The 131,174-nt window shown below is 44.9% G+C and overlaps 1 protein-coding gene across 1 annotated transcript; it reads left to right on the top strand.

Annotated features, from left to right (window-relative positions):
* Positions 1 to 13,680: 13,680 nt before the first annotated feature.
* SLC12A8 (solute carrier family 12 member 8) lies at positions 13,681 to 124,449 on the top strand. Its single transcript, XM_016200159.2, has 13 exons — positions 13,681 to 13,722; positions 27,192 to 27,338; positions 31,307 to 31,498; positions 38,962 to 39,193; positions 77,129 to 77,242; positions 91,224 to 91,311; positions 93,147 to 93,234; positions 100,096 to 100,242; positions 105,861 to 106,506; positions 114,072 to 114,169; positions 114,726 to 114,843; positions 121,030 to 121,090; positions 124,271 to 124,449. Exons 1-13 carry the CDS (start codon positions 13,681 to 13,683, stop codon positions 124,431 to 124,433), a joined length of 2,136 nt encoding a protein of 711 aa, XP_016055645.2. The 3' UTR covers positions 124,434 to 124,449.
* The last annotated feature ends 6,725 nt before the right edge of the window (positions 124,450 to 131,174 follow it).

The following is a 131,174-nucleotide window of genomic DNA, read 5'->3' as shown; positions in this document are numbered from 1 at the left end:
TCTTCTGCAGGATGGAGGAAGACCGCAAAACTTAGTGCCCATCACACTGAAGGAAGGGGGTGTGTCGAATTTTTTTTCCTGCTTCTGTACTGCTACCTAACATTGTGGTTTGCTTTGGATTTTAATATTTGTTTTTCTGTTTTAGATTCAAGCCCATAAGTTTTGAGGTGGCTTCAGCTCCATTGTGAAATAGATAGTTCTCTTCATATTTCATATCTACATTTCAGTAATTCTAAACTTTCTACTTTGATTTTTAGATATTTATTTTTCAAGCTTGCTTTCTCAGCTGATCAGATGAGCATTCACCTTCAATACAAAGGAAGACAAACCTATTGTAGTTTGAATTGAGTAGATATACTGTACAGAACAGCTAACTATTTGAACTCACACATCACTGCTTTAGAAATAAAACCGCCAATTTTTAAATGTATATGACCTACATTTTATAGGAGAAATGTTTTTAAATGCTAGTCATTTATATAAATGTGCTTTGAAGGATTTGCTAGTTCACTTCTGTCACTTTTTAGTACACTGGTATCTTTTATATGTAATGTATGCTTTTTATTGTAGCAAAGCATTTCAGTAGAAAGAATTTTACAACAATATGGGGGAAATTTTTCATTGTTGGATTTGAATTATACTGGATTTTATCTGTGTAGTCTTGTCTTTATTTTAATGCTGTCTGGAAGGGAACTTGGTATCCAAATAAAGCAGGTAACCTCATTTTACTTAAAGGGCATACTGTGTAGTGCTGAATTTAATCTGGAAATCCAATGATTTTGAAGAGAAAAACAAGTTTATAACAATTGTACAGAAGAAATTAAATGTGTGATGGAAATCCTGATGGTGGAGCACGTTGAATTTCTGATATATAGTGTTATTTTCCTGGGATCCCCTATGCCTTTGTATTTCAACTAATAAAGGAAAAACCTTGTCATTGAAACTGGTAGGATAATAGGATATTCTGATTATACAGTATTACTATTCCTATCCCACTTTTTGACCCTTTCTCAATCACTGTAAATTTTTATTTTCTATTTCCTGTTGATAATTAAACATGTACATAATATAGACACTGTTGTATAAAACTGAATGATTTGAGTTGCTATGCTTGAATGGGTAACTAAGTGGAAATACGGATACTGAGAATTCATAAAATGCCAGAACAGATTTACAGGAAAAAGGGAGGAATCGTGTGTCCTGGGAAGGTCACAGCAAATGTTTCTTTGACTCTCTGTGAAATAAATGTGAAAGAATCAACCACAAATTTAGTATCTGATACAAGTGGATCTTTCCTTCCCCCACCTCCCCCCACGTACATGAGCGCACTAAATTTCAAAATCTACTCAGGTGAAAATTGCTTTGCAATGGAACTTATCACATTGAAATTTTCACTGTTCAAAAGATATTTGTGATATTTTTAAGTACAAACTTTCATATGAGTAGTCAGCAGCCTGACAATTGAAATTTGGTAAGTCAATATATTTTAAAATATATTTTACCCTCCAAATAGAATTGTTTTTAAACAATTGAGAGGGTTTTTTGTTTAAATGTATTTTTTTTATTGTCATTGTAAAAATAAAATCTTTGCTTGACCTCACATTATGCCATGAATAAATTGCTGAGCCTTTATACTACAGTGAAATCTTTTTCATGCATAATCATGGAACATGGCAGTGTTCTTTAAACTGACCTATTCATTAAGAGGTTTAATGAGTGTCACAGCTTCTGGCTTTATTGTCATAGTTAACCTTGCCATTTAGAGTTTATAATACCCTTTTATGTATTGTGATGCTAAAGGAAATTGTTTTGTTTTATTTTTAATTGAATTATTAGACTAATTTATATTTGCAAATTCTGCATTTTAAATGTGGACACTGGCTGTTTGAAAAATAAAAAAAATACCCAAACAGTTTTATGAATAATTTCCTAGCTGAATTTTTTACAATATTCTGAACCAAATAACTAATGGTAAATGATTAAAAATGGTAGTATGCAGATTAATATTAAAGAGAGAAAAGGATGTCTATAGAATTAACAGTTTTTTACACATATCGCTTACTAGTTAGAGCCTTTATTGTAGCTTTGTGTGGCGTGCTGTTGGGCAGCTCTGAAGTGGAGTCAACTGTACCGTCGTCTGATATTTTAGACTCAAATGTGTTTAACACAGAGCTAAGAATCTATGTGATTTTTTTTTTTTCTTCACAGATAAGATTCTGTTAACCTATCATGTGTGGGATTCCCCCCCCCCCCCCAGCAAAGGTAGTTTTATTAGCAAAGGTAGTTTTATTTTTATCCATTTACCACCGTGGTGTCTCCTGTCTTGTGACCAGTGGGACGCATTGTGAGAAAGCTGTCTGCAGTTAGGAGTGTAGTCCAGGTCCTTGGTACAAATATAAACTAATTGGCATTTGCAGAAATTAATCCTGCTACCCTGCCTTTATCACCACGGTGCTTTGGCCAGTTGTGCGTAATACCACCGATAGTCTGCTAATCCACTTCCTAGATCCTAGTTTTTCTTGAATAATTAGGAATAGTAGGGAGGCGGGTCAGGAGATACTCTACATGTTATTTCTCCCACCTTCTGAAGGTTACAAGAAAAAGTGAAGTGGCTTGAATTAATGTGTTGTCATTGAGATTTACGTGACAATTTATGCACAAAAGTATGATGATTTTTATGGTTATATGTTTGGATAGTTTTAATTCTTTTTCCAGAGTGCTGGCGGAACTTGCTGTTAGAGTAAATGATACCTACTTAATGGATAGAGAATCAATGAATTGGAAAAGTTTAAGTAAACTGAAGGTAAAATTTGGGTGTCATAGTATCAGTTCTTTTGTCCTTTATAAATGTCCTTAAAGGTACGTTTATAGTAAAACATTTTACACACTCATGCAGATGTGTATGCATATGTGGGAGAGCTGGGGTGTAAAAATGTGATTACTGTAAATGAGAAGGACATTTTCAAAGTGATTCTAAACTTGAGGAAAACTCAAGTTTAGAAATGGACTCGAATTATAAAATAGAGAACATTTGACCCTTTACATATTTATCCATTTATACAAAAGAATGAACTTCTAAAGTTGTGACTCCTAGTTTTCCTTAGCCTCTCGCATTCTTAATAAGATTTTGAAACTATGATGCCTATTGTCAGGGTTGCGAAGGGGGCGGGGCAACAAAATAGATTACCTGTGATAGTAATTGTTTTTTATTGATTTGAATCCTTACTTGCTGGCGCATAGTATTAATTCAGCAGTGATCACTTAGTAACAGGCATTGTGATGGATGCAGAGAATAGGTGGTTGAGACTATGAGCATCTTTATTTGAGCATCTGAAAGGTGTTTATAATGGCAATTGCAGGATGCATTACTGTACTTTATTAATGCGAATATTGAGTGCTAAGATGTGTTGGGTGCTGTGCTGAGCAATTTATATCTCATTTGTCAACAAATGGGTAAGTAGTAGTGCTTATATGGACCAAAACAGTGGAAATAGAGAACATTGTTTAAAATGATCCCCTAGTTAAAATACCAGACTTACGAGTAAGACTCAGACCTGGGCTGTGGAATGTGGGGATGTATGCTCTGTTCAGAAGGAATTCATAACAGGAGTGGGGGATTAATGCTCTATGGGAATTCACAAACCTGGGGGTAAAACTACGCTAGAGATCACCTATTCCCCATTGGGGAGTAGTTGGAAATGGGCACTGGGAATGCTCTGGAAGCAGGAGAATTAATTGAACCAGAGCTACTTATTCTAGCACAGTCTTCATGGAATGATGTTAATATATTTTTAATCCATTGAAATCAGTACTCCCAGGTGGATTATACTTATGGGAGTCTTCATGTCTTCCACTAGCCCCCAATTATCTTACATTGTCTTTTCCTTGACCATTTCCTTCAAGGTGTTTGGGCCACCATAAAACTAACTTAAAAATCTCAATATGATAGTTTTCCTCTGTTTCTTCATGGGAACTCCAACTCTATCGCACAACTTTCGTCGATGATATTATGAAGGTTAGGACTGATTTGCAGAGCACAGAGTCAGGTAGCAGGTGGCAGAACAACTCAGGACTTCTCAGGCTGAGCGCGGTTGTCCCCAGCAGTCTGCTGAGTTGGCGCTCGTGATTGAGGGCAGATGACGGCGCTCAGAGGCAGCATAGCCAGTGCTGCCACGTGGCGCAGCTTTAAGCTGTATGTTGTCTTGTTGAGGATGGTGAGCAGAGGCGCAGTTGGTCATACGCTACGGGCTGCACGGTGGAGCGGAGCAAGGGAGTTGGCATCTAGGGTCTATGTTGTGGCTCCACCTTGACCTGCGTGTAGCATGGTTCAAGTCAGTTATCCTTCCTGAGCCTCAGTTTTTTCATCTGTAAGATGGGAATAATAAAAATACCCATCAATGTTGCTGTGAATATCAAATCACTTGGGATAATTTGCAGATGATAAGTCACTAAATGTTTCCTAGTTCAGATGTTAGCAGTGGCAAAAAGGAAAAGAGCGGAGCTGGACAGTGTTGGAAGCCTCAATCCATGTAAATCAGAGCATGTGATAAATTCCTAACTTGCTGACAGTATTTTTCAAAAGATTAAACAAGATATGAGAGGATTTTGTGTGTCTGGATTTAATTGACCAACAAGGAGGAACTGTTAGGGCAGTGGAAGTGCCAGGAATTTTATAAATTTATGCTTGCACTACCAGAGACCGTGGAAGGGATGGAACATTCTGGAGAGTGATACTAGGGGGGAAAAGTCAGTAGCCTTGTCAGGAACAAAGGCAGAAACACCATCCCGCAAAAGTAAGACTGTATTGAACCTGATCCCAAGCTGTTCGTTAATCAGGAACAGGAACCTGGCTGCCCGTGAGGCAGAAGCAAAAGGCCTGGGCAGTAGGTTGGCAGCAGCCAGCTCACCAGGCGGGAGGAGGGGGCGCGCGTCTGTGAGGACGTGGTGGGCCTACGCGCTCACCTTTCCTCCTGAGTTTATTTTTCTTTCTCCATCTCTCTCCATTCTTTGCTCCTCTTGTTTCCCCTGAATGACTGTGTGGCCTGTAGCAGGTAGACTCCAAACAGAAACGACTGACTGATGGTATCAGCCTCTCATGCGGGTTAGGTTTGTTTACCATAAATTTTTTTTACTATTAGTAGTTGAGGAAAATTTAAAACTGGTTGTTCATTGGGAGAAGATTGGGGGACTCCTGGGTTAGCGTGTAAACCTCTGTGGAGCATTTGGTTCACAGAATCTAGAACAGTGCCTCACACATAAGCAGGTATGAATGAATGAGCAGTGTTACGGGGTAAAAGGCCTTGGCAATGAAGGTGTTAGAAATAGTGCTGGAGATTTGTTGGGATTAAAATGCTATGGTCAGCAACCTGGAAGTGCTGGGTTTCTGCTTTAGACCACAGACTTCTAAACATGATTCCCAAAAGACACAATGATCAATGGCTAGTGGGAAACAGATGTCTTCTTATGAGTTGGACCTGTTTCCCAAACTCGTGTGGAAATGGGCCAGAGGATAGAGCCATGTCCTTCCCCTTGACGCCTTACCACCCTCTGGCTGCGGAGAAATGAGTGTATCTCAATATTCGGAGAAGAGGAAAGAGCAGGACGGCTAGGACACTATCAGTGAGCAAGTGGGGTGGACCTCAGCCCTTTTCCCACCCCAGTTGCATGGAAACAAAAGAGAAAGCAAAACAACCACACCCATGTGTGTGGCCTAGTTATGGCAAATGGCCTGCTCACTGCTGGATGTGGCTCAGTAAGCATTCCATGATCTGATCAATCAGATTGGCAACTCGTGGGGGTCAGGGCTTGTGAATATTTCTCAAGTTCTTTCAAACCCTCCCTCCCATTACTACCACAGCCCAGGTCACCCTCAAGTCACGTCTGGGCTCCTTGCTGCAAGTTTCTGCACAGCAACTCTGGATGGCCTCCAGCCCTTTTCCCAGAAAACAGCTACGCAAAAACCCCACAGGAGCTTCTTGCCTGCTACTTGGATAAACACTCAGCTACTTACCTTGGCCCAGCAGGGTTGTCCTCTGCCCATAGCCCAGCCTCCCGCACAGTGAGCCGCTCATCCTCTCTGCTCTCATTACCGAACTGCTTGCAGTCTCATACTTGGTCATATCCCCTTTGGCCACGAACAATTTCTTCTACACTCTTTACCTATTAATCCCTCCAACCCAGATTTTAGTCCCAGCATCACTTCCTCCAAAAAGGTCATTCTGGTCTCCCTGACTAGGTCGTAACCATCTTCTCAGAACCTACCCCACCCATTTCAGAACCTCGGACCACCCTGCACAGCTCCTTCCTAGGGTAGGTGTCTGTCTGCAATGATCTACCTGCTTATTTGTCTGAAAACTGGATTTGATTTCCCGCCATCCAGAGTTGTCTTGCTGCCCGTCGTGTGTCAGGGTTGGGCACAGTGCTTGGTGATCAGATAACTGGTGAATATACTTTAAAGGGAACATGCAGGCCCTCTGAGTTACACCTGAGGGTGCAAAGAAAGCTTGCAGGCGCTGTAGAGAAGAGCTGCCAGGGAGTCTGAGGCTGTGGATGGCAGCAGTGGGACCGGAACACTGGTCATGTGTGTTTCAAATGCGAGGAAAGGTGGTGGGTTATGAAAGCAATGGATCTGAGCTGGTTTCAATCCCCAGCAAAATTTCAGAATGTTCATGACTCTGCCAGGCAGGTGTGGCAGGTGTTGTCATTAGCTCCAGGTTACAAATGAGCCGACAGAGGCTCAGACACGTTGAGGACCATGGACAAGGTCACAGAGTGGAAAGGGAGAACCAGGATTCAGATACAAACCCAGCTTCTCTCATCTACACTCTTGAAGGTCTGTCAGTGGGGTTTCATATGTGCTAGTTAAGCAAATGCTGAATGCTAATTGCACTGTTGTCGCAGTCCAGTAAGACAGCCACTGTCAACCATAAAATACGTGGGACCCTGTTCATCGGGCTTCTGCGTATGTTTTGTCAGAGTCCCACCAGGTCCTGCCTCATGCCGGGTGCCACGTGGCTGATTGAGGGAGACTGCCTTCCTCTTGTCAGAGGGCAAACTCCCAGAGTCAACAAATAGCTTAGATCCTGGAGGAGAAACCTGCTCAACAGGTGCTGGGGACACCTGACAGCAGGACAGCAGCAGCCCCTCCCTCTCAGCCCTGCCCCAGAAGCCAGAACAGGACTCAGCTTCCTGGGGTCCTGCCCCTGCCTCTCTGGGAACTTGGTCAGGTCTGCATCTCCCGAGGTGCCACCTTTCAATTCCTGCCTGACAGCCCTTCTGAAAGATTTCCTTCTTGCATCTGGGGCTCTTGCAAATATATTTCAAAGTCCAGAAAGACTGAAAACCTTTTTCTTTTTTAAAATATGTCTTTATTGATTTCACAGAGAGGAAGGGAGAGGGGGGGAGAGAGGGATAGAAACATCAACGATGAGAGTCATTGATCGGCTGCCTCCTGCACACCCCCTACTGGGGATGGAGCCCACAACCCGGGCATGTGCCCTGACCGGGAATCAAACTCTGATCTCCTGGATCCTAGGTCGATGCTCAACCACTGAGTCACAATGGCTGGGTGGAAAACTTTTTTCTGTCTTATTCCTTCCCCTGGATTAGGGAGGCTGTATTGTGTAGAGGAGAGAATCTGGTAGTAGAACCACCAAGCTTCAAGTCCTGATTCCATCCTCAGAGCCAATGAACTTTTCTGGATGTTTTCAGAATTCCTGTGATTTAAAAAAAATAAAAATAAAATTATTGATTTCAGAGAGATGAAGGGAGAGGGGGGGAGAGAGAAACATCAGTGATGAGAGTCATTGATCGGCTGCCTCCTGCGTGTTCCCTATTGGGAATCAAGCCTGAAACTCAGGCATATGCCCAGACTGGGAATGGAACCGAGATCTCTTGGATTATAGGTTGATATTCAACCACTAAGCCACGCCGGCTGGGCTTCCTGTGATTTTTTAAAAATGGGCAGACGTCCCAGGGAGCTGCATCACACTGACCAACTAAACAGAACAATACATATATTTAAAAATATATATATTAAAATATATTTATTTTAAAATAACATTTTAAAAACACAGGGTGAGGCAAAAGTAGGTTTACAGTTTGTGTGAAAAGTAATACAAGAATAAACTCTCACAACTGTAGACTTACTTTTGCCCCACCCTGTGTATATTAAATTACCTGTGCTCTCTAAGTGACATATTTCACCTCATCATTGACAATTATAACTGGAGTAAGACACCATGGCAGACAGGTTGTATTCTCTTTCTCTGCTATTTTAAAGAAGGGCAAACAAACTACTGAGATTCCATGGTTTTTCAACCTTGGCTGACCTTAGAATTGCCTGAGGAATTTAAAGAAAATTCTGGTGCCCAGGCCCGGGTATCGTGTTTTCTGAAACCACCCCAGGTGACAGTAAAGCACAGCCTGGGGAGAGGACCACCACTCGCTGGCTCCCCTCTGCAGCCCGCCTAGCCCAGCTTTAGGGAGTAGTCTGTGAGACAGGTTTTTGTAGATGTACGTTATTTACATCATGAATTAATGTTTTCATCATAAATGTTTTCAACATTTCAGTTTTGGTTAACTTTGTCCAAGCTCTGATCCCTCCCCGGGGTTCACTTTTTGGCAAATGAGGTCATTTTGTAAAGACAGGATTTCTTCTCCAGACCACTCAGAAGGTGGGTCCCAGGACCAACCACTGGAAGGGGAAGGACTGAAGGACCTTCGGCCTGGAGCTGAGCAACAACCTCACTATCGTGGGCTTCGCCCTGAGCTGGAGTTGTTTCTGAATAGAAAAAAGGTGAGTTTAAGAACCATACTTGGATTTTTTGTGTGTACAGGACAGTGAATTAAAACTGAAATAAATAAAAATACTGTTAAAGGAAACACAGTATTTTTTACCTTGGCTGGATACACTGCATATTCGCTATCTGTTGTTGAGTACCAAATTAACCCAAATCTCACTGGATTAAAACAGTGATTTTCAATTGTTCTCATCTCATGATGCACATATACTAATTACTGAAATTATGCGGCACACCAAGAAATACATTTTTGCCAATTTGACAAAAAAAAATATATATATATAATTTTGATTCGTTTATACTGGACAGCTCTTGTTATGTTGGCTGTTGTCATTTTTTAATTTGCCAATCTAAGGGAAAAGAGGTCAGTGCCCCTGACTAAAATAGGTATTGTATGCTTTAAAAATTTTTGTGGCACACCAGTTGAAAATCACTGGCTTAAAACAACAATAATTGATTATCTCATGGTTTTTGTGGTCAGGAATTCAGGCAGAGCCCAGCAAGGAGCTTGCCTTTGCTTTGCAATGTCTGGGACCTCAGCTGGGAGAACCTAACACCAGGGACTGGAATCATCTGAAGGCTTGTTGCACTCACATGTCAGGTGGTTGGCATTGGCTATTGGTGGGAACACCCATATGTGGCCTGCCCATTTGGCCTGGGCTTCCTCACAGCATGGTGGCTGAATTCTAAGGTAAGTGCTCTGAGAGCAAGGAAGCCAGATGGACTCCCCACTGCCTTTGTGACCTAACCTAGGGAGTTAAACAGTGTCACATCTTCCATTTCTACTCTTGGTTGAGGCATTTATAAAGGTCCATTCAGGCTCAAGGGAGGGAACATGGACCCCATCTCTTTTTGAAGGAATGTCAGTGTCATAATTCAAGAAGAGCTTATGGGATGGAGTAGGTTAGTACAACAATCTTTGGAAAATACAATTTTGTCTTTTAATTTTGTCACTTTTAAAATCAGATTCCAAAAGTAACATGTGTTCCTTGTAAGAAAAACATCTCAATAAAAATCCAGAATTTGTACACCAAAGTACATTTCCTCTCCTACTTTACTCACTACATAAATCCTATTACTAAGAGGTAACCACCATTAGACTGATGTGCATTTTCCCATACAAATTATATACATATATACACTGCTTTTAAATAAACTATACACATCATTCTGCAACTTGCCAGTTTTACTTATTATGTAATGAACAGAGTTCCATGATAGTGTGTGTAAAAACACCCAATTCTTTTTTTAAGTACGTTTTTATTGATTTCAGAGAGAGGAAGGGCAAGGGATAGAGAAACATCAATGATGAATCATCCATCGGCTGCCTCCCGCACACCCCCTACTGGGCATCCAGCTCACAACCTGGGCATGTGCCCTGACCAGAAATTGAACTGTGACCTCCAGGTTCGTGGGTTGATGCTCAACCACTGAGCCACACCAGCCAGGCAAAACACCTAATTCTTTCTAATGCTGGCTAATAGTTTTAAAAACTATTAAAAATTAATGATACAATGAACATCCTTATACTAGATCATGTAGGCTAGTATCTCAAAAATAGAATTGTTCAGTTCAAAGGATAGGCAGGGTACTATTTTCAATATAAGAGTGGTGTTTTTTTAAGGTATCATTGTGATAAGATATATCTACGTAAGCAGGATATACTTTTTTCTTTGCAGGTGGACAGGTTTCTCTAGCCTCCAAATGAAGAACAGAAACAAACCTTTGTTCTTAGGTTTAGAAGATGCTTATAAGCGTTGAAGGGAACTTCTCATGTAGAAAATGATGAGTGACAGAAAGTAGGTGGTTATGAAGAGGGGTGAATTTCCTTTTCTAATGCTTTTAGCTCAGGCTGATACAGAACTGAAGGTGGAGTCTTCAAAGTTCACACTGACAATTCGAGGGAGGCCCATCAGAAGGTGACAGCAAGGAGGAAACCAGCTTGAGGCAGTAAAGCAACACAAAGTGTCATATGTGACCTCAAAATGAGTAATGAAGATGACTATTGGCCATACAGATAGATGTAATAGGTATGTAATATATACAGAGGCTTCTTATATTAGGATGGTGCCATCCTTCCCACTGACCCCTCTTTTGTTTATAGATGGTTAACCTGTAACGTATTCTAGGGCTCTTTCCTCTTGCAGAGGTGGGTTATGAAAAACTCCTTTGCTAGAGGTGAAGCTCTCATACCTGCGACAGCACCGATGAACCTTGAGAGGACACCATGCTGAGTGAAATAAGCCAGACAGAAAAGGACAGATATTGTCTGGTTTCACGTCTATGAAATATCTTGAAGAAGCGAATTCGTAGGGGGAGTGGAGAGTAACTGCCTAGTGGGTAGAGTTTCTGTTTGGGGTGGTGAAAGGGTTTTGGAAGCAGATGGCAGCGATGATTGCGCAACATGATGAATCAATGCCACTGAAATGCACTTTTAAAAATGGTCAAAATGGCACATTTTATGTTTTATGTCTTTACACACACCCACACCCTTCTTTCCTGGAGCAGGAGGGGCTGGGGCTCTGTCCGTGTTCCCATGGCTTTGCCTTCCCTTTTGTTTTTAAAATAAAAACCTTTATTTTTAGGGATTTTCACACAAAGGCTCGTGTGGGTGGGGGAAGTACTCCCAGCTGCCCTATTTCATGGAAGCCTTAGCAAGTTATTTAAGTCTAGGAAGTATGCCAGATTGGAACGGAGATAATTTAATCTCCCTGTGTTGACTTAGTTTCCTCCCGCAGGCTTCGGTCCGCCCCCTCCTGGAGCCGTCGCTTCCACTGCGGCCCCCAAAGGCGGCGGGAAGCGGCACCGAGGCAGCCTCAGGGCACTTTCCTGGCCAAGGAATTCCACTTGCCGAGCCTGGGGGCACCAGGTCGGGGTGGGAGCCGCCCCGAGGACCCCTGGGCGCAGTCTCAGCCTCCCGCAGGGACGCTGCTGCGGTGCCCCGGAGGCCGAGGGGCCGGCGCGGGAGCCGCGCGCTTGCCCGCTCCCGGCCCCCCTCCCGCGCAGGCCGCGGCCGCCGCTTCCAAGGCAGAGCTGCGGCGAGCCGGCTCCTGCCCTGCCCCAGCCCCAGGCTGGCACCTCAGCTGGTTGCGTTGAACTAGATGTCGAGGGCAGCAGCGGCAGTGGTGGTTGAGAGAAGCCTGGAGGCTGGCAGACCCTCCTCCCCTTACCAATGCCCCCCAGGCCCCCCACCCGGGTCAGGACTCGGGCCCCCTTCTGGGAGCGCCGCCTGGGGGCGCGCACCCTGCTGGGCCGCGGTGGGCGCGGAGGGACGGCTCGGGCAGGGCAAGGCGCTGCAGCCCAACCCCCTTCTCCACCTCGACCCAGACTCGCGGGTGCAGGCGTGGCCGGGGTGCCCAAGCCCGGGCGGGACCTGCCTCGCCAGTGGGACAGCTGGGACCCGCACGGGGACACCTGGCCGGCCACGTGGCGCCGGGGCGGGGACGGGGCGGGCGCAGTGCTAGGAGCTGCGGTCCCGGGAGCAGGTGAGCGTGGCCGGGCGGGTGGGGAGCGCACGGGATGGTCTGGGGGCGGCCCCTCTCCCTGGAGGAGCTCTTCCTGTAGGAAGGGGGCCAGGCCTGGGTCACGTCTGTCCCCCGCTCAGACCAGCCCCCTCTCCGCGGTCCCCGCCGTGAGCGCTCGGGCGGCACCGGGACGCGCACCTCCACCCGGCCCGCAGCTCCCGGCGGCCTGACGCGCGGGGTGGGTGGGGAGAGGGCTGCAGGTGCCAGGTTTGCGTCAGTGGAGGTGCGCCGACCGAGGTGCGAGGAGGGTTGGGCTCTGGCTTCCGAGCAGGTCTCAGTAATCTTGGGGTCCTTTCAAGTGGGCCGAGGGCCCGAGCAGAGGGGGATGTGCGAGGACTGGCCCTCCGTCTGCACGTGGGCAGCTGGGCAGAGCTGGGCTGGGCACCTGGCTGGCGTCCCTCTGCGCTCTACTGGCCTCTGCAGCCCACCAAACCCCAGCAATCTCCCCAGCTTCTCTCTGAGCACACAGTGACCCCCTCCCCCCACCCCCCCCCCCCAACTATTTTGCTTCCAATACTCCCCCGTGAGCTGCTTTCTTCCCCACCTTCGCTGGCCACTATCCTGGGGCATGTTCTCATATGACCACAAACTCTACCCATGTCCATTCTTTCGCTCTCCCTTTTCCTCCCCCTTCCAAAGGGTCAAGAGCTCTGTCTCAGTTCCAGCCTCTGCTGGGGAGAGGGGCACACAGAGCCGGGCATGAGGTCCTTGCCCCAAGGGCGGCTGCCCCAGTGGAAGGGAAGGCTCTGCTTCTCTGATGAGAACCGAGCCCTGCTGCTGCTGCTCAGTCACCTGTTTCTTACCCACCCTCTCCACTCCCCTGCCCCTTTCTGGCCCCACTCTAGAGGGGCCCCCAGGACAACCTCCTAACCGTCCCCCTCCTTCTCTCCTCATTGTCCAGTCTTCCGTTCACTCACCACCTGGAACCAGTTCTAGTGAGTGATGGTGCCCTTGCCCTGGACAGAGGGGTTCAGAGGATGGGAGAGGAGTGTGAAACTGTGTTCTCCAGGGCTGGGCAGCCTGCCCCCCCCCCCCCCAGCCCCACATTCAAGGAGCTCAGGGCACAAATAGAGAGCTGGGGGCAGCTGTGGCTTTAGGACACCACAGTTAGAGCACAGGGAGCCTCTGAAGGATGAGCGGGATCCATTTGGGTACCAAAGAGGGAGGGGCTTGAGTTTCCAGATGAGGTAGACCAAGGTGGCCTCTTCCGCCTGGGCTGCCATATGATACAGAGGGAGGATGGGCGATCAGGAGATAGGGAAGGAGGAGCTGGCCTGACTGAGATGCTGTTTACCTTCCAGAGGGGTCTGCCCACCCAGACCACCAGGACCCCCATTTCCACGAGAATGGCCCCGATGTCTCAGGTGCAGGAACTCTTCCACGAGGCGGCCCAGCAGGTAGGCCTGGGCGGTGTGAGGGCCTCTCAGGGAACTGCAGAGGCTTGTGAGCAGAGGGTGGCCAGACAGGAAGCTGAATGGAAACATTACAGTGCACTATTTTAGAAGTAATTATCTCAGAAGTTTATTTTGGTATTTCAGCTTAATCGAGAACATATTATAGAGAACTCAACCATCTGTATGACTAAAAAACCTTTGCTATTATTTGACGTAGATTTTGAATCCTGGACTCCGTCCCTCCCCTCCCCCACACCATGGAGATTTTCCGTGAACAGAGCGAGGCCTCAGATAATATGAGCTCCTTTTCATATTGAATCAAATGAATGTAAGAAGGAAAATTTATTTCTGAAAAGCTCATATACGCAGAAGCCAAATGGATTTCTGGATTCCCTGATGTCTACAGGTCTTTTTTCTTTATCGTCTTCCTGCTGATCACTAGTTACAGTAATGTTCAGTGTAGCTATGAAACTGAAGTGGCTCTCCCCAGAAATAGTCAATCCCTTAAAAAGTAAAAGAACCTGCTTAAGTGTTTATCAGGGAACTACTTGTTTCCAGTGTCTTAGCTGGTTAATGACCACTCAGCCTTGATGCACTCACTGTCCCTTGGATTTCTCTCCTGCTTTGCAGAGCAGGGCAGGGGGGTTTCCTGGGATTATAACAGGAGGGATGAGCCCCCCAAGAGGGGAGAGAATCAACTCAATGCCTCACATAATAGCAAGGATGGGATCTAGAACCGGGGGTCCTGAGCCAAGGGGCAGAGGCTGGCGAGGCAGATGGGGCTCAGGGTTGGTGGGGGAACCTGGACTGGGCACCCTCTCCTCGTGCACAGAGTACGTGTGAGGAATGCGGCGTGACGGTGGGCAGGCGATGGGGGCTCCCTTCCTCAGGGCTTTACTGTTGCTCTTCACACACAGCCCTGGAAGTAGTCAAGCTGCTTAGAAGCGAGTGACTGGAGACTCGGAATGGCTCCTCAAAGATATTTCAGGACTCTTATCCAGAGCTGTTCACTCCTGGGTGGAGAGGCCTGTGCTCTCATTCTTAGTGCGGTCAAGGACCCTTAGAGAGACCTTGATTTGTCAGGGGCCTTACATTTTCTTTAGCTCGCCCAGTCTCCCACCATACTTCCCATGCATTTTCTTTCGGTGTGTACATGAGTGTTTATGCATGTAACATACATTTGTGGACTACTTCCTCAATAATGGGTTCTGTGTTAAGTATGAAAAACATACTCAGATGGAAAACGTGAGGCCCTTGTCCCCAGGGGTTCCAAAAAGGGAAACACATAAGACATTCTTGGTTCATCTCTGAGATAGAGATCTGTTAAGGCTCAGCTATAATGCTCTCTCCCCTGTTTAAAGCCTTCAGTGGTTCCCCATGTCCACCACCCCGTGTTCAAACTCCTTAGCCTAGGGCTTGCACTGCCTGACCCAGCCTGAGTCCCCAGAGTTTTCCTCTTTGTGATCCAACTTCCAGCCAAAGCTCACCATTCCCCAGGCTCTGCGCTTGTATCTTTCCCTAGATTGGTCTTTGCTGATACTTCTCACTAAATTCATTTGTCACCAGAACCCTCCAAGCACCCAAAGCAGTGCCTGGTATCTAAGTAGACAATAAATGTTAGTTGACTAACCAAATGAACAAGTAGCAGGTAACCACGATGCAAGGTAAATTGCCATAAGTCCCCTAAGGGACTTGATTTTTAAAATGTGGTGGATGCAAAAGCCTCTGTATCACCTCCCTCTCCATCTCCCTCTCCTTCAATCTCCAAACATCGAGAGATTGGACAGTGTTCAGTGTCAAGGCTTTTGGTGTTCACGATCTAGACACATTTTAAATTCATCTCTTTTTCTCGGTCTCTTCTGCACCGTCTTGTTCAAGGTACCGTTTCTTGCCTGGATTATTCACATCCTCCAAACTTCTTTCTCCATGTTGCTACTAAAGTGATCCTTTTCTTTTTTAAAAAAAATAATAATAAATGTTTTTATTGGTTTCAGAGAGAGGAAGGGAGAAGGAGAGAGAGAGGGAAACATCAATGATGAGAGAGTCATTGATCAGCTGCCTCCTGCACGCCCCCAACTGGGGATCGAGCCCAAAACCCAGACATGTGACCTGACTGGGAATCAAACCGCGATCTCCTGGTTCATAGATTGACACACAACCGCTGAGCTATGCCGGCCAGGCTAAAGTGATCCTTTTCTAAAGCATAGATGTGTGCATTTGACTCCTCTGCTTGAAGCCTTTCAGTGGCTTCACTCCGCCTTCACAGTTAAGCTCCAACTCCTTATCTTGGTGCCCAAAGCCTTCAGATCTGATTGACACCCCCGCTCCCACAGCAGGTTCTGTCACTGCACTTACCGTGTGGCCTTGAAATGAGCCTGTCTTTCCCATCTCCCTTAAGAATGTGAGCTCCTTAAGTTTGGGGTCACGTCTTCTTCATTTTTGTGTCCCCAATACGTGCCCTGAGTGCCCAGCATAGAGACAATGCTCAGGCAGTGCTGGTCCTACATACCTGAGCTCGCCGGGCCAGGGATTGGGGCAGCGTCATTTGCAGTAGGTCTTGGAGTGTTGGAAGACGGAGAACAAACAGTGAAGTTGGGAAGCACGTCCCAGGCTGAGAGGGCAAGAGCGTGATGATAACTACCAATTGGTGGGCACTTAGGTACTGAACATTTAGCATGCATTCCTTCATTTGATCTTCACAACAGTTCTGAAGAAGATGATGACTGTTTGGATGTGACAGATGAGAAACTGAGGACTTAGAACCCAGGCATGTTTGTTGCCCAGGTCTAAGCTTTAACCCTTTCTGCTGTATGCCTCTTGCCCCAGTGGTATGAGCAAAGCCACCCAGATGGTAAATCCAAGGCCTGTTCGGGGAAGAGATGGTAGGTTGGGTGGCTAACGTGTTTGAAGCTGAACTCTGGGAGTGGCTGGCCCTCCAGGAGTTTCCCATGAACATTTTTCTAGCCTTACTCCAGTCTTGGGAGTCAGGAATTCTGCTAAGAGCTTTGAAGCCTGAAGAATACGGGATTAAGAAGGCTGTGCCCAGTGGGAAGAGGGCCGGTGGGTGTTATGCCGATCCCGTCAGTTCAGACCTGCTCTTTTCTTGGTCACTGTGACAGGAAAGTAGCTCTCAGGAAAGTTGGCCACAGTGAGGACACTTGTGAGTTAGGTATAGAGGTGAATGAATGAGCTCTTTGTTTGGCTTTACTAGTCTCAGGGCCAGATGGGGTAGCTGTGTGTGTGTGTATGTGTTGGTCAGTGATAAGTCGACCAGCTGGGAAGAGGCTGTAGGTTTGAGGGTTTGTGGTGTGATGGTCAAGGGTACATGTGCTGCCTGAGTTCAAGTATAGCTCTAACCCAGTGACCCTGGGCTAGTTACTCGCTAAGTCTCCTCACCTATAAAATGGCTACAGAAATAGAACCTACCCTAGAGAATCAGAAAGATTAAAAGAGATAATTCATGTAAATATTTAGTATAGAGCTTGTTTAAGAGTAAACATCCCGTAAATGTTGGCTAATAATAAAACTAAGGTAGTTTATTTGGTATGTATTTGCTCCATGAGGTAATGATATAAATGATCAGAAGGTTCAGTTAGCTAATAAACGCATGACTCAGCACAGCAAGGTTAAGTAGGAGACCTGCAGCTGGAGCCCCAAATCCAGAATGATTCCAGTGGCCCAAACTAGAATGTGGGACATTGTCCAGGACAGCCTGCTGGATGGGCAGTCCATTTAGGAAGATAGAATACTTTCTAGGCCTAGATGGGTCGAGAGTAGTTTAGAAACGTGTGCGTGTGTGTGTGTGTGTGTGTGTGTGTGTGTCTGTGTTTGAGGACCTACTGAACTTGTAGCAGGTATGGATCTTGCTCAGGAGCCTCTGTCCTCAGGCACGTCACTGATGTGTGGTATGGTTTGGTAGTGGACTTGAACCTGGGAACCCGGGTTCCAAATTCTGACTGTGCCACTAGATGTGCCAGGCTCTTGGACAAGTTACTCAAGGGCTCCCAGTCTGTTTTCACAACTGTGAGATGGGATGAGTGTACCTGACTGTCAGGGTGTTTATGCCATATGCAGGAGGATCTGGCCCAGTGCCTGTCACGTGGTGGGCACTAAATACAATGCATGTTCAGTAATCGGAAGAAGCAGATATTACATTGAAACCCAGTAGAGTAGGCTATTTGTGAACTTGGGGCTGGAAAGCTAAGGAGCAGCTGGAGCCTGAGGGAAGTGAATGGAAGGCTAATGACCTTAGATCCCATGCTTGTCTCTGCCTGTCACTGGACAGAGAGGACTGTCACAGACACGATGTGTCAGGAAGATTAGCTGGGAGGAGAAAGCAGTTTGCCTGAGACAGGGAGATGGCAAGTAGACATGCTGGTGAGATCTGAAGTCCAGCAGGATCAGATGCTTTGAGCATTGTTAATAGTGAGAAAAATTCAGCTCAGCTTATGTATTGAGAGCCTGTTCTTGCCAGGATCTCTAGCTACTGTTACAGAATTAAAGCTGAAATCTCTTAATTGCTATAGAATAAGGAATACCCCCAACTAATCTGAAGTTTTGTATCCCTTCTCCCAGGGTTGGATGGTCTTCAGAGAAACTTAAAGGGAAACTGTGTCATGCTATGGCATGGGAACAAGTCACCCGAAACTGCAGATTAGCTAGTGTGAGTGACTTCGTCATGTTCTTTCTTCTTCATCCAGCTTTCCTCCAGAGACGAGCTCCAGCAGAAGTCAGCCCATGAGGACTCATTTTAGGAAGCCTGTGGGCTAACATCTGTCTGGGTTGAGCTAATCACCCTAGAGAAAAGCTGGATGCAGACCCAGGGCGTGGATTCCCCATCAGAGCCACGGCATCTACGCCGCGTGTGGGAGGAGGTGTGTCCAGATTGGCTTCCCGGGTGTGACCCACCTCTGACCCTGTACCCAGCATTGCCTGACTTCCTGCCCTCCCTTTCCCTTCTCTGCCTTCTCTTTTGCTCTCTCCCTGTCTCCTCCTCAGTTCAGTGGCTTACCGAGATTAGCTTGGCATGGTGAGAGTAAGAGAGTCTGGTCAACTTTCGGGGCACTGGTGAACAGAAAAGTAGCACAGGCAAGAGGCAGAAAGGAGTGAACATGTTTAGAGGCAGAGGGGTCCGTAGAGCTCCTCTGGCCCAGGCCCCTTGCTCAGCATGTCAAGGAACAAGCCCAGAGATGTAGAATGATTTGCCCAAAGACATATGCAAATAGTGGCAGAGCCAGGCTGGAACCAAGGCCATGACCCATGACCCCATAATACAGCTCCGGGTTGATCTTAATGCATCCAGTCTTTAGATGATAATGTAAATTTGAGCATTGGTGTCAGGCTTCATTCCAAAAGCTTTGCTCTTATTTTCTGCATCCTGATTAGCCAGCATACAGTTAAGGCCCAACTTGTTTTTGCTATGCATTTTTCAGGCCGGCTTTAGCATCTTTAAAAAGCCAGTATGCAAAGTGAGCTTTAACAGCCACATGCGAGGTAGTGGCATATTGCTTTATTAGTATGTAGAGAAGTGAGTGCACCTGAGGAGAAAAAAAAAGGGAACTTAAGACTGTCTTGTTAGCCCCTCCTTTTACAGATAAGGAGACTCCGCCCAGGATGGTTGGGTGGAAGAGGAGGGCTCACGTCTGGGGTTTTCTGGAGCCATGGCCCCTCGTGCCCTCCCAGTTTTTGTAGTGCATGAAGCTTATATGATTTTTAGAGATTGTCTTTAGTAAAAAGGTTACAACTACAAATACAAAATTAGGTGTAATCTTTGGAAGGGACCCAATGCAAGTGAAAGGTCTTGCAGCTGAGCGTCACTGTAAAAACCACTGATGGTAACTTCTGGAGGTAGCAGAAGAAAAGAGGCTTTTAGCCTGAAATCTGGGAGAGAAGAGAAGACAGGAATTGTTCTCAGGATTCAGTTGAGTCCAAGGCTTTCATGTGGGCACTGTCATCTCTGTCTTTCCCACTTTCCACCTTGCAGCCCTGTTTATTACTTAGCCTAGGAAGTCAGCCCTGGAAATGACAACTAGGCCGAAAATGCTGCATATTTGTAAAAAGTGGAATGGAGACATTTTCTGGATAAAGGTGTCTTAGAACCTGGAATGAAAGTGATTCTTCACTGAAATGAATTAGGTGGAAACCGGTCTCATTTGTACCCACAGAATCTTCATTTATGGAGGTGACTAACTGATGACAGGGAGATGCCAATGCCATTGAAGGAATTTCCTGCTTACATTTCCCACGAGAAGGAGGCATGCCGTGCCACACAGGGTAGGAGGGGAAGCATCAGGTCTAGTCAGAGGGCAGAAGCAGGAGTGAGGGGAAAGCCTGGCCTGGAGCCCATACTAGGCTTCACGTGGGAAAGGCAGGGCAGGGTGGATTAGGATTGGCTAGTCTGAATAGTTGTGGCAGGCTTTGGGCTAAACAGGTGGTCTCTAGATGCCTAGTACATGGCCCTGAGATGATTTAGGACAGGTTAAATATTGCCTGGTGTGTGAGAGTTACATAAAAGGGGTGTTTTGGGGTATAGATTCAGAATTGGTTGTTAGCATATGAAAGGCATGCTCTTGGTTAACCCTTTGCTATTTCTAAGAATTGGTTAACCCGGAGAAGGTCAATCTCCTTGGCCAGCAAGATTTTTAAGATGTTATAACATCATAAGATTTCAAAAAATGATTAATACATTCAACCCAGCTGTGAATGAGTGAATTATGTAACTTTACTGCCATGGGGTACATTTCATCCATGGCCAGATCTAAAAAAAATACAGTCCTTGCCATCATTTCATAGCTGAGGTTTGCAAGGAGAATCTTAACGATTCTGAAGTACTATTCTTGTAATTTGATTAAGGCACCACTAGGTGGTGCTTAGACTCTGGTCCGGCCTGATTGAACACCCTGGCTTTCTGTAGGGGTGGATAACTGAGTTTTAGCTTGTTTTTTCATTCATTTTATACTTTCTTCGACCCAAAGATATCTCTTCAGGATAACAGTTTTTCATATTTATTTATTTATTTATTTATTTTTAATTAAATTTATTATGGTGTCACTGGTTAACAAAATTATACAGGTTTCAGGTGCACAATTCCACGACACATGATCTGTACACTGTATTGTGATTTCACCACCCCAGTCAAGTCTCCTTCCATTGCCATTTATCCCCCATATACCTTCCTGTACCTCCCCCACCTTCTTTTATTTATTAATTTGAGAGAGAGGGAGAGAGAGAGACACTGATTTGTTGTTCCCCTTACTGATGCATTCATTGATGGATGCTTGTATGTGCCCTGACTGGGGATCGAACCACAACCTCAGTGTATCGGGAGGAGACGCTTTACCAACTGAGTTACCCGGCCAGGGCACAGGAAACAATTAAATATAGTTCTGTATTCAAGGAAGAATGTTAAAAAATTTTACGTTTTAAAAAACACACATTCCTGAGAATAATTCATTTCAGTGGCTCTTAAATCATCATAATATGTCTGATTCTTAAAATTGTGTTTATTTCCTTCTGAGTTTTAAAACCCGCGTCAAGAGACCGATGGTGTGCTCTAGAATCAGGTGGCACCAAGAGTGTTTGGCGGCAGCGGCCAGGGGGGCGCTGGTCCCTTTCGAATAGGATAAGGCGCGAGTTAGCAGCTAGGAGGGGGGCCTGGGGGCGCTCCCTCTGCCTGTTTTTGTTCTGCTTCTGAACAGGCATGAAGACATAGAAAAGGGGGGTGAATCCCACTGGTCCGTGTAAAGAATCCTACAGTGTTCTGTCCCTGAGGCGCAGATGCGTGTAAGCCACGGTCACACTGCCCGTGGGCGCTTAAGGGGCGCGGGGGCTCCCCATGAACGGGGCAGCGGCGGCCTGGCCTCCTCGCCCCAACACGACAGTCCTGTCGGAGCCAGGTGATCAATTTGCTCTCACATGAATCCAGTGTCCATAGAATTTAACTTAAAACGGAAAGCCATGACTCGTTTTGAGTAACTTTTCCCTTTTATTTTCGGCAATGATCAGTGAAGAGCACCACAAAGCCAAAACCAACTCTAATTTAAAACCCCCCCACAAATGTTAAGGACAGACATTAATTTTACAAAAGGCTTTGCTGTCTTTAAGTTTTCTTGTTTATCCACTGCATGTAAAATGTGATTTAAATCACACACGCCTTTTGGTGAATTCTCCACTGCTCAGATGAAGTCGAGCTATTGAACAGATTACTAACTCTAGGTCAGCATTCTGTTTTTAAAATGGTTCTAATAATGTGATAATTTAAATTTTTTTTCTTAAATAAAAATAAGTTACTGTTTTTATTATAGAAGTACTACGTGCGTGCAGTTAAAAAAAAATTCAAGCACTAGAGAATGACGTAAAACGGAAGCTTTCTTCCCCTCTCTCTTTACCCCTGCTCCCCAGAGACAGTCACTGCTAATGGGCTCTGGGTTTTGTTTTCCCTCATGGTTATCATTATGAATATTTTAAATATAAATCTATTTAAATAATATATTTATACCTCAATTTCTTCACCAAATTGCCAACTTATTATCATTTTACTTATGGCTTCCTGATAGGAAGAAAGAAGTTATTGGCACATTTCCTCTCACTCCCATTTTTCTCACTTCCTTTCTAATTTTTTGTGAGTCGGATTATTATTTTTACATTGTCAAGGTTTATAAAATTTGCGTGTTTTTCTATAATTATAATGGATACTTCCATTTTGGTTACAGTTGGTAATAGCATTTTAAATCTAAGTTGTGTGTGTGTGTGAATGAATAACAATGTGACCTGACTGGACTCATAGAGGAGAAAATGTCATCTGTGTCATTACAGCTTTGCTGCTTCTGAGCACAGGGTTTTACTGTCTTTCACATTTCCTTCAATTCTCCTAGTTCTTATGCATCTGCTGCTGTTTCTTATGTCCCATGTCACTGTTTTTGGGTGATTGTGTTATCTTTTGGGAGAGAGTAATTTTTTTCACATGTGGATCAGTGGTAGTAACTGCTCTTTCCTTTTCTAACTGTAGAAGTGTGGGAGGCCAAGTTTTCCCCTGCCATGCTTCAAAAACAATATTTTGTAATAGACTGAATGCAGAAGTAAATAAGAGAATCCAGTTGTCTTCTGTCAGGCCAGACATCAAAAAGATTTGCAAAGATTTGTATAGTAAGGCCTCTGTTTTCACTAAATGTTTTTGCTTTGGAAAGTATTTTCCATGGAAATGTGTTATTTTAACAGGTAATGGGCTTATTTTTGCTATGTTTAAGTGATTAATATATATTTTTAAATACCTCCCTATAAATTTCTAAAATGGTAAATATTGACAGCTGTAACACACGTAAACAAAAGCTCTTTGGGGTCCTCAATAATATTTAAGAATGTAAAGGAGTCTTGAGACAAAAAAGCTTGAGAATGATTGCTCTAGGGACTAAATATATTTTAAACTTTTAACAGTTTATTTAGAGTTAAATTTTTAGCATTTCAATGTAAAATGTAGGAACGTGGCAGTCACCCAGGCGCTTTTGTCAACCGCCTCCTCCCCGTCTTCTACGCTATAGGTACCATGTATGCACGTCAAACCTCCCAAATAACGTTACAGCCAGTGACGGTGCCTTGACCCGTGTCCACTTCTCGGATCCGATGGCTCTGACCTGGGAGCCTGTCAGGTGCCTTGGAAGGCGGCTCTTCTCTCAGCTGCCCTGGGTTCCCTTCCCCTTTGCTTCCCCCCACCCCTGCTCTAAGCGCATTTGCAGGAATTTTTCCAAACGTCTGATCTGCTGGTAGCACCTGGTTTTCTCCCCTCCTTTCTAGTTATAATTATAGTCTCATACTTTAAAAACAACATCTTTAAAAAAAAAATCATTTTCTTGGTAATTTGGAAGTTAGGAAAGTGCTAAGTATGCTTATTGCTACTGGGGTGCCTTATAGACAGACCCTTTAAGTGGACAGAGAAAAGGAATATAAATATACACATGCATATTTAGCTCTGCATCTTTCTCTATATATTAAAAACTGTAAATTCAAACTGATATCTCTGATTCCAGTTCACCGCTCCAGGTTTTACCCTTCTGTTCTTTCTCTTTCCTTAGTTGTGACTCCCTTCTCCACCAGTGAGAAACTCAACTCCCATTCGATATACGGGGGTGGCAAAAGTAGGTTTACAGTTGTGAGTATGCGAAAGTTTATTCTTGTATAATTATTGATTATTGTATTTTCCATATGAACAACCTACTTCTGCCAACTCTGTATTTTCTTATTTGCTCAATCCTGTAATTCGCAGAACATAGGCTCTGAATTGGTAACTTCCACCCCTGCAAAAATACAAAAGTGCTATCTAGAATTTGTATTAATTTGTAGGTATTTTTGTCTTTAGACTGAGAGCACATAAAATGCTATGTTCAAATGTCCCTCTAGTCACCTCTTTTCCCACCTTCTGTGTGGTTGTTACTCATTTGAACTTGTTAATTTGTTTCTCTTCTCATTCTATTTTAATTTTTATCTTTCATCCTGTTGATTTGATTTGATAATTTTATAATTTTTATCAAAATAAGACCCACACATACGCTGCCTACAAGAGACACACACAGACTGATTTTGTTTGAGTACGTGAAATATTAATGTGATTTCAAGAGTCAAAAGTCCTCAGTACATAAGAATTTTTTTTTTATCAGTACAGAGGTCTTTTATTTTTTTATATTTCTCATGCCCTGAATTCATAGGGAATGAGCTCCTGCAGCTCGGGCTCCCTTCCACTGGTTCTCACAAAGTGAGCTCCTGTGGGTGGAGCAGGCCGATGCTTCAGTTGAACCCAGGTACCTTTCTCTTTCTCTTCCTTGTTTTTCCTTCACACGTTCAGGAAGCTGACTCAGCTCTTAGATTGATTAATATGCTCAATACGTACATTAATTCTCTTGGCAAGAATTTTGCCCTTGTTTGCTCACAACAGTGCCCACCGCATGCTGGGTGACATTGTGGACTCTTCCAGTTTTGCCCTGGTAGCATCTGTGGGGCATTCCTTCTTGAACCGTTTCCATTCTCTTGATGTCCACAGTGTCGCCGTTCTTGTAGATTTGCATGTATGTGGCCAAAGGAACATCTCCGTGTTTTCTAAAAGTCCTAGAGAACATCCAGCGGCGCCTCTCCTCCTTCCCTTTGCGTTGGTCTTTTGGTGAATTACTGGGAGATGGCGGTTCAGCCGAAAGGCCATAGGAATTCGTAAACAGATATAATGTTGGCTGATCCACTGAAGCACCCAGAAGAATAAACCTTTTGCAGTTGAGTTTTAGCTGGTTTGCCTGTTATTGGGAGGGCATTAGGGCCCATGTCTCTCCTCCTGCGGTTAAACCCGGGTAGACTTCCTAGTGGCAGCCTGTGTCCCGCATGAAGGCTCTGCCCCTTTGCCAGGAAGCTGGGGGTGGGGGGGTGGGGAAGCTCTTGTTCAGGTGGCTGTGGCATCGCTGCTGTGGGATTTTGTCCTTTGGGGGATGGCATCAGATGTCCAGGGCACTGCGTCTGTGGGCTCTGAGTTCTGAAGGGCAGAGGGGCTGCTCCGTGAGAAAGGACATGGTGTGTGGTCCGGGGAGGCAGGACTCAGGCAGGGATTTCCCCTCAGCATCAATGTTGTCATGGCTCCTGGGGCCCTGTGGTGTGTGACCACGCTATGCCTTGGGAGGTTCCCAGCCCTGGACAAAGATTAGGATGAACGGGCATGGAAAGGCCCAGATCAACCATGCGGACACTGGCTCTCGAACTCGTTCTGGGGCCGGAGGCACCCCCACTGCCACCAAGGGCTCCCATTTCTAGGAACGGCTGAATCAATATTGACCAAGGGTGCTGCCCGACTGGAGTCCCCGCGAGTGAGACTTTGACCACTGCGTGTGGGTCCTCACCACCTTCGCTGCTGAGCCGGGTCGCTTTCCAGCCCGGGCGGGTGCAGGGCACTCGCTGGACGCCTGCTCTGGGAGCCCTGGGCCAGCCCAGCGGGGCGGGGACCGCGCAGCAGCGGGAGAGGGGCTCTCAGGGCTGCTCTGCGGAGCGGGGATTCGGGTAGCCGGGAAAATCGAAAATCATCTTCAATAAGCCCTCTTTTCTTTCTCTCCCAGCTTCCCCGAAGGCCCCTCGCTCGATTTAAAATCATGCTGTAAAAAGCTTTCACAGTTCTCCTCTCACCTGAGCTGTAAAGCCTCCCTGATGCGGGCTGAGACCTCCTTCGGTCACCAGGGATGGGGCCTGGCCGGGGTCCATTCGGAGCAGAGGGAAGGAAGGCGGGCGCCGTGCCCACTGGGTCCCAGCTCAGCAGCCCGGGGTTCCCTGCCGTGTAATGAACAGGTCACAGGAGCTGGCTCACGGTGTGCGCTCCGGGCGCAACCGGTCTCCCGGGCGCGCTTGGGAAGGGCAGGCCGGCTCTTGCTTTGGCCCCTTCCTGACCTGAGTGGGCAGAGGCAGGGTTTCTCAGCCGGTTTCTTTCCCTCCGGCTGCCCAAAGACAGAAAGGTGTCATCTCACATTTCAGATACGTTCATTACAACCTGGCAAGTGGCCTGCGGGAGGGAGGTGGCTGTTTGAAATGAAGGCTCCTGGGCATGAGTGAGCCTGTGGCAGAACTTTTTGGCTGCAGGAAGCTGAGCCGTCTTCTCCACTGGGCACCTTTCAGGGGTAGTTTCCCCCCCTTTCTAGACACCTTGCTCAGGGCAGAGAGTCTCTGTTCACAGGAAAAAGACTTCTACCTCTGAACTGACCCACCCGGCAGCATGGTGTTTCCAGTGTGGGGTGCAGGCCCCTGGCTCAGAGGGACAAGGGCCTGGCTCCTTGTCCTGGGAGCTCGGGAAGAGATATCCTAGCAGCCAGCAGCATGGAAGTGTGATTACCGGGTCCAGCTCTAAGTCCCTGTGCCGCTGGAAACTGCCAAGCTTGTCCCTGCAGGGAAAGAGAGGGCCTGACCCTCGAGCATGTTTGTGGTGTGCATTCTGAGGGGCTTCTTTGCTCCCCCTCTCCTCCATCTTTGTCCCTACCTGAGTGCCATACCAGGCACAGCACACATCCTATTCCCACCTCTTCCCCCACAACCTGTTATTTCTATGTCATAGAATGCTGAATGGGACTCTTGTTGTTTTGGAATTGATGACTGGGGCCCACGTTTGAGGATAAAGAGAGTTATCAACAGTTGGGACCAGACCTGTCCCCTAGGGCTTAATAAGACAGCCCAGAGCTGGCCCAGGATCGCCTACTGTCACCCAGCTGCTCCCCCTCCGCCTTCCCTTCCCCTGGGGGATGGGAATTACTGGGTAGAGATGCAAGGGGAGGGCCTGTTAGGAGAGGACAGGGACCCTTTGCACTTGACCTTCAAGACCGTGTCTACACATACCAGCCTGCCCTGTGGGCATATGATGGGAGCATTTTAAAGCTCAGTTCTCCTGTCCTACTTCCCTTCCCCCCCTTCCCCTTGCTGGCTCTCCCTGGTGTTGCTGAGCTGACCTCTGTGTGCTCTGTTTCCAGGGGGACCTGGCCCAGCCCCAGCCCTGGTGGAAGATCCAATTGTTCGTGTGGGAGCCAGTGCTGTTCGGGACCTGGGATGGTGTGTTCACGTCCTGTATGATCAACATTTTTGGGGTTGTCCTTTTCTTGAGGACTGGCTGGCTGGTGGTGAGTGATGGCTTGGTGGCCCTGGAGTCTCTTGTGGGCCGGTGACATGGGAAGCTCTGTCACTCTTGGGCATTCACGGTGCAGGTAATAGACTCCTGAAGCACAGATGCTCCAGAAACATGAAACAAGAAGCAAGTACACTGAATGGCTAGCACTGCTTTAAAATGAGAATCCTGAGAAGCTGGGCCTCACGCAGAGGTTCCAGTGCCTCACTATGGATTTAACTACTGAAACATGAGCACAGAATTCAGGGCACATCATGAGTGGGACTAGAGGTGGATCAGAGAGAGGTAAGTTTTCCTGCAGTTGGTGACCCTTTCCAGCTTTCCTGGTGTTCTTCTACTCGTCTGGTGCCCTCCTGGTGGTACCAGCTCTTCACCCACATAGTTGCCTCCCTACTGCACCCCGAGCCCATGTGCACAGGGAGGCTTAGTAAGAGGTACACACTGCCTACACTCAGGGCCAGATTACCGGGGGCACACCTTTTGCATGAGGTTGTGGGTGTCAGTTTGTCTTCCTCTGTAGAAGGGCAAGGGCCTCTTTTTATGTCTCATCTGAAAGCATTGTGGGACCTTCCAGGCAGCTGTGTGTCCTGAGCAGGTCGTCAGCCCTTCACATAGTGCGTTCTCCCTGGGACTTCAGCAAACTCATGGGTTGCTAAGAACAAAAGGCCAGCCTATCAAGAATCATTGATGAGCACCTAGTGTGTGCCAGATACTACCACATGCCAATAGGATTGCAAAATATAAGACCCTGTCCCTCTCCCTGGTGAGTTAACAGCCATAGTGGTCAGATTTTACACGAGGAATCCAAGAGAGGTTTCAAAGCAGCATTAAATCTCTCAGGAATGGGGCAGGCTGTGAATGTAAGGTTGCTGAAGTGTCCAGGAAGCTTCCTGAGGAGATGTGGTTAAACCAGGTGTTGAAAGGTGAGCTGGACTGGACAGGTGAAAGAGAGAGGGGGCCATTCAAGGTATAGAATGTATTAGGGTTCTCTAGAGAAACCATATAACTAACTCTCTATATATGGAGAGAGAGAGAGAAACAGAGAGAGATTTATTTATTTTAAGGAATTGGCTCACATGATTGTGGGGGCTGGCAAGTCCAAAATCTGTAGGACAAGCAAGATTCAAGTGAGAATATAAAATTAACCATCACATAGGCAAATTCCAGAGGATTAAAGCTTCACTGTAGTGGGGTGTATGTGGCTCTTAACTCCCTCAGGAGGCCTGGGTTAGGCCAGACCTTCCTAAGCTCTTGTCCTACTCCCTGAGCTGAGTCCATAAAAGATCAGAGTCTTTCATTGCTGCCTCTCAGCACACACGGGAAGTTCATCTGGGGCAAACGGATTATCCAACTGTGTTTTATAACTAGAGGATGTTCTGATCACTCTTCCTGAGAACATTTGGAAAATTAAAGTTTCTGAATTTTCTAATTTATCTTTGAGTTAAAAAGTTTAAAGGATAATGGATCATATAGGACAGCTGCTTGATAGCATCTGACTTGCAGACTCAAAAATAGTTGCATTCTTTTTTGTTTTTTAAATATATCTTTATTGATCTCAGAGAGAGGAAGGGAGAGAGAGAGATAGAAACATCAATGATGAGAGAGTCATTGATCGAGCCCGCAACCCGGGCATGTGCCCTGACCGGGAATCGAACCCTGATCGCCTGGATCCCAAGTCGACATTCAACCGCTGAGCCACACCCGGCCGGGCTAGTTGCATTCTTAATGATATATTTATTGTATGATAAAAGGCAACAGCCATATCAACAAATACTTGACTACCATTTAGGTTTTTTAAGTTTCGTACTTCATATGTTTATATAAATTTTAATTTAATATCAGAGAGCACAAAATTGAATTTTTTGACCTAGCCCTTCTGTGTATATAAATTGATATCCCACACCACAGAGTTTTAACTATGGTCTTGCAGAATCCGATAGTTGTAATGTGAGAATTAAAAATAAAATAGAAGCATCCTTTTAAAAAGCCCTTGGCTCTAGGCTCAGCCTTAACCACATCCAGCATGGGTCTGATTTTTTCTTTATTAACATGTGGAAAGCTTAGGGCAGGGTCAGCAACCTCTCTGGTGTGGATGCTAAGATTTCATGCCCTTTACACCCCCCAAACTTACAGGGGCTCCCACTTACAAAAACACAGTCTCCAGATCAGACATGTCATCCTGGCGGCAGTCTCAGGTTTCTGGGATCAGCTCTGTTTTTGCCCCTTTCTGCAGCCATCTCACTGCCCAGCACCTCTCCCACCTGTGTCCAAGGGAGGCCCACTGTGGCAGAGGAAGGTCTGGCTAGCGACACCCAGGGCCACAGGGCTCTGCTTCCTGCAGGGGATGGTTCTAGAATGGTGGGAGGAGAAAGGGGTAACCTCTCTTTATTCTGTTTTCTAAGAGCCTCCTCTGAATCCTCTGACTGGGTTATTTTTTTTTTGAGAAATGGCTATCCAGAAGTGTCGGTTTTGTCCCCAAAGTAAAAGTACAAGTTGAATTAGTTATCTATTGCTGCATAACTCACTACCCCAACACTTAGCAGCTTAGAGCAATGGCTATGTCGTCCTATAGTTTACGTTATGTTATAGCTTCTGTGGCTCAGGAACTCAGTCTGTCATGGAGTTGTAGTAGAGCTGTCGTTCAGGGCTGCAGTCTCATCTGAAGGCTTTACTGGGGCAAGGCTGTTTCCAAGATCACTTACATAGTTGTTGCCAGGCCTTGGTCTTGTGGGCCTGTTCATAGGGTTGCCTCATTACATGCATCCACTTCCCCCAGGGCTGCAGTCTGAGAGAGAATGGGAGGGAGCAAGTGCCCAAGGGGAAAGCCACAGTCTTTTTATAACCTCATCTCAGAAGTGACATCCCATCACTTCTGAAATATTCTGTTCATTAAATGTGAGTCACTAGGTCCAGCCCTCACTCAAGGTGAGGCGATTACACAAAAGCTCGAGTGCCAGTAGGTGGGGATCACTGGGGCTGTCTTTGAGGCTACTTACCATACAAGTATGTCCTTTTGTCCTCAAATAATCTGTTTTTCAGTTCTGACATTAATTTTACTTGAAAAATCATATTTGATCATGGAAAAAAAGGGCAAATGTGAAATGCCAGAAATAAGGTAGAGCTTCTAAGAGATGGCAGAAAATTAAGGTAAGTAGAGGTCATGCCAAAATGGTTTTTAAATAGACCATATTAACTAAAGAATAATTGGGCAGCATACTTACAATATGGAAAATGTTAAAGTGGTAGTTTTGGTAGGAAAACTTAAAGATTGGTACAGGATATTTTATTATCACATACAGACAATTTAAAAGCATACACAAAGGAAAAAATAGTAATTATATAATTGCATTAAAAATATAAAATCATCAAAATGAGAAATTCTGAATAAAACATAATCCTGCTCCCTTGGAGCTCACAGCCTAGGGGTAAAGACTGACTTGGAGACAGACTTGGTGTGATAAGTACTGTGAAAAGTACTAAGTTGTGGGTGCTGTGGGAACCCAGAGGAAGGGTACAGGACAGCTTCCTGGAGAAGGAAACCCCTAAGCACTGAGTCTTAAAGGATGCCTTGGAGTGAACCTGGCAAGGAATTGAGCAGGAAAGGCATTGGAGACGGGATCAGCATGGTGAGGGAGAGAAAATGTGACTTTAGGCTGGGGCACAGAGTGAATTGGGGGGTGTTGTCAAAGAGATGAGAGGGAGAGAGGGAGCAGAGTCGGAGGGACCTCACTGATGTATCAGGTAGCTTTGACTTTACCCTGTGGGGATGGGAAGTCATGGAAGAATTTGAAGCAAGGATATTTCCCTTCATCTGGACTTACCCTTGTGGCCTACCATTGTCCTTTTTCAGCTGCCCCAGCCCTGGGGATGTGGGGTTGGTGGTCAGTGCTCCTGGGAGGGGCTGCATCAGGCGGGGCCTTGTTCTCCTGACCCCTGAACTTGCTCCTTGTTGTTTCACTGCAGGGAAATACGGGAGTGCTCATGGGCATGTTTCTGGTGTCCTTCGTCATCCTGGTGGCCCTTGTCACCGTGCTGTCCGGCATTGGTGTCGGGGAACACTGTGGCGTTGGCAGTGGCGGTGTCTACTCCATGATTTCCTCGGTCCTGGGCGGGCAGATCGGAGGCACGATTGGGCTGCTCTATGTGTTCGGACAGGTGAGCCGGGGCTGCTGGGGCAGGGGAACTGTGTCCCGAAGCCTCCAGCATGTGGGGGTCTCTTCCCTTGCCTACTGTCTACCATCTTCTCATCCACATTCTCATTTGACCTGGGGAGAGGCAAGGGTGAGACAGTTGTCCCCATTTTATAGATGGTAAGATTGGGGCTCTGAGAGGGAACTCAGAGGCAGAGCCAAGCTGACCGTCCAGGCCCTGACCCTTAGTCAGTGCTCCTTCCTCTCCACCAGTTCTGCCTCATGGAGTCCTGATTTGACCAGGGAGGCAGGGCCTAGGCTGGAACCTTTCTTGCTGCCCATTTTAGGGAGGTGAGTGCACGACAGTGGTGGGAATGCAGAGTGGCCTGGTTCCTGGGACGCTTTTTGTGCTGAAGAGGGGACATTTTGCCTGTGCCAGAGGACTTTCCTAGAAGCAAACACTTCTCAAATGAGCTGGCGCTCTGGCGCATTGATAGCCTGATGGCCGTCCCGGGAGGCGGGAGGCCCCTGTGTGGGCCTGTCTGAGAAGGAGAATACTAAGGAGGAGGCCGCATCACCAGGGTGGCCAGAGGCTCTGAGAAAACCAGCAAGTAGGGAGAAAAACGTGGCTTATTTGGCTGAAACACAGGGATGGTGACCTAATACAGAGGAAACAAGCGCAGACATTGAGAAGCAGCTCTTTGTTAGCACTTCTTAGCGTGGAAAAGGCTTTTATGATTGTGCAAAGGGTGGTGGGTGGTTGAAAAAACAGATTGATGAAAAGAATTTGTCTAAGTGAGACTACAAGAGTCTCTTCAAAGAAAGCATTGGTTTTGTTTATTTTGTTTTTAAGCAGCAGGGGCAGGGTATTTTAGCATAAATACACCTGACTTTCCAATAGCACAAAGCTGTGTGTGTGTGTATGTGTGTGTAGGACAGATGAGTAGAAGGCACACAAAATGTCACTGCACTCTTAAAAACCACTCACATTTACTGGAGAAAGATCTTTTTTTTTTTTTTGCCATTGTCATTTTTATTTATTTTAAAATATTTTTTTATTTTTAAATTACAGTTGACATACAATAGTATATTAGTTTCAGGTGTACAACATAGTAGACATTTATATAACTTACCAAGTGATTACCTGGATAAGTCTAGTACCCATCTGACACCATTCATAGTTATTACAATATTGTTGACTGTATTCTCTATGGTGTACTTTACATCCAGTGACTGTTTTTAATAACTGGCAATTTACACATCTTAATCCCTTTCACTTTTTCACCCATCCACCCAACCCCCTTCCCATCTGGCAACCATCAAAATATTCTCTGTATCTATGAGTTTGTTTCTGTTTTGTTTATTTTGATTTTTTGATTTCACATATAAGTGAAATCATATGGTATTAGTCTTTCTCTGTCTGATGTATTTCACTTAGCGTAATACCCTCTAGGTCCATCCATGTTGTTGCAGATGCTGAGATTTCACTCTTTTTTATGGCTAAGTAATATTCCATTGTACATATGTACCACTTCTTTATCCATTTGTCTATTGATGGACACTTAGGTTGCTTTCATATCTTGGCTATTGTAAACAATGCTGCAATGAATGTAGGGATGCATATGTCTTTTTTAAAAATTGATCTTAGAGAGAGGAATTAAATTGATCTTAGGAAGGGAAGGAGGGAGAAAAGAGAGAAAGAAAGAGAGAAGGAGAAAGGGAGAGGGAGAGAGAAACATCAATGTGAGAGAGAAACATTGATTGGCAGCCTCCCACACATGCCCTGAGCAGGGATCAAACCCACAACCTGGGTATGTGCCCTGACCAGCAATCAAACTGGCCATCTTTTGGTGTATAGGATGATGCTCCAACTAACTGAGCCACACTGGCCAGGGTGCATATGTCTTTTGTAGTTAGTGTTTTGTGTTTCTTTGAATAAATACCCAGAAGTGGAATTGCTGGGTCCTTTTTGTCTCTTGTTATAGCCTTTGTTTTAAAGTCTATTTTGTCTGATATAAGTATTGCTACTCCAACTTCCTTTGGTCTCCTTTTGCATGACGTATCTTTTTCATCCTTTTACTTTTAGTCTCTGGGTATTTCTATTGGAAGTGAGTCTTTTGTAGGCAGCACATGTATGGATCTTGTTTTCTTATCCATTCAGCCACAGTATGTCTTTTGATTGGAGCATTTAATCCATTTACATTTAGAGTAATTATTGATAGGCATGTAGTTATTGCCATTTTATCATCCACTTTTAAAAAATCTTTTTCTCTTCTTCTTACAGAAGTCCCTTTAACATTTTTTGTAATACAGGTTTGGTAGTGATGAACTCCTTAAAGCTTTTTCTTGTCTGGGAAGCTCTTTATTTGTCCTTCAATTCTAAATGATAGTCTTGCTGGATAGAGTAATCTTGGCCGTAGGTCCTTGCTTTTCATCACTTGGAATATCTCATGCTAATCCCTTCTGGCCTACAAAGTTTCTGTTGAGAAATGAGCTGATAGTTTTATGGGAGCTCCGTTGTAGGTAAATAATTGCTTTGCTCTTGCCACTTTAAAGTTTCTTTCTTTGCCTTTAACCTTTGCCATTTTAAAACCATCTGGTCCTGGGCTTTTCTTTGTAGGAAGTTTTTTTTTATTACAAATTCATTTTCTTTACTTATATAGACAAATTCTGATTTTCTATTTCTTCTTGAGTCAGTTTTGGTAGTTTGTGTCTTTCTAGGAATTTGTCCATTTAATCTAGTTCATTTAATTTATTGGCATGCATGTTCATAGATTCCCTTATAATCCTTTTGTTTTTGTAATATTGGTAGTAATGTCCTCCTTTTCATGCCTGATTTTAATAATCTGAGTCTTTTCTCTGTTTTGCTTGGTCAGTCCAGTCCATTAAAGGTTTGTCTGCAAAGAAGTAAGTTTGGGGTTTGATGATTTTCTCTACTGTTTTTCTGGCCTCTACTTCATTTATTTCTGCTTCAATCTTTATTATTTTCTTCTTTCTATTTGCTTTAAGTTTGCTCTTCTTTTTCTAGTTCCTTAAGGTAAAAGATTAGGTCATTGATTTGAGATCTTTCTTCTTCCAGAGTTTGGAAGAAGAAATAATAATAATTCTGATTAACCCCTCAGGCCCTTATTTCAGGGCATACTTATTCATGGAATCATTGACTTTTAGAGTAGATGGCCTGTTTGCCTTAGAACAGAGGTCAGCAAGCTTCTTCTGTAAAGGGCCAGCTAGTACATATTTTAGTTCTGTCACAACTGCTCAATTCTGCTGTTATAGTGCAAACACAGCCATAGACAACATGAAGAAATGGGCATAGCTGTGCTCCAATAAAACTTTATTCCTAAGACAGGCAGTGACCAGGATTTGGCCAGTGGGATAAAGTTTGCCAATCCTTGCACTAGAACATCAAAATATAGAAGATATAAATACTTCAAATGATGATTTTTAAAACTTGCAGAATTTTTTCATTGCCCTGCATCCTCCCAAGTCCTCTCCACCTTGTCCCTCTGGGGCACTGGTAGCAGGCCTGCTGTGTGGGGCCAGACCCCTTGGCCAGTGGAAGGGATGGTGAACTGAAGCCCCTGCTCACTCCCTGCCTTGCTCACCTTTGTGGACCTGAGGGCTTCTTTGGGGCTGCTTTTCCTGGACACCAAAATAGCCAGCTTCAGCCTGTACTGTTAGGTCTAAAAGTATCTTTTAATGGCTCCCATGTTCTGTGCTGGACTCTGTGCAAAAGCAAGGGAGGACTGGAGAACTTTTCTAAACCTGGTAAAGGCCTGGGGTTTTCACTGTGCGAGTTAACACGCATGCAGGACATAGATTCAGCCAACTTGAACCTTAAACCAGGGATTTTGTGTTAGAAGGGGAGACATGTGGAGAGGCAGCCCTGGTCTTCTATGTAGGTGCTCAAAGACAAAAAATGCCTGTGATTGTGAAGGTACAGTTTTTCTAAAAGAAATACCTTGGAAGGGAGGTTTTATACCCTGAAAATAGGTCACCGTCTCTCTTTTAAATGGTGGGGGGCACCCCCTGATTCCTGTGCCAGAGGATGAGAAGTTTCTCTGTAGAGAATGAAAAAGGAAAAGGAATGCCTGTGATTATAAACTTTAAGAGGAGATAAAGATACTTTTAAAATGTAATAAACTCTGGGGATGTTTATCCATTAAACAGACCAGCAGGATGTTTTCCAACGAGGCGTAGTCATGGTTGGCAGGTAGACTACCTCAGGCTGGATTGCTCTGGGGAAGGGCTAGGGGCCGCTGTCCACACTCCTCCCTCCGGGAGCGGAGCTCCGGCCAGCCCTGTGTTTGCTGGTGGTGAGCTGGGCTTGGGGAATATGAGTCTTGGGCTGCTTCTCTCCACATGGATGCCCCGTGTTGTATGTACCCAAATGTAGTTGTTGTATAAACAGAATAGTGCTCTTAATATGTTTGTTTTTATTTTTCCTTCGTAAAATTATTTTAAAATTACAAAATGATATTCCTTGTAACCAGCTACCACATTGGAGATGAGCTTCCCTCATCCTGAGGCAGCCACGTGAGCGCCTCGTGTCCTCTCAGGGCACCTCCCCTGTGCCCATCTACACACATGGATGGAGTTTTGAAGTGCTGCTTGTTTTTATGGAAGTGGCGGCAAATTTCATGCTCTACTCCAGGGCTGTATTTCTTACTTACCAACAAGTCATGGACATCCCATAGATCAGTTTAAACCCCGGCTTTCAAACTAGTTGCTTAGTCTGTAGAATGTGGATGTACTGCAATGTCTGCACATTCACACTGTCTTCATTCTCTTTCTGCTTCATTCCTTTTCTTATTCTTGTATTTTTTTTTACTGATCTCTTAGAATATCAGCTTTGTTCACTGTGTCCTTTCTTTTGTTATTTTTCTTCTGTTTCATTAATTTCATATTTCCTTTCATTAGCCCAAGACTTGGCCTTAGATAGCCTGGTTTCAGGTCTGCGCTCCTAACCACGCTCTCTCATGCATCCTCAAGAGCCTTTGCTTTTTTCTGTTACTGGCACCTTTGGGTTAAATAGTGATTTCAAGTACAAATCTGAGAGAGGGGCAGTGCTGGAGTTACTGGAAGCAAAAGGCAGTGTTTATTGCGTGGCCCACTGCATGTGAGCAAATGCTGTTTTCCAGCTGGAAAAAGAAGCAATCGATTTGGAAGCTCCAGGTGCAAACGGTCACGTTCAAGGTCTGGCATCCTCCTCTGTGTGTCAGCGACATCAGTGCCTGGGAAGGAGCTGTCCACACATGATCATCATGACCAATTTTTATCATCTGTTTTTTAAACTCTGACACAGCTGAGCATGAAAGGTCCTGTTGACTTTCCCAAATAGTGATGAAATAGCATCATTATCCCCATCACACTCTTAGTATTTAGTCAAGAGTAAGTTTGAGCTCTGAGGTGAATGCAGGAAAACATTATATCATCTATCTATCTATCTATCTATCTATCTATCTATCTATCTATCTATCTATCTATCATCTATCTATCTATCTATCTATCTATCTATCTATCTATCTATCTATCTATCATCTATCTATCTATCATCTATCAATCATCTATCATCCATCTATCTATCTATCTATCTATCTATCTATCTATCTATCTATCTATCTATCTATCTATCTACCTATCTATATCTATCATCTATCTATCTATCTAATCTATCATCTCATCTCCCTCTCAGAGATGACTGTATTTCCCCCACATTCATTGGGCTTCCCTCTTTACTCAAATATAGGTGGAAATGCCTAATATAAATTTGGGGAACACTGACAATGGTGTTATGTGTAGTTGCAAAGTGAACCAATCTCAGTGGAGAGTGTGGCTTCTTTGTGAGCTCCCCTCAAATACAGAAATTGTATAAAAGGCTGGAACTTAACAGTGCCTGCTTCCCAGAGCACTTTTCATACAGTAAACATATTACAAAGTATTTATTGAATGCTTGCAGCATACTTGGCAAACACAGGGGATTTTAAGAGGTGTAATCAGCATAAATTTTTTTGTTTTTTAAGATGTTTGCATTCTTGGTGGTGGCAGGGGAGAAAAACTTACATGCATTAAGTAACAGAATATGGATCCAGATAATTAATTGCATGGTAGTAAGCATCATATTTATTCAGAAAAAGGGGGTAAGGAAAAGCTTCATGGAAGAGGAGGAACCTAATGGAGGCCCAAGTAGAATTTGTTCCCCTTGAGAACAGCCAGGGCAGAGCTCCAGTGCTGGGAGTGACCCACTGGCCTAGGGGATGGTAAGAGATGAACCTGATGAGAAAACGAGGCTGGGGAATTATGGAAAGTGAGGCTGGAATTATTTTCAAATATTTATTTTAAATTGTGTTTCAAATATACATATTTTAAATATATATTTATTGATTTCAGAGAAAGGAAGGGAGAGGGGGAGAGGGAGAGATAGGAACATCAGTGATGAGAGTCATTGATCGGCTGCCTCCTGCACGCCCCCTCCTGGGGTTCAAGCCCACAACCCAGGCATGTGCCCCTGACCGGGAATCGAAGCAAGATCTCCTGGATCCTAGGTCAATGCTCAACTGCTGAGCCACGCCAGATGGGCTCAAATATATTTTAAAAGGTAAAATAATGACTCTCAGGCAAATACAAAATAAATATGTGCTAAAGATTTTACTTAACTCATGTAATTAATGAGGGAGCCAGTAAGATGTTAAAGAGCAGTCGAGATGCTCAGTATGGGTCCTAGATAAATGCAGATCAAGTCTGTAAATTAATAGCTAGGCAATTTCATAAATAACTGTAAGGGTAAGACTGCTGGGTTAGATGCAAAATTGATTAGTGTCTTATAGGACAGCAAACCCTAACGGAAGTTATTTGCATCTCCTTTGGAAAAAAGTCTATAAGTTAACATGTAACCACTTATTCTGGGACATTTAATATATTTAATCAATAGTAAACAGTGAGTAGAGCTAAATACATTCACCTAGGTAGTCCTTGGGTAGCCTTTTTCCATGTGACATTGAAAGGACATGCTGCCCATTTTTTTCTTATTTACAAATTTTACATAATTTTTAAAAGTAATAGTGACCTACAAAGAAATGGAGAACACACTGGGATTTGCTTCAGTGCCTTCCAAGGCTCTGGGATGGACCCCACCATGTGTTTTTGTTCTCTCTTTAGTTCTTGAATAACGCAGACAGTGATGTGCAAAGTTCTCTTTGGCCCAGAGTCCCATCTTCTTCTTCCCATAGTCTGTTCACTTTAGTTACCACTGGCAATCCGCTAGCTCTCGGCTTGGGCGGGTCTTCACTTGCCCCTCTGGACCATGATAGAAAGGTGGGTGAGAAGAAATGGGGCTAAGGCAGGGTTCCCGGGTGGGAAAGGGCTTGTTTAAGCCCGTGCTGGTTCCCAGGTCCCATGCTGACAGGGGCAAGAGGGTCCTCAGTGCCAGGCAGTGCTGGGCAGTGGGCTCCCTCTGGCCGGCTCTTCCTACCTAGAATGGCCTGTCAGTGTGTTGCAGGTGCCATGTACATCACTGGCTTCGCTGAGTCCATCTCAGACTTGCTGAGCCTCAGGAATATCTGGGCCGTGCGAGGCATTTCAGTTGCCATGCTTCTGGCCTTGCTGGGGATTAACCTAGCAGGTGTCAAGTGGATCATCCGCCTGCAGCTGCTGCTGCTGCTCCTGCTGGCCGTGTCCACGCTGGACTTCGTGGTGGGCTCCTTCACACACCTGGACCCAGGTAAGCCTTGGGGTTTCAGTAGATGGCCTTACAGGGTCTGCACTGCTTTCTTGAAGTTTATAGGTGTGAATCTGCAAGACCGCCCCATATGTGCTCTGCCTACGAGTGCGTGCTGTTCTAGGGCAGGTGAGTGGGTGTGTCCTGGCGCAGCTTCAGAGGCCCCAAACATTTTCACGTAGCACATTTTCCATGTTTCCTTTTATTCTCTTTCTATTATAAAACCCCAGAAACTTTAGATAAGACAATACAATCAAACTGGGTAGATAAACATCAACTTCATAATGGTGATTAGGGGAGTGGGCAAGAAATACGCCTGGACATAGAGAAGAAAATAGACTTTGTCTGTCATACTTAAAAATATTATTTAAAAGGACTTGATGCAAATATAACAAATGTTAACAATTGCCATTTTTGGGAGAGAGAGACAGATATAGGTTTGATTACCTATAATTTTGTTTATTAAATTTTTTTCAAGTAAATATATGACTCTATTAACTAAGTTTAAAGACAGAAAATAAACAACAAAGTATATTCTGCACCATTGGGAAACGGCATCACTTACTGGTAATGGATCGCTGCTCTAACCTGGGTTTTCTCAGCCTTGGCAACTCTAATCCTAAACCCTAATGCCGTGAGTGAGAAGGTCTTACTTGGCCTGTCCGTAAGTTTGTAGCTTTGTGATTTGAGCTGGTTTGGCATCAGAAGTCTTTCTGTCCAGAGGATAGAGCTATTCCTAGAATGCTGCAGAAGAGGGTTAACTGCCCGATAGTCACACTCCGGGGAGTTGTGACCAGACATCTGCATTGGAACACGGACAAGGGAAGGGAGATGGGGTCACCAGCTATGTTAAAAAAGAAAAAGGAAAACTGAAAACGAAAAAGAAAAACTGGTCCACAGCACGGTCACCTAATGGTGGCAGTGATGGCAGCTGCATTTCGTCTGAGCGGTTGTATGCCAGGCATTTTGTTAGCACCTCATGCGGCTCATGTCATGTGATCCTTAGCATAATCTCATGAGGGAACAGTTATACCCATTTCACAGATGAAGAAACTGCATCTCAGAGATTATATAATTTGCGGTAGTGCATGGCAGAGCTGAGAATGAAACTAGATCTATGGAACTCTGAACTGAGCGGTTCCCTGAGTGGGAAGCTGAGCCTGTCTCCATACTACCTGCTGTCTTTTCATGATGCCAGCTCGGCTTTCCCCCTTCAGGTTGCCCCTGATGTGTGCTCTATATAGGCTTATCTTTCATAAAAATGTTGGTTGAACAAAGGTCAGAATTTAGTTGGTACGACACATTAATCCAGTCTTATCACTTCTTCATACCTTAAAATTCTTTTGGAAAATAGTCACTCCCCTGAGCTCCCTAAGGGTCCCCACCTGTGGCTCTGGCATCCTGGCCCTCCCCCAGGACCTCCAGACAGCCCCATGACCCAGCAGGTACAGAAGGGGCCCCAGGACCCATTCCAATGCTAAGGGCTAATGCAGTGTCCAAATGGATCACTTGAAGCCTGGGCCTGGCAGCTTGCTAAGTATTTGGAGCATCTCCATGGGAGGGAAGGGGTGACTATTTTTCCTGGCCTTGTACCACCCTGTAGAGACAAGCCGCATCCTGAGGGAGACCTGCTGCCTGCTTGGCCATAAAACTGTCGGTGAGGGAGTGAGAGAGTCTATTCGTGTCCCTGATTCCTGGGTGCTTTCTCCCTCCATCTGTATGGTTGCTAGAAGGGCGTAATTAGTTAAATTTCAGGAAGATGCTCTGGCCTCTTTGAAACCTCACGAGGCTGATGTATTTTCCTTCTTCTTGATTAGAACTTTTCTTGGCTGCTCTTCTAAGTTACTCCAAATATTTCTTCTTCCTTCTGGTCAGTACATTAACAGGGTGTAGTGTGAAATGAAATTTATTTTCAATCATTCCCATAGCAACTGGCCCCTCTGTAATCTGTTTTTGGTATCACCAATGTTTTATATGGGACTACTTTCTTTGTGGTTAAAAATCCAAACTAAAACTAGATCATAAACCTTCAGAATGGATTTAGCAGAATGACTTCAACTCGTTTAAAAAATGACATATATACAGACATTTGAAAAAAGACTGGAAGGAACTATGCCGATGTGTTAACAGCGATTGTCTTTCTGCTGAGATTATGGGTGGCTAAGTTGTTTTATTTCTACTTTTCCTTCAATTGATTAGTGCTCCTTTAAAGGAAAATTAATAGCCCTTAGTTTTTAGAGCAGTGTTAGGTTTACAGAAAATTGAGCAGATAGTATGGAGGTTCCCACATCCTTCCTCCCACCTCGGTTTTCTGCATTATTAACATCATGCATTAGTGTGTACATTTGTTACAACTGATGAGCAGTGACACGTTGTTATTAACTGAAGTCCATAATTTAGAGTAGGATTTACCCTTTGTGTTGCACAGTTCTTTGGGTTTTGACAAATATATAATGAGGTGTGTCTACCATCACAGTATTATACAGAACAGTTTTAATGCCTTAAAAATCCCCTGTGTGCCACCTATTCATACCCCCAACCTTGAACTCCTGGCAACCACTGATCTTTTTACAGTTTCTATAGTTTTGCCTTTTCCAGAATGTCATGTACTTGGAATCATATAACATGCAGCCTTTTTAGGCTGGTTTCTTTCACTAAGCAATATGCATTCAGGGTTTCTTCATGGCTTTTCATGGCTTGGTAGCTCATTTCTTCCTTCATTTTTATTTTATTTTATTTATTTTAAAATTTATCTTTATTGTTGAAAGTTTAACAGGTGTCCCATTCCACCCCCCCACCACTGACTCCCTCCACTTCACTCCCACCCCCTCCCCAGACCTTCACCCCATTATTGTCTGTGTCATGGGTTATGCATATATGCATATAACTTCTTTGGTTAATCTCTTCCTGCCCCCAACCACCCTTTCCTCTTCCCTCTGAGATATGACAGTCCGTGGCATGCCATCAGTGTCTCTGGGTCTATTTTGTTTGTCAGTTTCTTTTGTTCATTGGCTTCCTCTTGAAAAAGACCCTTCAACATTTCATGTAGTGCTGGTCTGGTGGTGATGAACTCCTTGAGCTTTTTCTTATCTGTGAAGGTCTTTATCTGATCTTCAGTTCTAAATGATAGCTTTGCTGAGTAGAATAATCTTGGTTGTAGTTCCATGTTTTCCATCACTTTGAATATTTCTTGCCACTCCCTTCTGGCCTGCAAAGTTTCTGTTGAGAAATCAGCTGACAGTCATATGGCTGCTCCCTTGTAGGTAACTAACTGCTTTTCTCTTGCTGCTTTTAAGATTCTGTCTTTGTCTTTGACCTTTGACGTTTTAATTATGATGTGTCTTGGTGTGGGCCTCTTTGGGTTCCTCTTGTTTAGGACTCTGTGCTTCCTTGACTTGTAAGCCTATTTCTTTCACCAGGTAGGAGAACTTTTCTGTAATTATTTTTTTAAATAGGTTTTCAATGACTTGCTCTCTTTCCTCTCCTTCTGGCTCCAATAACATGAATGTTGGGCCTCTTGAAGTTGTCCCAGAGGCTGCCTATGCTATCTTCATATTTCTGGATTCTTTTTTCTTTTTGCTCTTCTGGTTGGGTGGTTTTTGTTTCCTTATGTTCCAAATCGCAAATTTGATTCTCAGTGTCCTCTACTCTACTGTTGATTCCCTGTAAATTATTCTTCATTTCAGTTTGTGTAGCCTTCATTTCAAATTGGTCCTTTATTATGTCATCAATTTTCTCAATTATTTTCGTCATATTCTTACTAATATCCTTGAGCATCCTTATAACCATAATTCTGAACTCTGTATCTAGTAGCTTGCTTGCATCTATTTCATTTAGTTCCTTTTCTACAGATTTCTGTTCTTTCCTTTGTGACATGTTTCTTTGCCTCAGCATTTTGGCTGCTTCCTGGTGTTTGTTTTTATGTGTCAGGAAGAGCTGCTATATTTCCTGGTATTGGTAGAGTGGCTTTGTGTAGTAAGTGTCCTGTAGGGTCCAGTGCTGCAGCCTCCCCAGTTATGTGGGCTGGGCCTTCTAGGTGCCCCCCTGTGTGGCCTGTGTGCACTGTCCTGTTGTAGTTGAGCCTTGGTTGCTATTGGTGTCAATGGGAGGAATTGACCCTCAGACCAATTGTCTGTGAGGGCTGACTGCAGCTACAACTGGAGAGCTGCTGTGCTGGAGACACCCCTATGGAGCAGGGTTGACTTCAGTGGAGCTTCGGTGTTCACCAAGTCCGCCCCTTGGATGTGTCACTCGTGGATGTGGTAGGGTTGTAATCCAGTGTGGTGAAAGCTGACCTCCAGGTGCACTGTCTCTGGGGCCTCCCAGGAGGTGCCAGGGCCTTGCCCAGGGCCACCCAGCATGAGCTACTCATCAAGCCGTAGTTGGCTGCTGCTTGTGCTGGGCTTGGAGGTGTCCAGGAGAGGCCAAGCTATGAGCCAATGCAGGCTGCCGCTAGAGCGGCCGCTTATCAAGCCATATGGGGCCCGCTGCTGCTTGTTTGAGAGATTTTAGGAAAGTCCTAAGCATGAGACTCGAGAGGCCACTTGCACAGAAAAGCCACTGGAAATGGCCTGGATGAGCCTGCAGGTGGGGAGGGGCGGGGCCTCCGGGAATCACGGGGCGGAGCCAAAGGTGCGAGTCAGGTGCTGGCAATTCAAATGTGGCGCCTGCCTGCCGGCTGGGTGCGAGGAGGACTCTCGAAAGGAGCCATGGTCTTTGCCAGCCCTTCTGTCCGGGAGGAAGCTGCCCCTCCACCTCTCGCCCGGATTTCAGGCAGGTTAGTTCGTCCCCAAGTGTCCCAGGTCCTTTCAGGCTGCTGCCCGGCGCTGGGCTCAGAGGGAGCGCGTCTGAGTGAGTCCGTTTCGGGCCCTTTGAGAGGAGCTGCTGGGGCTCCCGCAGCCTGTGACCCTCAGTGACAGCCCCTCCTGTTTTTTTACAGCCTGAAGTTGTAGGGACTTTTCTTCCCGACCCTGGAGCCCTGGGCTGGGGGCTGCTGTGGGGCTGGGACCCCTCCCTCCTCCGGGAAACCTCCACCACCGAGATTCCCTCCTGGGTCTCAACCGCGGCACCGGGTGTGGGCCCTCGGCCACGTCTCCGCGATTCAGCCCCGACCCGCCCCCGTCTCCGCCCTTCCTACCGCTCTCCGCGCTGCTTCAGTTCCCTGGTTGTGGGGCTTCTGTGCAGCCAGATTTCAGGAGGTTCTGAGTGATGGTTGTTCTGTATTTTAGTTGTAATTTTGATGTGGTTGCAGAAGGCGGCGGGTGCAGCTGTTACCTACGCCGCCATCTTGTTGTCACTCCCCCCCCCCTTTTTTTTTTAACCGCTGAATAATATTCTATTATATAGCTGTGCCACAGGATTCTTTTATTTTTTATTTTTTATCCATTTACTAATTGAAGAATATTTTGGTTGCTTTCAGCTTTTGGCAATTATGCATAAAACTTCTATAAACATTCATGTGCATTTGTTTTGGGGAATATAACTTTTTAACCCATTTGAATAAACACCAAGGAGCATGATTGCTGGATCGTATAGTAAGGCTTCGTTTATCTTTGTAAAAAACTTCCAAACTGTCTTCCAAAGTGGTTTTGTACCGTTTTGCATTCCCACCAGCTGCAAATGAGAGTTCCTATTGCCCTCATCTTCTTCAGTATTTGCTATTGCCAGTTTTGGATTTTGGCCTTTTTTTTTTTTTTTAATATGTCTTTATTGATTTCAGAGAGAGGAAGGGAGAGGGAGAGAGAGATAGAAACATCAATGATGAGAGCGTCATTGATCGGCTGCCTCCTGCATGCCCCTGACTGGAGATCGAGCCCACAGCCCAGGCATGTGCCCTGACCGGGAATCGAACCAGTCTCCTGGGTCCTAGGTCGATGCTCAACCTCTGAGCCACGCCCGGCCAGGCTGGCCTTTCTAATAGGTGCATCGTGGTATCTCGTTGCTTTAATTTACAGTTCCCTAGTGACATTTGATACTGAGCATCTCTTCATATGCTTCTTTGATGTCTGCATAACATCTTTGGTGAGGTGTCTGTTCATATTTTTTGCCCATTTTTTAGTTGGGTTGTTATTGTTGAGTTTTAATAATTCTTCATATATATATGTATTTTTCTGAACAGGTTTTATTACACACAGGGGATGAAGCTCAGTCCTTCTTGGCTGCTTCCTTCCTCATGGCTGCAAGGACATTGCTCAGCTTCTTTCTCTTCTTGGCACAGATGTATGTCCCTACTCTTTTCTTGATGAATTTCAGGGCCCTGAATTTGAGGGTCCTTAGATACTTTGAGCAACTTCTTCTGAAGTCCCACTGACAGTATGTAAGAGTTACTGATTTCCTATACCCTGGATAGCATTGAATATGTTCAGTCTTCTAAATTCCTGTCATGTGGTGGGCAAAAATTGTGATCCTTTTCTTTTAATTTGCTTTTCTTAAATCATTAATTAGCATAATTTTATTTGTATTTTTATTGCCATTTGTCTATAATCTATAATCTATAATCTTTTGGAGGGTTGTCTTTTTAATGATTTGATTCAGCATAAAACAAACGGTTTAGCTTTTATTATTGCTAGACAATGTTTGTTATATATGTTGAAAATGTTTTCCTATGTCATTTGTTCTTTTAAAGTTAATTTTTATATATCATTAAAATAATACATATACATAAAAATGTTCATTTTTGAGCCAAATTGTATACTCTGATTGCTTCTTTTTGTATATCCTTTAGCTTTTCCCGAAATTAAGCTTACTCCGTGTATAGTTTCCTAGGGTTGCCTTTAACAGCCGCAAACTTGGTGGCTTAAAACAACAGAAATGTATTCCCTCACAGTTCTCAAGGCTGGAATTCTTCAATCCAGGTGTTGGCAGGGCCTCACTCCCTCCACAGGCTCTACGGTAGAATCCTTCCTAGCCTCTCCAGTGTCTGGTGGCTCCACACATTCCTGGGCTTGTGGCCACATCACTCCAGTCCCTGCCTCTGTCTTCACATGGCCTTCTCCTCCTCTTGTCTCTCCTCTTGTTTATCTTATAAGGTCCAACTTGGATAATCCAGGATGATCCCATCTTGAGATCTTTAACTTAATTATATCTGCAAAGACCTTTTTTCCAAATGAAGTCATGTTCATAGGTTCTCATGGTTAAGAGGTGGACATACCTTTTGGGGCCACTATTCAATCCACTGCAGTCTATTTTTTGTTGTGGTTTGCTTTATTTTCTAGGTTTTTGCCAGTATTTTAAAGAAATTCTCTATTGAGCTTCAAATACTTATAGGCATTTTTTCCAGTGCCCCTTATGGTATGTCTTCTCTTGGAGACCCCTCCCCACCGTCTGTCTCCTGGATGGACCATCTCGAGCCCGGATCACAGCTACAGTGCTGGACTTGCCTCTCTGCTCCCAGGTGTTGGTCCTGATTGTCTAGATGCCAAACCATCCTTTCTGTCTGTCGTGGAAAAAGTCACTTTTCCATTTTCACATGTGAATGGTAGGAGATAAAAGTCTAGGCTGAAAATAATTTTCCCTTAGAATTTTGAAGTCATTGTTGCTCTACCCTCTAGCTGTCAGCGGCACCCAGCAGTTCGAACCTATTCTAATTTCTGCTTTTGACGGGTGACTCTTTCTTCTCCAAGTGCTTACGATCTTCCCTTTATCCTTGAGCTTCTAAAATTTTGTGATGGAAATTTTTATTCATTGGCCCGAGCACTTTTAATCTCAAATTTTCAGTTATTCCTTTGACAATTTCTTCTCCTTTGTTTTCTATGGTTTAAAATTTTTTATTATTTTCTTGAATTCTGACTAGAGCTCCTGATCTGAACTTCCTGTTTTTATTTTCCTAATCTTCTCTCTCTTATAGTTTTTCTCTTTTCCCCCTCCCTACTTTATGGGAGAGTTTCTCAACTTTATTTCCAACCTTTTTACTGAATTTTTTTGCTTCGCCTATCCTTAATTTTTAAGAGCTCTTTGTTCTCTGAGTATTAATTTTAAAATCACCTCCTATTTTTGTTTCATGGATAGGATATCTTCTTTTGACTCTTTCAGGCTATAAATTATACAGGTTTATTTTCTTTTGAAATTTTCTTCTGCTCTTTATATTGTCTGTTTTTTTCCAGGTTTCTTTGTTTCTGATACTTTGTTTTCTGTGTTAAATCCTGAAAACTTTCTTTAAGTGTCTGCTAGTCTTTGCTCATTCATTCATTGTTAATAACAGGACACTGAAAGGCTGATTGGAAGTTCTGTGTACAGAGTGGGTGGCAGCTGTGGCAGGAGGGTGTCCCTGTGGGTGATCCTGTGGCATACTGGGCTGTTTTGTTGGGTTTCCCAGTGTTAGTTTCTGCAGGTTTTTCCTCTGATGCAGCTTGTGTTCTCCAGAGAATTCTCCAACCTCTTGCCAGGGGCTTTTCTGGCTGCCACAGTTCTGGGAGCAGGGGGGAGGTGGGGAGAGGGGCTGAGGGTTGCACAGACAGGGTGCGGACTTTCATTTAGTCTTATGTTTTTCACCTGGTATCTCCTTCCCTTCACTCAAGTCACTATGTCAATACCTCTTATTTCATCTCCAAACTTCCCATAACTGTGGGTCTTACTCATACCCTCCCTTTCCTCACTTCCTCCTTAGCCTGCAGGCAGGCAGCACTGGCCCCTCTTCTTTCCCCATCTCCTGTCCTGCCTCTTCCAAAATAAGCATCCTTGTGCAAGGCTCTGCGGAGACACGGCCCTCCATTACTGTAAAAAGCCAAATAGCATGACAGTTTAATTTAAACAAGGCACTCTGGAGCATTGGTTTGGCTTAAAGCTCCTAAAATGTCATTTTTGTTAGATTATATTTTTATTTATGTAAGCTGAGTGTCATGCCAAAATGATTTTATTGCCATAGAAGTCAGGCAAATATTGAGAAAATATATTTTAGAAAATGGGGTGACATGTGTCACATTTTAATGTGCCGCATTTTAGAATGAAATTATCCATCTCCGAGCTTAACGTTCTGGTTATCTGGAAGGGCTGCTGTTGCTCTCCACGGCAGAGCCCATATTGCAGCCCCTGCTCAGCCTGGGCGCTTGGCCTCAGTCTGGGAGGCTCAGTGGACTGTGAGCGACAGGGGCAGACACAGCTTAACCTTGTGCTGAGTTCAGCAGGTGGGAGCTAGTTCTGCTTGATGAGGCAGGAGCTTGTGATGGGCTGTAAGAAGGCCAAGGCCACTGCTTAGGAGCTCTGTAAGGAGTGGGTCACAGATGCCTGACTTTGCTCCCTGATGAGATTGCTCTACCCAAGGTCCCATTGACCCCTTGATCTTTAAATCTAGAACCTTTGCTCATTTCTCATTTCTGACCCCTTTCACACCATTGACCATTGTCGCAGTCCATTCAGGCTGCTATAACAAAATGCCACAGGCTGGGTGGCTTATAAATGACAGACATTTACTTCTCACAGTTATGAAGGCTGGAAGCACAAGATCAAGGCACGGGCAGGTTTGGTGTTTAGTGCGGGCCCCCTTCCTCGTTCAGAGACAGCTGTCTCTCATTGTGTCTCCCATGGCAGACGGGTGAGGAATCTCTCTGGGGCCTCATTGTTAAGGCCCTAACTCCATTCAAGAAGGCTCCACCCTCATGACCTAATCCACCTCCCCAAGTCCCCACCTCCTAATACCATCACATCAGGGGTTAGGTTTCAACATATGAATTTTAGGGGGACACAAATATTCATTCTATAGCAATCACCTATGCTGATTTGAAACAGTCTCTTCCTGTTTCTTCTAGAACACTGCCCTGGCTCTCTTCCGAGTCTTCCTGCCCCTCGTGTGGGCAGGGGCTCCACAGGCTCAGCCATCTGCTGTCGATGCTCTTCTCCTGCTCCCTTCCTCAGAGACGCCCCCCCACACGCTGCTGCTTGGGTGCTCTCTCTGCTCTCCAGCTTTCTTGAACTGAGCTCCCATGTCGGCAGCTCCTTGGATGTCTGAGCATCACCTTGAATTAAAGCCAAGCAAAGCTAAAGTCCTCAATTTCTTCCTTTCTTTTTATTTACACATTACTCCTCCTGTTTCCACCCTCCCCCCCAGAAAAAAACCCAGTAAGCAAATAATTAGCTTATCTTCTGAATTTTCATAGCATTTTGCCAAGCCTGAAAAGCTTGGAGTTAACTTTTATTTCTTTGTCTAGTTAAGCCCTCCTGTTCTTTTCCATCCTGCAGCTTTCACCTTAGATTGGCAGATGTCATTTCTTTTTTTTTTTTAATCCTCACTTGATGTTTTTTCCATTGCTTTTCAGAGAAAGGGGAAGGGAACAGAAGGGAAAGGAAAGGGGGGGAGGAGAGAGAGAGAGAGAGGGAGAGAAACATTGATGTGAGAGAGACACATTGATTGGTTGGCTCCCGCACGCACCCCAACCAAGGCCGGGGACGAGCCTGCAACCGAGGTATGTGCCCTTGACTAGAATCGAACCCGGGATCCTTCAGTCCGCAGGCTGACGCTCTAACCACTGATCCAAACTGGCTAGCCCAAGTGGAGATGACTAGTAGGCAGCTAAATATGATGGCCCAGAGCTCTGAGATGCGGTGAGGGCTGAAGATGACGTCATGTGCAGTGTGGGAGTGGGGGAAGGGGTGGGATGGGCTGAAACTTTTCTAGGAGAGTGTGCTGATTTTATGGCCAACAGAGCCATAATTATTAAGATGGAATTTAATTCACCAGAAGAGGCATTTTTCACTGTTCTGTATTTAAAAAACAAAAACAAAACCACAAAAAACCTCTCTGGCAAAATTTCAAACATGCAAAGTGGGTAAGCTAAAGGTTAATATTCTTAACCCAAGAATATACTGCAGAATCTCTTCAGGGGACTGTTTCCTGTTCAGGATGTAATGCTCTGTCTGGAACACGCAGGTTGCCTGCACCTATGGACACTGAGGACAAGGCTTGGGATCTTCCGCAAGTACATGACATCTGGGACATAGCGGGCTTGCAGTAATATTTGTGTAGGAATTGACACACCAAGTGAAAGATGGGGGTGCCCACTGCAGCCTCTTCTGCTCCAGCAGGTGAAGATGGCTTGACTATAGACACCCTGATTCTGGAACACCTATCTGCCTGGGTCCCCCCTTCCCTGGGGCCCCATTTTCCTCCCAAGGTGAAGACAGGGGCAGCTACCACTGCAGCTCTGTAGCATCACCTTCCCAGCCAGGCATCTTTCCGAACCTTCCTTGTGGGTTCCTTTTCCCCTGTGGTGGGAGGAAGGGTTTCCCAGACCGAGGTGGGCACGGTCTGCCCCAAGGCTTGCAGTGCCCAGGACGGCCTCTGTGTGGAGTTGTGATTCTGACTGTTTGTTCTCTGGCCGCTCAGGGCCCAGCCTTGTCCCAGGGCAGTTTGCTCAGTCTTTCGTCTCTGCCCAAGGAGACACTAGGAGGAAACATAGCTCCTTTTGTGTGGACTGGTTTGTGGAGTCCCGGTATTTGCATTTTATATATGGGTGGTCGAATAGGTGGTACCTTATATCAGGGCTTCCACACTCACTATCTCAAATGACCCTCACAGATGACTTTGTAAAGGAGCTGGGACAGGGTCATTTTCTCCATCTCAGATGCAGGAATGTCACCCAGAGAAGTGAAGTAATTTCTGAGAACCCAGGCCTTGGTACCCAGCCCCTTCCCGGTCCAGCAGAGGGGAGCAGTGTCTTCTCGGAATAGCTGATGAGCACTTTAAATGGGAGCTCCAGCCTCTTGTGCCAACCTCTGTCCTTGGGGCACTCACCCCTGCCTGTACCTTAGAGGCACCAGAATCCCAGGTCCCACCCAGCACATGCCAGTCAGCACCCTGGGGCAGGGCCTGCTGGTCTGTATTCTCAGGGGCTCCAGGTGATCCCGCTGAGCGCTGAGAACCCTTGCCTAGCCCTGCTCACGTAGGCCTCTGTTCCACTCTGACGTGGTGATGCCAAGCACGTCCTGCTCAGGCTGGCAGAGCCCTGGAGACAAGACCAGTGAGCTCACAGCACTGGCAGGGAGCTCAGGGCAGGGACTGGAGCTTCAGTCACCCCTCAATGTCAGGACTGGCTCCTCCCCTGCGCTTCTCACTGGACCAGCACCAGCTGAGGGCCACACACTGCAAAACCTGCTCATCTGCAACTGCAGATGCACACAGAGAAATAGTCATGAGCACCAACTCCGTGTCAGGCGCCTCACATGTGTTACTCTATCTTATCCTTGAGACAGCCCAGGGATACGGGTGAGATGGTCATTCCATTTTACAGGAAGCCGAAGCTCCGAGAGCTTATGCAGCTTCCCTGGGACTGCACAGGAAGTGCCTCAGCCAAATGTGAACCCAGAGCTCTGGACTCCACAGTGCTGTCCCGTGCGCTGGTCACATCCTGGCTCCGGCAGGCCCTTAGAGGGAGGTGGTGGAGCAGTCCTCCTCCCCCGAGAAGCCTTCACTGTTCTCCTTCAGGTCAAGGGGAGAACCTGCAGGTCTCTGGTGGGCCCTCTTATCCTGGTCAGCACTGGGCAAGGTCAGGAGCCAGAACCAAGTACTGAATGTGTAAACATGGCTCTCAAATGCCACAAGGAACAGTGGCCGTAGACAAGCTCAGCTGACTGGGACCAAATTCAAGTCCCAAATCAGGCAGGGCAGGGCAGGGCAGGGTGTCAGTCAGGATAGGGGCCTCCCCCTGCACAGCCTGATGCTTACCTTTGGGTCCTCAGGTAGCACCCTCCTCCCTGGAGAGCAGAGGGGTGGCCTGTGCACAGGGTTCCCTTTTAGGGACCCTGCTGATGGGAGCCAGGCTTCTCAGCGTCAGCCCTCCATGTTGTTGGCCTCAGCAGCTTGACCCTAGCATGGCTGAAATTTCTGCCCCTTTCTGAGGCGACTGCTTGGGAAGTTGTGTTAATTCAGAAATGTAGAAGGATTACAGGACCCTGGTTGGAAGCAGGCCCTCTACTGGAATTTGTGGCTGTAGGTAGAGAGAAGGGAAATGGTGACGAGCATTTCAAGCTCTTTTAGACTTTGCCTGTTTTCTTTTTCTCTCCCCATCCCTTTCTGACTCCCTCTTTTCCCTCCCTGTTTTCTGGTTTCCTCCTCTGATCTCCTTCCCTTTTCCTTCTCCTTCTACTGTGGCTGAATCCTTGGAATGAACTGTTGTATGGGGCTTTCTGACTCAGGCTGGGTCCTCATTACTGCCCTAACCCCTCCTTTTAAAACACAGATTTTGCCAATAGGGATATAACTTAGTTGCTGTCTAATTAAAGTTTCATTGGAGACTGTTACTGAGCAGGCTTTTGGAGGATCCAGAAGTGGGAGGCACTGATGATTTATTAAAAAGTTTAGTGAGAATTTGAAAAGTTTATTCATTCACTAGATCAGAGTACATGGCCAGCCTGCCCATGGCTGTGACAAGGCATGTTCTTGGGACCAGAAAGTGGCCCTGAGTCTGGAAGCCTTTGCTTGTGGTGAGGAGATGGGGCTCAGGCTCGGTGATCTACCAACCTTTCCCTTACTCAGACCCTCCACTGGCATCGTATTGTTATTGTGACATCGTATCTCAGGGACCTGGCTGGTGGGATCAGGGCTGGCACTGCATAGAGATGGTTTCGCTGGGGGCCCCAGGGGAGTCCAAGGTGCCAGGTTGCTCTCCAAGTGGCCTGTCACAACAACACAAGTGTCCCTAGAGACAGAGATATATCCCAGTCACCTATGTGTCTCCAACTCCAGCACAGGGCTTTACATCTGTAGGTGCCTAAGATGTTTGTTAAGTGAATGAGTGAAGAATGAATTAAACAGATTGAAGCAAGTAGAAGGGAAAGGCTCTGGAATGTGGCTGGAGGTGTGGAAAGCCCTAGCCCCTTCGTCTCTTATCTCAGTGACCTGGGAGATGGACACTGCCCAGGCCTCCCTTCGGGGAGGCGCCACCCTTCCTGTTTTGGCAGTGGTGCGCAGGTATTCTGTCTGCACTGGCCGCAGCTGGCAGGAGAAACCACAATGCCTGCGTGGAGGTCCTGGCCCAGGGCGGGGGCAGGCTGCAAGTTCAGACTGTCTTGGGAAGGAGGAAGGAAGGAAGGGTTGCAGCCCAGAAGAAAATGTGGCTATGAACGTTTTCCTTCTGGATTTTCTGTTTGCAAGGCGTGGAGATGCTTAGGGAGTCATTACATATTACACAAAAGAGTATGGCTGAGTCTTGGGTAAAATCAGAGTGCAGGTCTTACCTGCAGTAGGCCAGCGAGGATAGTTTTGTCTGGGGATGCCTGAGTGCTGGAATGCCGCCACAGCCTCGGGTAATAACAGCTCTGTATCCTTTATTTTTTATTTTTTAGAAAAGCACATGTGCTTTATATTACACATATTCACTTATCCACTGAGCATGTGTGTCCAGATGGCTGGGACAGGAGTCTCCTGACCCGTTCTTTCCGACTGCAGGTTTGCAAGAAAGACCAGGGATCTGGTGGTGTTGGCCAAGAATTCTTGCAGGTCAGCTGGAATCTGGTCAGGGATTTGCTGATGTGAAACCTGCATGGACAGTCAAACACACAGCAGATGAGTCAAAGAGCAAAGCCAACTAGACCTTGAACAAAATCTCCCTTTGCTCCTGAATCATATGCCAAGCAAGGCAAATCTAGGGGTATGGGAATGTGTATTCCTATTTGCTTAAAAAAAAACAATGGTTGTTTCTCAGGAGGCCTTCCCAGTTATGGCTCATAGAATTGCAGTGACCTCATTTTTGACCAATGGCCAATGCATTAAACTGTCTGCTGGAATAATCTATTGACTGGGCACCTGCCAATTGTCTGCAGTAGGAACTAGTTTAGGCATATGTTTTAAAAAGTGATAACATTGTTACAGGCCCTGCCCAGACATGGGATGGAAGCCTGAGCAGGTCAGCACTAGCACTGAAGTCAGTTTTGGATGATATAGTGTGTTTTCAGAAGACTCACTGCCTCATGACTGACCTCCCTTCCCCCCTGCACTCATTATATGGTATTTAAGGGCAAACCAACATGCATTTAGAATCCCAGAACTTAGGAGTTGAATCTGGGTAACGTGCCTGATTCTGTGGGTGAGGAAACCTAGGCACAGAGAGGTTGAGTGGCCTTTGCTGGGTCACACAGAGCCACAGTTGGCACTTACTCCCCCAACTCCCAATCCAGTGCTGTTTGCCCTGTACCCCAATGTGGCCTGAGTCTCAAGTGACTATCTATGTTTACAGTGAGTCATCACTCACACAAGTCTGTTCACTCTACCTCGAGGAGACCCCTTGTGAAGCTCGTTGGTAAAGGAGGCAGCTATACTGCTTGACAGCCCACCTGCAAGTGAAGTTAGCCACATTTAGGGAACCATGTCTCAATCTGGGGTGTGAAAAGCTTTAGACAAGTTGTTACAAATACCACCTACTTCATCCAAACTCTCATGTGCAAGTAGTGGCTGATTGAAAGGTGATGATAATTGTGGAACACCAGGAGGCCACGAGGAGAGAGATTAACCACAGCAAGGCCTGGCACTCATGGACCTTTTGATGGAGATAACTTCTTTTATACAAAGATAGTTGCCATGCATAGTAAAACAGTTGCTTATTTATAGTAATAATAATAACTAACCTTTATTGAGCACTTAGTATATGTTAGGCATTGTTTTATGTGCTTTTTACATGTATTTATTCTTTAAAATAAGAGGTAGATATTATGATTATTCCCATTTTACATGGGGAAATTAAGGTTGTGAGAGATAAGTACCTTGCCTAAGGTTGCATTGTCCATAGAGTTAAGAATCAAACCTCGATAGTCTAACTATGGAGACCAATCTCTTAACCACTACGTCAAATGCCTCTTGAGAATCTTATGATCTTAGACTCAGGCCTAATCCTGATATGGGGAACTTCTTGTCTGTGACTTAATTTAATCTGGTTTCCATATCCATTTTTAAGACATGATACAATTTATGCCTGAAATTGTGAAAATGCAAAGAAGATTTTCAAAGTCTTTATAGAAAGTATACCTAAATCTTACAAAATGGAGATATTTCTTCATGAAGATAAACAATTATGTTTTTCTCTGCAAAATGAATTACAACACTTTACCGAGAAAGAACATGGGTGCGATGTTTACCCCTAAACAGGAAAGAAAATAATAGCTCTTCCAACATTTACGTTAGAATTAATTTCTTAAATTATTTTATTGTAAAACATATCTTACGTATAGAAGAGTGTATAAAACATATGTACTGGTTAAAAAATAGTAAAATGTCATCTAGGTGCCCAAGTCAAGAAATAGAAGATTACTGGTCTCATAGCAGCTCCCTATTGCTCCTCCCCAAGGACATCTCTCTCCTTCCCCATCAGAAGTAATCTGGTTATTTAGGTCTCTGCCTTTCTCAGGGTTGTAATACGCATCAGGTACTAGATGTCTGGAGTAATGTGTTGGGGGAGTGAGCTGCTCTGTATTTCTACATCTAAGTTCATCATTGCCTATCTCTAGCCCTCAGGAGTAGGTCAAAACAGAATTTTTGCAGGTGGTGAAGCATCAGTCTAAGGAGGGGAGAGCAGCAACTTCATATTCAAGTTCATGGTTAAGATGAGCCAAGTACAGATAAGACTCTGAGATAGGCTCACCCCACTGTTCTGACCTCAGATAAAAACTAGGTGTGGTGGCTGCAGGGATCTTAATGATGACAGCCTTCAACATGTGTTTAGTCACACTGCTTTAATTTGGGCGATCACCCTCTATTCCTGTGCACAGCTGTCACCCAGGATCTCCATTCACCCTCCTTTATCTCTCTTTTCTCTTGGATCTCCTATTTCTGAATCTCATGCCACCCTCATCTGCTCTCTTTTTTAGACAGAACTCATCTTTAAGTAACTTCTTGAGAAAGAGTACATGGGAGATAAATTGTTTGGGACTTTCTGTGTCTGAAAATTCTTTTTCTTAATGTTCACACTTGATTGATAGTTTTGCTGTTTATCAAATTCTAGGTTGGAAACTATTTTCTCTTAGACCTCTGCTTGCTTGTCTTCTTGCTTCTAGAATTGCTGTTGAGCAGCTAAAGCAATTCTGATTCATAATCTTTATATGTAACTGTAAACTAGTGGGAAGTTATTTTGTCCCCAGTTTTCTGAAATTTTAAAATATGCTATCACGAGGGTCTGTTTATATTCTTCTGGGCACTTGATGGGCCCTTTCTGGTCTGGTAACTTATATCTTTCAGTTCTAGGAAATCTTGAATTATTTCAATTGATGATTTTTTCCTCCACTTTCTGTTTCCTTATTCTGGTACTTCTATTATTTAGATATTGAATTTTCTAATTATTTCTTACCTATCTTTATCTTCACTGTTTGAGAGATTCCCTCAGCTCAATCTACCATTCCTTCTATCACCTTCCTCATTTTGCTACCATGTTTTTAACAATCAAGACTTTTTTAGTTTTATGAATGTTATGTTTTATTGTTTTAATAACATTCTCTTTTGTTTCATGGATGCAATACCTTCTCTTAGCTCTCAGAGGATTTATTGATATGTTTTTTAAAGTTTTCTTATCTCTGCATAGTTTCTGCTTCCCCTAAGCTGCCTTTTCCTGTTTGTTTGGGTCTTTATCACCCATGTTAGAGGAACTTATCAGATATCTGATAATTCTTGGCTTTCAGCTCATGATTAAGAAAAGGTGATTGAACTACTACTGAGCACACACTTGGGTCTTGTCAGTGTTGAGGTGGATGAGATAGTTGTGGTGGTCTAGTTGTTGGGGATCCTCTCCTAGGTTCATACCTTTAAGTGCTTCTTGAATTGTTCCCCTTTTTCCAAGGAGGAGTCTTCCAATCTGCCTGAAGGATGAATCTGCTGCCCCTGTTGTGGCAGCTGAGTTAGAGAAAAGGATGGAGGGAAGAGGCGTTTCTGCTTTCAGTATTCAATAAATATTGACTTGATTTCCCTCAGCTAGGCCTGGCAGCCCCAGTCAAAGCCCTTGGTTTACCCTCTCCAGAGAATGAACCTCCAGACTTCCGCTGGTTGGAGGGTACCAAGTGCCTGGTAGCATGAGTAACTTTTCAGAGTTTCCATTCGGTCTTCCTTGCTTTAACCCACCATCCTTCACTCCCACATCGATACCTGGGGCTGCCAGTCCTGAGACCTTTGAAAATTTTGTGGGGTAAATTAGGTAGGTTCTCAGCTTTCCCCTCTGTTGATTTGTTTGTCAGTCCATTTTCTCAGGTCTGATCTCAGTACCACTGGACCATCTACTTTTTAGCTTCTAAAATTTTGTTGCTGCCAGCCACGTAGCTCAGCGGTTGAGCATCGGCCTCTGATCCAGGAGATCGTGGTTTGATTCCCAGTCAGGGCACATGCCCGGGTTGTGGGCTTGATCCCTGGAGGGAGTGGGGGGGAGGGGGGCGTGCAGGAGACAGCTGATCAATGACTCTCTCATCATTGATGTATCTATCTCTCTCTCCCTCTTCTTTCTCTCTGAAAAAAAAAAAAAAATCTTATTGGTTTAAAAAAAAATTTTGTTGCCATTTTCCCCATTTTTATGGATTTATAGCCTTTAAAAAAACATCTTTACTATATATTAGTAGGATTTAGGGAGAGAACAAAGTTAGGTACATGTATTCAGTCTGCCATCTTACCCCAGAGCTCTGATATAATATATATGTGTGTGTATGTGATATATGTGTGTGTGTGTGTGTGTGTGTGTGTGTGTGTGTGTATTTTAAATCCTCACCCGAGGGTATGCTTTCATTGATTTTCTTGAGAGAGAGGAAGAGAGAAAGAGAAAGAGAGAGAAGCCAACAACAACACATCGAAGTGAGAGAGAAACATTGATTGGTTGTTTCCTGTACATGCCCTGACCAGGGGACCAAACTGGAAACCTTTCATTGTATGGGATGACACTCCAACCAACTGAACTTCACTGGCCAGGGCCGGTGTTATATTTTTAAATGACAAATTGACCATGTTTAATTTTTTTTTTAATTAGAGAATTTTATTTACTCCCCCCTCTCCCCACTAAAAATGAGCATTTTCATCAAAGGAATATTAGCATATATTTTTGTGAGAGATTATTGCCTCTCTTGCTCTGGCAACCTCCAGTGTCCTGTGTTCAGGACTGTAATCACTGTGTAGATTACACCTCTGTTTGGGGACCACTTATAAGAACCTGCATGATGCTTTTTTAAAGAGGTTTCTGAATTTTTTTGAATTTGCTTGGGATGATATTGTAGAAGAGGTATGAGGAAGGTATTTTCTCTTGGCAGATAGCTGCAACATGATTTGTGACCCAGTGTCACAATAAATACTTGAGAATACTTGTTATCTCCAGTAGGTGTGACCTTATGGGTTGATAGTTCATCATAGCAGCCAGAAACTGTGAATTAGCATTTCGAAAACTCTCCCAAGTGACTGTAAGAGCTTTCCTCCCCCACTTCTGAGAGTTGCAGGCTATAGAAAAACAAGTTTTAGAGGAAACAGTGACTCGAGCTTGAAATATGTAGGGATCGTATCTAAGGAAAAAGCTTAACTTGTCTAAAGAGGATTCTAAAATGGGCACCAGGGATCATGACGACCGAAAGTAAGCAGAGAAACAATCTACACAGAAACAAAACCTTAGGTTGAAGTGGGAAATGTATTTATTCCTGAAAACACTATTCACTGTGCATTTTCCTTTTTTTTTTTTAGTTTTTTATTTATTTTCTCTTTGTCTCTTTTTGTTTGTCTCTCTTTTATTTTTCTACTGTGCATTTTAAAGTTTTGTCTTGCTGATGTTCTTTCCCTGACTCCTTTCTTTCTACCTGTCCTTCCTTTGCCCCTTTGTCTCTTTATCTCTGACTCTCATTGTCCCCACCCCACCTTTATTTCCCTCTCTCCCACTCTAATCAATTAACAAAAAACTTTCCCCAAGTGCCACTATGTGTAGTCCCAATGCCAGAAATTTAAATACACACAAGAGTAAGACACAGCCTCTCCTCTAACCAAATAATCATATGTTGGTTAAATGTCATAAAGAGAAATATACAAGTTGCTGGTAGAGGATAGTGGGAGGACCTTGGGGTGTCAGAGAGGTCTTCAAGGAGAAGGTGACATTTGAGTGGACCTTGGAGGTTACACGGGGCTTCACCTGGTGCTGCACTGGGAAGGATGATCCCAAGGGAAGGGAACAAACAATACATGTGAAGATGCGGAGATGAGAGCGTGCGTGGAAAATCTGAGAAAGTGCAGGGAATTAGGTGTGCTGGAGCTTAGAGTGCTGGGGCAGGGTTGGGGAGGGAGGGCTAGAAGGAAATCAGGCTGTGTCAGGTTCAGAGAGAGTTCTGTGCTAATGTGAAGAGACAGGGAAGCTCGGGAAACTCAGCTGCTGACACCTGCTGTCCCTGCTGCCTTCTCTAAGGGTTTCCCTCTTCCTTCTCACCAAGAGAGAACAAGACCTTACCTAGTTCAACAAGGTCTCAGGGGGAATCTCTCGGACAGCCTCTGTGGTCACCTGAGGCTCAGGCTCCCATTGCTGATCCAGAGGTTATGTCCAGGAAATCAGGGTCACAGGGTACAAGGAGATCTTAGGACAGAAATAAATTTTATGGCCTATATTTTCAAAAGACATAAACAAGGTTTCCTGGATTGTCCAGTACAGAGAGCAGGTTTCATCCTGTCCAGGCCAGGCCATGCCAGAAGGAGCCAGCCGATTTGAAAACCATTGCTGAAACACAGAAATTAATTTTCTCATAGTTCTAGAGGCTAGAAGTCTAATATCAGGGTTCTGTCTGGTTCGATTCCTGGTATAAAGGCTATTTCCTTATCTTCTTTTTTCTACCCTTTTTAAAAACATAACTGAGCTCACAGTGTATAGTTTTATTTTTTATTATTGTTAATCCTTACCCTAGGGTATGTTGATTGATGAGAGAGTGAGAGAGAGAGAAAGAGAAACATTAGTGTGAGAAACATCTAGCTGGTGCCCTCCGTATGTGTCTAGACTGAGAATCAAACCCGCAACCTAAGTATGTGCCTGGCCGGGAATCAAACCCGCAATCTTTTTTTTTTCCTTGGTGTGCCGGACAATGCTTCAGCCAACCGAGCCACCTGACCAGGGCAGCGTATAACATTTTTAAAGGTAAAATTAATGTAGCAACATTCAGGAGTCCCAGATGGGATGTAATATAAGCATAGTTTTGAGGACATGTCTTACCTTGAGGATTTTCTTAGTCTTTCTGGTTAGAAAAGCAAACAGATAAAATAACCAGGAATAACTTTAAAATTCAACATGAGTTTTAAAGATGCAGACATCAAAAGCTGAGCAAAGCTGACAGACTTCTTTTACGTAGGAAAGTGGCAGACTCAGATTCGCTCTTTTGAAACCCTGCCTGGGGTTAGTGTGGGTGCAGACACAGATGGACTAAAGGCGGGGGCGGGGGGGGGGCATGCCGTGGTGGCTGCAGTTGTCCAGGCAAAACACAGCCTGCACTGACGCAGTAGTGGTGGGGCAGAGATGAAGACCAGATGCAATTTGGGAAACAATTTTCTGATCTCATTCTTTTAACTTGTTTCTAAATATCTCTTTATTTTTCACATCCCCTCCCTCCCCAACTCACCTTCCACCCCATCTACGCTCCACCACCATCAGGAACATACACTCCTTAAATGCAAGCAAACAAGATGTGTTTTAACCGATGAGACCCTCGATTGAGTTTTCTCTTGTTAGTTTATGATCCAAAACACTAAACAGAGATCCTGTAGTAAATATTTGTCTTATTGCCCACCACTGGCTGTGTGAGTGGACACACATACACACCCACACAGAGTCACACGCATTGCTGACCCAGCCACCTGAGGTACTGGCCAGAAAGCCCCCAGCACAGTGCCTGGCAGAGGAACCCAAACACTTTGCCTCCTCCGATAAGTCTTGGCCAGCCCCAGTCTTGACTCAATGACTGAAGCCTTCTTACTCTGAACGAAACTCATTTGCATGGTTTCTAGCAGGCTTTGTATTTGTAGGCTTTTTCACACATACCCGCTCCCATTGGATGACAGGCTCCCCAGTCACAGGACTACAGCTCACTGCAGGCACCTGAGCGGCTGCCGGGGTCCCTGCTGGCCTCTGGCCTGGATTATCACTCTGTGCTGATCATCTGCATGTGAAAATAATGTCTGCCTCACAAGTCTGAGACCCAACATCGGTCTCTTTCACCCTGGATGCAGGGTGCAGAAATGTGAAGAGAAACATTTCCCAGGCATCTCTAAGAATTTGTGTCGCTTTTCTGAAAATTTGAAAATATTGAGTTATGCAAGTTTTCCCCCCCAACAGAAAGCCTGATGATTAAGAAAAGTGGTTCATAAACCGTTACCTTGCTCTTAATACTTTCAAACATTTCTAATTCATCAAATTTTTATGTCCGATGTATATGTGAGTGGGTATTATAGGAATCTCGAAGCACCCTTGTCAGACTTTCTTTATCAGATGGCCCAGATACAGTTAATACTTTTTGAAACACTAAATAAATTTCTGCTATTAAGTAGAGTAGAAAATAAAATGAAATAATTTATAAAGAAGAGGAAAAATGTTGTGGGTCAATTCATGTATCAGATGCTACAGATTTCTTGAATTTGACATGTGAAAGCGGCATAGCACCCGGGGAAGGTAAACATAGCCGGTTTACTCTCCATGCCCGGCACTGTGCTGAGCACTATATATCTCACTCTATTTTCATAGTACCTGTGAAATCCGTGTGTTACTACCGTGAAGAGGAAACTGAGATTCAGAAGGCCCAAGGCCACACCATTAGTAACTGATGGAGCCAGGATTGGAACCCTGGAGTCTGACCTTAGAGCCCATGTCCCTCTCCATCCTCAAGCTCACACTCTCCTAGCTGCTGAGTTATGAAATAAGCAGTACACTTAGGGTGTGATATTTTAAATGCATTTTTGAGAAGTTGCTAAGTAGTACAGTGAAAGGAACTATAGTCAGTGTTTTGCTCGAGGAGACATGACACCAGGGTCCTCCCATCCACTGTCTGTGAGATGCTGGACCAGGACCCTAACATCTGTGGTTCTCTGCAGCCCCCTAGTAAAACTTGATCTTAGATTCATTATCTGTTAGAAGTCAGTGGACTCTGGTCCCTTCTTCAGCTCACCCCTCATCCATTGGTGTGCAGAATAGGTGTCGTGGAAGGGCATTGGCCAAGAGCAGCTGACTCTGCCAGGGACTGGGGTGGGGGCACTTACCTTCTGTTTCCTCACTGGTAAGGCAATGAGGCTTCGCCCACCTCCCAGACTGGTTCTTTGAGTCACAGCCATCTCATAGCTCAGGCCACAACGTGTGACCGCCAGCACTCGAAACAGGCCCCAGGTGAAAAAGTATGAGACCCTGCTAATGGGTAGAGAGGAGAATCGCAATTCGGGCCACCCTTTCGTGTCTCTGAAAATAACAAAACAAAGCATCAGAAACAGCAGAAGTGCTGGTGGGAGCTGAGAGAGAGTTTGGTAGGAAAACCCTCCCTGCGTTGGATTCGGAGGCCACACAGCCCCGAGTAGGAAATGCGGAGGTCACTGTTTTAGGCTGTAACTGCCTCAAGGACAGGAATTGCATTTTAGTGCCTTTTTATCCAGCATCTTATAAGAACCTGGCGCGTGGCTGGCCCACAGTTACACTTTGCTGAATGACTGACTGAGGAAGTAGGAAGTAGTTTTGGGGACCAAGCTGCAGGCGGCAGATGGACACAGTCCCAGAAAACACGCATCAGAGCAGCTGTAGAAACGTGGCTCGAGCTGTAGGACAATGGGGCCGATGAAACAGATTGTCGGGGCACAATCTGCAAAGACGTGGACTGACTGGTGGGGTGAAGAGAGCTCCTGCTGGAGGCTGGCAACACCGCCCGCACCCCTCTTCCAGCCTCCCTTTCCTCTGTCCATGTCCACCCAGCCACCTAATCAGTAGTTTTGGAGGCCTCTGGGTGGGTGGAGCCAGGCTCCAGGAGACAGCGGAGAATGAAATAGAATGGTCCCTGTCTGTCGTTGGGAAACAGGAGGATTAGGGAAGATCATTGTTAATGACAATATGTGATTTTTTAAAAATTGAATTTATTGGGACAACATTGGTTAATGCAATTATACAGGTTTTAGGTATACAGTTCGATAACACATCGTCTGTGTATTGTAATGTGTGTTCCCCACCCCAAGTCAAGTCTCCCATCACCATTTATCCCCCCTTTACCTTCTATCTCCCTCCAGCTCCCCTTCTCTCTGGTAATCATCACACTGCTGTCTGTGTCCATGTGTCTTTTTTTACTTTCTTTGCTTAATCCCTGCACCCTTCTCACCCAGCCCCCACGCCCCTCCCCTCTGACAGCTTTCAGTCTGTTCTCTTATCCATGAATCTGTCTCCACAAAGTATGTGCTTTTTCGTTAGCGCTACCAAAACACAGGCTCCTTACTGGCTGTGTGACTGTAGGCAGGTCACTGAAACCCTCAAGTTTGTTCATCTGCAAAATGCAAATAAATGCCTCCCTAGAAGGGCATTTAAGGATTAGAAACAATATTATATGTCAACAGCGACTATTTTTCCTTTGAGTTTGTGTGTGTGTATATGTGCGTGGGGGGAGGTCTTTTCACCCCCACCCCCAGGCTGCTTTTCAGAAAAAAACTCACGGAATCTTATAGAGAATAACTTTTTGGTTTTATTATTTTGAAACCAAAATGCTAGATTTTGAAAAGGTATAACACTTTATAATCCCGATTGCTAGAAAACAAAAATATTCAAAAGTATATAAAATAATAAACTGAAATAGTAAATCTGTAATTACTATCCAAATGAACACTGTTTTAAACTTAAACATGCCCAGTGTGGTCATTGTCTAAGTTGTTATGTATGGCACATGCTTAAATTCCTAAAGGCATCAGGACACTTTTAGTTATGGCCTAAAACAAATTAATCAATTTGAAAAAAATTTTTTTTATACATTTTAATTTCCTGAAACTTGGCTGTCTCACAGTCAATGTAATGGTTTTTTTCCACCCGAAAATGTTGTGTGTCTTAAAGTTGATAGTGTCTTAGAACCCAGGAAACGAGGTTTATCGCCTCATATAATCTTGAAGCAATCTGTGAGGCAAGTGCTGTTATTGTCCATTTTCCAGATGAGTACAGCGAAGCACAGAGAAGGTCATAGAAACAAACTAATCATAGAAACCATACATAGCCTATATAGGTTTCTATTTTTTCTCAAATTTCTATGTGAAGTCAGAGGAAAATTACATTTTGCTGCAATGTCTTGGGTGGAAGCCATTTTTCAGAGCACTTCTGGCAGTCACTCCTCTCTCCCCGGTTCCTACCCTGTGAACAAGGTGCTGGTGGGGAGCTGGGGGAGGCGCAGGAAGACTGCACTCCGGCCTGGCCCCTCACTCCCTCACCCGGGATCTGGGGCAGATCACCTGTCTGTGCTTCAGCGTCCTCATCTGGAAAATAACAGCACTTGCCTCACAGATTGTTTCCACATTATATGAGGCCATAAACCTCGTTTCCTCAATTCTAATTCACTATCAATTTTAAGACACACAATATTTTTGGGTGGAAAAAAACCATTACATTGATTGTGAGACGGCCAAGTTTCAGGAAATAAAAATGTAAAAAAAAAAAAATTATACTCAAATTGAGGAAGTACAATAAATAAGAGTGTTTTGCCCCTTGGGGGAGTCTAGGCAAACGTCTCATCAGTGTACACGTTCCCTCTGTGGGGGAGAAGCTGCCATCTGTGTCCAGGTTTCCTTGTTACACTCTCTGCTGAGCCGCCTGAAGTGAGGCTGCCTTTTCAGCCTTTCGCCTGATGCCCCCCACCCCTTCCCCAGTCAGATGCCAAGCCCAGAGCGGATCGGTTGGGGCCCATTGTGGTTTGCCTTTCGTGTGGAAATTTCACCGTGCAGAATATCAGAAAATACTTCCGAAATCTCTTCCGTGAGTTTCTTTTGTACCTGACCTAGTGCCTCCCAACCACTTTCAGGTCACTGCACAGCCAGCAAGCAAATGCTAATATTTGCATAGTACTCCCGGGTAAAGGGAGGGGCAGGCAGGCCAAGAGGCCAAGTCCTTACCATCTGGAACCCATTCAGGGCATTCCAGTGCGGCCCACCTTTCCCAGTTAGTTTCTACAAAAAACCAAGCAGGAGGAGGAAGGGAAAATGAGAAAAGAAGAAAACTCTGGTAATGTTCACTGTGTTTTGCTGGAGAATTTTAAGGACATTTTAGGTTTTCAAAGTATTTCTTACAGTAATCGTCTGTTGTCTTATCAAAATACCCTTGAGCCTGTAGGTACCGTAAACAAAAGAGTTCTCCCCGTGGTTCTGACACAAGAACAGGTATCACAGGTCAGGTATGTACATATTCCCTAATGGCCTGAGGTCTGGGAATTTAAATGTAGGAAGTTCTCCAGGTGATTCTCTATGAGCCACCAGATCTGGGAACCACTTTGCCTTAAAGGCCCTTGGAGGGTTTCGCCTGGCACTACACCTTTTTTTTAGGTAGCCTTCCTGATGTAGTGGTCCAAACCCAGTCACAGAGTACCGGCGTGTATGTTCCCGGCCCTGCTCCAGGTATATGAGGAGGATGCCACAATGAGAGGGGGTCCGCTGATCCGCTGGGCCAGAAGCTCAGCCCCCCAGGCCTGCAATGTTCTGTGAGCGCAGTGTATCTCAGAGTTTGGTCTAGGGACTGCCTGCGTCAGAATCACCTGGAAGCTCGTTAGAAAAACAATCTGAATCAGACTCTCAAATTTCGGACTAGTAATTTGAATTTTAAAGCAGCACTGGTCATTCCCATGCACATTGAGATTTGGGAACTGCTGCATATATGTGATTAATAATCCCATTGATCTGTAAAGGGTTAATTTCAAGGACAGCCCAGACACTGGGTCAAAGGCAGACCTTTTACTGTATAGGAACCATCCAGACACGCAGCTGGAATGGTTCTTTGAGTAGCCTGTATAGCATAACCAGCTTTGCTTTTAGTACCACCATTGGAGTAGTAACTAGGGAAGGGTATTGAGGCCCAAAAGTCCTATCAGTGAAGCCGATGATATGATGGCTTGAATATACGTAAGACCCAACTCATCCCACCCTTGTCTTAGTTTCATCTGGCAGTTGGGGTGTTTTTGCTTTGCCATAATGGGTCTCCCCATCAGAGTGGAGCTTCTAGAATAAGTAATTTTTAATTTAGGGTTCATGAGCTCCTGAAATTGCATGCAAAAATTTATGTGAATAGGTATATTTTCTAGGAGAGGGTCCAGAATGGCCAGATTCTCAAAGGCACATTTGACCCCGAGCAAGGAAAGATTATGGATTTGAACAGAGGGATTTTTAAAGGTTAGGATTGTGAAGGATTGAAAACACGGACTCATGTCCTGGTAAGGATTTCTGAATGTTTGCAAACTGAGCCAACTGCAGAGTGAGATCTCCAGCGTGCCTCAAAAGGCACCTGGCTTCTCCCTTCTTTTCTTCCTGCCTCACCTTTTCTTCCTTCAGGTGTGTCTCTCTCTGTTTTTCCTCCCTGATCTTTTTCCCTGTTTTTGAACTCCCTGCCCCCATCCCGCCATGCTGCTGCCCCTCCTGACTATTCATCTCCTCTCTCGTCCTCTCCCTTGCTGACCTTAGTAGAAAGCAAATCACTGTTGTATTTGTTGTACCTATGGGATAACATCTTATGTTGGTGTTTCTTGTTTTTAAAATTAGATGAGTCGACCATTGAATATTTCTCTGAGAGAGGGAGAAAACAATACCTTGGGAACCCTGAACTCCTGGCTTTTTGGACTTGGCCCTTGATAGAAGGTTTTCTGTGGACAGGGGACCTCTCTCCTGCCTGGCTGCCGGAGGGCGGGAGCAGGCAGCCTCAGGCCTTCCTCTGTTTCTGATGAAGAAAGAGTGGCCAGAATCCTCTGCCCCGGCTCCAAGGCCCTCCTGCTATCTCCATTGAATTATTTTATTTGCTAGCTTTGGCTATGGAAAGCAGAGAGAGGAGCCATTAGGCTGAAGAGGCTGTGGGGACCTGGTCAAGGCTGCAGAAGGAAGCAAGAGCTGACACTGCCCAGCTCTACCCCTGTGTCCACTCCAGCTTTGTGAGCAGGAGGGTGTTTGGCCTCTGGGCTCCCTGGCCAGTGTTCAGGGGATGGATGCCTGAAGTATGAAGTCACTGGCTTGGGAGGGCCCTTTCACACTGCTGGGCCTCGCCTGCCTCAGCCCTCAGCAGCTGGGAGTTCCAGGGACACAGAGGGTGACACCCTGAGGGATGGGCTAGCGTAGCCACCTGTGCCCCAGCTCCTTGCCCTCCTTTGTGCTCCTCTCTGGCTGGGGGGAGTGAGCAGAATGCCCTCCATGTGGCAAATGACGGCACTTTCTGGCTCAAGCATTTTGGAGGTACCTGTTGGCTTGAGAGGTATTGTAGTAGGTCTGTGAGGGACACAAAGTCAGGGAGATGTGCCCTCAAATCACTCACATATGAGGCAGCCATCTAGAGACCAGAGAACCAGATGGACAATCCGAGGACTCTGTAGGCTGGGCTGTGAGCTGAGGAGCCGTGGATGCTGGGTGACAGGGAATATGGCAGTTGCCATGGGTGCAGTCAGCAGGAGAGCGCTGCCTCCTGGGGGAGGGTAGTAGATGAAGCCCCAAATCATACACTTGAAAGCTATACAGTGAGGTCTGGCATGGGCCTCCCCTTCCTCTTCTCCCTTCTCCCCTCACCCCAGGGCCCAGGTGGGGTTAGGACTAGAAGTTCCTGAACCTGCAGGAGAAGACCTGTTCACCATCCTACGTACCTGTCACTCCAGTCCCAGACCTTAATACTTGCTGGGGCTGGGCCACCAAAGTTCATCTTCAGGGACGTGTTCTGCCACAGGCTTAGCCCAACCCCAGCACACAGGCACCCTCTGCCCAGGACAACAGGGGGCAGAGCCAGCCCCTGGCACACCTCCGTGGAGGCTGCATTTGCCAGTGTTCTTCTTGGCCCTACAGAGAATGGACAAGTGGCTGTAACTGGTGGCCCAGTTAGAAATACTGCATCTTATTTATTACAGTTGTCAGAACCGTGGCTCAGCTATAATTTATCACTTGGACTTGGTCAATTTTGTTAGCCTTTCTGAATGCTCTCTTCATTTCTGCAAATTAGGTAATAATGCCTACCTCATGGGGTTGTCAAAGCATAACTAAGATGTTACAGGTAAGAAGGCTAGTGTCATAGCTGGCACATGTGGGTGCTCAACAAGTAGTTATCATTATAGTTGTTTATCCTGGAAAAATAGCTCCATGGAGGCCCCTGGGCTATGCTCCATGACAGTACTTCTCAAGCCTACAATCTTGGGATGTTGTTAAAATGAAGATTCCAATTCTTCAGGTAGGGGCAGTGGTGGTGGGGATGGGAGAGGAGAGAGCTGAGATTCTCATTTCTAACAGGCTCTCAGGTGATGCGCAGGCTTTCTTCCAAGACCATGCTTCACATAACAAGGCATGTCCCTGGGCCACATCAGCCAAGTCCAGCCTAGAGGAATGTCATCCTTTCTTCCTTCCCTTTGCTCTTCTCTCTACACTCCCTGGTCAATGGGCCATCAGAAAACTTTCCTGGCTCTACTGACAAATACTCCAGACAACAGGTGTGCTCGGGGACTCTCCCAGGTAGGATGTATGGTTCCCCTACCCATTGAGCACCCCCAGTGATTGCATCCATCTGGAGATGAGGAGAGGATCCAGAGGGAGGAGGGAACTTGTCCCTGACTTTGAGGAGATCCTAATGATGGGGAGTTGACACAAGGATACTTTCTCTCTTTAAGTACCCTTCAGAAAGGCTTTCAAAGGACCACAAAGGCAGAGGAGCCCCCTGGAAAGGAGCATGCTGGAACAAACTGTGCCCTGTTCCCCCTCTCAGAGCCAGAGGGTCTTGAGTGGGAGCAGTGCACCCTGGCAGCCCCCTCCCTCTGTGGTCTAACATTCTAATGTCCTTTGATACCAAATCTTCTGCCACAGGATTCTAAGAGAGCATCTTCCCCATTTCTTCCTTGGCTAGGACTTGGGGTAGGGGAGAGCTGCCCATGGCTGCAAAACTGGGGGGTCTGGGAGTTTGAATATTTTCAGCATGTTTCTTGGCAGGAGGGCCCCTTGACCATCCACCCCCTTCCCAGCTGCCTGGAGAGGGTGTCCAGGCAAGAGTGGGGCTGGAGAGTGGCTCACAGGTCAGAACTCTTGACTACCTCTGGAGGCCAGAGCTGTTGCAGGGGGACCACCAGTGGGCTAGGATTATTTTGGGATGTGGGAATGTGGGGTTTGAGCAGGATGGGAATTAGAACACCAGAGGCAGGGACAGCCAGAAGGAGTAAGTGGTGGCTGGGAGGAACCCACAGCCAGGGTGGAGACTTCCTGTCAAAACAGTCACTTATCCTGGCTGGAGAGTGCATTCCTTTCCCCTAGGAGATAAGAAGGCCAGATTTTCCTTTCTCAGGGTTCCTTTGAGCTCAGAGCTGCTTTGGGCAACCAGCGGGGGCTCTGCAGGCTGGGGCAGGGTGGGGGGCCTCTGCAGTCCCCTTGGTAGGGCCCCACGCTGACCAGCTCAGCTCCTGACTCCCCTCCCACACTCCTTGCACCCTTGGGAGAGCACTGACCCCAGTGTGGGAGCCAATGGTTGAATCCTGTCTATGCTTCAATTTTCTTACCTGAAAAATGCACCTACTTCATCGGGTTGTGATGAGCTAGTCTACACAGAGCTCTGGGAATGGTGCTGGCACAAACCCTTGCTCAGCATATGTGGTCATCACTATTATTATCCCAAGATACTTCCTTGTTTCCTGCCCCCAGGTGAGCCCTGAGTTCCCTAACCTTCTGGGGCGCCTGACAGTTCTTTCTTCTGTAGGCCTCTCCAGGCAAAAATCTCTTCTCACCTCAACTCTCTGACCCCCAGGCCATTATAGGAAAAGGTCATTAAGCATTTAAAGTAGAGCACATGTCAGCAGATGGAACAATTCCTTGGATATTAGAAATCTTTGTCAGGAAAAGGTCCATCCTTTCTCAACAAGTGAGGAGTCCTTTGCTCAGAAGGAACCCCAGGACTGCCTGTCCTGTCCTCGATTGTGGGGGTTGGCAGGAGCCACTCTCCTTACTGGAACTATCAGCCACCCCCTCCCAAGGGGGCTGCCCTGAGATCACCCCAACCGGGGCCCTTTATCCCCTGAGTTGCCCAGCTCTAGGCTTTTCCTGCTGCTCCCGCCAGCCAGCCAGTTATCCCGAAGGGTGGAGGCCTTCCCCAGGGGCCTGGAGGCTCCAGGCTGCTCCTCCCTGTGCCCTCTGGGCAGGCCCAGCCCCACTTCTGACTTCCCTTCTGGCCACTGCTGGAATGCCCAGCCCTCCCTCTGTGTATTTTCTCTCTGGGTGGGGGCCTGGGAGCTGGAAACCCTGCTCACATCCTCTCCCCATCCCCCTCTTTGGAGGACCAAGCTCACTAGGGCTGAAGCCAGAGAGGAGGCTGTGGTCAGGGGAAGGCTCCCAGCTCACTGCCCAGAGCTCCTGTGGGGAAGAAAAGCTGTGCTGTGGGTGGGCGCCTTGGGGGCCTCTTCAAAAACTATCGGATCTCCCCTTCCATCTTCCATAATCAATACAGTCCAAATCAATACAGCCCAGTTGAGTTCAATTTTAAAATTTTTATGGAGCATCTAAGTGGACCAGGATTGTTATGACCCATTTCAAAGAAAGGCCAGCCCGTGATGACTTGGTACTGTGTGGACTCCAGCTCAGCCCTAAGCGAGGTTTACTGTTCCATTTGCAGTTCTCCATGCCTTTCGAGCAGCTGACTTCCATTTCTGAACTGCATTTTCCCCAGTTGTAGAAATGGGCCAGTGAATTAGATCATGAAGTGTTCCTATCTGCCCTGATGGAGAGCACTCGTGACACTGAAATAATGGAAGATGTTATGCCAGTACTTGTCATGCATGATTGCTTTGATTCATTAGCATATTAAAATGTGGTAGTTCTGGAGTGTGTGGTGTATCAATAGCCACAGAGAAAGGGAAGGAGTGTCCAGGAGGTAGGGGGTGGCGCTGACATGTCTGAAGCTAATTTGGGATTTTACATCTGCCATTGGAAATCAGTAGTGTGTTTGGACGGTGTATCCTGATTGTTGAGAATGGGCTTCTGGTTTGGCAACTTTCAGGATGAGCAGGGTTATGAAAAACCAGCTAGTACGCTACTCTCCTGCTGCTCTCCATCACCTGGGTGCTCATTAGGAATGCAGGATCTTGGGCCCATTCCAGACTGAGGGGCAGAATTTGCATTTCACAGGGGGAAGTGCTCACCTACAGTCCCACAGTGAGTCTGCGGGGGGAATCCAGGCGGAACCCAGGTGTCCTGACTCTTGGTCTTGTCATAGTTCCCCCCTCCCTCCCCAGAGATCTTTGGGGCCCTCATTCCCCACACAAAGGAGGAGAATAGCTGGGACTCCTCCCAAACCTACACATTTGGATGCATCCTTCCTCCTCTGACCTGTGGCTGCCTCACTCCCTGCAGCTTCCAGGAGCTAATACCAAAGCCCAGAGGAGGAGAAACCCCAGTGACCAGCCCCGGTGCCGGGGGCATGCTGGGTTAGCTGCCCTTCTCCATCCACCTCAGACCATCTGGGGTGGGGTGGTATCTACGTAAGTGCATGTGCGTGTGGGGGCTGCTTGGGCAGGAGCTCTGTGGGCACTCAGTGGCAGGATGGGACCCTGGACACTCCCTTTCTCCTTCACTGACCTCTCTTTGTCAGGCTGTCATTGCAGACTCATTGCCCCTTCCCCCAAGATGCAGATCTCTGCCCTCATGAGGCCATGCCCCAGAGCAGTCCAGGTATAAAGGACGCTGGGCAGTCCCTCCTGGGTTCCAGTCCAGCTCCACCATGGAGTTGGGCCTTAGGAGGAGTTGTGTCTACAGCATAATGCTTGAGCTTTGGAAAAGGCACCCATTGTGTGTTTTCCTCAGGGCACACCTACTGTACTTCCTCTTCCTTTGGGATCCTCAACTTGCTCTTGGTGGCCTTCTCTTGCCCTGCCAGAGCCCCTCCCCTCCCCCACCCAAGGTGTTGTCTGGGATGTGTGTCCCTTCCCAGAACCTCAGCCTCTCCTTTCCTTTCCCTTGTGGAGTTGCTCTTCCTGTGATCTCCCAGGCCCAGCCTGCCCTTTGGGTCTGGGCGGTGGGCCCCTCCCTGCCTTCCTCTTTCTCTGGCCCTTCCTCCACTCTTTCTATTCCTGGTTGGACCAGCCTCTTTTATTGTCCATTCCCAGGAAAGGGCTATCTTGCTGGTCAAGGGGTTGGGGATGGGAGCCAAGAAGAAAGCCAGTGCCGGAAGCCCCCCTGCCCTCCTGGAGCCCGCAGCTCACAGCGGGGTGGTGGCTGGAGTGCCAGTCATTTTTAGAAATCTTGATTTCTAAATTAGTCAGTGGTCGCAATCTGACATCCACATGTGGGGGCCGATGACTTCCGGACTGTCTCTTCTAATTTCAGTAGACCCCAGAGGCAGGGACCGCAGGGGTGGGGGAACCACAGGTGCCACGGAGAGCTTCCTAGCAGCCACCTTACCAGAGGGTTTGGGGCCCAGCCCAGCACTGAGGGACATGTGCTTTGTCACTGCTTGTGACCAAGGCTGACCATCTTTGGCCAAGGCAAGGTGGGATCCCATGAGCACCCCTCTGAGCAGACAGTGGACCTGAAGAGCCACAGTTCAGTGATGGCATCCCAAGAAGCTGTGTTACACGAATTCTGAGGGGAAAGGCCCAGCCTTTCTGCAGACAGACCCCCAAGTGTCCTCCCTTTGCCAGGTCTTGCCTGAGTTTTGTTGTGATTTGTTCTTTCTGAAAGCACATAGCTCAAATGGAACCAAAGTATTTTTTTCTGTGGCTATAGAAACAGCTGGTCAGGTCAAAGCCATATACATTCATACACAGCAGTTTCTGGCACTGGGCATCCCAGGCCTTTCAGATTTGGTAGTTGCTGAGAGGACCCCAGCCCAACTCCCCTGTTTTACCGGAAGAGGAGCTGAAAGGCAAAGGAACAATTTTTAGAAAACCTCGAGAAACAACTCTGGGATGAATGACAAAGAAATGGTATGGTTGATGGAAAACTGAATTCAGGCAGACCTGGAGTCCAGGCTGGGCTCTGCCTCCTGCCAGCTGTGCAAGCCCCAGCTACGCACACCCCTCAGCTGGTGCCGTTCCCCAGGTGGGCCCCCCATCTGCCCCTCAGATGGAGAGCCGGATGCTGTAATCTCGGGGGAGTATCTCAAGAGGCTGATGGAAACCTGTGCTGCTCACATCTCTCTGTGAGGAAGGGCAGTGCCAGAGCCGGCTCAGGGCCTCCTGGAGCAGATGCAGCGGCCGTAACACAGGCAGGTCTGGCTGCATGACCTTGGACAAGATTCTGCACCTCCCTGAGCCTGGTTTCCTCACCTCGGAGCTTGCAGGATAGTTGCGAAGATCAATGATGACTTTGTAGAGAGCTTAATACCCAGTGGCTGGCATGTTCAAGGTGCTCAGTGAGCGGCTACTCATCATTATTCTCAGGACTCCAGTGTAAGAGGTCATGGCCCTGGCCAGTGTGGCTCAATGGTTGGAGCATTGGCCCTTGGACCAAAGGGTCATGGGTTTGATTTCTGGTTAAGGGCACATACCTGGGTTGCAGGTTCAACCCCCTACCCTGGTTGGGGCATGCACAAGAGGCAACCAATCAATGTGTGTCTCTCACATCTCTCCCTCTCTCTCCCTCTCTTCCCCCACCCCCTTTTCCTCCTCTAAAAAAAATCTCCCCTTTCACTCTCTCTAAAAATCAATGGAAGGAATATCCTTGGGTGAGGGTTAACAACAACAACAACAACAAAAAGAGATCATGGCAGCAGGTGTCTGCTCAGGCCAGCTAACCATACCCCAAGCCTCAGCCAGCAACTGCAAGCCAGGCAGAGACATCTGTGCCTGCCCTGGTGCCCGCTCTGCATAAGCTCAAGGTCCAGGTGGGCCACCCGGCTCGGAGTGTGGGAGAGAGACTGGGGTCCCAGGAGGTGGTGTGAGGGCCGGTCAGCTCAAGCCTATGTGGGGGCTGGCTCAGGACTGGGGACCTGAGGTGTGGTACAGAGGTTGTGGGGTAGAAATCACAAGGGCCTAGGAAATAAGGCAAGTCCGCCATGTAAGCCTCTGGGGCCCCTTCTCATCCATTGGAAAGTGGCGCATGTGAATGGCAGGCCATGGGGTCTGTCCCTGCTTGAGTGAACTTGGTCAGAAAGTCATAAAATGCTCTCTGGCCTTGAATTCTGGTTTGAGGGAGATGAGGGCAGGATCTGACCTCAGAGCCCGGTTCAGAGACCTCAGGCTGTGTTCTGCAGGTGTGGCTGGGGGCTGGGGTGTGCTTTCTCTCTCTCACTCGCTCGTTTTTTTGTTTTTTTTTCCTTTTTTTGATCCTTACTTTATTCACCCTGTTTTACTTACGTTTTTCTCATAAACCACTGAAATCACTTTGAGAAGCAGGGGGAGTAGAGATGGAAAAAAAAGATATTTGTTTATAGATAAACTGGAGAAAGTGAGCTTTCAATTATGGGATGTTTTGTTTGTTTTTCTAAAAGATATTATATTTTGATGGCAAGTTGATTATGCTCATTAAAGACAATGTGGAAAACGCGTAAACATAAAAGGAAAGACAAAGAAACTGCCCCTAATTGCGTTTGGTATGTTTGCTTCTAGTCTTTCCTTGTCCATGTACAAATTGAAAGTTTTGGGGGTATTTATGCTATAAACGGTATCCAGTTTTCTTACTTAACATATATACAGCATGGATACTTTTCTATATTACTAAAAACCCTTTATAAGAGTTTGAAATATTTCAGCCCCCATAGTTAGACATTTAGACCCATTTTACATTATAATAAATAAAGCATTGTCAAGCAGCTTGGTCCATAAAGTTCTTTTCAAAGTCAAGGTTATTCCCTTGAGAGCAGTTCAGACTGGCCTTGGAGGAGAGGCTGGGTCAGCAGGGTCGGTGTGAGTGTGCCTGTGAATGCGTGAGGGCTGCATTTCCCTCTGCCCCCGGAGAGAAGGGGGCTGAGGCAGGCTCCTCCCAGCCCCCCGTGGGAGCCAAGTGACTCATCCTCTCATCTGTGGTTGTGTTGGTGGGATGGAGGCAGAGGAAGGGCTTCCCAGTGACTCATCTATGGGGCCTGAAATCACTTTGACCCTTCAGGCTTACAGGCCTGGTGACCAAATACCTGCCCATGTCAGGGCCCCCTTAGGGGACGGAGCCCCACGGAGCCTGATGAAGTATTTATGTCCCACACGCTGGCCTGCCTGGTGCACTCAGCCTGCGCTCAGATGTGCTTTCAGACCTGAGCATCCTTCCAGCTTGGCTGAGCTCCGTTCCAAGGCAGGCTGGACGGGTTTTCTCCTCAGAAAGGCTAGCCACGGGGTCAGCCAGCGGATAAACTGCAGTTAACTTAGCTATTGTCGCTTTTTTGTTAACGTGGGGAGGACTGGCTGTGACAATGCCAAACCATTCAGAAACGTTGCACAGTTCCTGGGATTGAATGTCCCCCAGGACAGATTCCGTGTTCAGAAAAGAAAGCTGTCGACAATCATTTTAAGTCCCGACCCAGCTCCCAAGGGTCTCTTGTGCTTCACTGCGCTTTCATTTTATTTTTTATTTTTTTGGAAAATATTTTTCCTATGAAGTTATGAATCTTGGAAGCTGTGGGAAGCTCTGGAGATCTCACTGGACTCATCGGAGAGCAGGGGCTCTTTCTCCAGTGGATGTTCAGGGTGAGGTTAAGCCCTGAGGCAGGTGGAGGACAGGCAGGAGGAGATTCTGCCACCCCACCCTAGGGGTCGGCTATGGAGTGACGGCCCAGTGCCCATCCACCGTGATTGCAGGGGTGGGGGGAGAAGGGGCAGGATGGGCTTCTCTTGGACTGTAGTTAACAGGAACAAACCAACTCATTCTTAGAGATGAGCTTCAGAAGTGCAGCTGGAGAGCCCGCTTATTCCTGAGCCCAAGAATGCTGAACTCGTCTCTTGAAATTTCACAGCCCCCTAGCATGTCCATGGATGCTGTTCAACCTGGCTTCCTTTGACAAAGAAGCAAAGTGCCTGCAGGATTAAAGCCACTTGAAAAATTTCATTCAAGTCAATGTACAGAATGTTGAAAATGCATTGAAGAAATCAGATCTGAGATGTCCCCTCTGTAAAGGAGTCTGTGAACAAGTCACACTGAAAGTGTGAATGTGGGACGTGCCCTGAGCTGAGATCTGGGGGAAAGATTCTTTTCAGTGTGACCCATATTCACAACCTATCTGCTGTGTCCCAGGTGCAGTGCTTGACTCCAGGGGACGGAGATTTGTAAGACTGGACTTCTTGCCCCAAGGAGTCTAGTTGGGGAAAGACCTAATATGGCTGATCATGGTGCCATCTGCACCCGGAAGGAGGAATTGATTCTGATTAGGGAGCTCATGTAAAGCCCAAAGGGAGCAACCTTTGATATGGGCTTTACATGAGTGGGCACGATATTGATGCTCAGAGCTGTGGGAGGAGGGTCTGGGAGGTGGGGGCACCGGGATGGGCATTCCTGGTATCTGTGGGACTGCTGGGGAGAGGGAAAGGCAAAGGGTGAATCAGAAATGGTGAGGTGTTGCCAGGCTGTGGAGGGCTTTGACATTCATCCTAAGGAATTTGGACTTCATTCTGTAGCTAATGGGGATCCATGGAAACATTTCCAAGCAGAGGGGTCACTTAATTTTGTAAATTAAAAGCAAACACAAATACATGCTCATTGAAAGAGTTCAGCTATACCAAAGTCTAGAAGCAAGAAACCGAAAATGCTCCCATTCCCAGAGGTGATTGCTGTGTCTACAGGTGCAGACACACAAAAGTCAAGGAAGGAAGATGATTCTGTCCCACCTTCTCTCGCTCCAGAAGAGAGGACTGTAACCCTGGGACGCCTGTGCTATACCCTGTCGCTTGGCTCACGTTGCTCCCCTGTGTGTATTTCAGATCATGGTTTTATCGGATATTCACCGGAACTGCTGCACAACAACACTCTGCCAGATTACAGCCCCGGGGAGTCTTTTTTCACTGTCTTTGGGGTGTTCTTCCCAGCAGCTACAGGTATTGTAATTTGGACTCTTTCTCATGCTCACGTTGGGGGTATAAATACTTGGTTCCTAAAACTCAGAGTCATAACTGACCTTCACATGCTCTTAGGATGTATATCTGACTGTAGAGATATGTTAGCCTTGACTGACGGGTAACATTTACTCCTTCGTAATCCCTGAAGGCGCCCAACGTGATTTAATCTTCCTTAACCCCTTTGCTTACACATTGACACCTCTGGGCCAAGTCAATAGAGCTGACAAGCTTCTCTTAGGGCTGAGCAGGATCATGCTGGGGGCCTGGACTGGAAGCAGTAAACTAATATGCTGATCAAATGATCCATAGGAAATAACTGTTTGCTGGGGACTGGGCTTGTCCCCAGGGCACAGACTCAGACGCGCATTTCACCCTTGATGAGGCTGTGTTGGTGCCCTGGAGGGTGGCTGATCTTTTCTCCTATCCTCCTCACCTTCTCCCTGTGCCTTCCTATGTGTGGCCATTTCCTTACCCATCACCCCCTCCCCAAATAGGACAGGGGTAGAAAGAGGAGGGGGAGCTACTAAAATGTCAAACATTTAAAAACCTGTCTACACCAGGTGTTGGCAGGGATGTGGAGAAACTGGGATTCTCACATGCTTTTGGAAAAGTTTGGTGGTCTCTTAAAAATTAAACGCACACCCAGCCATTCCCCTCCTGGTGGTCTCCTGCAGAAGATGAAAGCACATGTCCATAGACTTGTACGTGAAAGTTCAAAGCGGCTTGATTGGTAGGAGTCCCAAACTGGAAGCAGCTCGCATATTCATCAACAGATGAATGGGTAAATAAGCGATGGTGTTGCCGTACAATATAAACTGCTCATCAATAAAAAGACATGAACTATTGATACATGCAACACTATAGACAAATCTCAGAATAATTATGCTGAGTGAATGAAGTCAGACAAGAAAGGGTGCCTTTTTAAAAAGATACAATTGTAAAAACTCCATTTATAAAAGATTCTAGAAATTGCAAACTATAGTAGCAGAAAGCAAACCAGTGAATGCCTGGAAATGGGGGTGAGGGAAGCAAGAGGGGTGAACAAGAAAATTTGGGGCAATGAAAAACACATTCTTGACTATAGTGATGGTTTTACAGGTCTATTCACCTGTCAAAACTTTTCAGATTGTTACTCTTTGAACATGTGCAGCTTATGTTAGTCATTCCTCGGTAAAGCTGTTAAAATGAAAAAAATAAAAATAAAAACAACTTTAATTACCCTTCCACAGTCCCTCAGTTTTTCCCCTCTAGCAATGGCCCCTTTTCTTTCTTCTTTACAGCCAAACACAGAGCTTTGTCTGTAACCCTGCCCTGAACCCCATCCCATGTTCCTGTTTTCTGTTCACTCCTCTGTTCTCTCTTTTTATAATTTCAAGACCCTCTCTCCAGTGAAGTGATTCCTTTCAAAGTCATCATTTTGACATGACTCAGTTTGTGGGCATTCAATTTGTCTATGTGCCTGACCTCTCAGGAGCATTCTACCTACTCCTCCTTTTCTCTTGCTTTTTATGACGCACCACCCTTTTTATCTCCCTCCTAACCCTCTGACTTGCCTTTATAGGTGCACCCTCCTCTGCCTGCCCATTAAGCGTTGGGGTTCTTTAGGTTATGCCTGGGCCCCCTTCTCTCCTTTCTTTGCTGTTTGCCTTGGAATCTCATCTAGGCCCATTGTTCAGTGACCACCCATAGAGCTAATGACTCCCCAATTTGTACCTTCAGCCCAGGCTCTCTAAGCTTCACATCATAGTTTCAGTTGCCCACATGACATCTTCTCTTGAGTATCTCAAACCCAGCATGTTCAGAACCAAACCCACCCCACCTTTCCCCCAGCTGGTTCTCCTCCACTCCTGATCTCAGGAAATGGCACCTCCAGCCAGTGAATTGCTCATACCAGCAGTGGGGAATAATTCATGATACTTCCTTTACCACCTACTCTATCCATCTGGACCACCTGACCACTCTCACCCAAGCTTCATCTTTCACCTGGATCATTGCAGTAGCTGCTTACCTGTTGCCTCTTGAGGCTAGGCCATAAGCATGAGCCCGGAGCTGGACCTCAGTACTGGCAGGTAGAATCTTGGTCCTCAAATCCAGGTGTACCAGAAATAGTGTATCTCTTTCATTTTTAGGAATTGAAGAGAGTCAACTTCTGACTCTAAGCCTTTATTCTTCCAGGATGACTGAAAACTGATGTCAGTCACTGGTCATGCCTCCGTCTTGCCATGCCATTCTGTTCCAGGGTCTTAGGGTCTTACCAAGTACCAAGGCATGTTAGGGGGGCTCTGGCTATCCATTATCTGTACACAGAGCCAGGCCCTCCCATTTTCCAGTCTGCACATCCCTTCAGGTATGTGCTCTTTGCTGCTTCTGAGCCACTTTGGGGGACTAGAAATCTGCTAAGCCTGGCAACCCCATGCTTAGAGTCTTTGCATTTCCCAGACCTTCCTTACTGAGGTCTTGCTGCCAGGGAGTGGGCCCTAGGTCCTCATTGCTCCAGATCCTGTGGGTTTTTCTCTCCCTGGCCCCAGCTCCAGGGGAAGCCTTCTGTTTTATACTGGAGACACCCTGTCCAGGGCCAGTTTCGTGGGTATGAGCCTGTGCATTCACACTGTGCCCCAAGCTCAGGGGGCCCCATAATGGTTTAATGCTTTCCTCTTGATAAAATTCTTAATAATTTTTGAAGCAGGGATGCTGTCTTTTTATCTGCACTGGGCTCTGCAAACTCTGTTTTTCCCAGCCATTCTGCTGTTTCTCTATCTTCTAAAATTTCCTAAGGGCCTGGGATTTTGAGAAACAGAGCCCAAAGCAAGTTCTACTTCTTCCCTGCCACATAGCACCCCCAAGACAATAAAATATAGTTGACCCTTGAACAACATGTGTTTGAACTTTTTGGGTCCACTTATATGCAGATTTTTTTTTTTTCCCCAATAAATGCATATAGTACTGTAAATGTATTTTCCTTATGATTTTCTTAATAACATTTTCTTTTCTCTAGCTCTCTTTTTTGTAAGAAGACAGTATAGGTACATATGACATACAAAATATTGACTTTTTATGTTACCATTTAAGCTTCTGGTCAATAGTAGGCTAATAGTAGTTAAGTTTTGGGGGAGTCAGAAGTTATATGTGGATTTTTTACTGCATGGGGGGTTGGCATTGTTCAAGAGTCAATTGATAGGTTAACTTCCTTTTATTATTATTATTTTGTTAATTCTAACCCAAGGATATTTTTTCCATTGATTTTCAGAGAGAGTGGAAGGGAGATGGGGAGGGAGAGAGAGACAGAGAGAGAGAAAGAGAGAGAGAAAGAGAGAGAGAGACATCGATGAGAGAAACACATCGATTGGTTGCCTCCAGCACAAGTCCCATCTGGCGCCAGGGATCAAACCTGCAACCCAGGTATGTGCCCTTGACTGGGAATCGAACCCTTGACCCTTTGGTGTGCGGGCCGATTCTCTAACCACTGAGCAATGCCAGCCAGGGCAGCTTCCTTTTGAATAGAAAGAAAGGGAAAGGGGGAAACAGAATAAAGGCAATTTAAAAAAGAAGTTAACATCTGAAAGTATATTCAGCTCCCCCTCCCTGTTCTCCTGTCTCCTGACCCACTTGGAGCCCGCATTCAAGGGGCTTCCCACCTGGGCGTTTCCTTGGGCCTGACTGTGAGCCCTGAAGCCAAGTCAAGAACCCCTGGGGCAGATGCCAGGTTAGCACTTACACCTGAGGCAGGGCTTGGGCTCCTTGGCTGGCAACCCTCCAGAGGGTGTTCTTCTCAGGCACCCCCAGGAGCCGCCTCAGTAATGTGACTCGCTGGGCCCTCTCCACACTGTCCCGTGGCTTCCTTTGTTTGCCTGTCCAAGCCCTGCCTCTTAGTAAGAGGGGAGAGAAGGGCAGGGGGCGACAAGCCTCCCCTACAGTGCTTCTCCCTTCAGTAGGGAATTCGCAGAGCCTCAGATTCGAAGGTGCCACCCGGTAGCCCAGAGTGTGAGCTGGACTAACATTTGAGATCAGCTTGTCCAGCAACTGCCCGCCTTTTCCTCCACGTTTGTTTTTGATAATTGCACTAAAAACCTCACGTACACTGGAAAGTCTGAGATGCCTCCCGGGACCAGAGAGGAGTAGCTCTGCCCTTTCTTTGAGGAAGACTGCTACCTAAGAATATTAGTCAAGCTTTATTTTCTGTGGTTGAAATTCTGAAAATATTATTTTGTAATACTCCAAATATAAACTTCTAATCCCGACCTAACTGTCTGCACAGGCTTCTTTCACCCCGCCCCTCCTAGGGGATATGCTGCCCTGTCCCTGTTACCCCCTCAGCCCAGCCAGCTGAAGAATCGCTGATCTGATCCTTTCTTTGACCGCCTGGTAAAGGAAGAGCACGCAGCGCTTTATGAAGGGTGGCTAAGGGTCACCCAGCTAACTGGTGGCTGAGCTGGGCCGCCGTCCTGCTGCGGAGCATTGCCTCCCCTGGCCCTCTGTCCGTTTTCCAGGGGCCCCAGTGTAAACATGGTAGGCAGGGCGAACAATTTGTATCACTTGGCTTTCCCCTGGCAGATGTTCGGTGAAGCTATGAAAAGCATGGATGATTGGCAGTTTCCATGGTGATGGATTTGCCAAGGATTAGCTCTGAGTGAGTCATGGCTGGGGCTCCCTCCAACGCCATCCTCTTCTGGAACAAGAGAACCTCTAGGCTGTGGGGAGGGGAGAAGAGTTTGGAAGAACAAACACTTTAGCCCTCCCCCCTGCCCCCCCTGCATCCCATCTCCAGCCAGAGACATATTGTTTAGGTTACTTCAGAGATTTTATCCCAAAGGCAGGAGACTTTCTGGGAAGAGCAGCTGAAGACTAGGTTTTGGTGGCTCCTCTGGATTTCCAAACCCTGTCCTGTCCTTCTGTCCTCGCTGCTCCACCACGCCCTGTGGAAGTGGCTGCAGGGTGGGGTTGGGGCCCTGGATAGACTGTGTATTTGCTTTGTTTTTAAAAGTACTTTCCTTCTTCAAGCTACACTACCAAAGTTTCCCTGAAAAACAAACATCTCTCCTTACAGGGTTTTCACACACACACACACACAACACACACACACACACACCCCCTACACTACACACACACACACACCACATATACACACACACACCACATACACACACACACACCACATACACACACACCCCCTACACTACACACACACACACACCGCATACACACACACCCCACACACAGACACATACATGCAGCCACTCCAGGGATCTGGGACCACAATACATGGAGGAACTAGAAAATGGAAATTTACTGGGAATAAGACCAGTATGTGAAATCATGTAACCCCTGTCCCCAAATCTCAAACTCTTCCTGGAAGGGATGAGAGCCTCTTGTGGTTGACCACACCCAGCATAAAAATGTAGCAGGGAAACCAATAGCCTTTACCCATCACCTTCGTGGTCAAGAGTCATGTTATTTCTGGGACATCCTTTGACCTCCCTGGCCCTGATTCCCTTTCCCAGCTCACACACGAGCACACCCTGGGAAGCTCTGGGACTCTGCTAGGCCCTTCTGGATTGGGGGCTGTATGCAGAACCCTCAGCCCTGGGCCTCAGTGCTGGCTCTGCCTTCAGCCTACCTCCCACATTCCTCCCCTCCCAAGGCATTCCCTAGGTCTCCAAAGTTGTGTGTCTTGTGGGTGAGAAAAGAAAAACTTGCTGCACCAGAATGGGGTCCCCAGTTTAAAGAAGAGAGACCCAAGTAAGGACATCTGAAGACAGGGCTCACCCCTCTACATTCTGAACAGGAACAGGAGAAAAGAAGGAAGCTTTACATTTATTATATATGTTTATTTTTGTAATTTTATATATAGAATTAATTTATAATTTTATCAAAATCATGCAATAGCATACTATGCCAGGCACTGCGCTACTATGTCGGGCGCTATGCTGACTGCTTTAGAGTCTTTCATTTAAACCTCGCCACAGCCCCACTGGTTCTGGCAAACATAGGTTTACCATGAAGCTCATGAAATGCAGGCTCCCTTGTCCCTCACTTCTGTGAGCTCCTTCTAAAGCCCTGCTCCTAATTTCGTATTTATAACTCTATATTGTTGAAAAGTTTTAGACCCCATAGAACCTGGATCCTGCCATGGGTTCTACTATTAATCCATTTTGAAAATGAGGAAACAAAGACACAGAGAGGTTATTTCCCCAAGGTGACCAGACAGTATGTGGTGAACCCCACTGCTTCCTACGTACTTTGGGGAGGATGCTGGAAGAGAGGTCTGGAGCTGCCTCCAACCCAGAAGACAACAAATCTATTTGATTCCTGGCATTTGAATGTCCATTATTTGACACTGTCTCTCTCAGCAGAATCTCTAAGGCATTGTTAGGCTGAGGACTGACAAATTCTGCCTCCAAGAATAGAGTGAAGAAGGAATTAAAGGTTCCTACAAGAAGAACTAAACGAACAAACCAATAAGCCACATGTGGAGAAGGAGTGGGGTTTCGAAATCAGGTGCAAGGTGAAGAGGGGCTCCCAGAGTCCTTAGGAAGCCAAGGGATTTGTGAGTGAGGAATGGAGCCCATCCTTCCTGAGTGGACATTTGTTTAGCACCTACTAGGTGCCAAGCTAGTTCATTCTAACTTTACAACAGTCCTGAAAGGTAAATAATCTTATGCCTGTTTTCAGATAAGGTTCAGAGCTACCAGCCTCCAAACAGTATTTGGGAAAAAAAAGGGGGGGGGGCAACTGATAAGATTTGGTGCATGGTGGATGTTCTACCTTAATTAAAAAGAAAAATAACAAATGTATGCACTTAAAAAGAAAGAAAATAGGCAGCAGAGAAACAATTAAGCTATAAGTGGAAAGAGAAAATTAAAGGTTTCTAAGGACACAGATTTGGATTGAAACGCTCCCAGGAGAAAGCTTGGAAGTTTCTTGAGAAGGAATAAATAGTCCTTTATTGAACTACCAACAGAAACCAGAAAGCCAAGAAAAAATATTAGGCTTTTTCCTTCCCCTTACTAATTTTCATTTTCAGGAACAGAAAAAGAAAAAGAGAGAGAGAAAGAAAGAGAAGAAAAGAAAACGGTGAGAAGTAGGATTGTGATAATAGGCAGCAAGCTTTTTGTGCCCTGGTTGACTAAGGGAGCAGGCAGAAAAAGATGACCACTATCTGCAAATGTTGGTAAGGGGTTACCTGACATTTATACTGGTTACTTTAACCAAGAGCTTATTTCCGAGATGTACAATGGATCAGTTCCTTTCCTGGCCATCCTTGTCTGTCACCAGACCAGGCATTAGAGCCAGGGCACCAAGCCCAAGCCTCCTGTTACCTGGTGCAAGCCATCCAAACTATAGGCATAATGTCCGTGCCCAGGAGGCTGTGGATGGTGCTGGAGGTTTAGCCTCATAAACCTAACTAGTAAAGTAAACCCAACACCATCTTACTTATACGGTAAAGCTGAGACAAGACAGGCTAAAAGGCCGTCGAACTAGGGTAGAAGACCAAGTCAGAAGGCTTAAACCATATGAAGAGAGCTGTTTACCTGTCAGATGCTAACAGCTTGCTCCCTGATACAGGGAGAACTCTGGTTTGGGGTGAAGTGTTAACTGCTTCCTGGAACTGGCAGTGTCAGATCTGCGAGGAGGTGAAATGTCCTGGATCAGGCACAGAAGAATGCTTTGGAACTGGTGACGGTTATAAATATAATCGTGCAGGTTATAACTGATCAGGTCAGCCTTCTTGTGGGGGCGGTGACTCCAAATTAATCATGCAATTACTCTGTTTTAAAAAAGGAAATCCAAGAAAAGCATGGGTGTTAGGATGAAATGCAGAGACTAGATGATGTAGTGGAAAGAACACCGACTTGAGATCAGGAAACTTGCAGATTAGTGCTGGTTCTGCTGGCAATTAGCTCAAACACTAGGGCAGAGTCACTTTTCTTCTTTGGGTCTCAGTTTCCTCATCCGAGGAAATAAAAGGTTGGAGAAGATGATCTGTACCTAGATAGCCATTGAAAACAATTTTAAGGACCCTGCTGAGAAAAGTGTAAAGGTCAAATAGTAATTACAAAACAGACAGTGTTGCCCAAACTGTGTTTCATGGAACACTAATAATGAATAGTGTTTTTTTAATTATTTTTAATTGTTCAATTGTCAAAATAAGTTTTGGGAAACACTGTGCTATACTTGTCTTCTTAGAGATGGACAATGAAATTAGCACATTACAGGCACTGGTAAGTCTGGCAGTTAAAACCTTGCTAAGCTTTTTAAAAAAACCTGTAATATTGTGTTTGTAAAACATCCGGACACTAATGCTCTGGGAAATCGTATCCATTCTGTGACACCCACCCGAAATCTAGCTCTAACATTAGCAATAACATTTTTAAATTGCACCAGAAGCAGAAAGAAAGCAAACTTGAGAATCTTTGACGAGCCTGGGCAAAACATACTAAATCAAAGTAATTCTTTCTAGATCTAACTGGCAAGCAAGACATTTATAATTCACCAGAACTAGAGATAATCTGCTCAAGAATCGTGTAGTCAAACAAGGGCAAAGTTCTGGAAGCAGCAGCTGCAGCGTGCCAGCCAATCTAACGTATGACAGATCACCCAGTTACCCTCGCAAGCGTCACCCACACGGTTTCCTGTCTGGAGTACAAGTTGCCTCCATTTCCTTGTCTCTGGCGTTTCATGTCTGTGCTACCAACTATCTTACTTTCTGGCTTTTCTCAAAGGCCAACTGTCTAGGCTACCTGGATCTGGCCCATTCCTGAGGGTGGCCTGTGTCAGTGCTGGTCCCCCTCTCCTCCCACTGACCAGGATCAAAGCGAACTCCACACCAGGCCAGGGAGTAGGACCTACAAAGGTTGGGTCATTGACTGTGTAAGGAACTGTGGCAGAGGAGACCAGGGCATTTGTTATGAAGACAGAACCTGTTCGGAAGCAGGAAACAATTAGGGTTAATCAATCATTTTCCTACACAGAAGGGTATATTACAGCGGCGGAGTTTGCATAGGTCTTCATTTATTAACTTTTGTAAATCATCTGAAGGAAGGTGTACAGAATGACATGGCAAAGAATAAATAGCAGGAGGTAATCTCACAGAGCTGAATGAACTGCCAGGGCTTGGGGGCAGAGTGAGGCCTTGCAGTGGGAGGCAATGTGGGCAGGCAGGTGAGGCTCCAGTCAACGTGGTGACGGGCGGGAATGTTGGCAGGGGGTCAGACTGGGGAGGTCCAGAAGGGGTAGTGATAGAGTTAGTGGGGCTTAGGGGTCAGGTAAACATGGAGATTTGGCCAGGGGTGCCCTTGGCACCAGATTGTTCTACCCCTTGAGCAGAGCCTCAGCAACAGGACCTGGTCCCAGGAGTGCTGATCAGAGTAAGGCACGTCCTGGGCATGCCTTTTTTGATCCAAATAAGTCCTGATCATGATAAAAAATAAAATAGTACAGGGATACTTATGATATATAGCAAGTCTCCCACCCACTCCTTACCATTCTAAGTTCCCCACCATAGGGGCAACCACTTTTAATCAGTTTTAGAATTTTGGGAGTTAACTGTATATCACCAAACCATTTGCCTATACCTGTACCTTGATTAATCAGTCAGGTATAATCAATCGATTCCATGCTAAGAAATAGGAGAGTTTAGCTTACTTACATATTACTCCATCCAATTCCCAATTTTTGAGTTATATTTTAATTTTTAGTTCTTTTTGGTTACCTTTATAACTTTATTATATTTTAATTTATCAATTCTAGGCTAGATCCTTTCACTCCTTATTGTTGGTGTGGGAAATTGATTCTTTGTTGTGTTTTAAGATTAATGTATTACTTTAGTTATCTCAAGGGAATATCCAAGTTTAAGGGAATCTGTATAATCCTTTTATATTTGCATTTTAGACCAATGTCAGGGAAGCCATAACAAGTTGGCTATTAGCAGGTGAGTGGACAAAAATTTCATGAAAACTGTAGTTTACAACAAACAGTTTCACACACATACATTCAAATCTATTGAAAAAAATTTTTATCTTAAGCTTACAAGTCAACAGTCTTCATAACTTCAAAGAAAAACTGCTCAATATTTTTGGAAATTTCCTTGCTCTTCTTAGCAAACAGTTAGAAACTCCCTTTTATGATGACAAGAACAAATATAGAGTTAACTTAAAATGTATTGTAACTGGTATATAAATATTTTCTACCTTTTTCTTTATCTACCTAACAAACTTAATGGTTAGTTCTTCTTTCAATTTTTCTTATTAAACTAATTGAAGGTTGTAACATTCAAGCCAGTCCTGAGTGAGAATCATGGGGCTTACATTTTGTTTTCCACAGCGTAACAACAAAAATATTAGTGTTCTTTCTCCTCCCTCTACTCATCTTCCCTCTTTTCACTTCCTAATATTGGTTAGCTATAGCTTCCCTTTCACTTCACCAAGCTAGGTAATATTTGCATTCTGTTTTGTAGCTATAGTTATGTCCTGTGTGCTTTGTCTATAGGTCAGATTTTAGGAGGTAAAAACAATTCACATGTACACTATTGTGACTATGTAGCTATTGTTCATGGAAGAGCAAAGTAGTTGCTAGAATTCCATTCCTTTTGCTGTGATGATGATGCAGTCCTTGTGCCACTTAGGGGAGAATGTTCCTAATATCAGCCAAAAGGGTTAATTTTTCTTAAATTTCAATGGTTATTTAAAATGTCACACTTACTTTATATTTAGACCTTGATTTTCTTGTTTACTTTTCCTGGAGTTTCAATAACCATTTTTTTTCTTATTGCCGAAATATATAGTAAACATTCTTAAAATCATTCAGTTTGTTCATTGTATTATCCATTGTGTTGACTTTAATTTTTATCAAGAGGCATCCCTCTTGGGGTCTTTATCCTTCAGCTTCAATCCCTGCTGTCCTCTCTGTTGTACAGCTGTTATTCTGGAAGTTTACTCCAGTCCTGTGTTATCACGATTGTTTTCTGAATCTCATGTTTTCCTCCTTTATGGTTTATATCCTCATTTTGCTGGAGTATATGCTTTTGTACCTTCCTCAGAAACGGTATGTGGAGATAACTTTTCTGAGCCCTTGTTTGCTTAACTTCACTTTGACTTAATTGTTAATCTGGCTAAAATTCTAATTTCAAATTAATTTTTCCTCAGAATTTTAAAATCAGTGCTCCATTGTTTTCTGTCATTCAGTGTTGCTGATGAGAAGTCTCAATCACTCTAATTTTTGTTCTGTTGTAGGTGTTCAGTTTTTATCTTTGAAAATATTTAGGATTTCTCCTGATGCATGTAGGTGTGGGGGGGTTTTTTTGGTGGGTTTTTTTTTTTTTTTGATTCTTTGTATTGTCTGCTTTATAGGATATGTCAACCTGAAGACATGTCTTCTTCAGTTTGAAGACATTTATTTCTATTACTTATCTGGTTATTTTATTTGTTTGTTTTCTCTGTTTGCTTTTTCAGGATCTCCTATTAGTTGGATGTTGCAACTCCAAGGTTTCTCCTCTATTGTATTCTTTGCTCAAATTTTCTACCCCTTCATCTTTCTGTTCTAAGTTCTGGAATATTTACTCAACGGTATCTTTTAGATCTTTATTACATTTTTAATTTTAGTGGTCATGTTTTTAATATTCAAAAGTTCTTTCTTGTTCTTGGATTATTTTTTGTTTTTCATGGCAACTTTCTTTATAGATAGAATATTTTCTTGGATGTGTCTGGAGCTACTAATTAATGTTCCCTTCAAAATTCTCTTCTGTGTCCTGATTTTTATGTTTCTTCCAGCCCAGGTTGTTCTATTTTTATCAAGCATGTGTTTGTGTGTTTGTTCCTGGTTTTCATCACACAGCTGGCAATCTTTGGTTGCTGGCGTGGATTCCCTGCTGTAGTGCCTGTGGGTCTGTTTTCCTGATGGGGCTCCCTCTTCATGGGAAAGTAGACGGCAGCACATTTGTGAGAATGGCTGGTTCTGAGGAGGGCTCCATTTGGGGTGCAGACATCCGCACTAGCAGCCTTGGTTTTCCTTGGGCAGTTTATTCAAATCCTCTAGAGGAGCATTCCAAAGCTTTCTGTTCCTTCCCTTTCACTCTTTATCATTATCTGCATTTTCTGTGTTCCAGACATTGTCGGAAACCTTTCATCTACTTAAGACTCCCTGTCCCAATCCTCTTTGCTTATGGGCTTGTATTCATTTTTCCCCTTTACTACCCTTTCATTGGACCTTGGGAGGGAGGGGAAGCAGAGGAAAGAAAATGTGCCTAACATGCCATTTTAAACAAAAAGTCCTTTAAGAATTATTTTTCCCTCATTTCAAAATGATTACTGTAGAAAACTGAGAAAATATAGATAAGTAATAAAATGAAAAGAGATGTTTTTTCATCACCCAGAAATAATATTGTCAACATTTTAAAACATGTTCCAGTTCCTTTTCCTATGCGTCTATTTATGTGTGATTATTTTTTACAATGGGATCATACCATATGTTCTGTTTTCTAATATGCCTCTGAAAACAAAACAATACCTTTTAAATATCTTTCCATGTCACAACATATTCCTGACAATATTGGTGACCTGGTATTTACTGAAAGATGTATCATCATTTACTTAGCCCATCTGCTATTTTTAGACATTAGGTTTTTTTCTAATTTGCACCATTGTAAAAAAGCATTTATAGACATTTTTGGCTAAATTTTTACTCACATCCTTGACTATTTACTTAGGATAAAATCCTAGTAGTGGAATTGCTGGGTCAAAGTATTGCTGGGCCCCAGGGTTGGTCCAGCCTTCAGGGTCATCTGTGAAACAGCCCCACACTAGCTCTCTGGCCCCAGGCTCTCCCTTAACTCCTCGCTCCACTTCACTTGAGCTTCTGTACATATTACCACAGAGGTGGGAGAGCATAATTTCTGGAGTCAGACAGATCAGTGTTGAATCATGGCTTTTACCACTTAGTAAATGTGTGGCCTTAGGCTATTTTAATTAACCTCTTTGAGTACTAGTTTCCTTTTCCATAAAACGGGAAATAATTCTACTCTTCTGATGTGGCTGTTGTGAGGATTAAACTAGATAAAAATGCATGTAGAGCACTTAGCACAGGCTTTGTCAGGTTGAAAGTGTCCATAAATCCATAATGATGGGGTTAGTCCATTCCTCCCCCTGAGCCATGCAGCTCGTCCTTCAAGGCCACGCTGGAGATGCACCCACCCTCTGCGAGGCTTTCCTGACCAAGAAAGGGCTGGTAGAGCTCTGTGGGCTGGACCCGCATTTGATGTTCAGAGCACACTGCTTTCCCCTGTGTGTGTGTGTGTGTGTGTGTGTGTGTGTGTGTGTGTGTGTGTGTGTACAGAGGTGAGCAACTCCCCTCCTCACCACCCCCACGGTGCTGTCTCCCCCATCATTACTAATTGCTTTTCAGAAGTGTTCTTGGGAATAGCTGTGATGTAACTCAGTGTTGGTAGGATCAGGATTGGTCTTGAATTTGTTTAGAGCCTTTGGCAGCTCAGCAGGTTTGAATGTGGTCTCTGGCTCTGACTATTGGGTGGGACTTGCCCCCAGGACACCTGAACCCCAGTGTAGACGATGGACAGCAGAGGCAAGGAACTCTGTTGAACGCGCTGCAGTGGGAGGTTTGCTGAAGCTGAGCCTCTCCAGGGTGTTGACCAGTGGAAGGCAGAGCTCAGCATATGGCCTTGGGACCTTTGTGCAGCCTGCCAGATGCCTCCCTCGCCCGCATTACTTTGCACTGGGCTATAAGATGCTTTTGTAGCCAGTAGCGTTTTCCTCAGCATCGCTCAACCCACAAAGGTCCCTTTCATGCCCCTGGATGCCTCCCCAGTTGCCAGGGGAGATTGTGAAGCAAGGTTTGCAGAGCTGCAGATGGGAGGGCTGGCCAAGGGATAGCTTCCAGGAGGCGACCTGAGGAGGGCAAGGTGATTGGTGGCGTGCCCTGCTCACCCCTTTCCCATCTGGATGTCTTTCAGGAGTCATGGCTGGCTTCAACATGGGGGGTGACCTCAGGGAGCCTGCTGCCAGCATCCCCCTGGGCTCCCTAGCAGCTGTTGGCATCTCGTAAGTTCCCCTCAGTGGCATTTGGCTGGAGAGAGGAAGAGAAAACTCCAGGCCAAAGAGGGGCTTGCCCCTTTGTTCTGAGAGTGCCTGACTCTGACCAATCTATTTCATATTCCGATCCTCCTTTTAATGCTCAGCGGGCTGGAAAATTCAAGTCTGGTGGGTTCAGATGACTGCCCTTTCATACACCCTGCCTGGGAATGCGGGAAGTGTCACTAACACAGACCCATTCCTTTCTTCCCTTTCTCTTCAGCCTCCTGGCCTCTCCTCCTCCCCACCCCCATTTTGAATTTGGGGATTTTTTAACCATTGAGTTTCCAGGATCATTGGAGAGAGCATAAGGATGAAGGGTTTTGCAGTCAGATTAGGATTTGCATTTTAGCTATACTGCTGATTGTGTGACTTTTTAAAAGAACCCTTACTCAGCGGATATTTTTTCCATTGCTTTTTAGAGAGAGTGGAAGGGAGGGAGGAATGGGGGGGGGGAGAGAGAGAGAGAAAGAGCTATATGAGAGAGACACATCAATTGGTTGCCTCCTGCGCATGCCTCGATGGGGCCAGGGATCAAACCTGCAACCCAGGCACATGCCCTTGACTGGGAATCAAACTTGAGATGCTTTGGTGCTCAGGCCAATGCTCTAACCAGTGAGCGAAACCAGCCAGGGCTGGCTGCGTGACTTTGGACCATTTATTTACTTCTCTGAGACTTCTTTTTTTTTTCCTCCTGTGAAATGGGGATGATTGAAAATATGTGGGCCCCATAGATTGTGGAGGAGATACTGTGTGTAGAGGCACATAGTAGGTACTTAGAGACTGGTCTTTCTTCCCCCAGCTAGCCTCCCTGCACCACCCCAAGGCTGTCCTGGGTTTGTAGGTCACACTGCACCACCCACGCACATAAGCAGGCTGGGTGACCTTGGGCCTGTTTCTGACCTTTTAGAATCTTTAGATTTTCTTGCTGTACCATGAGAAAAAGGCTTCATTGGGTAGGTGTGAAAGGCAGTGAGATTGGAGACACCACAATAACATGAAAGGTTAAATGTGCCTGCATTATTTAACCGTGACATTTATGAATATTAACGTATGTATTTCACAAATGCTGAATTTCCTCGTAGCTTACTGTCCTGACACTGTTGCTTTTAGCCAGGCACAGAGCACCCATCTATTTTATGCTAAATAGGGCAATCAATCATATTGGGAAGATGATGAAGCCAACAAAGAGAGTTGGGAAGGAAAGAAAAGAAAGAACTTGTCTTGTTTTGGTCATAGCTGAGAGGTTCCAGGAGGAACCTTTGGCCCATCCTCTCACTGCCTAGATGGGAATGAGGCCACAGGGATCAAAGGACTTGTTCAAGGTCACAGGGCATCTGGGGGTGGAGCCAGGACACTGCAGGTCTTTTACACTTGTCTTGGCTGTCTACCATCTAGGAGCCAAAGAACAGCAGGGCTTAGAGGCTGTCTATCATCCAGAGCCAAAGATCATCAACTTGTTCTTGCGGAATGAAGGGGTGGGCTGCTCATCAAGTCTGGCCTCAGTCCTGGCAACCTAGAGGCCATCTGGGCCTTCCCCTCCCCCCCCAACATGCTTTGTGTGTTTTTCTTTACTGTGAAAAAGAGACAGAACAATGATACTTTCTTTTTGCTAAGAAATGTGCTATAGAGAAAGAGTGTGGAAGGTGCCCCCCAGGTGAACTAGGGAGGCTTCATGACCGGCCTTTCTCTTTCCTTTGAGTCAAGTCCCCCTGGGAACCAGGAGGCTGAGTGGAGCGAGTTGGAATGGAGTTGGCCAAGGCTTGGGGTGGGGAGGGTTTGCTCTGCTCTTGGGTGTTTTGCAGGTGGTTTCTGTACATCGTCTTTGTCTTCCTGCTCGGCGCCATCTGCACCAGAGAGGTCCTTCGCTATGACTTCCTGATAGCGGAAAAGGTGGGTGAGTCCTGCACTGACCGAGGGCTCCGTGTGCCAGGACACTTATTTGTTCCCATCAACAAATGGCAACCTGCCCTTTGCAGTCCTGCCTGGGAATCCACGTAGTCTTGGGCCCAGGACAGAAGGATGGGGGCAAAAACACAAAAAAGGTACAGGGTCTTCTATGGATCCCTAGAAACAGATAAGAACACCTGTAAAGGCATGTGCAACCAGGTGACTAAATAGGGGGGCGGCAGGGAGTCAGGACAAGAACAGAATCTGTTTACCTGAAATCCCCAGCTCAACCAGCCCTTCATTTTTGCCAATAGCCTCAGCTGCCACCCTGAGCAGAAGGTGCTGCTCACAGGGAGCAGGTAAGGAGGTGGCTGATGGACAGACAGGAGGGCAGCAAGGCGGAGGGAGATGGAGGAATCCCAGTGCCAGGGCAGAGCCTGGGGGAGGCAGGGCAAGAGGCCCCTTGTCCTCTGAGAACCCTGACCCCTTGGGAGGGGGTGGACCAGATGGATTTGGCTGGAACATCTTTATTTCTAGAGCTGAACTTCCTACCCTGAGAAGACGGGAATTCCTCACGTTCCACAGCCACCCCTTAGCAGGCTGGAGGTCAGGTGAAGGTCAAGGACACTCATTTGGCACCTCTGGGACCCAGGAGAATGAGATTGCCAAACACTTTTCTGGAAATCCCCCAAAACTCCTACCTTCCCTTAAGTTCTTGGAGGGAAGTGAACCCTGCAATTTCCATCACAGAGAAATGTAGTAGGCTGGGAACTTTTCTTCCTCAGTTAACTCCTGAGTATCACTGCTCATATTTCTGGAGAAATGGCCCTTTCCTTTTGGAGAGGCCTTGCTGATCTTCAAGGGGGTGGGGCACACTGCTTGGGGCAACCCCAGGGTAGGAAACTCTAACTTTTGGAGCTACATTTGGCTTGGTTTACACACTATCCCAGGCTTCTTTTTAAGGCTTGTAGACGCTGATGTAAAGGTGATGTTTGTTTTCAGGGGTCGTGACCTTACCTTGGAGGCAGGTTTTGAAAGGGGTGGCAGTGAGAGCACTGTCACCCACCTTCCAGGGCCCAAGGTTTCAGAGCCCCATCGAGAAGGTTACTCTCGGAAGGAATCCATGGCCCTCGTTTATGCCTACATGCCTGCTTTCATCTTGAGTTTCATCTCCCAGGGGCCTTTTCTCTAATTGTGGAATGAAAAGCTTGGCTGCATTAAAGGAATTAAAGGCCTCGAGGAGCAGCAATTCCTCTGACCAGGAGAGGTGCCTGCTGCTGGCTGCAAGTGCCAGTGGCCAGCTAGCTCTGCCTGCTTCTAAGGCTGGGTCCTTTCTAGTGGCTTGCCTCTCAGAGGTCCTTTCAACCGTCAGAGACTCTGATCTAGATGGAATAAGGCAAATTATCCACTGGGCTGGGGCTCCTCTCTCCCCTCCCTCCCCTGCTTTGTGGGGAAGCTAAGAATGGGTGTGTGGGAGGGCAGGCAGCCTGTATCCAAGGAAGGCCACCACAGCAAGAGAGTAAAAACATCTCTGTGAACAGCATGGGAGAACTTCTGAGGGTAGAAATTCCACCACTAATAGCAGAAACATCCAGGGGGAAGCTTGTTGGGAATGCCACCTGTCCCAGACAGTGAAACAGCTAGGCAAGTACTTGGCTGGTTGGAAGCATGTGCTAAACCATGCCTGGCAATAATATGTTGGAATGTTGTTATGCACACACCAGGATGAGAGGTGGAGAGTTAGTTTTTGGAGAGGATGAGAGACCGCTTCCTGGAATAGGAGCTGTAAAGCCTAGAAAGAAAGAAAAGATACTGTTCTTGGTTCTCAGTAGCAGATGGGCTGGTGCAACAAGTAACCAACCAGGGCAACACCAACAGAGCAGCTCCCTGGTGTGCCCTCCACAATGAGGACCACGCAGGAGTTTCCCTTAAAGCCTTAAACCTTGGCTTTTCTCCTTTCCTGCTCTTTGGTGTCCCACCCTGGGACTGGCTTGGCTGTGATAGCCGGTACTATAACCAGGCAGTAAGTTGGGCCACAGACAATTTTACTAACAGTCCCCAGAGAATGGGAGGGTGCAATGTATAGACGTTGGAAGGTACAAATGCCTGCTCTTACGTAGTCACTTGATAGAGCCTACCACCCTGATGTGGTTTTAATGAACTGTTCGCCTGGGCTTCACATCTTAGCTGTGGTCTCGGTCCTGAGCCTGTCCATCTCTGAGCTTTCCTGAGTCCTGGGGCAGTAAGGCCTCTTGGTCTGGTCTGTGTGCTCAGAGGGTCTCACCTCTGGTTGCAGAGCAGGCTGGGCCTCCAGCGTACACCCCTCGGGATGGTTCTCACTAACCTCTTCCAGGCATGTCTCCTTGCCTTGGGCACATTCCTCCAGCACAGTTACCTTCAGTGGCTACTGGCTGTGTTGGATTCTTTTCCACTGACCTGCAGCTGCTCAGCTCATCAGTTTCTCTCTGGGTTTCCTGCAGCCTCTCTGATGTATTTCTAATTATTTGGCTCCTCAGTCCACAGTTTCTCTAAGAATTTTCTTTTTTGCCTATGTCCCTGCTCCACAGGAACTTTTTTCTGGCTCTCAGGTGTCAGTCTCAGTAATGTTATACTTTCTAAAAAATCTGGAGTATGTTGTGGGTGGTGGCTCTATTTTAATCTATGCAAAGCACAGTACCTGGTACCGGGCAGGTGCTTATTAAAGTCTAATGCAATCCCAATATTATTCAGTTTTACAAAAAGGAATTCATAAAGAGCAGATATTAGAAGGGGTAAAGTTAAATAAATTAAATGATTGTTTCAGAATAAAATTGTATACAGTCCAGGAAAAAAACCCACCCAACTGTTCTTTACACATCAAAAAAACACACAAGTCCTTTAGGGGGCCTGGGGCTTGCTAACAAGCAAAGTAAGAATAGACTAAGTAAGAAAAATACCCCAACAGCATATTTATTAAAAATGGGGTATCCCACAGAACAAACTCTAGTCATTCTTGGCTGTGACAGGCATGGTTTCGTGTGTTCACAAGTTGTACATGGGAAGACAGGGTGGGGCAGGGCTCGTGGCTGGTGAGCGAGCCTAGCCAGGTGCTCCGCATCCCCCCCAGCCCGGCTGTCCTCTCTCCATCACCAACACAGTGCTGCCTCTCAGCAAGGAAGCAACTTCGTTTCCTTAGGGACAATGGCTACCAAGTGAGGGGGGATACGTGACTCAAAGTTGAGATATTAGCCAATTTGCTTAGTGAGGACAGTAAGAGAACCCAGAGCTATGGAAATGGGATGTGAGTGAAAACTAGGGGCCTGTTGAGACATCGCTGTAGTAATAGATTTGGGATTGTAAGGGTTTAGGATGTACTCCTTGATAATGTCGAGGGGCCACAGGAATGAGATGAGGCAGAATGAGCACCTTACAAGTGACTTCATATTCAATCCTTCAAGAGAAAGGGGCAGTCAGTGGATTGGTGGGATCTCTTAATGAATGCAGCTCCATAGGAGCTGGGACAAAAATACCAAGAGCGTAGAGAGAGAATTAATGATTTTCTCTAGTAGTTACTGTAAAAAGAAATGAGGGCAGTTCACACCCCAGATAGTATTTTGGAAAGATAGAGAGGTTTTTGTGATGGCTCAAACAGGTGTAGGACAGAAAGGCACCTGCTCAAATAAAGTCTTATTTCTACCTCCACTGGCACAGTTAGCAAGTTTGCAGTGCCAAGTGAAGAGCAAAAGTCATTAACCTGTGCAAGGACTGGAAGCAAAGCCGTGTGGGTTACTGTTGCACCTATAAGGTCTTGCCCTGTGCCCGGCACTATACCAGGTGTATAACTTGTCCTCAGCAGATATTCCCTACATGGACAGATGGGTGACAGAAAGGAAGAGACAGGACTCAGGTGGGAAGAGATAGAATGGAATTTTTTTTATTTATCTAGATGTGAGGACCAACATTTCATTTATTTTTCAGAAAACTGGCTGAATGATAGTTTTATGTAAAATATTGGTGAGTGAACAGACTATTGTAAACACAATTGACAAATTGGACATAAACAAGTCACTGTACCTAGACAGTTCCCGCTCTGGCTACAGCCTGAGGGCTCTGCGGGAGTCCCAGGGAGTCACTGTGTCATGGCCTCCAGTGCCAGAAACTCATCGAGTTCCTGAGGTCAGTCCCAACACCAGAAGGACACTGGACTAGAAGGGCAGCCTCGCTTCCACTCTGAGTAAATGGATAGGCTTTATATGAAAAAAATATTTTAAACACAAATATGTATAACCTTTTTGATAAGAAGCAGTGAAATTTCTGCAAGGAGGTAACATGCCTGACTGGTCTGAAGAGCTCTGTGAGGGGAAAATGCAGAGAGTGCAATGTCCTGCCCAGTGGTCCTCACCTGGCTGCACATTAGAATCACCTGGGGAGCTATTGGAAAGCCAGCAATGTCTGTGCCCCACTCCGTACTGATCAAAGCAGAATCTCTGGGTGATTCTTATGTACACAGCTGGAATGGAGAACTACCGAGTTAGATTCTCAAAAAGCTTTGATCACATTTCATCACACAGTCTATGTATTTATAAAATCAGCATAGGATGCGTTTGGGAACAAAGACAGAAACAAAGGTTATAGATGAATGATTGCATCTCGGAGTGGCTGGGGGATTGACAATGAGACCAGTTTATCTAACAATGTTGCAAGACATCCAGGGCATGAGCCACAGTGAGGTTGTGAAGCTTCATGAATTCATTTGGCACTGGCTGGGCCTCTTTGCCAGAGTCTGTCAGGTGCAGTAGGGAGGGGACCAGCTCTGCTCCTGAGGAGCTTAGGGGTACACTGCAAGATCAGCCATGAGCATCACTAACTATACCACAGACGACAGTAAACTATATCAGGGCAGAAAAATAACAAAATGCCATCAGCATGCACAGAAAAATGTGATGGGAAACATTAGATGACATTAACTTCCTCTAGTAATAAAATGGTAAGTGAAGGGTAAGGGGTGGGACAGACACAAGAGACCTGTGACACTGAAGAAATAGGGACGATTCATAGGGGATAAGATGAAGTAATGCATGTCGGGAAAATAATCTCCATGGAATTAGGGACCAGGCAGGCTCTGTCATAGGCCTTAGTCATGTCCATCAAACCTCTGGCCTCCCTGACCATTTGGAGGTGATTCCATCTATGTGTGGTCTTAAAGGGAGTGAGACCCATTTAATATTACAGAAGCCCAAATGACTAGACCCTCTCTTGCCTGACCCTTTGTGGTCCTGGTAGGGCGTGTAACCTAGGCTATGCCCATTAGATGCTTCAAAGGTAACGAATGAGGCAAATAGAAAGGAACTGTGAGAATTCATCCACAGGGTAGCCAGGTGCTGGTAGCATCCTGGTCAAACTGTTCTTGTTCATGAGCCTGAGTGAGCCTCCAGGCTTAGGTTTTGCCTTTTTTCAAGCCTGATCCTTCAGCCTCCTGATGATTCTGTGACCCTTTAGTGTCCTACAAATATATTCTTAAAAATATATATTTCCCATCAAGAATCACGGCTGATGCTGGTTTCTGGAAAGAGGTCTGACCAGGGGCCGATGTTCTGTATAGTTTGATACCATTGATGTGGTGCACTGTAAATAAGAAAGTGAAAACATGGGGTCAGGTGAGTTTTCGTGGAGAAGGGGTAAGTGACAAAACTGGAAATTAAATCTAACCCATCGTAATCATTGGGCAAATGAGCACTTGGAATACACAGCTCTGATGACTGTGCCAAAAGTAAAGTAGAATGGAGAAGGGCAGCTCAAATAATCCAGAAAACAGAGAGACTTCCCTGTGGGTTCAGCTCAGGAGGTGAGGTGGACTCATGACAGAGCCTGTGACACAGCTGCATGGTGGACAGCACTTGTCTTTCACAAGCTGACACGAAGCAGAACAACTATACTCTCTCTTATTCTATCTGCTGTGCCTTGTGGGCCATAGGAGTCATGGATCCCATTCATTCATTCATTCATTCATTCATTCATTCATTCATTCATTCATAGTTATAGTTCTGTGTTGGCACCACATATACTAGGGTAAAGGAGACAGGAACCCTGTGGAAAGGAAGCCAATAGAGGAGCCGTGTACTAGGTGCCCTCAGTCTCACATTGAGGTGCTGCAGAGCCCCAGAGGCAACCACTATTGCGAGGGGGTTGGGGATGGCCACATGGAGGAGGGGAGGTTTGTGCTGAAGCTTGAAGCACAATTGGGATTTTAACAGACAGTGAGTAACGGTGTGGACAGAGGGTTCCAGCAGGCAGGGAAATCATGCTGACAAAGACTGAGTGTGCAGGGTACAGGGCTAGGGAGGTCACAGACCAGGAAGGCCTCATATGTCAGGGCAGCGGGAGCCATTAATATTTTTGCAGCAAAGACATTAATGGTCAGATTTGAGTTTAGGGAGGTCACTCTGGCAGATGCTTAGGGATGATTCAGTGTGGGCATTGCTTAGAGGCAGGAGGCCAATTAGCGTTGCTATTCGTCAGTGATTCTTAAAGTGTAGTCCCAGACCCTCAGCATCAGTATTACCTGGAACTTGTTGGAAATTCAGACCTATTGAGTCAGAAACTCTGAGGTGGTCTCCAGAAATCTCTTTTCACAGCCCTGCAGGTGAGTCAGTGCACAAATAATTTGAGAACCTCTGTGTGGTCCAGATAAGACATGATGGTGGCCCACAGTGAAATGGTGGCAATGTGAATGAAGTGGGGTGGGGCTGATGCCAGAAATGTGTCCAAGAGGTTGAATCTAGAGGACTTACGATGAGATGGGGTGCAGGTGGGTGGGTACCAGGGGAGCAGAAAGGGTCAGAAGCAGAGTATGGCACTGGGTAATGGAACTGCTTCCTCATATAGGTGTCCCTGGTGGGCTTCCTGTTCCTTTTGGGCTTATACATCTCGTCCCTGGCCTCGTGTATGGGAGGCCTTTACGGGGCTCCCCGGATCCTGCAGTGCATTGCCCAGGAGAAAGTGATTCCTGCACTGGCTGGTCTGGGGCAAGGGGTGAGTAACCTTTTTTTTGACAAATGTCCGTCTTGCTGTGAACCTGATTGTTGGCGAATAAATTGCTTAAGGCTCCCTGATTAGAGCTAGTGGTCAAGTTCTCCAGGGTGGGGAGACACACAATTGCAGAGGTCATCTCTCTCACCCTGTCCTCTGGCTGCCTTGGCTGGGGCCAGCGGGACAAAGTGCTGCTCATGTCACAGCCACCCAGGGCTGCTACCATGGAATCGCTGTTACAGAAACACCTTGGTCCCTGCACAGAGGGACAGGGAGTGCCACATCCTTTAATAACAATAAACTCGGGGTCCTCCAAGTTTAGCATAGAAGAAAGAATCTGTTGGCAAGGAGGGGTGCTGGTCCTGTGACTCTTAACTCTGCCCTGAGTTCACCTTCCCTTTGGGGTTGCTTTATGATGATTTCTCACACTTCTGGCCTCTGGGCTCCCTATTAATTATCATGACCCAAGCCTTAGCTGATTCACTATAGCTTGGTTGGGCCACAGAATGATCAAGGGAGACATTCCTAAAACTGAGGGGATGACAATAGAGAGGTAAACAGAGAGGACCCCACTTCCCAGTAATGAGGTTTGCAAGCTATAGTTCATTTCTGTGTTGTTGGAGCACCACAGAGGCCCGGCCCAACCCCTTTCCCATCTGGAGCCTCCCTCTGGGTTAGGGCCACGTGGTTGCAAGTCTTTAATTCTTCCCTTTCCCTTCCTCCACTTCTTATGCATCAGTCAGTGTAGGCTGATAGAAGTAATGGCTATTGTTTCTGTACCTTCTAGGTGGTATATGCCTTTTATTATATTTTAATTTCATTTCTTTTTATTAGGTAATATTTGCACAGGGTTCAAAACTGAAAGTGATGTAAAAGGTACACACTGAGAATTTTTTCTCCTGTCATAAACCTTTTTCTCTCTTTCCCTAACCACACCCATGCCCTATCTGTAGCTATTTTTATTAGTTTTTTTATGAATCCATCTCTCCTTTATTTTTATACAAAGATAGAGTTCGACATATACTGTTTTATGCCCTGCTTTTCTTCATTTACTATAGCTTAGAAATCTTATCTTCATATGGATGTAGAGAGAATTTCTCATTCTTCTTTCCTCATGTTGCTATACCAGAGTTTACTTAACCGGTTTCCTATGAATTGACATTTGTGTTCCTTCCAGTAAACAGAGCTACAAAGAATAATCTGTGTGTGTGCACGCCTGTGGACAGGTGTGTGTTTTGTATATATGCCGATATATCTATAGGATACATTTTTATGGGTGGGTTTGCTGGGTCAAAGGGTGTGTTTTTAATTTTAATAGATATTGCCGAAACACCTTCCATAGGATTTGTATCATTTTGTACTTCTACCAGCAATACATGAGAGTTCTGTTTCCCCACAGCCAGCACCACTCTTAGACTTGGGCCAAAAGACCTTGCTTTACAGGACTCTTTTCTGGTCCCTGGGGTAAGAAGTTCATGAGGTCAAGGGGACATGCCCACCTGGGTCCCATGCCCCGCTTCTACACCATGGTCCAGGTACACTGCACCTTGGAATTCCCTGCCCACATCCAGGGTCTGTAAGGGCTGCTTCCCTAGGCCTGTCCTCTCCAGGGCCAGGGTGTAGGCTGAAGTCCACATGTGGATGTGAGATCCCTGCAGTGTAGTCTGGGAAGGGGAGGGGCATGGCTGTGAGCTGGAGGCTGTGCATGGCCATCCCCCAGTGAGGAACTCTGAGGAGTGCGAGAACGCTAAACCAACCTTCCCGGTCGTCCTGCAGGTGTGTTTGCCAAGGAAAGGCTAGAACAAATGTGATCTAGCAGTTTGATAGCTTGGTTTATAATTGCAAATATTTAGACTTAGGTGTGTGGACTGTCATTTGCACACTTGCCCCAGGCATCACAGTGTTAGCAATGAACTTGTCCACAGCTCACTGTCAAATGTGAATTATTGCCCATTGTGTAGTGAGAAATGGCATCTTAGGATATTTGTAGTTTGTGTTACTCTTATTATGAATGAGGTTGAACATTTTTCCTCAAAGAGTCATTTGTATTTTTTTCTTCTGTGATTGTTGGTCTTTTTCTTCTCAATTGCTAGAAGCTTTTTCTTTGTTAGGGAGATTAATTTTTGTGATACGTATTACAAATTTTTTTTCTAATTTGTCAGTTGCTTTTGAACTTTGAAACCTTTTTTCAAAGCTTCTTTACATATGATTAAATTTTATTAGTACATTTTTATTGGGAAGAGAAGAAACTTTAAAATTTTTTAAGATTTATTCAATATACAGAAAAGATCAGGAAACCAACACAAATAGTTTAAAGATTAACTGTGAAGTGAACATCTTTGTAATCACCACCCAAGAGCACTGCCAGCCCCTGGATGCCACCCTCTACACGCCCTCTCTGGTCAGAGCCCCATCCCTCTCACTGTGGAGCTACTGTCTGACTTCTGTGATAATAATATTTTTTACTTTCTTTGTAGTTTGCTCAGGAGTTGACAAAGTTTTTCTGAAAAGTTCCAAACAGTAAATATTTTAGGTTTTTTTAGGCCCTACGATCTCTGTCATTCTAGCTCAATGACAACTCAACTCTGTCATTGTAGCTCAGAAGTTGGCACAGATAACACCAATGGGGTAAGTGAGGCTGTGTTCCAATAAACTCCAGCTATGGGACACTGAAATATGAATTTCACATAATTTTCATGTCACAAAATATTACTCTTCTTTTGATTCCGCCCCCCCCCCCCAGCTGTTTAAAACTCTAAAACCATTCTTAGCTCTTGAGCATACATAAACAGATGGTAGCCAGATCTGGCCCAAGGGTCATAGTTTGCCAGCTCCTGGTTTACTCCATATGCATCTCTAAACAAAATAATTTAATTCTGTTTGCTCTTTAACTTAGTATTGATGTGACATGCTTCTTTCACTCCACATTAAGTTTATGAGATTCATCCACGTGTTAGCTCGTAGCAGCAGTTTGTTTATTATGATCCCTATACGGCATTTCCTCATTGCTACAGTTTATTTATCCATTTGGCTGTTGATGGACATTGGGGTCATTCCAGTGTGGAACTGTTACAGACAGTGCAGCGAAGGTCCTTGTGCTGGTAAACAGGCGCACATGTAGAGATCTTCCAGACGACACCCTTATTAGTGCAATTAATACCTGGAAGGTATGTGTATCTTCCCTCACTAGAGAACACCAAAATCTTTTCCCAAAGTAGTTATGCCAATTTATACGTCTTTTTCAGCTGTGGATAAGCATTCCTGTTTCTCTATGTTCTTGCCAATATTTGATATTATTAAACTTAATTTTTGCCCATCTGGGGTGATGGTATCTCACTATGGTTTTTATTTTCATTTTCCTGATTACATAATGAGATAGGGCATCTTTAATATGTTTAATATGTTAAACATAATAATGAGCACTTTTTCCCCTTATTATTTTAGTGAGTTGTCTGTCTTTTTCTAATTATTTTGTGGGGATTTTTTTGGTATATTCTGGCTGACCCTTTGGCCATTATATCGGGTAAGCAAAAGTAGGTTTACAGTTGTGAGTACAAGAAACAGTTTATTCTTGTATTATTATTTATTGATTATTGTGTTATTTAATTGTATTACACCTATTAAGCCTAATTTGCCCACCCCTCTATGCTTTACAAATACTTTTTCCTATTCATTGGCTTGTCTTTTCTTTCTTTTTTTGTTTTGTTAACCTCACCTGAGGATATTTTTTCCATTGATTTTTAGAGAGAGTGAAAGGGAGGGCGGGGGGAGAGAGAGAGAAACATCACTGTGAGAGAGACACATTGATTGGTTGCCTCCTGCACGTCCCCTGACCAGGCTGGGGACTGAACCTGCAACGCAGGTAAGTGTCCGTGACTGGGAACCGAACCCACAACTCTTCAGTGCACAGGCCAACACTCTAACCACTGGCCCCCCCCGGCCAGGGCTCATGGCTCGTCTTTTCATTTCTTTATGGTGACTTTTGTTGAACAGAAGTTCACTGTTCACTATTTTGTCTCTTTAAAACCCACCCTGTCAAAGTCCTGGCCTAGACTGCTCACAGTTCCTTCAGCATACCGAAGACCCTTCTTTTAAGTTCTTTTTAGTTTCTGAGGATGCACTTTATTCTTAGTAGTTTTATTGTTAGGATATGCTAAGCAATTATAACTGTACCAAAAAACATAATTCTCAAAAACAATAAAAGTATATTTTTATTTTTTTTAAAGAATTTTACTCTAAAGTTCTAGGGAAGGTATTTCAGTTCAATAGGGGCCTCTAATCCTCGGAGACCCAGGGTGATAATGGCTTGGCCATCTTCATCCTGTGACTTCACGGGTCGCTCTCCATTCCACCCTCAGTAAGGGGCACACACCTGGAGGAGGTTTCCAGCTCAGATCCAGAAGTGGCTTATATGCCTGCCATTCACATTCCAGACTGCTGTTCCCAAAGGAGGGGAGAGCAGTGGTTCGATCCTGTGTGCATCCTGAGGGTTAATTCTTAAAATATTTGCTGATGAGAATGAGAAAATGAGAAGAGGCATCAAGAATTTTCTTGACTGAGCATCTGGAAGGATGGAAGTGCCATTTTCTGAGATGAAAGACTGCAGGAGTAGATTGGAGGGGCAGGAGGTTAGGGGGGCAGCAATTTGATTTTGGAAATCCTGTTAGATATCAACTGGAAATGTTGAGTAGACAGTTGAATATTTAAGTCTGGATCCAGATGAACATTTCAGGCTGGAGATTCAGATTTGAGAGTTGTTTACCTAGGAAGGGACTGTAGATAGACAAGAGAAGGGGTCTCAGGATGGAGCCTGGGCTGCTTTACATGTAGCTTTCAGAGATGTGGAGGAGCAGCGGAGACAGAAGGAGTGGTCAGTGTGGAGGAAGATGAACCAAGAGAAGCGAGGTGAAGAGAGTCTTTCAAAGAGCACTGAGTAACCAGCTGGGTCAAATACAGTTCTTAGGTCAAGGAAGTTGAGGACTGAGAAGTGACTATGTTTTTGGTCGAAGCACCATGTCAGTTTCTGTGATGAGTATCTTCCGTGGAGTAACAGGTTACATGGAGTTAGCCTTTTTTCCACTCCTGTCCTGAAGGTCACCATACCCACTCCCATTAATAACAGATGTATGTAGGCATGTGCATGTGTGTGTTTAGTATCAGAGTACCCTGCCCCAGCCACCAATGATTCTGCTATGTCTTCTAGGGTCTGCCATTCCTCTAGAGTCATTTTCTCCACTATAGTCTGGGAAGAATCAACTTTCATTCTCTTCGATTTCCAAAACTTGTGTTAAAACCCAGTGAAAGACAAAAGGAGAAATACTTGGGAAGTCCAAGTTCTAGGCTAAGGCTCCATATTAATAGTTACTAATACAACTAATACCCATGTTGTGTTAGGAGCCTACTGTGTGTAAGTGTCATGTCGAACATTTTATATGCATTAGCTCTAATTCCACAAAAATTCCATGGGTTGGATATTATTATCCCAAGTTTGTGGATGAACAGTTATTAACACACCAGGAATCACATGGGAGAAATGGCTGAGCCCTTATGAGTTGTGTTTCTTTCACATAATGTGATCTTCTGAAATTTCATTGACCTGTATGTTATTTTTGTTTTTTCAGAAAGGGCCAAATAAAACACCTGTAGCTGCCATCTGCCTGACCAGCTTGGTGACCATGGCCTTTGTCCTTGTGGGTCAGGTGAATGTTCTGGCTCCCATTGTCACCATCAACTTCATGCTGACATACATCACGGTGGATTACTCTTACTTCTCCCTGTCCATGGTTCCCTGCAGCCACCACCAGGTGCCCGAGTCAGTGCACAGGGAGGACATGGAAGCTCTCCTCTGCTCTGAGCACCTGCTGTTGGATAAGGCTCCTAGTTACGGCTCTGAGGGCACTGCCCAAAGCCTCTCTGAGGGCACTCTAATGGAATTCACCAAAGACATGGATCAGCTCCTCCAGCTAACCAGGAAGCTTGAGAGTAGCCAGACCAGGCCAGGAGGGAACAACAAGATCCCAGAGAATCAGAAGGGGAAATGCAAGAAGGCCACTAAGCAAACCCTGCAAGAGAGCTTCCTGTTGGACCTCAAGTCTCCAGCTTCCTTCCCTACGGAAGGCCCTGACAGGTTGCCCACTGCTGTCTGGGAGGAGCGGGAGTCCTACTGGAACCAGCAGAGTACCAAGAGTGCACCGGCTCAGCCTGCAGGAGCATGTGGAAAACAACTTGTCCCTGAGCTGAGTAACCAGCCAAGGCCAAGTGGAGAAGGTGAGTGCTTTGAAATCATAGAGGCGCCTCCTAATTTGGGTGATTTCTGGTTGCCTCAGCTACCCAGTTATTACAATCCTCTTTCTAGTTCTTAGCCAGTTCACCTAACAATCCTTGTTAATTTTATTTTATATTCATTTTTAAAGTTATATTCAAATATCAGCTGAATTTGTAATTCTACTCTGTTTTAGATAGTTGATTTTAGACAGAAATTTCTATCTACTTCTATATGTGGGAGCCATGGCTAATCATTGAATATCAATTTTCTTTCACTCAAAAATCGCCTGAAGTATAAGGTCAACATGAATGAAAACGATTTCTTTTTCCTAGAGAAGTGGAAATGTGTTGTGACAAACTGCCTGGCAAAAGCTCAGTATGTTTTGTCTGTGGAAAATAAATATCCCCAAACAAGCAGGAGGGGATGGAGAAGGAGCTGAAAGGAGCACAGCTTTTCTTTGCTTTCTCAAATATGCAAACACAGAGACAGAGGGCATGAGAAATTCTGAGAGAGAGAACTCATACTTTTTGAGTCTTCCCTATTTGGGGTACTTGACATATGTTATTTCATGTAACAGATTAGATATTAGCATTTTCCGTTTTACCAGTGAAGACCCTGAGGCCCAGCGAGGCCACCAAGGAGTCTCTGAGCCGATCCTTGGCACAGCTGGACGTGACACCCAGGTGGGCCTGCTTTGAAGCCCGGTGCTTCCCGTTGCGTTACCCGGCCCCGTGAGATGGGTACAGACCAGCAGGCGAAGGGGTAGGATGCAGAGAGGCGCAGAAGGAGGTGTCTAAACATAAGCGCCTTACACTCTTCCTACACCTGCTCTTTCTTCTTTACGTCTGCATTGGTGCGAGCTTTTTAATGGTAGGAGCGTTACTAAAATCTAAAAAATAATTTTAGTTTGATTGAAGTAATAAGTGTATAGTTTAATAAGCTGAGTGGAGTTAAAAGTCATGTAATCAAAAATAGTTTCCACTCTTCCATACTACCCCCTTTACCCTTCTCCGCCCCTCCCGAGTCTCACCCCGAGAAAACCCCACTTCCAACCAAAAAGGTGCTGCTTCTGTTAGCCTTAATGTTACTCAATAATATATTCCTATTGCTACTTCTTTGTTTTTAAATACATTTTTATTGATTTTAGAGACAGGAAGGAAGAAGGATAGGGAGATAGAAACATTGGTGAGAGAGAAACATCAATCGGCTGCCTCCTGCACGGCCCCTGCTGGGGATCGAGCCCGCAACCTGGGCATGTGCCCTGGCCAGGTTCACTGGCCGGGCACTGCTGCTTTTTTCAGTCCTCACCCGAGGATATGTTTCTTATTGATATTAGGGAGAAAGAGAGAGAAACATCGATCAGTTGCCTCCCATATGTGCCCCAACCCGGGATCGAACCCTCAACCTAGGTATGTGCCCTGACCAGGAATCAAACCCACAACGTTTTTGGTGCATGGGGTGATGGTCCGACTAACTGAGCAACCTGGCCAGGGCTATTACTACTTCTTAATATGTCAGTTTCAGATAGCATCTTCTGACTTCCCTTTATGGTAAATGAAGATTTAACTCATTTATGCCATTCTGACTTCTCATTCAATGTCCCAGTGTACTTATATCACAGTTTTGACTAACTTAATATCTAGTATTCATATTATCATGATTAAGTAAATATTGCTTAACTCTGAGCCATATACTACACTATGGTTACATTTCCTTTTGTGTCCAACATTTCCTGGGTTTTGATCATCAATTTTTCCCTAAATGCTCTGGCAGATATGTCAAATGCCTCTCAATGTTAGGCCAAATGCCTGAATTCTTTAGAAATCTATCAGATCCATTTGTTTCCCCCCCCCTCTGTCCTATAGCTACTCTACTGTTCTACTCTAGGCTGTCTGTTCTCTAGCCCGCTGCAGGCTATTGTCCTGGAATTCCTCTCTTTATTGCCCTTTTGTGTTGGATCCAGGGAATAAGAGATTTCTTTGGATCCGTGGTACAATAGTAGACTTTTCCCTTTTTACACCCCATTTTTTGCCTACCCAGCACTGAGTGACCTCCCTATGTATGAAGAATTTCCAATGTTATGAGTCTTGGTGGGAGGCAAAGCAAGCCTTTCACACTCAAAACAAAATGTCAGATGTCAGTGTTCCAGCCTTTCCTGCAGCCGGAGTTCAGGCACAAGACCAAGGCTCTGCTAATCAGATAAGCCCTCCTTATACTGGAACCGGAAACCCAAGGAAATGGGGACTTCAGGGAACTCTCTGGAAGCATGATAGTAGCCGCAGGATGACTACACTGCTGGTTCCAGTGTCCAGGCTTTCAGAGTCCATGGCAGGCTGCGGTGTCTAGACCTTGGAGCCTGTGGCAGCGACGTCCCCGTTAGACTGCTCTGACAGATGATTTTGAGGGTTGTCCCTGGCTGCACAGACCTGAACTTGATTCACTAGCCTTCCCAGCTGTTCTCAGAGGGGAGGCTGGGAAACATCTCTCTGGCTGGTCATATTGCGGCTTCACGGGAAACCGTGTAGTTTTTTCCTAAGGAAGACGAGGTGATCGGGTGGCAACAGACTATGCCACAACTGTCCTGTTCTCAATTTCCAGGAGCTCTTGGTTGTAACCTAATTTGTCCTTGCCTCCCCCTTTTTTCATCTGAACATCATCTTATTCTTGTTTTATGGGTGCAATGGTTTATCTTATCTGTCTGATAATACTACTTATGCTCCCTTTAAAGTCTGATTCTTCTTTTACTGTCCTATGTTCTCTAGATTCTTTTCTTTTTGGCTTGGTCTCCTCTCTCTCCCTCTTCCCCACCCCTCTCATTTTAGAGGCTTTACTAACATGTCTGTTGATCTTTTGATTTCTTTTTGCACTTGTAACTGAAGTACTATAAAGCCTACCGGGCAGGGCTTGTCCATCCGGGCACCTCACTGTAAATGATTAGGGAGTGATCTGGCTTCTTCACAGGGACCCCATGTAACTATCTAGAAGGGTTCCTCTGGGGCTCTTAGTGCCCCCATAGAAGAGTCATTTAATCTCTTTCCTGGGGGTCACCCAGATGGCTGCTTGCATTCAGGGAGCAAGGTAAAATAAGGGAGTTGGGGCTCCCCATTATTTAAGGATACAGGCTTTCATCTAATTCCCCAGTTTCTAGCTCCATTCCCCTACTCTTTGCCCTGCCTGCTGTCCTGAGGCTGGGCACTCTCTAGTTTGGTTTCTTTAGAGGAAGTCCCCCTTGGGGAGGGGATCAGGCAAAGAAGGAGTTGTTACCTAGCTGCACGGGCAGGGGACCTGAGTGTCCACCTGTTTCATATACAGTTTTGCGACCAACCCCCTGCACCTTACCACTCCCCGGGGACATGGTACTTCCCGGTCCTGAGCTTCTCTGGAGTCTGCGGGTGGACCGGGCTGCTTCTCACCGGCGCCTCATCTTACCAGCACCCCATCTTACCAGCGCCTCATCTGTAGGCCCCAACACTCATCGTCCTCTGCTCTGCTCAGTCCGTTCCCATTCCTCTGTCCCCGGTTCATCTTCCAAGACTTGTTTTTATCTTTCCTCCCTCATTCTCCTTGTGTTTGTGGATTTATGCCCCATTTCATTTTCTTCCTTCTCCTTGGGTCTCCAGGAGAGATGTATGGTCAGCTTGCCACATTTACTCAATGAAGTGGTTGCTACCCAGTTGCCCAGTCTAGAAATACCATAGCTACTGACCACCCCCCTCCCCCATCCGTGCTGCCTTTGCCTTGGTATAGACCTTCACCGTCTAGCACCAGGCTCTTGTGAAGTCTCCAAACTAGCCTCCTGCCTCCAGATTTCCCCACACCCTGCTTCTCTTTCTCACTGTCCACTGAATGATCTTTTTGAAATAAAACTCTCATCATGTGTCTCTTGGTTAAAAACCTTCACTGGAATCTAATGCCTTCCATCTCACATCCAAGGTCCTTGGTGTGATCCACAAGGTTCTTTACAATCCTGCCCTGCCCTGGGCACGTTTTTCATGACAACCCATGCACTGTATGTGTGGCTACACCCAGACTAGTGCCCTAAGCACGCCGTGTTCTTTATCCCTCCCTGCCTTTGCGTATGCTGTTCTGCCTTCTCAAATTGCTTCACCTCCCCCTTCTCCATCTGGAAAACTCTGACTTTAGGGTTTAAAATTCATCTGCCTTTTCAGACCCATTTTTACGCCCTCTGAGAAGGATTACCTGATCCCCCTGCTGTGCAAACATAACATTTGACTCCTACAGGAAGTATAAATAATTATCACATTGTTTCACACACTCGGATCACATGTGTTTATACGTTTGTCTTCAGGCCCACTCATCCGTCTGTCTTAAGGGAAAGAAATACTAGTTTCATTCCTGTACTTCTAGACTGTGGGCTTCCTTTAGTCATAAACCACGTCTTTCCACCTTGTATTCATCACAGGATCCCACACCGCACACATCACACAACAAACACTCAGTAAAAGCTGGTGTAATTGATGGACATTTGAACAAATATTGTCTGGAAAATTGAAACATTGATCAGTAAAGTAGAATGGAAAGTGCAAACTGTTATAAGAACCTAATCTGTGACAAAACAGATGCCATGAAATAATGAGTCAAATCACTCTTGAATAAATCCTGTTGAGAGCAAATGGACCCCAAAAATTAACTTGGAGCTGTATTTTATGCCTTATGTAACCATGAATTCCTTATTTATAACAGCTGTGCAAGAGAGATTTTTCTGACTCTTAAAAGACATCATCAGAGATAAAAAGGATCTGATTAAATAGAAATAAAAAACATTTGAATAACACAGTGTCGCAGAAGGGAACAATTATTTGGACAAACACAACTGATGAAAGCATACCTTCCAAAAGCATATTATTTTTAAAAATAGGGAGGTCAAAATCCAAATTCTACTAAGCAGAGGTCAGAAGAGATGAATATGCAGTTTACATTAGAAAAATCATTTCCCAGACTCATTTATTGTCCACTCAACAAACCAACTTTTATTGTTAAGTGTCAAATAGTGTTAGTAGCTAAAAATAGGCAGCATTTATTGAGCATGTCCCACGTTCCTGACACTGAGAGAAGCACTTACCACAGATTGTCTCATCTAAGCTCAGCGTTAGGCATTACTATCTTTTTGGATTATTATTATTGATTTTTAGAGAGGAAGGGAGGTGGGGAGAGAAAAACATCTCTGACTAGGAATCGAACTGGCAACCTTTCAGTGCATAGGATGTTGTTCAACCAACTGAGCAACACTGGCCAGTGCTGTTACTATATTTTTACAGAGGCTCAGAGACATTAAACACTTGCTCAGGATATGGATCAGCCAGAACCTGAACTCAGGTCTGTCTCACTTTAGAACCTGTGTTCTTAATCACTATACCATATGTAATATACAAAGTTATGCTGCTTGCTATCAGTATGTTTTATGAACTAGGACATGGGTATTGATCAAATGAACACAAATTCAACCACCTTTTAGATATCATTGCATATCCATTAAGCAGTCTAAAGTTGAAATAAAGATAGTAGTGGGTCTGTGATAATCAGGTCTATGTACACATTGCTGGGAAGCAATGTCAGTGAATTCATTCCTTCTAGATCTGTAGATTAAAGTTTTTCATTAGCCCTGGCCAGTGTGCTAAGTGGTTAGAGCATCAGCCTATGCATGGAAGGGTTGAGGGTTCGATTCCCGGTCAAGGGCACATACCTGGGCTGCAGGTTCATTCTCCGGCACCGATCAGTGCACGTGTGGGAGGCAACCAATCAATGTGTCTCTCTCACATTGATATTTCTCTCTCTCTCGCCCGCCTTCCTCTCTGCCACTCTCTCTAAAAAATCAATGAAAAAACTATCCTTGGGCGAGGATTAACACCAACAACAGCAACAAAACTCATCAACTTTGGGAGGTTTTTAGCCATTATTTCTTCAAATATTTTTTCTGCCTTTTTCTTTCTTTCCTGTCCCTGCCGGAATACCATCACACAGTGGTTGGTATACATGACATTGTTTCCCAGGTCTCTGAGGCTCACTTTCTTTTTCTTTCATCTATTCCTGTCTGTTCTACAGTTTGGATCATTTCTATTGATTTATCTCAGTGATTTTCAACCAGTGTGCCACAAGAATTTTGAAGACATGCAATACCTGACTGTTTAGTCAGGGGCACTAAATTCTTTCCCCTTAGAATGTCGAATAAAAAAATGACAACAGCCAACACAACAATAGCTCTCTGGTGTGAATGAATCAAAATTACACCTGTTTTGTTTGTTTTTTTGTCAGATCAGCAAAAAATGTATTTTTTGGTGTGCCGCAGAATTTTAGTAATCTGTTTATGTGCGCCATGAGATGAAAAAGTTTGAAAATTGCTGACCTGTCTTTAAGTTTCACTGATTCTGTCTCCTGCCATATCAGATTTGCCATTGAACCCATCTGGTAACTTTTTCATTTCAGTTATTGTGCTTTTTAGCTATAGAATTTTCATCTGGTTCTTCTTTATCTCATTTATTCAGATAAAGAAGACTTGGGAAGAATATATTTCTGCTTTAGCCATGTTAAGGTTAGAGGTGCCTGTTAGCCATGTAAGGGGAGATATTGAGAAGAAAACTAGATGTTCAAATTTTCAGCTCCAGGGTCAAAGAGGATGTAAACTTGGATCATCAGTATATGGATAGTATTTAAAGCCACGGCACTTAGATGAGATATCCTAGGAGTGAGTATATGTGGGGAAAACAGAAGACTACTAAGGACTCAGTGAATGTTGGGATACTACAATACTTGGGGGTTAGAAGGAGGAGACTGAGAAGAAGTGGGCAGTGAGACAGGAGAAAAACTGGGAGAGAGGGGGATCCTAGAAAACAAGAGAAGAAAGTGTTTCAATAAGCAGGAAGCGATCACATGTGTCAGATGCTATCTGAAAGGCCAAGTAGGATGAGGTCTGGGAGTTGACCATTGAATTTGAAAAGATCACGTCATTGGCAACTTTAGGAAGAGTAGTTTTAGTGGAATCTTACAATCTTATGAATGGGTTGAGGAAAAAATGGGAGGTAAAGAATGTATAGATAATACTTTTGAAGATTTTGCTGTGAGGAAGACAAAGAAGTAGGGCAGTAACTAGGGGTTGACCAGAAGGTATCTGTTTAGGTGGGGAAAATGGCAATGTAGAGTATTTGTTTTTGATGGGAATGATTCAGTATGGGATGGAAAAATCAATGATGCAAAAGCAAAATCCTTGAGCAGGGCACAAGGGGAAGATGGGCTTTACATAGGAGCCGGGACTATTCATCTAGTGTACAAGGAGGGAAGACAGAAGAAAGGATTCAGATGCAGTTGGATTGGTAGATTGGGTGATGAGAGGATATAAAAGCTCTCCCTTGAGAGGAAAGATAATAAACTTGTTACATCAGAGAGAATGAATTGACTAAGACCACAAGGGAGTTAATGGTTGAACTAAGTAGAAGTTGTCTTTTAGCTGAGTTATAATATTGGAGAAGAGCTCATAAGTATTTACTCATAAAAATAGAAGAAGATTTGGTAACAAATTGGTAACCAAGGATTTGGCTCATTTATTTTTTAGATTTCTTCCTAAAGTCTAGGTTCCAGGAACAAGATATCCAGAGCAGACCTACTTCTTTCTACGCTCGCATATGCAACCCCTGGGTCTCCCTGTTGGGGGTGAGTAGCTTCATTTTGTTCTCAGGTGTCCTTGAGACATAATTCAGGTGGAGACATGTGTGATCTCAGGGTTGGGGCTATGGGGGAGGAAAGAGGAGAGTCTTAACCGGGAGCAATGTGACTTAACTACTTGTTATATTGGAATTTAGGTGAGACCGCATATGGCAAGATTATATTTAGTGCACCACTTATTTAATCAGTGGTTTACTTGTAAAATAATTAATCATCTCTGATAACTTCTGAGTCACCAAATTTCTAGGTATACCAAATTAGCAAAATTTCACTTTGTTTCCTCTAGGAAGGAGTAGGATAAGGAGCTAGGATAGAATATCTATTTATTGACAGTTTTGATTAGAGGGTACTTTCATAGGGTATCTTCTCAAATATCTGCTTAAGTGAAGTTTTATGAATTATGAATGAACTTCAATTAAGCAAACTTTTATAGTGATCAGAGGTTGTTGAGAGGGACTATTGTTTCTTAAGACCTTAGCCTTGTGGTTTGCCTACCATGTGATAAACCATTAGGTGACTTGACTTTCCTACTCTGTTTCCACAGGCTGTTGGATCCCTTCTCATCATGTTTGTGATCCAGTGGGTCTACACCTTGATTAACATGTGTGTTGCTGCCATTGTGTATTTCTACATTGGTCAGGCCAGTCCAGGGCTTCACCTGGGTAAGCAGCAGAGCTATTTTGCCACCACCTCCCTCCTTCTCTTTTAGCATCCATTGAAGAAATGTGTTTTGAGCACCTATTAAATGCCAACACTAACTTAGAGATGAATCCCATTTTCAAGTAGCTTATAGTCTAGGAGTAAAAATATTACATGCACATAAATGATAACAAATAAAAGATAACTTGTGAGATTTACAAGACATGGAGAAGTAAAATGGATGACAACAGTAGCATAAGGGCCAGAAGGGAAGAAATGGAAATACAGTGTTTTAAGTTTCTGATACTATACATAAAGTACTATAATATCACTTAGAGATAGACTGTGATAAATTAAAAATGTGTACTATAAAATCTAAAGCAACCATTAAAAATAAAGAGTTATAACTAGTAAGCCAGTAAAGGAATTAAAATTGAATTTTAAAATGTTCAAATTAAAATTAAGTAGAAAAGGGGAAAAGACAATAAAGATCATATGGGACAAACACAAGGCAAATAACATAGCAGTTTATATAAACCCAGCCATATCAATAATCACACTAAAAGTAAATGGTCTAAACACTCTCAATAAAGTGGTCGAGACACTGAGCTTGTCAGATTGAAGAAAAAAGCATGATACAACCATATGCTACCTACAAGAAACCTACTTTAAATATAAAGACACAAAGTAAGTTAAAAGGAAAGGGATGGGAAAAGATATGATAACATGAATCAAAAAACAAGGCTGGAGTGACTATATTAATATCAGGCAAAGTAGATTTTAGAGAAAAGAATATCACCGGGGATAAAAGGACTAGTTCATAAAGGAAAAAATTCCTTAAGAGGACATACTAAGCCTTAACCTTTATGCACTTAAAAACAGAGCTTTGAAACATATGAAGCAAAACCTGATATAACTATAACAAGAAATAAAAAAGTTCATAATTATAGTCAGAGATTTCAACACCTCTCTCCCAATAAAGATAAAACAAAGAGGCGTAAAATTAGTAAGACTTTAGAAAACTTGAATAATATTATGTACAAACCTGGACAAACTAAGATTTATAGAACATTCCACCTAACAACAGAAGAATATATGCTCTTTTAAGGATAAATGAAATATTTACCAGGAAAGGAAATTTTTTAGGACATAAAAAGTCTCAATATATTTAAAGGTATTCAAGTCAATTCAAGAACGAAGTGTGTTCTCTGACCAAAGGGAAAGTAAATTAGAAATATATACCAGAAAGATATCTGGAAAATCCCCAAATATTTAGAAACTAAATAACACTAAATAACACTAAATAACTAAGAACACTAAACAATGCTAAATCAACTAAAGAAACTAAATAACTCATGGTTCAAAGAAGAAATAAGTAAAATTACTAAGTATTTCAAACTGAATGAAAGTGAAAATATAACATCAAAATTATGGGATGCAGCTAATTCAGTACTTGGAAGGAAGATTATAGCATCAAATGTGTTTATTAGAAAAGAAGAAAGTTCTCAAATCAATGACCCACCCTTACAACTTAAGAAACTAGAGAAAGAAGAACAAATTAAACTTAAATAAGAGAAAGAAACAATGAAGATAAAAGCAGAAATATATAAAACAAAAAAATGTAGAGAATTCCAATGAAACAAGAAGCTGGTTATATGAGATCAATAAAATTGACAAACCTTTAGCCAGAGTGATCATAATATAAGGAGAGGAGGTAAAAATGACCAATATCAGGAGTGAGGGAGATGATATTACTAGAGAGTCTACAGATATTAAAAGGAAAATAATGAAATATCTTAACAGCTTTATGTCAATAAATATGACAGCTTAGATGGATTGGAAAAATTTCTTGAAATATACAAACTATCAAAGCTTACTCTAGAAGAAAGATATGCATATTTAAGTCAAGTAAAGAAATTAAACTTGTCATTAAAACCTTCCCACAAAGAAAAGTCTAGGCCCAGATGGCTTCACTAATGAAATCTACTAAACATTTAAGGAAGAAAGGATATAAATTCTATACAAACTCTTTGGAAAACTACACACCAATGTCCCTCATGAACATAGATACAAGAATTTATGACAAAGTTTTACCAAGTTGAATAAAAAATATAAAAAGGATTAATACATCATAACCAAGTAGGTTTATTCCAGGAATTCAAGGTTGGTTTACTTTCTGAATTATGCAATGTAACTTACCATATTTACAGACTAGAAGAGGAAAACTGAAAGATTGCTGAGAAGAAATTAATGAGGAAATTTAAAAAAACAAATGAAGAGATATACTATGTTCATGAATTGGAAGATTCAATATTTTAAGATGTTAATTCTCCCCAAATTGTTCTATAGATTTGACACAATCCCAATCAAAATCTCTGCTTCCTTGTTTGTGGAAGTTGGCAAGCAGACTCTAAAATATGTACATGGGCCCCGGCTGGTGTGGCTCAGTTGGCTGGAGCATCTTTGCATGTACCAGAAGGTTGTGGGTTGATCCTCAGTCAGGATGTGTGCAAGAGGCAACCAATTAATGTTACTCTCACATTGATCTCTCTTTCTTTCTCTCCCTCTCCCTCCTCCTTCTCTAAATATCAGTTAAAAATAAATAAATAAATAAATAAATAAATAAATAAATAAATAAATAAATAAATAAATAAATAAATATTTATATGGAAACTCAAAAGACCTAGACTGGCCCAACCAACTTTGTAAAAGAACAAAATTGGAGGACTTACACTACCTGATTTCAAGACTGGTTATAAAGCTGAAGTAATCAAGACAGCTTGGTATTGAAATCAAGGTACACAAATAAGTCAGTGGACAGAATAGAGTCCAGAAGTTAACCGATACCTATATGGTCAGTTGATATTCAAAAAAGGTGCAAAGGCAATTCAGTGGAGGAAAAGATAGTCTTTTCAGCAAATGATGTGGGAACAATTGGAAATCTATATGCAAATGGTAAACTTTAATCCACTTATCATACAATGTAAAAGTAGTTCAAAATGGATCCTCAAACTTAATGTAAAAACCTAAAACTATAAAATTTCTAAAAGAAAGCATAAGGAAAAATTGTGACTGTGAATGAGGCAAAGATTTCTTAGATATAACACCAAATGCAGGAAAAAAGTTAATAAACTATACATCAAATTAGGGACTCTGATCTTCCAAAGATAAAGGAATGCAAAGGCAAGTCGTAGACTGTGAAATAATATTAGCAAATCATACATCTGAAAAAGGACTTGTATCTAGAATATATAAAAACTTTCCAAACTCAATAAGAAGAAAACAAACAAAAAGATTTAAAAAGGGGGCAAAATTTTTAAATAGATTTTACCAAAGAACATATATGGATAGCAAATAAACACATGAAAAGATGCTCAGCATGATTAGTCGTTAGGAAATGCAAATTCAAACCACAATGTAATACTACTACATACCTGTTAGAGGATTAAAATAAAAAATACTGATCTTGTCAAGTGTTGGCAAGGATGTGGAGCAACTAGGACTATCATATACTGCTGGTGGGAAATAAAATAATACAATCACTTTATAAAACACGTTAGCAGGTTATTAAAAGTTAAACATATACCTGCCATATGAACTAGCCAATGTACTCCTATGTATTCACCTAAGAGGATTGAAAGCATACAAAAACACCTACATGAATATTTACAGCTGCTTAATTTGTAGTAGCCCAAAGTTGGAAACAAAACAGATGTTCATCAACAGATGACTATAAATAAATTTTAGTATAGCCATACAATGGAATACTGGGTAATAAAAGGAACATGCAATAACATGAATGAGTCTCATATAATTATGCTGAGTGAAAGAAACCAGGCAAAAAGAGCATATAGTGTATTATTTTATATGGAAAATGCAAACTTATAATGAAAGCAGATCGGTGGTTGCCTTTGGATGGGGGTGGGGTAAGGAGGGAAAGCATGGGAGGAAGTTCTTATGAGTGGCTTGAGGACACTTTTGCAGATGGTGGATATGTTCATGATCTTGCTTGTGGTGATGGTTTCACAGTGTAATGCATGTGTCAACACTTACTAAATGGTACGCTTTAAATGCATGTCGTTTTTTCCAAAAAATGTTCCCCAGGGCTGTTTTCATCAGATATGTTGAGACACACAAACACAGAAATGATTGTCATGGAGGAAGAAGTTTATACTCACAGGTCCCTAGAAACAGGAGGCACGGCCTGCATGCCATGCAGGATTATGTGGGGGAAGAACTAGGACTGGTCATAGACTGTGAAATAATATTAGCAGATCATGTATTTAGAACCTTTATTAGGGTTTTATTGGTAAGGGATGAGGCAGGTAGGTAGCTGAGTAAGTTTATAGTTTGATAGTTTGGATAACTTCAGTGGGCTCTGGGTTATAGGGATGGTCTCTAGTTGTGTGGTACCCAGCCCTAGCATGACTTAGGGCAGGGGCATATTGGCTTGGTGTGTGAGAATTTGATAAAGGAAGTGGTTGGAGGTGTGGGCTCTCATTTTGTTGGTTGCTCACAGGGGAGTTTTTTGCTATCTCTAGGAATTAGCACCTTTAAGATCAAGGCCCCAAATGCCAGAGCATCAAGAATATAAAAAGTAAGCAATTATAATCAATACTCTGTGGGAATGTCAGTTATTTCTCAATAATACAGCTGTTCAAAAAATTCATTTGAGAGCCCCTTTATAGCAAAATTCTATGATTCCCCAGTTTAAAATAAAGCAATTAGTTTTAAGCCCTAACTGAATCAGATGAACCATAACAGTCTAGGCAAACTGAAGAAAAAAATTCTCCAGAATTAGAATAATTTGATGTATATTTTTGAAAGAAATGTACTTTGTACACTTAAAATCACATGTACATTAAGAATAATGCTTTAGAGGACTTCCAGGAAGGATGGCAGAGTAGAAGGGGGAGCCGTAAATCCCAGAATGAAGATATGCCCTAAGGCCCTCAGGGGTGACCTGTGATAAAAATCCAGGCCTCTCAGTTCAGGATCCTTCAAAAGCCCCCTCTTCTGTGAGGCCTCCCTGTGACGCTTACGTTTTTGTGTCAACTTAACTGGACCACGGGTGCCCTGATTAAACATTATTTGTGGGTGTGTCTGTGAGGGTGTTTTTAAAAAATAATAACAATGCTTTAGAAAAGTCAAGCTAAGAAGAGGTCCTTATATCAGCTAATTTAAGAGATAGAATATATTTTAATTAACACAGTGATGACATCAGTATTTGCTTCTAAATTTCTTACGAGTTAGTTTGATCTTAAGAAATTAAAATATTTCCCAGAAATCTATTCACAGGAAAGTATGAAATCAAATTTCAGGCCAGTCTCCATCTAAAATTTAGATAACTTAGAATCCAAATGATCACAAATAAGTAAGGTCAGTTGATAAAAATGTTTATGTTTATTTTCTTCCCCCCGACAACATCAGAATATGTTAGGAACTTTCTATCTGCAATTGCAGATATTAATGCAAATATATATAATTTGGAAGAGTGTTTTATAAAATGACATTTGATTTGATTTCTTCAAGTTATATATAATTTGTTACATGAGATTTTAAAAAATCCTCACCAAAGGAGGGATGAGGGTTTTTTTGTTTGTGTTTTTAAAGTTGATTAGCCCTGTTCTAGTCAGCGTGAGTGATGTCAGGATGTTTGGTCAGTATCAACAACAACCTCACTTCGAGCTTCAGCTCTAATATTTCTACATGGTGAGCTGTCTGATTCACTTAGTGCCTGTGGAAAACTTCCTGAGTGCCAGTCCCTGTGGGTGTTGAGCTGTGAGTGTTACAATATGAAAAAGCTGTGCTTCCTATCCTCAAAGGGCATTTGGTCTAGTAGGGGACTTTATAGCACATATTTAACACATAGTTTGAATCTACGAAAATAATGTTATCAAAATTTTTTCAGTTCCTAGGACTGAAGTTAGCAAGTGGTCTGCTTTTTTCTCTGTAGCACTGTATTCAGTTTCCTTCTCAGGATTTTGGAATTTAGAAATAAAATTTTGGAAACTACATATGGGTCTGAAGTCCTTAGCAGGCGGCTGTCAGGGAATATTACAATGAATATTGTTTGGTTAGACCGGAAATGGGGAAAAAAATGTACCAATCTTACGTGTGTGTCAGGAGATGTATCCGCTATTAAAACTGGGATTCTAGGTGCATACCTGGAGCCTTCGTCCACATTCATGTTTATGTCTTCCCTGTAGGATCAGCCTCCAACTTCAGCTTTTTCAGATGGATGAAGTCTCTTCTGATCCCCTCCTGCAGGTCAGTGCTAAACTGGGGCCAGGACCAGGGCAGATGAGTGTCCTGTGGCCTGGGAGGTGCTAAGCATGCCCCATTCCTAGCTGGGCTTGGGTGAATTGTAGTGTGGGAACCTGACAATTGAGAACCTTGAAGAGACTCAGATTCTGCTTCTCACTGCCCTCCCCCACTGAGCCCCCCAGCCTCAGCTCATCAGAAGCTTCCTCTTGCTCATGTCCTCCCACCTTCTTATCCTTAGGAGTAATAAACAGGGACATTATTTAGAATCTGATTGCTGGGTCCTAAGTCAAGAGAGCTACTCTCGGTGAGTTCACAGTCTAAGACACACGAGCATCAATGCATCATCACACAGAAGATTAAGCCCAAAGGCCTTCTGTTCTTCCATCTCAAGTCAGAGGTCCTTGGTGTGACTTTGTTGGTGAGAGTGCAGAAGCCAAGTACAGAAGTAGATAGAACAGAGATCCTGGAGGATTTCTGTGGCATGTTCAGATACACAGGGAAAGGGAAGAACAGGCTGTCCTGAGAAAGAGGAGAAGGCCTTATAGAGAAGGTAAGGTTTCCTGAGTGCCCTAATCTCTTTCCTCTTCCTCCGCCCTTCTGGAGACCATGCTACCTCACCTTTGAAGGCCTCAGGAGCCAACGCTACAGGCTGGGAAAATCCAGGAGGAGCCCAACCAAATGTTTATTTGTTTTCATTTTGTTGGTTTGTTTTTGAAAACCTAGATGTCTGGGTTGCACTTGCCAATATTTCCACCTTCCATTACCCAGACATTGCTGATGGATTATGGAACCCTTCCCCTTTGATCCCAGACATAGTTCGGAATCCTTTCCTCCATTTTTTTATTTGATACAATACATATAACATAAAATGTATCATCATACCATTTTTAAGTGTACGGTTCAGTGTACTAAGTACATTCATATTGCGGTGCAGCCATCACCATGCATCTCCAGAACTCTTCGTCTTACAAAAACAGAAACACTATATCTAGTGAACAGTAAGCTCCCCTTCCTCCCTTCTAAGAAACCTTTTAAAGACAAGTCTTTATAAGTACTACCTATTGGTTCAAGATTGCACAAGAAATGAAACCTTGGTGCTAGAGCCTGGGGTAATGAAGACAAAGGAGGAGAGACTATGGAAACCGACAGAGAAAATGCTGGGAGGGAAGGTGGTGGTGTAGGGTCATCCCTGCCATCTGCTTGGAATCTGGGCTAACATGCTGTGTGGAGCTATAGGAGGGGTGGGGCCAGCTCTCCACCTCTCTTCCAGTCTGAGACACCAGGCTGGTGACTCAGGTCACAATACTCCCGAATTGACCTCTTTTCCCTGTCACCTAGCCCTGAGGAAAAGTAGACTTTCAGTGGAAATAGCTTCTGTGTAGAGGCTGCCTGCAGATCTGGAGCTGGAGGTGATGAGTGGTTAAGAGCATTTGGCCCTATCTTATTTACAGGAATATTTTTAGGCATTTGCAGTTTTAAAGCTTGCACATGGCCATGGGAGGCCACTACTCCTTATGTTGCACTCTGAATTCCTAGAATTTCACCCCTGAGGTCACTGTGGTGCTATGTAGAAAGAAGAATATGTTAGGAGGGGATTACTCTTAGAAAAGGGCAATACTTTGGCTGGAATGGAAAGCAGTCCACACTATTCATAGCTCTGTGGGCTTGTGAGGTGGGTGATGGAGGCTTCAGCTAAGTCTCAACTTCACACTTGCTGACCTCACCATGGCTACTAAGCAATGTTTTGTGATGACTATAAGTAGAAATTGGTAACTGTGTTTTCTATTTTGCAGTTTTGAGGGCGTTGTCTTTTTTTACAATTACATACCCAGATGCTTTTCAAAATCAAAGAAGAGTAATATAGTGGAGGTGTTTGGGCAAAGGAATTTGGCTGTGTTGCTTCCTCTGTTACACCTACAATTCCCAGAATTATGTAAAATTTAGCCTGACTTTGAGAAGGCTTTCTTTCCTGATGTCCTGGAAACTGCCTACATAAGGATTCTTAGACCATTGTAGATTAGAAAGTGAAGTATATTATTTACCAGAACTCAGAAGAATGCAGTAGTTTCACCTTAAAAAAAAAAAAAAGCATTAATGAAAAAAAATTCATTGGCAAAAACATTTATATGTTCATTAGTATGGTATTTTTGTCACTTCTCGACCTTACTTCTTGAGGGTTCATCCTTTATAGCAGTTAATTCATTTCTCAGAAAACCACACCCTGTCTAATTCAGATATGTTCTCATCAGGGGCTGCAAAGCCTTCATCATGTGATCTGAATTTCTGTAACGCACTTTTTGCCAGAGTCAGTTGAAGCTTTCTGCTTAAGTTCTAAAGATTTAAACATTAGATTTCTACCTTTTAAAATTTTTTTACATCTATCAAATACATTCCTCATTTAAACAATTAAACATTACTACTTGTAAAGTAGATGATCCTTTTTGAGTATAATTTCTAAGAGGCAAGTCATGTCTAAGGTATGACAAAGGCTTTGGCACAAGGAGGTGGAGAGGTTTTCCTGAGGCCACTGGGCTGATTAGCGGCAGAGCCATGACTGTATCCATCTTCTGTACATACCTGATGCCGGTCTGATCTTTCCTTTCTCCTTTCTGCCTCTGGCACTTTCCTTCTGTATCCCAGTTTATTACAACTCCAACTGTGTGTAGACACATCAGTGACAGTGGATCCATACTGGGACTTGTTCTTTCATTTCAGGCCAACTTGGTGTCCAAGCCTTTGTAGTTGATCTTGGAGCTGCTGCTATGTCAACCTTAGCTCTGGAAATCATTCCTCACTCAACTTTCTTTCCCATGAACCAAAGAAAAGGTTTTTCTTTCTACTCCTCTCAGTTTTTCAGCCTCTCCATTCCATTATTTCATTTGACTAAAAAGCTAAGAAATGGTATAGAGCCCCCACATGACACTGTTTGGATGGTTATTTTGTACAATTTTATATGTTTCTGCTAAAGAAGGTTAAATATCCCTTCTTTCCTTATATTATTTGATACTTATTTCTCAAACTGTTGTACATGTAGCTTTCAACAGTTATGTTTTTTAAATATGTGCTCAAAATAAGCACAATGGTGTTTTTGCAAATAATTTTTCCATCCCACGGAAGATTTATCTTCACTGTTTAGGTCTTGGTCTTCCCTTCTGACCATCCTTTGTGTTTCTCTCACCAAAGGAGCTTGCGATCCGCACAAGAGCAGATAATTTTGGCACCGTCCCTGGCTAGGGTTGACATGGAGATGACTCAGCTCACCCAGGAGAATGCAGACTTCGCCACTCGGGATCGCTACCACCACTCCTCCCTTGTGAGCCGAGAGCAGCTGATGCCTCAGTACTAGGGAACCGGGCGCTCACCCTGGGCGGCCCAGGGCCCTCCTCTCTCGGAGCTGTCTAGTGCTCAGGGGACTCGAATCCCAGAGCCTTGGTGGAGCTGGTTCTCCTCAATGAGAAACTCAAAGACCTGTCCTCCACTGCCGTTCTGGACAATGAACACCTGTATTCTGGTCTGGAGCACCACGTCCCGCCAGGGCAACCACGGAATGGCGGGCGGTGGCTCTGAAACAGGCTCCCGGTCTGAAGAGCTCCGCACGGACACCAAGGCCTGCAGGTGTGGAGAACCAGACCAGGCTGCTTGTTCCCAGGGCCACAATAAATGGTTGTTGAATTTTTTATTTTATTATTTATTTGTTGAATAAATAATGCACCCACATGGCTCCAAACCCCAAGCTATAATCATACATACAGTGAAGAGCCCCCCCTCCCGTCCTAGTTGCCCATCTGTTCAGTTCCCGTTCCCCGCCCCAGAGGTAACCACACTGTTTTCACATGTGCTCCCAGCGTTCCGTGATGAATGTACCAGCAAATGCACGGGGGTTCTTCTTATTCCCCTCTCGTGCACAAAAGGTAGCGTATTGTACATGTGTTCCGCACCTTGCTTTCCCCCTTAACTGTCTTATCTTGCAGACATTTCCATATCATTACATGTACAGTCTCCTCATTGCTTTTCATTGTATGAATGTGCTATAATTTATTTCATCAGTTCCACAGTGATGGCGTTTGGCTTACTCCCAGTCTTTTGCTGCTGTGATAGTCAGTTCTGCAGTGAATAATCTTGTGCATATGCACCGGCATAAGGCATTTCCAGAGGATAAATTCCCAGTCGTGGCATTGCAAGGTCAAAGGGCACGTGCCTTTGTAAGCTATTGCTGTGTAGTGAAGCTCTTTTTGATTAAAAAGGTAAATTAACCTGAATTACCTAATGGTGATTCACGTTCTCAAAGCACTTGTGGTCTCCCGCTCTCCCAACCCATTTGCAGCTGTTTTTTGATATAAATGCATGAGGGGACGAGACTATTTTGGTTCCTCTGTGAGCTCAGCATTCATCACAAGCATCCAGTCCTGGGGCCGTGGTAGTGGCTTCTCCAGATCAGTGGAGCACCTGGCCCAGAGTCAGTGTTTCACTGCTGAGCCCTGGAGGGAAGTGCTGTTGGGTCCATGATGATTCATCCTTCTGTAGTAGAGGTTCTCTATAGTCAGTGTGCTCAGAGTCACCTGAGAGGCCTATTAAAAGTGCAGATTTCTGCACCTTAGCCACAGATTTCTTTTAATTTAGTAAGTTTGAGGGAGAGTGCTGGACTTTACATTTCTAATGAGTGCCTCAGGTGATTCAACCCAAGTGACCCTCAGGCCCTATTTTGAGAAACATTGACCTGTTGGATGGATTGGGCTTAAAGTGAGTGGGGGTGGGGAGATGGGGAGGCAGCGATGAGGGGCAGGTTAGATCTTCACATTCTCCCCCAGAAAGTGAGCTCTGGTTCATGGTTACTGTTCACAGATCTAGTTTGTGATCACTGTGTATGCCCTCTTTTGGTTAAATACCAGGCTTCCAAACATCATTAGAAACAAATTAAAGAAAGCAAACCCTGAGTTAGCAATAGGCATGGGGAAGTAGAAACACCATAAGAAGACAGACTGTATTTATGAAGCACTGATCTCCAGGTGATCCCTGAGGGCCCTGGGGAAGAAGAAGCTGCACCAATTTCTTGCAGCTGCTGTAACAAATCATACAAACCGAGTAGTTTAAAAACAAGAGGAATTTATTTGCCCACAGTTCTGGAGGCCAGTTGTCTGAAATCAGTATCACTGAGCTGAAGTCAAGGTGTTAGTATGGCCATCCTCCTCCCTCCAGAGGCTCTAGGGGAAAATTCAGTCCTTGCCTTTTCCAGCTTCTGGTGGCTGCCAGCATTCTTTGTCTTGTGGCCATCTTCAAGGCCAACATCTTTACACTCTCTCTTTGCTTTGTGGTCATGTCGCCTTCTCCTCTGTGTGTGTGAAGCTGGTCTCTCCCTTAGACTTAGAAGGACACATGTGATTATATGTGATTGCATGTAGGGTCCACCCAGATAATCCAGAATTATCTCCTCATCTCAAAAGCCAGACTTAATCACACCTGCAAAGGTTTTGCCAAATGAGGAAACATTCATAGATTCTAGGAAATGGGATGTGGATGTATTTTGGAAATGCCATCTTGCAGCCTATCTCAGGAGCCTTTACTGATTCTACTTTTTGCTCTTTTGAATTCTGCAAACAAGCTAAAAATGTAACCCCTCTGAAAAAGATGGTACTGAGTTTGAAGAGCATACATGGCAGAAGACTCAAGTATCCAGGATGAGAACTTTCTCAATGTGATTAATTTTATGGAAAAAGTTAGAGAAGGGTGAGGTATGATGAAGGATTCCAACCTTCTACTCGATGTTGGGGATACCTAAATGAATAGCTCAGAGTCTAGCATGGGAGGCAGATGCTAAACATGCTGAACCTCTAATTAGGTCCAAAAATCTTGTAGTTAACCAAAACTTTATTGTATAAATAGTAATCAATAAAGCAATAATCAGGTCTTAGCCTGGGTTCCCCCAAAAGCAGAAGTTCATGTGCACCAGGGAAGAGGAATGAAGCAGGGGAGGGGCACGTCATTGAGTGGGTCATTCCTTAGTATCATGTGCAAATGAACACTTGCTCTCGAAGGACCTTTCTGAGAGACTGTAGGAACACCTGTGTCACAAGACCCCTTTGCAGAGGGAGGAAAGGATGAGAATTCATCTAGGGGTTCCTGTTTCCAAGATGTTAGCCCTAAAGGTGTTAACACCCACCCCCTGCACTTGTGATTTGCACTTGAGTAAGTACCTGGTGAGTTTGACAGCAAACAGCTACCCTATGGCACAAGGCGCTGTTGGGTTTATGTACATGAACTTGGCTGGAGCCCAGCAGAATTGTTTGCTGCAGTGGTGGCTGAGTTGGAACTCAGCCCCAGAGACTTGGGGCAGAGAGGATCTGAGGGGGCACATAAGAGGTATCATATATATATTGACAAAGGTTAGTAATAAGTACAGGTGGTCAGAAAAATTAGACATGGTGTCACTGGATCATTTAGACAATTTATTTAAAGGATGCTGAAAAATGTCAGCATGGCCAGGATATATGGCAGTGAGACTAGCAACATTTTCTAAAATAGAGAGAGAGGCAGGTTCCTGGCCTAACTATTTTCCCAAGGAGTGCACAGTTGTAGGTGAGAATGTCGGAATGAGTGAGGGTCCTATCAGACCTTCTGGCACCATGGATGTCACCCTTCAGGCCTTGCTGTCTATTGATTTACCTATCCATTGATCCATCCTCCCATCCATTCATCCACTTACCACTCCCCTACTGATCCATCCATTCACCCATTGATCTACCAGTCTACCTATCCATGGCTAGAGCAACTATATACATGCCTGAGACCACGTCACCCGAGCCAGGTATACCTCGCCAATCTCAGAGCTTTATAATGTAAATATATGACCATAGGCCATTCAGCCACCACCCTCAGACCTTCAGGGTGAGGACAGGCCAATTCTAGAGCATTCTTGAACTCAGGGCTGAGAATCAGAAGAGGGGTCCTTTGCTCAGATGTCTCTGGGAGTCATGCTAACAAGTCCTCTGGTCTATACAATGGAGTGCCTCCTGCACAAACAATTATAAATCAGTGTGGAAGCTGGAGGCTCAGGACTCCACCATCCTTCCTTCCCTCCAGGTTTCTGACTGTGGGAGTATATTTAAGGGTGGAAAACAATGTGCCAGTTTTTGTATTAATACCTGGACAAGGGTGCAAGGGAGAACGCAGCTGAGGTCAGAAGGTTGAAGCAAGGCCTGTAGTGTCTAACTTACTTTCTCTTGAATCTAAGAATACATACTTTTCTCCCAAAGACCCTTGGATGAGGAGCTAGAATGGAGAGATTGACCGGCTGGCCTCATCACCAGCAGCAGAAGGGTAGAGATCATAAGGTTACCACACATTACCCTTAACTCCAGGTCCTGCCCACCAAGGAAGCATGACCCTGGCTCTGACCAATCAGAGTAGCTTCCCCCTCCTTTGGAGGGAAGCAAATACACATGACGGGGTGGGGGTGGGGGCAGAAGAATTCCCTCACCTCTGCTGGGAGAGGGTGGGGGGAGTTTGGGTGGTAATTCTATCCTTTCCATGGGCAGAGGAGGAAAGTGAGGAGAACTGAAGGGAGACCAAGAGCAGTGAGAGCAATGACAGAGGCAGACACAGGGTCTGTGGATGGTCTGAGGCTCCCCAAACCACTCTGGCAGCAGTCAGGGAGGGCTCTCTGAAAGAGACATCTGCAGAGAGGAGGCCAGGGCATTCCCACCAGAGGGGACAGCATGGTCAAAGGCACGTGGGGGCTGATGGGCAATTCAGGGTTTCAGGGGCAAGGAAAGGCAGGTGTGAGCCAGGTCCTGACAGTGCTTGTACCCTACTCCGTGTGCTATGAGAATGAGGAGAAAAGGCCAAAGCATGATAACAAAGTCCATCCTTAATGTTTTTTAAAAAAATATGTCTTTATTGATTTCAGAGAGAGGAAGGGAGAGGGAGAGAGAGAGAGAAACATCAGTGATGAGAGTCGTCATTGATCGACTGCCTCCTGCACGCCCTCGACTGGGGATCGAGCCCACAATCTGGGCATGTGCCCTGATCGGGAATCGAACCGCGATCTCCTGGATCCTAGGTTGATGCTCAACCTCTGAGCCACGCCAGGCCGGGCCATCCTTAATGTTTTATAGTGCTTTATCAGAAGATCTTTGTAAAAACTGAGTGAGCATGATCCAAGCTCAGGAACAATTCATCTTTAGGCCCATTCTTTCCCTGACATGCACTCCCTGTTTCTGCTCTCCTGCACTGGAGCGGGGGGGGGGGGGGGGGGGGGAGCAGTGAGGGCTTCCGCTCCCCAGGTCAGAGCAAGTAGGAGGAGAGCCTGAGGAACCAGCCAGAGCTCTGCAGGGACAGGGACCAGGCACTTGAGTTTCACGGAGCCTCTTGTATGTTGAGTACTAATTGTACCAGTCTATAGTTTGTGGGTGTGAGTTGTCAGGGTGGTGGGGTAGTGTTGAGATAAGAACACAGAAATAGAATGTGCTGTATTAGTTTCCTACTGCTGCTATAACAAATCACCACACATTTAGTGGCTTAAAACAATACAAGTGTATTCTCTTACCATTCTAGAGGTCAGAAGTCCGAAATGGGTCTCACTGGGCTAAAATCAAGGCTGGGTTCCTTCCAAGGAATCTCAGGGAGAAACTGTTTCCTTGCTTTTTCTGGTTTCTGGAGGCTGCCTGTATTCCTTGGTGGTGGCCTGTTCCATCTTCAAAGCCAGCAGTAAGTGGTCACACTCACTCTGACCTCTGCTTCTGTCATCACATCTTCTCTAACCCTCCTGCTTCCCTCTTCTGCTTTTAAGGATAGTCTGATTACATTGGGCTTGCTCTGATGATCCACATAATCTCCCCAAGTCAAGATCCTTAATTCAATCACATCTGCAAAGTCCCTTTTGCAATATAAATAACTATTCACGTGGTCTGGGGATTAAGAGCAGGCCCTCCTGACTTGGAGGCTGGGCTGCTGGGGAGACAGAGGAGGTAGGTGCACAGGGAATGGCTGGACATAACTACAAAGCAGTGCAGCTACAGCCAAAGCGCATGCTGCAAATTGACTTCACAGGAGCTGAGGAGACATAGAGGACTTGGGTTTTGAACCAGATTGGGCAGGGGATACGGAAGACATGAAACAAGGGGCGAGGTGAACGAAAGACAAAGGACACAGAGGACCAAGGAAGGAAGGAAGGGAGGAAGGGCAAGAGAGAGGGAGGGAGGGAAGGAGGGAGAAGGAGAGGGAGAGAGGGAGAGAGAGAGAGAGAGAACTGACGTTTCAGAGCAGAGCTGAGTCCCGCTGCTTCAACAGGCCACGCTGTCTCTTGTCAGCTGCAGACATAGTGGGACCCGTTCGCCAGCCAACAGCAGGAAGCCTGCACAGGCCCTGTCGCAGTGAGGAGAACCCACAAGGGTTACCACAATGGTGACTGCAGCTCCGCCTCCTCCCCCATGCCCTTGGTTTATTACATTCATTTGGCCACTTCCCTTTATCACTTCTCTCAGTCCTCTCCCTTTCCTTCTCAGAGCAGTAGGAATTTTCCTTAAACATCAAAAACCTACCCTCCTCTCTGGTTCTTTTGAACCCAGGCTTACTCTAGAGCAAGCAGCCCACTTCTTGCCATGTCTTATACCCTCGATGTCCACATAGATGCGCAAGAGTAGGGGACCAGAGGCGGTGCTTGCACAGGCTGGGGGTTTGCACTTCTTGGCAGACAGGGGAGTATAGATGCGGGTTTGTTGGTTTGAGGCAGAAAGTACAGGTGTAAGCCCCTGACTCTTTGGGGGCAGGGGGAAGGTCACATTCAACTAAGAGGCAAAGCAGATGGCCAGAGAGACCCACCAGCATCAGGGGGTCCCCTGTGGGCTGTGCTCCTGGGCACACAGCCCGTTTCGCAGCATCAGTGCTGGCTCAGGTCCGTGCTCCCTGGTCTGATGGGCTGGGGGTGAGTGGAGGGCAGAGCACAGCTAACCCGTCATCCAGGTGAGGGTGGCCACAGCCTTCTTCTAAAAGACTCGGAGCGGTTCTATAAATGGGAGTTCCTAAAATAATAGAGAGCCTTGGTTTTTAGCCTATTTCATTGTTTCTTAAAAAACGCATCTGTGAGTGTGGG

Source organism: Miniopterus natalensis, chromosome 6 (genome assembly GCF_054644295.1).
Source record: "Miniopterus natalensis isolate mMinNat1 chromosome 6, mMinNat1.hap1, whole genome shotgun sequence".
NCBI classification, from domain to species: Eukaryota; Metazoa; Chordata; class Mammalia; order Chiroptera; family Miniopteridae; genus Miniopterus; species Miniopterus natalensis.
Note: the sequence above shows the minus strand (reverse complement) of the source record. Positions and strands in the feature narration are given on the sequence as shown.

Bases quoted from the DNA above. Each gene is read 5' to 3' on its own strand.
- SLC12A8 (XM_016200159.2), top strand. From the start codon at position 13,681: ATGTCTCAGGTGCAGGAACTCTTCCACGAGGCGGCCCAGCAG. The intron at 39,194-77,128 runs GTAAGCCTTGGG...TGTGTATTTCAG, and splicing joins CTTCACACACCTGGACCCAG to ATCATGGTTTTATCGGATAT. The intron at 100,243-105,860 runs GTGAGTAACCTT...TTGTTTTTTCAG, and splicing joins TGGCTGGTCTGGGGCAAGGG to AAAGGGCCAAATAAAACACC.